Genomic DNA, 144,179 nt, shown 5'->3' with positions numbered 1-144,179 from the left:
TGTATTATTTTCTGAGAATTGAAGTCCAACAGTTCTTAGGGCATCTATTCTTGAATCAGAAACAGTATGCCTACGAGCTACTTGATAAAGCCCAGATAGTTGGTGTCAAGCCTGTATCTACGCCCATGGTAACTCATGCCACAAGCTTAAAAGATGGTGATTTGTCATTCCATGACTCTACATTTTATTGAAGTTTTGTTGGAGGCCTACAATATCTCATGACTCATCCAGATTTATCATTTATTGTTAATTTTGTCAGTCAATTTATGCAGAACCCGACCAATGCTCATTTTCATATGGTCAAACGAATTTTTCATTATGTTCATAGCACTATTGACCATGACATCCAGCTACTCTCTCAAACCTCTTTGTCATTATATGCATTTTCTAATGCTGGTTGGGCAAGTTGCCCTATTCCAAGGGGCTTTACCTCTAAATTTTGCACGTTTTTTGGTAACAATTGCATTTCTTAGAGCACCAAAAAGCAACCTATTGTTTCTAGGTCCAGCTCTGAAGCGAAATACAGATCCATGGCGTCAATCACTGCTGAACTTATGTGGCTCACATTTCTTTTGCGTGATTTGGGATTGTTTCTTCATCAACCACCTATTTTTTTTTGTAATAATATTTCAGCTCTTCATTCTCGCATAAAGCATGTTGAAATCGATTATCACTATGTCTGTGAAAAGTTGTGTTGGGCACTCTAATTACTCATTATGTGACCTCCTCCAAACATATTGTTGACATCTTTACCAAGCCTCTTCTGTGCACTCACTTTCTTGATTTACAAGTCAAATTGGGTCTCTCTGCTCCACCCGCGACCAGTTTGAGGGAGACTGTTAGCAAAGAAGATGCCACAGGTCACGATAATCCTACTCCAAATGATAAACTCGAGTTTATCAACTTAGTTCAAGAAGTTACTAAAGATAATAATGATAAACTTGAATTTATTGTTCTAGCTCAAGAGGTTAAAGTTACTAAGAATAATAATGAAGCTCAAGAGGTTAAAATTACTGAGGATAATAACAATCCATCTCAAGAAGTTACTAAAGATAATAACAGCTCAGCTCAAGAATCTAATAATACACTTATCATGTTAAAAAGGTGTAACCCAATGGATAATGATAATTGACAAACAAGAAAAGTCAATAGATTATGTAACCAACTCGGTAACTATTTCTAATAGTGGAAAACTCCACACTTAGTAGTGACGAGTGGAGTATCATGGACGTAGGTGATTAGTTCTCCGAACCACGTTAATATCGTAGTCTTCTATTCTTGTGCGTGTTTTTCTTTACCCAGCACCATGTAAAATATATAATAAAGTATCATGTATATAGATAAACCAAGGTAGGAAAGAAGTCAAGAATGTATACAGGAAAAAAGCAATGATGGGATCAAAATGATACAAAGCTAATCAATCCATCATCAATCACAAAGATATTCTAAGCAAACCTACAATATTGAGAAAATTGTAGAGACCGCTAGCTCGAAGGCTTCCATACGACCAAATCTGCCCCTAAGACATGAGGAAAAAGAAAAAAGATAAAAGATAAAAGCTTTGAAGGGTTATTTGTAACGTTCATTAGTCCACACGTGGTTCTAACCAATCATAATCATTTACCTCATGGTCGTGTGTGAGACATATGAATATCATGATTCCTTACATGGTTTCAATGTATGGTGGAGGATAAACCTCACAAGCTTCCCAATGCCCTCTTAATAAGAAGCCCCAGACCCAGTGGCGGAGCCAGAAGTTTTTCGTTGGTTGGGCAGACTTCGGGTCTCGAGGACAATGCTATGGTCTTAAAGAACGATCTATTTATTCTGACCAATGACGGAGCCATAACTTTTTTGCTGGAGGAACAGTCGTTCATGGAGAGATAAAACTTAAATAAGCCTTTGAATTAAAATAACAATTGTTACAAACACAAAGAACTAAATTTATAAACATAATAAGGTAAGACCTTAAATTGTACTTTTAAACTAAAATAAAGATTGTTCACTTAAGAAATACAAACAATAAAATTCATGAAAATTTTACAACGGGCATCTTCTATTTTTCATATTTTGAAAACAATTCATAATTGCATCATCACTGATGGTATCAAATGTCTCCTTCTCTATGTAAGTAACCAAAGCATCATTGATCCATTCATCTTCCATTCTATTACGTAGACGACTTTTGATATTGTTCATAACTGAAAATGCTCTTTCAACATTTGTTGTTGCAACTAGCAAAGTTAATGCCAACTTAATCAATAGATACACATGAGAAAATACAATGTGCTTTTGAGTTGCTATCATCATCTCTGCTAGCTCTGCTAAAGATTTTAAACTTGAAAATTGATCACTGTTTCGCATTTCTGTAATATATATATATATATATATATATATATATATATATATATATATATATATATATATATATCCAATTGATTTTCAAGTCTAATTATGTTTACTCTAGAAAAGTTCATAGGGTAAAACTCAACAAAATGAATCAACTTATCTTTATCAAAGGCAGAAAAAGAATTCTTTGAACTCAAGCATGCCATTGAAAGGAGGAACTCTGTATTTGCTTCAGTGAAACGATCATTCAACTCTTGAAGTTGCAAATCAATAATAACATAAAACACATCAATACGATAATGATGCAATGTGGTGATCTTTTCAACCTTACGTCTTGGTCATCCTTGAAGTGTATATGAGTCCCCTACATCAGGAATCAAAATATCAAATCTCTTACAAAATATGGACACTTTGTTTATAAGAGAGTCTCATCCATTGTCTCTCAGACCATGAAGGCATTATTTTGATGTAGTGACTAAACTCATAACATTCACAATGTCTTGATCTTTTTGCTGAAGTGCTTGTGAAATGTCATCAGTTATTCCCAAAACTTTACACATCAAATGTAAGTAAAAAATAAATTCAAAATCTTGCAACTAATGATATAAAATAATTGCATCTGAACTTTTTCCTGAATATCTATCTTCTGCAATGAAATCTAACACTTGAATAACAGAAGAATACATACTGAGTAAATTAATCAAAGCATTGTAATGAGAACCCCACCGAGTATCACCAGGTCATTTGAAACTTATTTTTTGATTTAATCCTCATCCTGTTTCAAGTTCACCAAATGCAAGTGTTTCAGCAATTTGCATAAATTCTGCTTCTTGATTAAGCTCAGATCTCTTGCATGAAGTGGAAAAAAAGTTGATAACCTGCCTAATATGTTGAAAAACACATCAAGCAATGATTTTTTTTAGCAACACCAACTAATGTCAATTGAAGTTGATGTGGAAAACAATGAATATAATATACAAATGCATTTTCATGTAATATAAGACTTTTCAATCCATTAAACTCCCCTCTCATATTACTTGCTCCATTATAACCCTGTCCACGCAAACTTGATATGCTTAATTTATTCTTACAAAATGCTTCTGAAACTGCTTGTTTGAGTGACATAGAACTTATTTCAAGAACATGCACAAGAGTAAGAAATCGCTCAACCACTTGACCTTTTTCATTAACAAACTGTAAAACAATAGACATGTGTTCTTTAGTTGATACATCACGAGAATCATCAAGTAAAATAAAAAAAAAGTATCTCCAAGTTCTATGATAATAGCATTTATGGTTTGTATAGAAGCAGCCTTGACAATATCCTTTTGCATATCAGAAGATATCAATTTGTTATTTTTTGGAGCACTTTTCAATACAACTTTATTTATGTCATCATTGATCTTTGCAAATATCTTCAACAACTCAATAAAATTTTCTCTATTAAGAGATTTTGCAACTTCATCATGCCCTCGAAATGCCAATCCTTGGCTTAACAAGTATCTGATTGCATTAACAGTTGCCCAAAGGCGAAGTCTATATTCATCTTTCTGTCGAACACTTTGTTTATAAAGTATAGCATCAATATGTTGTTTTTGTTGCATCAAATTTTGACACTTCATTTGTGCTAAATTGTGAAAATTGCTAAAGCTTCCAACATGTTTATCAAACCTCTTCTTGTCTTTCCAGTTATCAAATCCTTCAAATATGAATGCCTCTGCACTAATCTTCTCTGTGCTTTTTAGCCTGAAAAGATAACATTGTAAACAATATGCTTTATGATTACTTGTACTATACTCCAACCAATCCTTATACTCATCATACCAAGCTAGAATGAACCTTCGTTTTTGGTGGTTTAGTTGAAACGTACAATCTCGAGGTTGATAAGGACCTCAGATCATATATGCTCTACGAACATTATCTTAGATATTAGGATGATAACTAGAAATAGAAGGATGAAGTGCAAGGTCTGCAGGCAACTCTGATTCATCAATTTCTGTTTTGCTTATTTTCTGACTTGGTTCTCCTTCTCGAGTTACAGAAGATTTATCAAAGATTGGCCTTTTCATTATAAACTTATTCATTCCAATGCAACGAAAAAAATAAGACAATGTTCTATGAGTCAAATCTCATTGCAAAAAAAAATTGAGCAAAATGAAAATGACAATCTTCTATGAGGCTAGGTATCAAACTATATTTTGTAACTAAGCAATGAGTATCAATAGCATGATATGAACTGAATCTAAAGTTCTCAATCATCACATGAAAGTAAAATTCTAGAGAAGGTGGCAGCAAGTACCGTAAAATTCTCCAAAGTTCAAACCCGATGTGATCTCCAGATCTTCCTCTTACATGAAATAATTAGTTTATCTCATCTGAAGTAATGCCAAGTAAGTCCAAACCTGATTTTCAATTCGCAAGTTCTAGCAAGTAATGCCAAATCATTAAAAAGATAAAAAAATTATCCAAGTTCTACACATTTCAAGAAAATCACATAAGAGAAGCATTCAGCCCGTGACTACAGAGGCTTTGCCCCTGCTGATGATCAAAATGACAGAGGGTGGAGCCCCCTGTCCTACTAAAAAGATCAAAGGGGTAGGGGGCAAAGCTCCCTGCCAGTAGGCTCGAGGACAGGGGCGAGGCCCCCTGTCCTGCCGAAAATATAAAAGGGGTAGGGGGCAAAGCCCCCTGCTGGCAGGCATGAGGACAGGGGCAGAGCCCCCCCACCCACCAACCTCAGATGGGTGGGGAGGGCCCGACAGAGGCAGTCGGGCCTTGTCGGCCCTCCGACAACCACCGAAGGAAAAGGGGGAGGCAGAGGTCACCCGATCCTTTGTCGAACCTCTGACGGCCCCAGGGGAAGGGGGAGGCTCTGGCAGAGGCCATCGGACCTCCAACAGTCACGAGGGAAAAGGGGAAGGCTCCGGTAGAGGACACTGACCCTCTGTCAGTCCTCCAACGATCCCGATCGAACGAGAAAAGAAAAACAGAAGTCGAGGTTTACCTGCTAGAGGCACCGGTGCTTGTCGCGGCAGGGTTGGCGCGGGGGATCGACTCACCGAAAATCGTAGAGGGGGAAACAGAGAGGAAGAGAGAGAGCCGATGGCGCTGGGGCTGTCGAAAGCCGTAACGAGACAATGAAAGATGAGAGTTGCGAGGAGAGGGAACGAGAGGGGAGGCAAGAGGGAGCAGGCGCAAAGCTCTGCCCCTTCCCTCTGATGATAAAGAACCCCTCGGGGGTCTGAATAAGGAAACCCCGAAGGGTTTCCTTTCACGGAGTAACGCAACGATCGACGATGGCCATTACGGGAGGTGAGGAGGAAGGGGGAGGATGGCACTGGTAAAGGCGTTGCGAGTCCTTCCCCACGACCCTACTCACTTAACCCTATTGGGTTTTTGGATCCTGGTCAGGTCCAGACCCGACCCGGGTCCGATAAGAATTTTTTTCTCACGTTTATTACAGTTGGGCACCGAGTCGAGTTGGCTCAGCCGAGTCCTGAGTCAACTCGGTTTCTAATTCTGGGGTGGGTGACTGTCCACCCCTGGCTCCGCCACTGCCCAGACCTAACTGTAAAAGCCAAGCTCAACCTTTATACACATCATTTCTCAAGTGTCTGCACTCGTGTGCGAGTGCAAGAGCATGCATTCAAAGATCATAGGAACCTATCCATCCCTATTCAAACATCACATTTTCACCACACCTGTGCACACACCAAGTCGGCCAAGAAAAGGCACATAAATAGAGAGCTCACCTAGAGGGGGCTTTCCTCTTTCACACTAGTGAGCGAGGAGGAATTTCAACCAATGTCATAAATCTCATTATCGAGAATTTCTCAGCAAGAGAGATCGAGTCATAAGCTAGATTTTTTTTTCTTGGCAAAATCTCAAGAAAATTTTTGAAGTACATGATATTGTAAAAATACAAGAAAATAAATAATATAAACTTTTAAAAACTGTTAATAAGATGTTAATATAGCAATAAAATTGTGATATTCTAAATATGAGTGATATGTTTGAAAGTACCACAATTTCCATATTTTAATGCCTGCTTAAAATATTTTCACTAACATGATGATTCATGCCTGGTGGTCGTTGCTTGGTGGAATGGCAAGAGTGATCAGTCTGTGTGGAAAAGTGGGCTCAATCTGCTTATCCAAAAAAAAAAGGGTGGGTTCAAGCCCTGAGAGTGGCGATTTGATCCAAAAAGCACAATTTGGGTTGTTTCCAGCACCTCAGACCACACTGAGCATGGCCTTGCACAATATTGTGGTTCATAGCCACCTATAGTCCTAGTTGCAGAATGATCTGCTCTTGACAATACCTTACAAAAGCAACTTCTTTTGTGGAAGCACCTTTCTCTCTACTCTAGAAGAACAACGCATTGTCGTCGTGAGGTATGACGTGCAGAGCTACATATGGGCCAAGGTAGGAGTGGGAAAGTGCCCACCCTGACCAGGAAATCCCTAATAAGAGGGTTTGGTTGGGGTCAGCACCCAAATGTTGTGCCCCCTAAACCAACCCACTCACACACACACACACACACTCTCTCTCAGATAGTCTACTGTTAGACACCGTCACACACGTGTGTTGCGAAGCGGCTAGGATCGTTTCACCGCCAGATTGACTTTAACCAGTGCACACTCGCACACAGCTCTTAAAGCACTCGCAGGTGCGTGTTACACTCAGCGCACCACTGCACAATGAGATCAACACATGCAGACGTTGTGCGTGTAGCACACACAGGCCCCAAACGGCTAGCACACACAGGCACGAAGGTGTTGCGCGTGCAAGTGCGGTAGAGATGGCGCACACAGGCGCAGGATATGTGGCACAAACAGGTGCGCATCGAATAGCGCTCAGGCAACACTATGTTGCTTGCAGTCCGTATGTTGAGGTGCGACCTTAGATGAATCAACTCAAGCCTCCAAAAGGTCCTGCAATCGGTTCACTACAAAATCAATGCACGAAACAGTAAAGGAAAAGCTAGAGTGTAGTAATGCACTCGACTGTGGATCTGTAACACCCCGATCTGGGACCTCAAGAGTCCGAGTTCGGTTGGTATTACTTCCCAGAGGGAAGAGTGCAAAGCTTACACAGTGAAAACATGGCTAAAAAAAAACTTTTTATTTTATTTCCATAATCAAATTGTTCCTTACAATTGTTCATCATTCATAACAGGATAAAAGCAGTTACAATTTATTCTCAATGACAAGTAAAGTAAAAGATACCAATGCTCTGCTGAAGAAGAAGAAGTTGCTCACAAGCTGACTGTTCTAATACCTAGAACCTACAGTTGTAATTAAACAAGAATGGGGGTGAGTCTACAACCCAGTAAGAAATAATTATAAGTAAATAAACACTCAATTTACAACTGTAGTGGGCTCTAAGCCCTTAGTCTTAATTTAGTTCTCGATACACCACACATGTTTGTATATTTTAATTACCCCCATTAACATCTCAAAAAAACACTCTTTCTCAACTATCATTAGGCTGGCTATACCGGTAATAGTCATCTATAGGCGTAGCAACCCCGTAGAACACCCCAATTCTACATGTTGGCCAGACTATGAACCATACACTCCCAGTGGTCCCCAGACCACCAGGCACTGCAGTGAACCACCACGGGGACCCCACCGGTAGCTAGCCGAGAGGTCAAGCTCTCAATCTCGGCATGGTTCATGCTACATCCTAAACATGATGCTTATCAACCATCCATGATCCTCTAGAGTCTCAAACCAATGTGAGTGAAATCCTAAGTCATAATTAAGTTCACATATTGAAAAAACTCTCAATTATCAGTTCACTCGTTCTCTCACGAGTGGTGTCATGGATAATCACAACAATCTCATTCTTAATCTCATGATGACGTTAGGACTCACACCACTCTCACTTAGCATGCAATGATGTAGTGTCTCTACATCATTAAATCACCGGCGGCCCACTCTCCATGGTGGTTGCACTCTGGTCGTGAACCAGGTAGCCCTTGCCACAGGTCGCCACTTCCGGGATTTAAGGGGTCATGCATGCTGATCTCAACAATGTCCATTCATACAACATGAATAGACTAAACGAGACTCTAATCCAAATATATCTCATCACAATGCATGATATAAATCAATGATCTAGACATGCAATCACAATAAAATTTCTTTTCATCATGCATGACTTACCAAACTAACTTGCATAGCACATATGTATAAAATTTTAACTCATACTGTCAAGCATGGAATTTATGCATGTCATGGTCTCTCAAAACTATCATGCTTAAATAAAAACAAATAACAAACAACGTAACAGTGTTTATTTACATCTAAGATTACTTATAACATCCCTTACCTCAAGTGCTGACTCTGTGCTCTCTCCGAAATCGAGCCTCACGAAGCTCTAACACTAGGATCTGGTCATTAAGGTAATATACTTTAATCAGTTCACAAACTTCTTACTAAAATTACCAAAATACCCTTCCCGAATCTTATTAAAGAAACCACAGTTTCTACATTTCTGGTTTGACTGAATTTCATAGACTATTGGATTCCCCTCTTCATTACGAATCCAACGCACCAAACCTCACTCGATTCCGAGTTTGGAGTGCGAAGATATGTACATTTTACTGAAATGGATCTCACAGATCCAAATGGATCCCTTAGTACATTTCGGATTTCGGGCCACTTCGAAACTATTTTCTGATCCAATCCTGATCTGGATCCAAACTCTGTCTGTTTGGATTCAGATCCTTCTCATAACTGGATCCAAAATTGTTGACTAGATCCAGAAAGTCTGATTGGGTCTGAACCGGTTTGACCCGAACCGGTTCACCCAACAAATTTGGGTATGAACCGGGTCACCCAACTGGATTGGGTCTGAACCGGTTCGACCCGAACCGGCCCCTCAAACCGGTTTGGGTCTGAACCGGTTCGACCCGAACCGGTCCCTCAAACCGGTTTGGGTCTGAACCGGTTCGACCCGAATCGGTTCACCCCACTGGTTCGGGTCTGAACCGGTTCGACCCGAACCGGTCCATCAAACCGGTTTGGGTCTGAACCGGTTCACCCCAAACACATTTTTTTTTAAAAGAAGGGCTTGGTCTGGGCGCGACCCAGACCGATGGGCTCGGTCTGGGTCGCCCCCCAGACCGACCCGGTTCGGTCTGGATGCCCTGACCGAACCGGTCCTCCCCCTTAAAAAAACGAAAGGGCAGAGCCCCCTTTTCGGTAACAGGGAGGGGCGGCCACCGGCCGACCCTCCCCCTGAATATCTAGGGGCATCGGTCGGCGGCCGGTGCCGGCCGGCCCCAACGCAGGGAGATCGGTCACCGGCGTCGGCCGGCTGGCCGATCCCCTCTCTCTCTCTCTCTCTCCCACCCACTCTGTTTCTGTTTTTTTTTTTTTTCTGAAACTCGCCGGCAGCCATGGCTGCCGGCCCTCTGTGCTTCCAACCGAAAAGAAAAACGAAGAAGGAGATGGGGAGGAAGGCGAAGACTCACCTCGCCGCCGTCGCTGCCGTCGTCGTCGCCATCGCCGGTAAACACCTCTCTCTCTCTTTCTCTCTGTGTGGGGTGCGGAAGGAGACTCTGCGTGGGGGTTTTTATAACCCTCACGCAGGGTGAGGAAGTGAGGATAACCTCGCCCCCCCTCCCGCGGATTTTGGGGGGTGAGGTTTATCCTCACCCCCTTCCCGTTACGCGGTTTCCCCTTTGAGGAAACCGTTTCTTTTATTTTTTTTTTAAGCTTATCCCCTCCGGCGACTTTGCCGGAGGGGGTTTTACAGGATCACACGGATGCGCAAGAGCAGTGAGCTCTCTCTGCGTCAAAGCTCAAGAAATTGATGATGCAGCGCCACAATAGACTGCTACAGGCAAGCCAGATCATCAGCCTCATGCGATCGTGATGTGCGATATGAGATGATCTTCGTGAGAGTCATCTTGATTCATATGCGCTGAATCTAGGTGAAAGTAAGATAGAGAGTGAAGTGGAAGGAAGAAGAGTGATCTAATTAAGCTAAGTGAATTAGCCTAACTAGCCTAATCCTCTAAAGAGGCCAATCTCCAATTAAGAGCCAAAAGAAAGATTTCATTTCACAAATTCTGAAAGTTTACATAATGATCTCAATGCAAAGCAACACTTATTTATAGTGTTGACTTTCCATTTGGCACCAAACCATGGGCGACACATCAAGACCCGATGTTGACACCCCTAAAGTCTATGCTGAGACCGGTCTATCAAACTGTAATGGTTTCCACTCGGTACCTGGCTGAGCTACTTCGGTTGAATACCCTACTGCCCCAGACCTGTCTTGTACTGACTATCCACTTGGTAGCCGTGACCTATGTTGTACTGACCCATGCTGCTCAATCGACTGGTCTGTCCAAGGTCTCTATGCGATGTAACACCTGTATGCCTCTCAAGTATAGGTTCGTGCTTCGTAGGGTCTGCAACAATCCCTCCCTCTTGAACTGCTCTTAATCCTTTAGGAGAAAATCCAAGATATTTGTATCTCAAGTTGTAGTCACATTCCCATGTTGCAGTGGCTTCTCCTTCGTGGTCTCATTCAACAAAATATTTCATAACATTTCGAACACCTCTTCACACCATCTTAGATTTATAGATTTTAGTTGGTTGCCTTGCAACTGTATCTTGTATTTCTTCCACTGGTATTGGTCCATGGTAAGCTTTAAGGTGGGATACATGAAAGATTGGATGAATAAGAACTCCTTGTGGCAACTTCAATTTGTAAGCTACCTCCCCATTACGAGCCAATATTTGATAAGGCCCAAAATATCTAGGAGTAAGCTTCATTATGGGAGTTTTACTTAGGAAAAATTGCTCATAGGTGATGCACTTGAGCCATACCCAATCGCCCACTTGAAATTCTCTATCTTTCCTTTGCTTATTATAGATTTGTCTCATTCGGTTTTGGACTCGCTCAAGATTCTTCTTCAAAATTCTCATGATATCATCTTTAGCTCTTAATTGCCTTTCAATTATGAAAATTTGAGTCGTTCCTTCTTCATAGAAAAGAGGTTGTGGGGAAGTTGACCATATAAAGCCTCATAAGGTGTCATGCTCGTAGAAGAGTGAAACGAAGAATTATAACACTACTCGGCCCAAGGCAAAAACTCAACCCACTCATTTTGTTTCTCACTAATGAATCATCTCAAGTAGGTCTCAAGAGCTCTATTTACCACTTTTGTTTGCCCATCAGTTTGTGGATGACTAGTTGTGCTATAACACATCTTTGTGCCCATCAAAGCGAAGTACTCTTTCCAAAATTCACTAAGGAAATTTGGATCTCTATCACAAATTATGGTCTTAAGCATACCATATAGCTTGACCACATGTTGCAAGAAGGACTTAGCCACCATTTGTACTGAATATGTACTATGTAGAGCTATGAAATAAGCAAGTTTTGTAAATCTATCAACCACTACAAAGATAACTTCTTTTTTTAGAGAAGGAGGAAGCTTCTCAATAAAATCCATGCTTATATCGGTCCATGCTTGTGTAGGAATGGAAAGAGGTTAGAGAAAATTGTGAGGTCTAATTCCCTCATACTTGTTGGCTTGACAAATTTGACATTTCCTCACACATTTTTTGATATTTCTCTTCATATTGGACCAATACAATTCGGACTTGATTCTTTGCAAAGTCTTATACATACCTTCATGTCCTCCCTCTCTTGAGTTATTGAAGTGTTCCAAAACTTCATTAATAAGTGAAGAATCATTAAGTAAGACAAACTTGTTGTCAAAGTATAATTTGTCTCCCTTCACCATGTAAGAGGGATGACTTGTAGAGTCCTCTTTCAATTCTTGGATAATTTTTTGAATTTCTTCATTCTCAACTTGAGCTTGGCTCATTCTTTCTGCAAAAGAGCAAGTAACTTTGAAAATGACTAAGAGAGAGTCATTTTCCAATTTTCTAGATAATGCATTGGCAACAACATTCTCAACTCCTTTTTGTATTTGATTTCAAAATCATAGCCCATAAGCTTAGCAAACCACTTTTGTTGGAGAGGAGTAGAGACTCTTTGTTGCAAAATGTACTTAAGACTTTGGTGATCTGTTTGGATTAAGAAATGTCTTCCAAGTAGATAAGGCCTCCACTTTTCTAAAGCCAATACAATGGCAAGTAGTTCCTTCTCATACGTGAAAAAACTTTTACTCTTACCCGGAAGAGCTTTGCTTAGATAAGCCAAGGGATGTCTCTCTTGCATCAACACGGCCCCAATGCCAATGTCACAAGCATCGGTTTTCAAAACAAAAGTTTTGTCAAAATCAGGCAAGGCAAGGACTGATGTCTCTACCATAGCTTGTTTAAGTCTTTGGAAGGCTTGCTCGGCTTCACCATTTCATCTCTAAGAGTTCTTTTTCAAAAAAGTTGTGAGAGGTTGGACAATTATGCCATAGTGCTTAATAAACCGGTGATAATACCCGGTGAGACCCAAGAAACCCCTTAATGCCTTAATGGTGCGTGAAGTTGGCCAACTAGCCATAGTTTCAATCTTGTCCGGATCGGCACTAAGCCCTTTGCTTTCAACTATATGTCCAAGGTATGATACACTTTCTTATCCAACGCTACATTTACTTTGCTTGGCAAAGAGAGAGTGTTCTTTTAAAACATTCAACACCACCTTGACATGCTTGAGATGATCTTCTCAATTCGAACTATAGACCACGATGTCATCAAAGAAGACTAATACGAACTTCCTCAACATTGGTTTAAATATATAATTCATAGTTCTTTGAAAGGTGGTTGTCACATTTGTCAACCCGAATGGCATAACCAAGAATTTATAGTGACTATCATGTGTGTGAAAAGCAGCCTCCTCTATGTCTTCATTAGCGATTATAATTTAATGATAGTCGGCTCTTAAGTCAAGCTTAGAAAAATATTTGGCACCAAACAATTCATCAATGACCGGAATTAGATGTTTGTCATTATAAGTCACCTCATTAAGTGTTCTATAGTCAATACAAAACCATCATGTATTGTCCTTCTTGCACACAAGAAGAACCAGTGAAGAATAAGCATTTAAACTTGGGTGAATGATGCCACTCTCAAGCATCTCTTGCACTAATTTTTCAATTTCACCTTTTTGTGCAAAAGCATACCGGTATGGTCTTACACTAATCGACCCTTGTCCTTTCAAGAGAAGAATGTGATGATCTTTAGTGCATGAAGGAGGCAAACCATTAGGTTCACCAAACACATCTTGAAATGACTCAAGCAAATCACTTATATCCGATGGAATCTTTCAATTTGGACTCCTCTTTTAGTGAAAATGTTTGGGCCAAACATATGAAAGTCATGTAAGTAGCCCATAAGATCTTAATTGTCTCTTAGCCATCTACTACTTCACTATCATGTTTGGGATTAGCTTTCAAACTCATAGGTTGACCCGCTTTAGCGAATGCCATCTCCATGTTGGTGAAGTCTCATGTGACACTCCCTAGAGAGCGAAGCCAACACATACCTAAAACAACATCCGCTCAATGCATAGGCAAAACAAACAAATCGAGTTTGAAATGGGGGCCTTGGAAGTTAATCTCTATGTGCAAAGTTGGCTACATTTGAGATGACTTCCATCTCCAACCATAACATCAAATTTAGGGTGATCATGTGGCCGAAACTTGAATTTAGACACTAAGTCCTCTCTCACAAAGTTGTGTGTAGACCCCGTGTCTATAAGAACTTCAACTTTTTTTCCGGATAAGGTGCCAGAGACTCATAAAATTTGGGGCTGATTTGCTTCCCAAAGCATAGTATTGGTCAATTGGTTCTTGAATATCTTCAATTTCCTCTTGGTCCAATTCTTTCATGGTTGGTCACTAACAAGCATTTGAGAGAATTGCATTTGTGACCAGGCATCCATTTGCTTTTGCAATTGAAGCACAAGCCTTTCTTTCTTAGATTTTTCATCTCTTCCCTAAAGATGCGCTCCACCTTAGGATTATTGGAATCTCAAAATTTCACTCCCTTATTTGGCCTAGGCTTTGGTATGAACTTTGAATTAGGATTGATAGTCATTGAACTCTTGCCAAACCCATGCATTCTTTTATATTTCTCTTCTATTATGCAAGCTTGAAGATATCAATCTTCAAGTAAGTGGGGATTTTGAGCCAATAGCTCATGTCGAATGTCATCTCTTAGCCTTCTAATGAAAGAGCTTAAGAATGCACCCTCGTTCCATTCACCACAAAGAGAGCACAAGTCATCAAAGTGGGCTTGGTACTCTTGCATAGTTCCCATTTGGCGGAGTTGTTTCATTTCCACTCCATGGTTAGTGTAGGGAGTTGGTCCAAACCTTTTGAGAATTTCATGTTCAAGTCTTTCCCAAGAAGGATACCCATGTCTTTGGTCGAACCATCTAAATCATCTTAGAGCCTCACTCTCAAAGCTCATCACGGCACAACGTACCATATGCTCAACCCTAACATTGTGACTTATGAAAAATTGGGGCGACATATAGAGCCATTCCATCGGATTTTTGCCCGTGAAGGTTGGAAATGGGATTTTAACCGTTCTAGGCCAATTCGTCTCATAGGCATTTTCTTGTCGATCATAGGCATGTGTACTAAACCCATGCTCATGAAGCAATTTGCTTCTATGAGCCTCTTCATCCGAAAAGTAAAGGTTTTCATTATCTTCATTTTGCCAAGGGAAAGAATTGTCATTTGGGTCTTTAGAAGCATACCCGAGTTTGTCGCCCGCAAGGTGCACAGGTTGTGCCTAGTCAACCATGTGGCGCACATGGATGCTCTTATAGTCCATACTGCACAACGCAGGTGAGGCAGTAGCACACGGTGTACGCGGCCGCTCACTCACGCCTTGCTCATCATAGGCATACCACAGCTATCCACCCACGTGGAGGCCGTCATGCGCGTTGTGTGCATGTTCACCCATGCAGAAGTCAACGCGAGCATTGCACAGCAGTGCATTGTGCACCATGCACTGCGACACATCTGTGCCTGAGTATACACGGGCATCGTGCGGCGATGCAAAACACGCACAGACGGTGGTGCATCGTGCTTCGCAAAACAACGCACCACGCTTAAGTGCATCATTCATCATGGCATTTGCACTGTAAGCTTGCGCATCATGCGCATTGTGTTGTGCATGTTGCACACCACTCAAACAACCTGCAAAAGGACCGATAATGGTTTGCCTACCATCAGACTCATGTGCGTCCGGTGCACGTCTGTTCGCCGAGTCACCGATCACTTCTATTTTTTCCCATTTGCCTTCATCTGACTTTTCAGATCGCCGAACATCTCCTGTATGTTCTGATGTAGGGAGACGAGTTGTCTCTAATCCGCATAACCTGTTGCCAGATTTCTCCAGCTTCTCTTCCATTGCGGCCATACAAGAGGATCTTTTGTCCAGGCGATTTTCGAATTTCTGCTATTGATCGAGCACAATCTCCTTTAAAGGTGTCACCTTTGGTGGCATGCTTTGATACCACTTGTTGCGAAGCAGCTAGGATTGTTTCACTGCCAGATTGACTTTAACCAGTGCACACTCGCACACAACTCTTAAATCACTCACAGGTGTGTGTTACACTCAGCGCACCACTGCACAATGAGATCAACACACGCAGGCATTGTGTGTGTAGCACGCATAGGCGCCAAACGGCTAGCGCACACAAGTGCAGTAGAGACGATGCACACATGCGCAAGTTAAGCGACGTGCACAGGCGCAGTTGATACGATGCACGTAGGCACAGGATATGTGGCACATACAGGTGCGCACCGAATAGAACTCAGACAACGCTATGCTGCTTGCAGTCCGTGTGTTGAGGTGCGGCCTTAGATGAATCAACTCAAGCCTCCAGAAGGTCCTGCAATCGGTTCACTGCAAAATCATCGCACGAAGCAGTAAAGGAAAAGCTAGAGTGTAGTAATGCACTCAGTTGTGGATCACACGGATGCGCAAGAGCAGTGAGCTCTCTCTGCATAAAAGCTCGAGGATCAAATGATGCAGCACCGCGGTAGACTGCCACAGGCAAACCGGATCATCAGCCTAGTGTGATCGTGATATGCGATATGAGATGATCTTCGTGAGAGTCATCTTGATTCATATGAGCTGAATCTAGGCGAAAGTAAGATATAGAGTGAAGTGGAAGGAAGAAGAGTGATCTAATTAAGCTAAGCGAATTAGCCTAACTAGCTTAATCCTCTAAAGAGGCCAATCTCCAATTAGGAGCTAAAAGAAGATGAAATAAAGTTTACATAATGATCTCAATACAAAGCAACACTTATTTATAGTGTTGACTTTCCATTTGGCGCCAAACCATGGGCGGCCCACACATCAAGACCCGCTGTTGACACCCCTAAAGTCTATGCTGAAACCGGTCTGTCAAACTGTAATGCTGTCCACTCGGTACCTGGCTGAGCTACTTCGGCTGAATACCCTACTGCCCCAGACCTGGCTTGTACCGACTGTCCACTTGGTAGCCGTGATCTATGCTGTACTGACCCATGCTGCTCAACCGACTGGCCTGTCCAAGGTCTCAATGCAGTGCGGTACCCGTATGCCTCTCAAGTATAGGTCCGTGCTCAGTAGAGTCCGAACACGTGTGCCCACACTAATTTGGATTTCTGGCATCTCCACTGAGTATGAACAGGGCAGAGCTACATGTGGGCCAGGGTGGTTAAGTGCCCATCCTAACCTGAAAATCCCCAATAAGGGGGTTTGGTCAGGGTGGGCATCCAAATGCTGTGCCCCCACCTAAACCCTCTCTCTCTCTCTGTCAGCCGATCCATTGCCGGACACACACAGTCACACGTGTCCACCCTAATTTGGATTTCTGGCTTCGCCGTGAAACGAGAGAAAAGAGTTACACGAAGCCCTGGCTATAGGACACTTTGCAAGCCCTATGCGGCCTAGAAAAGATGGACTCCACAAAATTTGGCTTATATACATGATAAGACAGCCCAATGCAGCTCAAGTCAAGCCCTTAGTGTGTACAGCATATGCAAATGGCTATAGAGATGTTAATCTTTCCCATTAGTAAAGTGGATGGGCCCTCCCAATCCAAGAAAAGAGGTGGACCGTGGTTTGGAATCTAGAGTTGGTGGCAAGAATAATTGTCTGGACAAGAGAAATGGGACGTCACCCATATAACCGGATAAGGACGAGTAGCAAGGTAGGTTGTAATTACACAAACAACTTGCCAACCCAAGTTCCTGCTCAGTCGCACGTGTGCCATTCTAAATTGCAGTTGGCTACCTGGGCCAATGAGTTGAGTTCGAGTTGGCTCGTCCAAGCTCAAACTGGCTCATTTACAAAATGATTTCGTTGTTTCAAAGATGTAACCAACAGGAATTGAACTCTAAACTTATTTGCTTGCAAGCAAAACACTTCAACCATCTACTCTTTATGATACAATATATATCTAAAATATATTTATTAGTCCATACAAGATTAGCTGAGTGAAACACTAGTTGTTTGTGTTCGGCTGGCCGAGCCTATTTCTCGAATTCGAGCAGATCGTCTCATTTCTCATCCCTAAGGAAGAAAATTAGTTTGTTGTAAGAAAAGTGATGTAGCAAGCAGCAACTTTGATGCGAAGTTTGCACATCAGGTCTGAGTTGGAAAGATAGCATCTCAGGGCCACCATTGTCATGTCACAAGGGTGCATTGGCCTCAACGATATGTCGGGTTGTCAACTCCCCAGATCGTTGGCCACAAGTGTTTGTCGACACTACATTATTGGGAAGCTTTTCCTTGTACCATTTCTCTCAGTAAAAACATAGAGCCTAGATGATCTCTCCCCCAGTAAGAAACAGAATTTCACAATCAATTTTATTCTTGGCAGAAGACAAGGACTGTTAAAGTCTTGATCTAGGAGGTTCTAAAGTGTGCCTCGCTAGCTCTTTTGAACCACCAAGAACTTGCAGCATTAAATGCGTTTTTGGTCAGCTACAGGTAGGGGTGGGCATCGGGCCGGCCCGAACCAGCCTGCTAATGGACCGGACCAAAGGCTCGGTTCATGCCCGACCCATTGGGAAAACCCTGGCCCATGGCCCGCTCGTAATCCCATGGGCCTAATCGGGCCAGGCCGGGCCTATTATATAATATATATTATATTATATATAATGTATGTTATATATAATATATAATATATAATATATTAATATATATAATAACGGGCTCGACCGGGCCAGGCCAGCCCACTTCGGTTCGGGCTGAGCCAGGGCCAATTATACTGGCCCGGTAGCAACACATCTGCTTTCCTGCCCTAGGCCAAGAATTGAAAGAATCCTATGCGACCTAACTCATTTGAGGGGCCAAAAGTAATGGGCCCGGTTTAAACAAGCATGTCGCCACGATGACAGAGGGAGCAGCCAAAGATGGGTTGGTGGGCCAATAACTGCATTTTCTTGCAGATATTCCATATTGACTTCCAGAATAATATCATTGACTTAGCTTAATTGATATCTGATATTGTTACCTTCAGCTGTATATTTATCAAATATGCTACAAATAAGAATGACTCAAGAGTAATTCAATACCACGCTGAACGGCATGCATGCCTTTCGATTTCTACTCCTTTGTACTGTCCAAAAATCTTTCTTATTTCTATGCTTCGTTAAACTTCGGCTAAGTCAGGTTGCACATTTGAGCATGCAGATAGCGAAGTGATATTATCAACTTATTTGCAAGCCTTAACTACCTGAGATTGCAAGATACCAAGTGATATTATGAACTTGGTTGCACTTGTGATCCTATTTCACGTTAGATTGTAAGTCTCAAAGTCATGATTCATGCAATGTCAGCTGTTCTGTTGATGGCATATCGTTTCCAAAAATCAATGGTCTAGACACAGGTGTAGAAGAAAATTTACAACTTCCAAATAAATCCTCCTGAAGTACATCCATGGTCCTCTAGTCAAACCCTCTAAAGTGAACAGAGTTATAAACTCGGAGACAGATCCTCAGATACTATCGTACAACTAAATTGTAAAAATTCATGCAAATACTTGTGATGAAAATGTTTGTCAAACCAACAAATGATCAGATAATTTTCTTCATTAATGAACCCATGGCTCACGCAGGTTTTAAGTCCTACCTTCCTCGCCTGCTATCCTTCAGCTTCTCCACTCTGATTACTTTTTTTTTTTGAGAGAGAGAGTGCTTACATACTATTTGTTATACCAACCTAGTAAAAACAGGATTTCAGAAAAGAGAATTCAAGCCTAGAGGCACGTTCTTAAGATCGCTATTTTTAGAACTTCAATCGCCCCACTCCGGAAATTCCGAAGATGCGAAAAAGGGTTTTGTTACGACTGAGTTCCCAGGATACAACTAGGCTTGAACCTCAAGAGAGTCACTGCTTCGCAAGAACAGATGACCTCTCCCACACATGAACTCTGCAAGCCAAACCGAGAAGAAATAAAGGAGAAAACTGGAGAGTCAGAAATTCTGATATCCAAAAGACGAAAATAGAAGATATTTATAACCTTTTAGAGAGGCCAAAACTTTTTGCGATAAATGAGATTAAAGGCCATAAATCTGACAGTTTGAAAATAGGATGAAAGGTACCTGAACGGTCACCCACCTTTGACTGTCAATCAAAGGCCTCCAAAACCGTCCAACAGTCACAAAGCGCCTTAAACTCAATATAAATGCTATTAAAACCTTTCAAACGGCCAGATGTCTCAAAACCGAAAAATCAAAATGGATATTTGCGCCTCATATGCACCTCGCACCGCTGCGAGCGTGCAAAGTGTGCCATCAAAACGCCACATTGCGCCTCAAGCGCCCTTGCGCACGCACGCGCGCGCGCGTGTGCGCGAACGGTGCGTCCGTTGCTGCACGATGTGCAGCAACGTCCGCAATCCACCTAAATACTCAAGGCTTACCAAAGTAAAGAATAGATTACAAACTCTCTATTTAAACATCTTGAAAAACTTTTCTCTCTTAGATATGGGACTAAACTTTTTCAAAACACTTTTGGTAGTAACCATTAATAATTTAAAACTTTCCTAACAATCCCCCACTAGTTTTAAAATATATTTGGCTTGCATAGAAACTTATGCATTAGTGAGAGTGTCTGCATGACTTGAACCCCCACTATTTGAAAGAAAACCTAAATTAACCAAGGTGCTAAGTGGACTTACCTTGAACTTAGCTCCTTATATTGTTAACAGAGTTTTCAATCATACATCGGTTTCCAAAAGTTCGATTGTGTGGATTTCATGTTGGCACATTTAGAGCCTTGTGCTTTCCTGGATTCATGAGTGCTCTAGAGAATTGCCAATTCTCATAAGAAACGGCTCACATTTCTACACTCATATAGGTGAGTTTGTCTAGGTGTACTGTAACACACACCTTAGCCTTAAGGACTACAAACTCATTAAGAGCTATTAGCTCAACCCTCATATTAGTTACAGCTCATGAGCACACATCAGTAATGGGCTTACATAAATATGCTCAATATCTGTCATTCACCAATTCGTTTCCCATTGAACCTATGCATGTGGGATCTCCAACGCTCTAGGTTGGGTATCCTTAGGTGATGACTTAATTGGCTTAATTCCCATTCCCCTCGATGTTTTATTGATGACATCTCTCGAAAGGCCTTTCGTAAATGGGTCTGCCAAATTTTGACATGACTTCACATATTTCAATGAAATAATATTGTCATCAATCATTTGTCTTATAAAACTGTGTCTTAGACTAATATGTCTAGACTTCCCATTGTATTTCATATTACCTGCTTTACATATAGCTGATTGGCTATCACAAAACATTGAAATAGCAGGTATAGGCTTCTCACCTAGTGGAATATCCACTAGTATATTCTTAAGCCATTCAGCTTCTCTACAAGCAGATGCCAAAGCAATAAACTCAGATTCTATTGTAGAATGAGTTATACAGGTCTGTTTCTTAGACCCCCATGCAACTGCTCCTCCTCCAAGGATAAAAACCCAACCACTCGTAGACTTGAAATCTTCAAAGTCAGTATTCCAACTTGCATCACTATACCCTTCAATAACAGCAGGAAACTCGGTATAGTGAATTCCATAGTCTAAAGTATGCTTTAGATATCTAAGAATCCTGTTCACTGCATTCCAGTGTTGATGACCAGGATTATTAGTGTATCTACACACTTTACTCATTGCATAGGCAATGTCAGGCCTTGTGCAGTTCATTGCATACATAAGGCTACCTACAACACTGGCATATTTTAATTGTTGAACACTAGCACCATCATTAGGAGTCAATTTCATATTTGGATCATATGGGGTGCATGCTGGTGAACTATTAAGATATCCATACTTTGTAAGAATCTTCTCAATATAGTGTGATTGACATAATATAATGCCATTTTTATTTCTTATTATTTTGATTCCTAAAATAACATCTGCAACACCCAAGTCTTTCATACAAAACAAGGAAGATAAAAATCTTTTTGTTTGATTTATGCATTCACTATTGTTACCCAAAATAAGCATATCATCAACATATAAACAAATAATAATAATTGAGCCACTATCTACTTTACTGTAGACACATTTGTCCGCATCATGAATTTTAAAACCATTATGCACCAGAGAACTATCAAATTTTTCATGCCATTGCTTAGGGGCTTGCTTTAATCCATATAAGGATTTCTCAAGTTTGCAAACTTTGCGCTTTTGCCCTAGCACTACAAAACCTTCAGGTTGCTCCATATATATCTTTTCATCTAATTCTCCATTCAAAAAGGCCGTTTTCACGTCCATTTGATGGATTTGAAGCTTATATATGATAGTGTGAACACCCCAAATTTTTCAAAGTCTTGTAAAAATGACCATTTTTGCCCCTAACCCCATTTTCTGAGAAAATTAAGTCATTTCTTCAGATTCTCTGAATTAAAATCCATATTGATATATTCAAAATCAACTCCGGATCCGAATCCAGCACTTTAAATCCATATTTTCTCAAAATCCAGATCAAAACCCATTTCTGAAGAAATTTTCTCAAAATAGTTTTTAAATTTTTAGAAAATTTTCTTCTTGTAAATATTTTTGCAAAAACACAAAAAAAAAATTAGTTTTAACCTCTGTTTTCTCACAAACTTTAGGATTTTATTCTAAAAATACAAAAAATTGAAAAATAAAACAAAAAACCAAAAAAATGGAAAATTTCGAGAAAAATGAATGAGTTTAAACTTTTTAAAATCGATTTTGCTAAAAAAATCATTTTTTTAAACCATGTTTATGAAAATTTTTGCTAAGGGAGCCTCTTTTTGGAAAAACCAATTTTTTTTACAAATAACCCTCCTAAAACCTCTCTTTTTCCTCTCGCCCGATTTTTCTCTCAGGGTTTTCCCTCAGAAACCCTAACCGCCCCCTCCATTCCCCTCTCTCTCTTTCTCTCTCCTCCATTGCCAATCGCCCATCACACCCTTTCCTCCCGTCGATCTCTAACAACCTTCTTCTCGGACCTCCTCTTCTTCCCCTATAAAGGAATCGCATAGGAGAACCCTAAAATCATCGCCTTCACCCCACCACAGCCTTCTCTCTCTTGCATCCGTTCTCACCCCGACACCTCTCTTCCTTCTTCTCTCTTCTTCAGGAATCATCCATTTCATTCCATCGCCCCTTTTCTCAGATTTCTTCCCCCTTTATCACTTCTTCACCCCCTCCTCTTTAGGAAGATCGATCCAGTCTTCAACGCACGAAAGTCGGTCATTCTGAAGCATCTGTAGAACCACGGGTTTCTACGAAACGACGTAGCAAGAGATCCCCCCGCTAGGGGAGAAGAGCTCAATTTCCTCATTCAGAGTCCTTGCAGCATTTTGAATTTTTGCAAGATAAGTGGTGTGAATCCCCATCGTCGAACAGAGGGAAGGTTCCACCCCCTTCTTCAAGATCTCCTTTAGAACACGGTAAACACTCCTCTTCCTCCTGTTCTTTCAATTCTCTCGTGATTTTCCTTATGTTGATTCCATAAACGCATCATTTGTAGACGCGATTTACATATAGTTAATCGAGTTACAGATAAGCAAAATCGAAATGGAACGGTTATGTTCCAAGCATTTTTCTTCTGTGGTCTCTTGATTCACGTTTTTTTCTTCTTCCGTATTTAATTCTCAATTATCTTTTAGCAATCAGTTTAGGTACCGAGGGTCGATTCTCTGTTTATCTATCGATCTTTGAAATTTTTGTTTAATCCTGATAGTTGCAATAGTTTTGATTTTCTGCTCAGCCACGAATAATCCATATTCATCTTTTTTTTTTTTTTTTTAGAACTGCATGTATTTGGGCTTAATATTTGATACATACTAATATATGTTTTTCTGCAGGTAGGGCTTCCACGAGTTTAGCATGCATTCACTCCCAATTACAATGAATGTTTTTCCATTAGTGTGACATGCTATATGTGCCTTATCACATTTAATTTGCCATCAACTTAGAATGCTATCGATACATTCTGAGATGCATATATTTTCCTTTTAGCTCTTAGAAATACACATATGTATGATTAGTTTTCAATATGATATTTCTTTCCTATTGCCTTGTATTAACTTATGTTTTGCAGGAAATATATGAAAAAGGCTATCTTTCTTCTTGAAATGAGATTTCAATTTCCAATTAATGATGTGATAAGATAGACCTTAATGGAAAACTCTACGTTTCCTGTTTAGATAGAAAGTATGAGCATTGTAAATATCATTGAATTACTTGTTGTTCATGCATTTTTTCCTTTATTTCTCAAATTCTCACAATGGTGAAACACGAATGGCACGTGCACCATTTCATAAAAGGTAAGTTAATTCTAAGTTGATGATTTACACCAACGGCCATAGTCGGGGTGTAAACAAGACTTAATATTCTTATCTTTTATGAAATAACACTGGATCCACACTGGATCCTTTTTCAAAAATCATCAAATTCTTCAAATATTTCACCTTTTATCAGAGTTTAAACTTAGAATTAATTCAATATATATACCAATGGCCATAGTCAGGGTATATTGAGAGTTAATTCCATTTTAAACTCTATAAAAGCACAAAATATGTTTCATTCTTCACCTGAGTTTAAATATAGATTATTATATAATACATTCAATGACCATAGTCAAGGATGTATTATATCTTCAATCTTATTTCAATTCATGTAAAGAATGAAATACAATTTTCAAAATTTAATTTCAAAACTTAAATTCATTCATCATATAGGATAGAATTGCATCATATTTTCAAAACTTCCTTTTCAAAATTCCAAGTGATTCTTCTTCTTAAATCTTATCCAAATCCAATTCTATCTCATTTCAAAGATTCAAAATTCAATTTCAAAATCCAATTTGACTTTGAAATTCCAAAATCATTTTATATTCAAACTTTAGATTTCCAAACTCAAATCCAAATTCGAAGTTCAAATTTAACTTTGAAGTTATCTTTTCAAAATCAAGTTCATCCCCTTATCTTCAATCAAGGTTTAGATTTGAATCTCAAGTTTAAATCTGGGTTTTCAAAACCCAGATCCATCTTTAAAAGTCCCATTTGGACTTTTCAAAAAACCCAAATCCTAGTCTCAAACTTGGACCCAGATTTCCAAGTGTAGGACTCCATTCCACTTTGGATCTCCAATCACGAATCCAAACTCCATTTAGGATTCAAATCCTTATTCTACTCTGGATCTCCCATCACAGATCCAGATTTCATTTTAGGATCCAGATCCTCACTCTACCATTGGATCTCAGATTCAGATCCAAAATCCAATACTTAGGATCTAGAACCCAATTCTACATTTGGATCTCAAATTCAGATCCAAAATCCAACTCTTAGGATCCAGAATCCAACCCTATTTTGGGTCTCAGATTCAGACCCAAAATCCAATTCTTAGGATCTAGAATCCAACCCTACTTTGGATCTCAGACTTCAGATCCAAAATCCATTTCTTTAGGGTCCAGAATCCAATTCTACTTTGGATCTCAGACTTTAGATCCAATTCCATCTTAGGATCCAGAATCCAACCCTATCTCGGATCTCAGATTTCAGATCCAAATACCATCTTGGATTCCAAATCTTGAATCCAATTCCATTCAAAATTCCAGATCCAAATTCACTGTAATTCCAATCCTTAAAACCAATTCCTCTTCATTCCAGATTTCAAATCAAGTTCCTATTTCGGATCCTAAATCCAAAAATCCACTAAAAACCCTATTCAGAATCCAGATCTTGGATTCAGATTTCATCTTGAAATTCCAACTTTTAAATCAATTCCATTTCTCAACTCTATTCAGATTTCCCAATTCTATCTTTCCTTCTGATTCAATTCCATTTTCATTTCTATTCTGACTCAAAGTTCATTCCTTTCTTCTTCTTCTTTTTATCTCAAAGACTTCAAAATCATTTTCCAAAATCCCGATTTATTTTCCCATGCTCTTGATTATTCTAAAAAACTTAAGAACTTTAATCTTAAGTTCTAAGTTAAAAATCATCTCTTCACTTTATCAGATTCATCTCATAAACACTTGGGAATTCTTCAAAATATTTTCAAAAAGAGCATACATTTTTGCATTTGCACAAGCATGATTCTTTGTGCATTTAGACTTAGGATAAATTCTTAGATAAATTCTTTGCAAAGCAAAAGGCATAAATTCGACCCTCGGTTCGATTACCCCTGGTAAAGGCACCAGGAACGGTCGAACCTCGTACCGACGAGCGGATCCCGTCTCCTAGTTTTCCCGCAAATATTTCAAAAACGGAGGTGAGTTATTTTAAATATTTTCAAAATTAAGGTCAAGTGAGACCCGCAAAAGAAATCCTCTTCTCTTCTCTTCTCTTCTTTTCTCTTCTCTCTTTCTTTCTGTCTTTTATCTTTCTTCCTTCAAAAGGGAGGAAGATAAGGGGTTGGAAAGGAAAAGAGAAGGAAGAGAGAGAATATTATGAGAGAAAAAATTTTCCGATGATCACAGGTTTGGCGACCGTGATGGGACTCATCTTCGTCCGGTTGAATCTATGCCTTTTCTTTTGCTTCGATATTATCTAAGTCTTTATTCTTCATATGTCAGCTTCATTTCCATGCAAACCCTAGGAAGCCTAGATTCTGTCCTAAAGCTGACATCATTGCATATAGGATTTAAGTATGGTTTGGTAGGACCATATTGAGGAGATTATTCCATGCTCACATTAGACTTAGGTCTGAAATACAACTCTCCTCAATTTTAGGGATTGAATGCAAACAATGTATGCAAGTGTATGCTTCTCTTCATTTTTAATCTATCTCTTTAGGACTCGCATTAGAGCCATCTGATTTCTTGCATGTTGAGCATATTTTAAAAAACCTCCTTACCTACATTGTCCCGGTCTTCACGTTGTTGGGTTGTCTCACTGAACCATAGTTCGGGAGAGAGCCTCACAACTGGGCCACTTATTTGGGTTCGCGCCCCCCTACCACGTACCTAAGGGCCATAGTCCGAGGTATATCGGTAGGTGCTCAAGGATGTTGGGAAGCCATTACCTTAGAACCGGAGAAATATTTCTATGCCACGTACTTCGAGCTTCGGCTTGAGTATATCGGCGTATCTTGATTGGAATCAGATGATTTGAACCTTAGAGTTAGGATTAAGGTCCTACAAGCCATTTTAAAATATTGCATTTAGAGTCAGCCTTTAGGGAGTGCTGTTTGTGCATCCTTGTTTGTATATCTATGATTGTATGATATTTTATATTCCCTATATTTTCCAAAACCCTGGGTATATTATTATTCAAAATTTCCTCTTTGTTTTAAAACCCAGGTATATTTTCCTTTTTCTTCTCTTAATCTCTTCTAAATCTTTTTTTGATCCTGCCTGCAATTCTTCAAAATTTTTCTTTTCTATATTCCATTTCCTACCTTCATTTATAATAAAACATCTTTTTGTCAGGATATGTCCTTTTCAAAATTTATCTTTATTCACATTTTACTTGTCTATCCTTTTCCAGAAAAAACAAATGTGGTTGTCGCAAATTTTGGTGACAACCCAGTCCCTCGTAATGGGATGTTTTCATTTTATGATTTCCTCCTTTATTAAAATTTCTTCCTGGATCTTCTCTAAAAAGACCCATTTACGCTCTACAGAGAGTATCAGCGTCATCAGTTGAGACAGGCAAAGCTCAGGAGATTACACTGCTCTAACATCCCAGTTATAAGCGGAAAGAGTAAAGAATGAATTCTCAAAAGTTTGTCAAAAGAGGGGCTCAGGACAGCAAAAGTGAGATCGATCCCGCGATATATCAATTATTCAAAAAGATGATGGTTGAGATCTTGACTGAACAAGCTGAAGCCAATTGCGGAAAAGCTCCCACAGAAGGAAAGGCACCTGTCACTTTCCCCATGAATAAGCACATCAATATCAGTGTAGGAAATTCCAAAGCCAATAGGGGCAGCCATCAAGGCAACCAGGGCAGCTACTTGGGAGAACATAAAAGCCAGATTGGGAAATATTGTGAAAACCATGATAGACCTCTTCAATACAGTCCTCAGCAGAAAGGCAAGAAGCAGGAAGAACCGAAGCGTAAAGATTGGAGCAAGGATCGAGATTTCACCCCTTTAGATCAACCGCTCGACACAATCCTCGAATATATGATGGCCAACGGATTACTCAGGCTCCCAAAAGCCGCCAACCCTTCCACAGTCATGGGAAAATATATAGACCAGTTCTGCAGATACCATCAAGTAACAGGGCATGACACTGAGCATTGCTTCATCTTCAAGAATATCGTTCAGGATTGCCTCGATAAGAATCTCTTTGTCAAAAACGAAGGAGAAAAGCATCCAGATCTCCTGAACATGCAAGCTCAGTCCAGCTACCAGGCAAGGGTCAGTGTTCAGCAGAAGCCAAACAAGCCGAAGAAAGCAAAGCATGAAGGCTGGGGTTATGATCGTCAGTTTACCCCTCTAGGTCAGCCGATTGAAGAAGTTCTCCAATATCTGCTTGAGAAAGAAATGATCAAGCTCCCAAAGCAGGATGATCCCTCTGTCGCCAAGGGGAAATGGAAAGATCGCTTCTGCAAGTTTCATCGAGCAAGGGGGCATGACACGGAGCGCTGCTTCGTCCTCAAAAACATTGTGCAGGACTACATTGATAAAGAGCTTCTGGTACCAGAGGAAGGAGAAGAGCAGACTGCAGTTCCGCCCGAACCATTTCCATATTACTCAGAGAATTGAGAATGCCAAGAGTTTTTCGCTTTCATCCCTTTCTGTCAGTCGCTTTGTAGGGGCAAGTCAGCCCAGTCTTTGTGATTTCTTTCTAGTTAAAATACTTGTAAATATTTAGTTCCGTCATCAACTTTTGCTTATCAATGAAATGTCGATTTCCTTTATATCTTTGATATTCAATACTTTATTCCTTTTGCTATATTGGGGCATTAAAATTTCTTTTTCAAAAATTCGGGACAATCCTGACATCATTCATGAGAGAAATGATATTACCTATGAGGGTCTTTCAAAAATCATGAAAATTTTAGTTCAAATCTTCTATTACAACCTTTTTCAAAGGTCAACCCTTGTGTTGATCATATTTTTCTACAAATTGATTTTAAATCATTGCATTTCAAAGATCAACCCCCTGAGTTGATCATATTGATTATTGCATTTCAAACATCAACCCTTGTGTTGATCATATCTTTCTAAAACAAATTGATTTCAAATCATTGCATTTCAAAGATCAACCCTTGTGTTGATCATGTTTTCTGAAAATTGATTTCGAATTATTGCATTTCAAAGATCGACCTTTGTGTTGATCATATTTTCTAAAAATTTGGTTTTTAAAACATTACATTTCCAAAAGATCAATCCCTTGTGTTGATCTCATTTTCTAAAAATCTGATTTCATTTCATTCAAAGATCGATCCCTTGTGTTGATCTCATTTTCCAAAAATTTGATTTGATTTCATTTAAGGATCAATCCCTTGTGTTGATCTCATTTTCTAAAAACCTGATTTCATTTCATTCAAAGATCAATCCCTTGTGTTGATCTCATTTTCCAAAATTTGATTTCATTTCATTTAAGGATCAATCCCTTGTGCTGATCTCATTTTCCAAAAATTTGATTTTATTGCATTCAAAAGATCAATCCTGGAGTTGATCATATTTTCTAAAAAATTGATTTCAAATCATTACATTCAAAGATCAACCCCCCGTGTTGATAATATTTTCTAAAAAATTGATTTTGAATCATTGCATTCCAAAAATCAACCCTCGGGTTGATCATATTTTTCTACAAATTGATTTACAAATCATTGCTTCAAAAAAATTAACCCTCATGATGATCTCTCATGAATGATCCCTTTTCAAAGATTAGCTCTCGTGGTTAATCCTTCTTTCCAAAAAAAATGATTTTCTCATCTTCTTCTCTCATTTTAAAGATCCCACATGCAGGCAGCATCAAATTCTTTTCTCAACTTCTATCAACCTTTTGTTTATCCATTTTTATCAGTTTTATCAATTTTTATTTCATTTTTTTATCCATTTTATTAATTCTCCTTGATTCTTGTTTTTAAAAAAATTATTACCCTTTCAGGTTAAGGGATAAACCTGATGCATCTTTTCCCATGAGGTATTTCTTTTTTCTTCTTTCTTCTTTCTTTATTCCCCCTTCAGGTTAAGGGATAAACCTGAAACCTCATCCTACGAGGTCCTTCTTTCTTCAGGATAAGAGATAGTCCTGAATGTCTTTTTCTTTTAAAGCTTCATTAATCTCTGCTAAATCTTTTTCTTCATTCAATTTTATCAGTTATATTTCTTAATTAAGTTTTTCTTCCAATTCTTTATTGAAGCTTTTCACAAACTTTTTTGCCCCAATTTTATTCCTTCCCATTCAGGATAAGGGATAATCCTGAAACCCCTCATAGGAGCGACAATGCTACCCGTGAGAATTCTTCTACAAAGATGATTCCCATAAAATCTCCTTGATTCTTCTCTTTCGTCAAATCTCCCATCAATTTCTATCTCTTCTCATTTGTTCTTTTAAATTTTATTTCCTCTCCAATCAAGATAAGGGGGCAATCAGATCATTCAGTCCCCTAAATGGTCATTCTCAATCCCAGGTCCGGTCCTCGCACTGGCAAAATTCTAAAAACTCAATCTCTTGTCAAAAACCCGAGTTTTCACTCGGGCTTCTTCCTTTATTCTTTCATTCGGAGTCCTGAGTTCCGACCAGGGCTTCCTTCTGAATCCAATCCTCGCATTGGAAATCCTTCATTCCTTTGGAAATCCGAGTTCCAGCTCGGGTTTTTCTTCTATTATTTTCATTCGGAGTCCTGAGTTCCGACCATGACTTCCTTCTGAATCCAATCCTCGCATTGAAAATCCTTCATTCCTTTGGAAATCCGAGTTCCAGCTCGGGTTTTTCTTCTATTATTTTTAGTCAAAGTTCTGAGTTCCGACCAGGACTTCCTTCTGAATCCAATCCTCGCATTGGAAATCTGAGTTCCAGCTCGGGTTTTTCTTCTATTATTTTCATTCGGAGTCCTGAGTTCCGACCAGGACTTCCTTCTGAATCCAATCCTCGCATTGGAAATCCTTCATTCCTTTGGAAATCCGAGTTCCAGCTCGGCTTTTTCTTCTATTATTTTCATTTCGGAGTCCTGAGTTCCGACCAGGACTTCCTTCTGAATCCAATCCTTGCATTGGAAATCCTTCATTCCTTTGAAAATCCGAGTTCCAGCTCAGGTTTTTCTTCTATTATTTTCATTCGGAGTCCTGAGTTCCGACCAGGACTTCCTTCTGAATCCAATCCTCGCATTGGAAATCCTTCATTCCTTTGAAAATCCGAGTTCCAGCTCGGGTTTTTCTTCTATTATTTTCATTCGGAGTCCTGAGTTCCGACCAGGACTTCCTTTTGAATCCAATCCTCGCATTGAAAATTCATCATTTCTTCTACCCCTTCAGGTTAAGAGATAAACCTGATGCCTCCTGCTAACGAGGTATTTCTTTTCTTCCTTCCCAGTTCAGGATAAGGAGATAAATCCTGAAAACAGACCACCACGCAGTTAGGATGTGACGTTCCAGTGAATTCAAAATCTCTCATCAAATTTTACTTTCTTAGCTCATCTTACTGAGCTTATTTAGAAAATTCGGTCCTTGCATCGGTAACCTTCTAAATTCAGTGTTCTGATCAAATTCTTTCCTTCTTACAAAATTCAAGTTCTGACTTAAATCTGATGTATTTCCAAAAGATCCAGCATCTCGCTGGTCATGTATTTCCAAAAAGATCCAACTTTCGTTGGTCATGTATTTCCAAAAGATCCAGATTTTGCTGGTCATGTATTTCAAATGTTCCAGCTTCTGCTGGTCATGTATTTCAAAGGTTCCAGCTTTTGCTGGTCATGTATTTCCAAAATCAAGAGATTGCGACTCAAGGTTTCATCAAAATCTATATTGAGTGATTATTTTACAAAGAATTCGTGAAAACTTTGCCAATTTGCTAAAACATTTGTTGATTCTAAATATTCTTACTGCACAAAGAGAATTTCCTCAGATTACCTCCAGTATTTCCTTCCAAAAAGGTGAAACTTTTTGCGAAAAGAGGTAAAAATTCAAATCTTTTCCTGTTGATCAACCAAAAGGATGTAAGAAATATCCTCGATATGTTCAATAAAAGAAATCTTCAATGATGTTGAAAAGCCAGAAGCGAATTAATATTGATCTTGGCTATAACGCGTGTTTTAAAATGACTTTCTAGCAATCAGGCAGTAGAAATATCTGAAGCCATAAAAAGAATACATCCCATCCATATCTCCTCATTTATTCGTTTAAAGCTTCAGTCAAATATCCGCAAAAGAGAACTCTCGTTTGTCGTCAAGATGAAGGCGAATTAAGCGAGTGGATCCCCGGGGCCAAAGAAGATTTGAAACATCTCCAAGATGACGGAGTTTGTGACGGATCCTTCCAGGGAAAGTTCAGATCACCGTCAAGATGAAGGCGGATGTGATGGGCCTACCGACAAACCCTAAAAGATATTTGATTTCTGCTAAAGACCTTTTTGAGCCAATGTCATCAGTAGAATCCCTGAGATAAAAGAAGGATCGGAACATCTCCAAGATGAAGGAGTTTGTGACGTACCCTTCCCTGAAAAAAAGAGAGAAAAAAGTCAGGACATCCAAATGAAGGATGATGTGAGAAACCGAGAAAGCCCAATGACTCAAAAAGAGTGCAAAAGATCATCATGGGAGGACACCCAGATATCAAACTGCCAAAGTTGCCAAAAGTCATCTTTTCTCATGCAAAATTTTTTTATCAATATCTTTTCATTACTTGCTTTTAAGAAATTAAGAATATTTCTTTTATTCTCATATCAGGGAAATGGATAGCTTCCTTGAAGAAAATCATCAGTGCTAAATTTTTGAATTTGACTCTTAAAACCGAGGAGTTAACCTCATTAGAGGAAATACTCTAGGTAAAAGAGGGAATGTCTTTGCACATACATGCACATTTAGAAGCATCTGAATCTACTATGATTTTATCTTATTGGCAAAACTTTCTATCTATTCCAAGAATTAAATAAACATTCAATATTCACTTTGATGCAACCTAGCGTTGTTTGTATTTCCCAAAAAGAGTTGCCTCTGAAGGAAGTATCTCTTCCTGTCCCATCACGGTTTTCTCATTAACGAATCCCGTATGGACGACCCACTCAGGATAAGGGTCAAAACCTGAAATTTCTTGCGAAAGATCATTTAATTTCAAAAGCTATTTCAGTCTCAGCAATGAGACGCCCAATTTCTTCCCCTTTTCAAAGCTTTAGGGACTCTATATTTCCTCCTTTCGCAAAAACCCCTCTCGAATTTGTTCGTCCAAATTCCGAAGGTCCCATTATGGTTTTCTCCATTTTTGAGAAACCTGTATGGTAGATTTCCCCCACTCAGGATAAGGGTCAAACCTGAACCATTTGCGAAAGATCATTTAATTTCAAAAGCTATTTCAGTCTCAGCAATGAGACGCCCAATTTCTTCCCCTTTTCAAAGCTTTAGGGACTCTATATTTCTTTCTTTCGCAAAATACCCCTCTCGGATTTGTTCATCCAAATTCCGAAGGTCCCATTATGGTTTTCTCTATTTTTGAGAAACCTGTATGGTAGATTTCCCCCACTCAGGATAAGGGTCAAACCTGAACCATTTGCGAAAGATTCTTTGATTTCAAAAGCTATTTCAGTCTCAGCAATGAGACGCCCAATTTCTTCCCCTTTTCAAAGCTTTAGGGACTCTATATTTCCTCCTTTCGCAAAAACTCCTCTCGGATTTGTTCATCCAAATTCCGAAGGTCCCATTATGGTTTTCTCCATTTTTGAGAAACCTGTATGGTAGATTTCCTCCACTCAGGATAAGGGTCAAACCTGAACCATTTTGCAAAAGATTCTTTGATTTCAAAAGCTATTTCAGTCTCAGCAATGAGACGCCCAATTTCTTCCCCTTTTCAAAGCTTTAGGGACTCTATATTTTCTCCTTTCGCAAAAACTCCTCTCGGATTTGTTCGTCCAAATTCCGAAGGTCCCATTATGGTTTTCTCCATTTTTGAGAAACCTGTATGGTAGATTTCCTCCACTCAGGATAAGGGTCAAACCTGAACCATTTGCGAAAGATCATTTAATTTCAAAAGCTATTTCAGTCTCAGCAATGAGACGCCCAATTTCTTCCCCTTTTCAAAGCTTTAGGGACTCTATATTTCCTCCTTTCGCAAAAACCCCTCTCGGATTTGTTCGTCCAAATTCCGAAGGTCCCATTATTGTTTTCTCAATTTTTGAGAAACATGTATGGTAGATTTCCCCCACTCAGGATAAGGGTCAAACCTGAATCATTTGCGAAAGATCATTTAATTTCAAAAGCTATTTCAGTCTCAGCAATGAGACGCCCAATTTCTTCCCCTTTTCAAAGCTTTAGGGACTCTATATTTCCTCCTTTCGCAAAAACCCCTCTCGGATTTGTTCGTCCAAATTCCGAAGGTCCCATTATGGTTTTCTCCATTTTTGAAACCGGTATGGTAGATTTCCCCCACTCAGGATAAGGGTCAAACCTGAACCATTTGCGAAAGAACATTTAATTTCAAAAGCTATTTCAGTCTCAGCAATGAGACGCCCAATTTCTTCCCCTTTTCAAAGCTTTAGGGACTCTATATTTCTTTCTTTCGCAAAAACCCCTCTCGGATTTGTTCGTCCAAATTCCGAAGGTCCCATTATGGTTTTCTTTATTTTTGAGAAACTTGTATGGTAGATTTCCCCCACTCAGGATAAGGGTCAAACCTGAACCATTTGCGAAAGATTCTTTGATTTCAAAAGCTATTTCAGTCTCAGCAATGAGACGCCCAATTTCTTCCCCTTTTCAAAGCTTTAGGGACTCTATATTTCCTCCATTCGCAAAAACCCCTCTCGGATTTGTTCGTCCAAATTCCGAAGGTCCCATTATGGTTTTCTCCATTTTTGAGAAACCTGTATGGTAGATTTCCCCCACTCAGGATAAGGGTTAAACCTGAACCATTTTGCGAAAGATTCTTTGATTTCAAAAGTTATGTCAGTCTCAGCAATGAGTCGCCCAATTTCTTCCCCTTTTCAAAGCTTTAGGGACTCTATATTTCCTCCTTTCGCAAAAACCCCTCTCGGATTTGTTCGTCCAAACTCCGAAGGTCCCATTATGGTTTTCTCCATTTTTTTTGAGAAACCTGTATGGTAGATTTCCCCCACTCAAGATAAGGGTTAAACCTGAACCATTTGCGAAAGATTCTTTGATTTCAAAAGCTATTTCAGTCTCAACAATGAGACGCCCAATTTCTTCCCCTTTTCAAAGCTTTAGGGACTCTATATTTCCTCCTTTCGCAAAAACCCCTCTCGGATTTGTTCATCCAAATTCCGAAGATCTCATCGTGCTTTCTCCATTTCTGAGAAACCCATATGGTAGATTTTCTATCCAGATCAAGAGTTAACCCGGAACCTCGCTTCGCGAGGTATCTTCCTTGCAGGTTTGGGTTAAACCTGAGTCACATTCCAATGAGATTCCTCGTTTTTGACGAGATGATTTCTTCCAATCCCACCATAATTCTTCCCATCAAGGGACCCATACTTCATACATTCATCCAAAGAAAGGATCATACTCAGGCTTCATTTCACAAGGCGTTTTCCAAAATGTCCCATCAAGGTCCCTGTGTATTCCTTTCCTCATTTCAAATTCATCTTGATATATTTTCGTCCCATCCAGGTTAAGGGCTAAACCTGAATCATTCCGATAATAGTATCTGGTCTCACCCATGAGACCTGATCAAAATTTTCATTTCCCACCATTTCAGAATTTCCACCCAAAGTCCCAGCACGATTTCCTCATTTTCTACCCAATCATATCATCTTCGAGGATTTCGCCTCCCCAAAACCATTCAGGATAAGGTTCTAAGCCTGAAGAGCCATATTTCCAAAATAATTCTTCCACACCCAGCTCAGACCTGCTGACTGGGGCATTTTCAAAATTTGGAGTGTTGTCTTTGCCACTAAGCTCGGCCCTCAACCGGCTTAGTAGCAAAGAGGGGCATCTGTGAACACCCCAAATTTTTAAAAGTCTTGTAAAAATGACCATTTTTGCCCCTAACCCCATTTTCTGAGAAAATCAAGTCATTTCTTCAGATTCTCTGAATTAAAATCCATATTGATATATTCAAAATCAACTCCGGATCCGAATCCAGCACTTTAAATCCATGTTTTCTCAAAATCCGGATCAAAACCCATTTCTGAAGAAATTTTCTCAAAATAGTTTTTAAATTTTTAGAAAATTTCCTTCTTGTAAATATTTTTGCAAAAACACAAAAAAAAAATTTAATTTTAACCTCTGTTTTCTCACAAACTTTAGGATTTTATTCTAAAAATACAAAAAATTGAAAAATAAAACAAAAAACCAAAAAAATGGAAAATTTCGAGAAAAATGAATGAGTTTAAACTTTTTAAAATCGATTTTGCTAAAAAAATCATTTTTTTTAAACCATGTTTATGAAAATTTTTGCTAAGGGAGCCTCTTTTTGGAAAAACCAAATTTTTTTACAAATAACCCTCCTAAAACCTCTCTTTTTCCTCTCGCCCGATTTTTCTCTCAGGGTTTTCCCTCAGAAACCCTAACCGCCCCTCCATTCCCCTCTCTCTCTTTCTCTCTCCTCCATTGCCAATCGCCCATCACACCCTTTCCTCCCGTCGATCTCTAACAACCTTCTTCTCGGACCTCCTCTTCTTCCCCTATAAAGGAATCGCATAGGAGAACCCTAAAATCATCGCCTTCACCCCTCCACAGCCTTCTCTCTCTTGCATCCGTTCTCACCCCGACACCTCTTTTCCTTCTTCTCTCTTCTTCAGGAATCATCCATTTCATTCCATCGCCCCTTTTCTCAGATTTCTTCCCCCTTTATCACTTCTTCACCCCCTCCTCTTTAGGAAGATCGATCCAGTCTTCAATGCACGAAAGTCGGTCATTCTGAAGCATCTGTAGAACCACGGGTTTCTACAAAACGACGTAGCAAGAGATCCCCCCGCTAGGGGAGAAGAGCTCAATTCCCTCATTCAGAGTCCTTGCAGCATTTTGAATTTTTGCAAGATAAGTGGTGTGAATCCCCATCGTCGAACAGAGGGAAGGTTCCTCCCCCTTCTTCAAGATCTCCTTTAGAACACGGTAAACACTCCTCTTCCTCCTGTTCTTTCAATTCTCTCGTGATTTTCCTTATGTTGATTCCATAAACGCATCATCTGTAGACGCGATTTACATATAGTTAATCGAGTTACAGATAAGCAAAATCGAAATGGAACGGTTATGTTCCAAACATTTTTTTTCTGTGGTCTCTTGATTCACGTTTTTTTTTCCTTCCGTATTTAATTCTCAATTATCTTTTAGCAATCAGTTTAGGTACCGAGGGTCGATTCTCTGTTTATCTATCGATCTTTGAAATTTTTGTTTAATCCTGATAGTTGCAATAGTTTTGATTTTCTGCTCAGCCACGAATAATCCATATTCATCTTTTTTTTTTTTGTTTCGGTTCTATCTCTCCTCTTTTTCTTATATTATTTCCCTTTTATCTTTACTTTTAAGCTCCAATCATAACATACGTTGTTCATTATCTGTGTATCCTGCATATGGAAAATGATCAAACTGCATGTGTGCATTAGATAGTGCTGGAAAACAAAAGAAATAAGGTATGAATAATGTTTCTCTCAAATTGGATATGCAAAACATTAGTTCTTGCTTCTTGGATTATCTTCTGATTCCCCCCTTAGACAGATAATCTTGCTGAACCTGGTGGGATTCCCCTCACGATGTATGTTGCTATTCCTTGTGATCCATTACGGTAGGATTAGGCCTGTTGCCATTTACATCTTATTGCAGCACATCCAACATCATCACATCTCTGGAGGATATGTTTCTTCGGTTATGGGTATGTGTATCAATGGTCGCAGCAAAAAAAAAATGGAGGAACAAAGTAGACTTGCAATCTTTGTCATAATTCTGGAATGTCTGGTTTAGTTCCTGCAACATGATTGCCTGTCATACAACATTCCAACAGAACCAACGTATGCAATGGAACTGTAGCAAGTTTCTTCTTCTTGTCATCACCTTGATCCAAGAATGCCAAACCTATCAAAGGAAGATGGCCTATAACAGTGCAAAAATGAAGGCAAAAAAAAAACATGCAATAACTATGCAACTATGGGAGTGGATTTTCATTCAATTTGTTATTGTTTTGAAAATCCTCTGAAGCATTCCTTCATGAATCGGAGGAATTTGTTTCTTTAGCAAAATCAGAATCTATCATATTATGGTTCTACATATGCAATAAGGTGGGCCCTTGCCATGGTTATGTAATGGGGAAGCTTGGAGGCCCTAGTCAACGGAGATTGGCAACTTTTTCATCTACAACCCTGCTTCAGGATATTATACCTGCAAAAGCTGTCACTTCAGTAGTGTCATTGATTTCAGAAGATGCTCTGGTTGGTCCGGCAGTTGAAATTCTATGGAGTTACATGATGAATGGTAAGTCAATGGATGGAGAGTTCACCTCAGAATCAGGAAAGCTTCATACGACTGTTGTCCTTAGTGAATATTGTGGGACTGTAAAGGCAAAAGGTGAAGCCCATACAGCATCCCAGTATCTTCCTCAGCAGACTATCTTACTAATCACCTCTGCATCTCATAATCATCACTGTTACAGCAGAGCACCCGAGGTAAGTTTTTCTGCTAAATGTATTTTGTTAATTAGTTGTCAAAGCTTTATGTTGAAAATGCAATCTTTAAGGCATACTTTGTTAGCAGTCATCTTCCTGCTGCCATTTTAAGTACAACACCATTGCATTTATATTTCACCGTTGTTACAATCCAACTCCAGTTTCCCAGTAAAGGCTAACTTTGATATTTCAGGAAGTACATTGTTCATGGCCTTGATCATAACATTTGCTATAGGAAATGCCATTCTCATTTGCTATTCTGTCTATACAATTTGGTTTTTATTAGCAGGTGACAGGGCATGACACAAGGGTAAGTAAATCTGTGTTCTTTCAACTGTGTTTAGTAAACTTAGTAATCCACATGCACTGTAATATGCATCGTTTTTACCTCTTCCTTTACATTATGGAGCATCATTCTCCTGTATTTTATAAAGTCATTCCCTGTAAAAACCTATGGTCATAGGTACATCTCACTCACAAAATATGAAGCACCCCATCTACATCTGTTGCATGGCATATGTCTAAATGGAGTTTACAATGCATTATATACTGCTATCTGCCATCCGATACATGCATGTCCTGCATGAAATATACCTATTGCATGACATAATTTTCTGTGTATAAGTGTCTCTGTTTCCCATGTTCTCCTGCATTGTTTCACCATGCCTGTACCCTGCCATATATGTATTTCTGCACTTTTATCTTGCACATAGCATGTCATCTTTTTCACAACACCTACATATAGCATCCTGCTATGATATTAAACAGAGTTTATTGTAAAACTCTGATCCATCAGCGAACATGTAGATGCTTGATGTATCTGATATATATATATATATATATATATATATATTTTTAGAACTGCATGTATTTGGGCTTAATATTTGATACATACTAATATATGTTTTTCTGCAGGTAGGGCTTCCACGAGTTTAGCATGCATTCACTCCCAATTACAATGAATGTTTTTCCATTAGTGTGACATGCTATATGTGCCTTATCTCATTTAATTTGCCATCAACTTAGAATGCTATCGATACATTCTGAGATGCATATATTTTCCTTTTAGCTCTTAGAAATACACATATGTATGATTAGTTTTCAATATGATATTTCTTTCCTATTGCCTTGTATTAACTTACGTTTTGCAGGAAATATATGAAAAAGGCTATCTTTCTTCTTGAAATGAGATTTCAATTTCCAATTAATGATGTGATAAGATAGACCTTAATGGAAAACTCTACGTTTCCTGTTTAGATAGAAAGTATGAGCATTGTAAATATCATTGAATTACTTGTTGTTCATGCATTTTTTCCTTTATTTTTCAAATTCTCACAATGGTGAAACACGAATGGCACGTGCACCATTTCATAAAAGGTAAGTTAATTCTAAGTTGATGATTTACACCAACGGCCATAGTCGGGGTGTAAACAAAACTTAGTATTCTTATCTTTTATGAAATAACACTGGATCCACACTGGATCCTTTTTCAAAAATCATCATATTCTTCAAATATTTCACCTTTTATCAGAGTTTAAACTTGGAATTAATTCAATATATATACCAATGGCCATAGTCAGGGTATATTGAGAGTTAATTCCATTTTAAACTCTATAAAAGCACAAAATATGTTTCATTCTTCACCTGAGTTTAAATATAGATTATTATATAATACATTCAATGACCATAGTCAAGGATGTATTATATCTTCAATCTTATTTCAATTCATGTAAAGAATGAAATACAATTTTCAAAATCTAATTTCAAAACTTAAATTCATTCATCATATAGGATAGAATTGCATCATATTTTCAAAACTTCCTTTTCAAAATTCCAAGTGATTCTTCTTCTTAAATCTTATCCAAATCCAATTCTATCTTATTTCAAAGATTCAAAATTCAATTTCAAAATCCAATTTGACTTTGAAATTCCAAAATCATTTTATATTCAAACTTTAGATTTCCAAACTCAAATCCAAATTCGAAGTTCAAATTTAACTTTGAAGTTATCTTTTCAAAATCAAGTTCATCCCCTTATCTTCAATCAAGGTTTAGATTTGAATCTCAAGTTTAAATCTGGGTTTTCAAAACCCAGATCCATCTTTAAAAGTCCCATTTGGACTTTTCAAAAAACCCAAATCCTAGTCTCAAACTTGGACCCAGATTTCCAAGTGTAGGACTCCATTCCACTTTGGATCTCCAATCACGAATCCAAACTCCATTTAGGATTCAAATCCTTATTCTACTCTGGATCTCCCATCACAGATCCAGATTTCATTTTAGGATCCAGATCCTCACTCTACCATTGGATCTCAGATTCAGATCCAAAATCCAATACTTAGGATCTAGAACCCAATTCTACATTTGGATCTCAAATTCAGATCCAAAATCCAACTCTTAGGATCCAGAATCCAACCCTATTTTGGGTCTCAGATTCAGACCCAAAATCCAATTCTTAGGATCTAGAATCCAACCCTACTTTGGATCTCAGACTTCAGATCCAAAATCCATTTCTTTAGGGTCCAGAATCCAATTCTACTTTGGATCTCAGACTTTAGATCCAATTCCATCTTAGGATCCAGAATCCAACCCTATCTCGGATCTCAGATTTCAGATCCAAATACCATCTTCGATTCCAAATCTTGAATCCAATTCCATTCAAAATTCTAGATCCAAATTCACTGTAATTTCAATCCTTAAAACCAATTCCTCTTCATTCCAGATTTCAAATCAAGTTCCTATTTCGGATCCTAAATCCAAAAATCCACTAAAAACCCTATTCAGAATCCAGATCTTGGATTCAGATTTCATCTTGAAATTCTAACTTTTAAATCAATTCCATTTCTCAACTCTATTCAGATTTCCCAATTCTATCTTTCCTTCTGATTCAATTCCATTTTCATTTCTATTCTGACTCAAAGTTCATTCCTTTCTTCTTCTTTTTTTATCTCAAAGACTTCAAAATCATTTTCCAAAATCCCGATTTATTTTCCCATGCTCTTGATTATTCTAAAAAACTTAAGAACTTTAATCTTAAGTTCTAAGTTAAAAATCATCTCTTCACTTTATCAGATAAATCTCATAAACACTTGGGAATTCTTCAAAATATTTTCAAAAAGAGCATACATTTTTGCATTTGCACAAGCATGATTCTTTGTGCATTTAGACTTAGGATAAATTCTTAGATAAATTCTTTGCAAAGCAAAAGGCATAAATTCGACCCTCGGTTCGATTACCCCTGGTAAAGGCACCAGGAACGGTCGAACCTCGTACCAACGAGCGGATCCCGTCTCCCAGTTTTCCCGCAAATATTTCAAAAACGGGGGTGAGTTATTTTAAATATTTTCAAAATTAAGGTCAAGTGAGACCCGCAAAAGAAATCCTCTTCTCTTCTCTTCTCTTCTCTTCTCTTCTCTTCTTTTCTCTTCTCTCTTTCTTTCCGTCTTTTATCTTTCTTCCTTCAAAAGGGAGGAAGATAAGGGGTTGGAAAGGAAAAGAGAAGGAAGAGAGAAAATATTATGAGAGAAAAAATTTTGCGATGATCACAGGCAGCCATGGCAATCAGAATTCTAATAATAGATATTCTGGTTACAGGAGCAAAAGTATCAAAATAATCAATACCTTCTTTTTGTTTAAAGCCTTTTGCAACCAAACGTGCTTTAAATTTATCGATTGTACCATCAGCTTTTAATTTCTTTTTGAAAATCCATTTGCAGCCAATAGTTTTGCAACCAACAGGTAAATCCACTAATTTCCAAACATTATTAGACATAATTGATTCTATTTCATCATTAATAGCTTCTCTCCAAAAGGCAGCATCTTGAGAAGACATAGCCTCTTGAAAAGACACAGGATCATTCTTAATTAGAAATGTATAAAAGTCAGAACCAAAATTAGTTGGTTTTCTAATGCGTTTACTGAGTCTAACTTCAGTTTCTGGTTCATCAACACATTCATTAGAATATTCAATCATGTCATTTACAGGAAGTTCATCTACTATAATCCGGCTGCCATCAAGAAGAGAATCAAATGCATTTTTATGTTCTATGAAAGATGCATCTCTAGATTCTACAATAACATCATTAACAATGTCCAAAAATCTATATGCTTTACTATGTTCAGCATACCCAACAAATGCACATTTAAATGCTTTAGGTCCAACCTTCTTCCTTTTATTTTCTGGAATTTTAACATATGCTAAACAACCCCAAACACGAAAATAACTAAGATTAGGTTTCTTACCAAAACACAATTCATAAGGTGATTTATCAGATTTGGAATAAGGAACTCGATTAAAAATATAACAAGCAGAAAGTATAGCTTCTCCCCATAAGTTGGAATGCAAACCCATATTAAGAAACATAGCGTTCATCATTTCTACAAGTGTTCTGTTTTTCCTTTCTGCTACTCTATTCTGTTCAGGAGTTCTAGGAGCTGACGTTTGATGGATAATACCATTAACTTCACAGAATTTATCAAATTCTCCACCTAAGTATTCACCTCCTCTATCTGTTCTTAAATGTATAATCTTTGTTTTAAACCTATTTTGTACTTCAGCTAGATAAAGAAGAAATTTGGAAAATGCTTCAGATTTATGTTTCAATAAATAAACATAACAAAATTTTGAGTAATCATCTATAAAGGTAATAAAGTACCTATTGTCACCACGACTCAAAACATTATCCATCGTACACACATCAGAATGCACTAATTCAAGCAATTTATAATTTTTTTCTACACTAGGAAACGGGAGTCTAGTTAGCTTAGTTTGAATGCATGTCTCACACTTATGTTTATGTTCTATTTTCACATGACACGGAAGAAGACCAAAGTTATTCATATTATGAATGCAACGAGAATTTATATGTCCTAATCTTGATTGCCAAAGAAAATAAGAGTCAACCATATAAACAGAAGTAGTAGCTTCATTTATGCTCATCTTGAACATACCACCAGTGGCAAACCCTTTTCCTACAAAGATTTTCCCTTTGGTCACAGTTACAATCCCAGACTCAATAACAATCTTAAAACCATTTCGTGACAGGAGATCTGCAGAGATTAAATTTTTTCGAACTTCTGGAGCATAGTGGACATTCTCAAGTGTTAGGACTTTTCCGGAGGTGAACTTAATTTCCACACTCCCTTTTCCCAGCACTTTAGTTGAGGAAGAGTTTCCCATAAAGAGATTGCATCCCTCCCCCACTACTTCATACGACTTGAACAAGTTCTTGTCGTTTGCCACATGAACAGTGCTTCCAGTATCCAGGTACCAGTCCTTATTTGCAGCCACCATAAAGGTTTCAAAGATTACAGCAACAAGCCTCTCCTCTGACTCATTTGGCTTAGGACCAGTCCTCTTCCGTTCTCTGCATTCTCTAGCAAAATGGCCAAACTTGCCACAAACATAGCAACTAATTTTCTTTTTATCAGTTGGCTTTTTTCCTTTCACAAAATTCTTTTTGATTTTCTAGGTTTTCATGATTTTGCCACCCTTGTTACTAACAAAATTCACTTTAGGATAACCTTCTTTAGGACTCGAATTCTTTTTGTCACGAAGACGAGTCTCTTCCTCAATTCGGATGTCCTTAAGAAGGCCATCTAAAGTGATTTTCTCATTTTTATGTTTTAGGTGATTCCTATATTCTTTCCAGAAATCCGGCAGCTTCCCAATGATGACAGCAACTTGGAAGTCATCATCAAGATACATACCTTCTCCTTTGATATTATAGGCCAGTATTTGCATCTCATGAATTTGAGCAAGTATAGGCTTATCATCAACAATAGAAAAATTAACATACTGATCTACTATAAACCTTTTGTTACCAGCATCTTCTGCATTGTACTTGATCTCGAGAGCATTCCACAACTCTCCAGCCGACTCCAATGGTGAATACAGGTCAAAGAGTGAATCGGCTAAAGTGTTCAGGATATGCCCTTTGCATCTGTAGTTATCAGTATGCCACTTCTCTCGCTCTTTCTTCTGTTCTTTTGTCTCAACTTCTCCAGCAACGACAGTGGGACAAGACTTTTTGAGGACATAGTCGATATGCAGTTCGGACAGCAAGAAAGATACCTTTGATTGCCACTGCTTGAAGTTTGACCCATCAAATCGATCGAGTTTTTCAAGGTCACGGCTAAGCAGATTGATGGAGTTGGATGTCGAACCAGAGGCCATAATTGAAGTTCTAAAATTGTTATACCAACCTAATGAAAACAGGATTTCAGAAAAGAGAATTCAAGCCTAGAGGCACGTTCTTAAGATCGCTATCTTTAGAACTTCAATCGCCCCACTCCGGAAATTCCGAAGATGCAAAAAAGGGTTTTGTTACGACTGAGTTCCCAAGATACAACTAGGCTTGAACCTCAAGAGAGTCACTGCTTCGTAAGAACAGATGACCTCTCCCACACATGAACTCTGCAAGCCAAACCGAGAAGAAAGAAAGGAGAAAACTGGAGAGTCAGAAATTCTGATATCCAAAAGACGAAAATAGAAGATATTTATAACCTTTTAGAGAGGCCAAAACGTTTTGCGATAAATGAGATTAAAGGCCATAAATCTGACAGTTTGAAAATAGGATGAAAGGTACCTGAACGGTCACCCACCTTTGACTGTCAATCAAAGGCCTCCAAAACCGTCCAACAGTCACAAAGCGCCTTAAACTCAATATAAATGCTATTAAAACCTTTCAAACGGTCAGATGTCTCAAAACCGAAAAATCAAAATGGATATTTGCGCCTCATATGCACCTCGCACCGCTGCGAGCGTGCAAAGTGCGCCATCAAAACGCCACATTGCGCCTCAAGCGCCCTTGCGCACGCATGCGCGCGCGCGTGTGCGCAAACGGCGCATCCGTTGCTGCATGATGCGCAGCAACGTCCGCAATCCACCTAAATACTCAAGGCTTACCAAAGTAAAGAATAGATTACAAACTCTCTATTTAAACCTCTTGAAAAACTTTTCTCTCTTAAATATGGGACTAAACTTTTTCAAAACACTTTTGGTAGTAACCATTAATAATTTAAAACTTTCCTAACACTATTATAGTATAGTCAACAAGCAGCATCAGACACAGCTATATTCTGCAAATGATCGTTGCACACAGAAACACATGCATGAACGCACACACACATACTCCAATGAAATTGTCATCAACAGCATATCCTTAGTGTGAAAATGCCTTTGTGACTAAAAAATTTCTCATTTCCCTGTCATCTCTTGTAATTACTTTGCCAGGATACAGAACAATTTCAACATGTCATTCTGAACAAAAATATATTAGTAATGCAACTAGCTAGTTAAAGCCATATCCTTAACATTTTCTTCATAAATCTTCCAAACCATGCTCTTGGGGCTTCAATACACAAATAGCCTTTACAATAGTCCTCTTTTCTTAGTGTTAACAATCCTAATTCCAGTGGCACTAGGCAAAGTCCATATAGGTTTGATACAAGTCTCCATAGTAAAAATACCTTGTACGCATCATGAAACAGTAGCCACCGTCTGGATGCAACAACTGAAAAAACTTGCCTTATCTCGCCCTTTTGGCAATAGGAGCAACTGTCTCAAAAGGATACAAGTATAGATTTTTCCTACAAGCTTCACCATAGATCCACCTACAGACTCATCTGCCTTGAGTAGATCTGCTTGCAAGTGGTGCATATGTTGACTTCGGATCAACTTAATGTAAATACCCCAGCTTATTTTCCAAGTTGAGTTTAAATAGGCTCTCTAACTGAAGCTTTTGTACACTAGGATACACAGGCCTTTAACTCTATGAAAATGTTGATTTCATATATACATAGATACATACAATACATATGTATATATATATATATATATATATATATATATATATATAAACATGCATGCACATGTGGGAATGTGTATATAAAATGCATTGCAATTTGCCTAAGCTTCAAGACTTCCAAAATTGTCTCTGAGAGCTGGTGAAACTAACCCCAGATTTTTAAAGCAATAATATAGGTGTTAGGTATGCCTAAGTTTGCTTGGTGTTCTCCCAAGCAATCCTTTTCAGTTTAGACATCTTAACCCCTGATTAAATATAAAAATTAAAGTCTATACCCTTTTTCTTAAAGTCAAAGAAACTGACATTTGATTGACAAAGGTCAACTCTTCAAATAGCATAATTGGTTGCTTCATTCTGTTATCACAGGACCTGATGAATGTTGCAACAAATGAAATACGATGTGACAGTAGTAAGCCACGAGTTCAGAGATGGAACATGCTATTTCCAAATGCCAACAGATATCAGGTTACCATTCTAGATCAGCTAATGCATGCATGAATGATATTTACTCTGAAAATCCAAATCAATGTTGACTTCTATTTCCAACCGCCAATGGATATCAGGTTGTCAATCTACACTGCCAATGAGTGCACGAATGGTAACCTACTGTGGCCGAGATCAACATTGACTCAAAAGTATTAGCTACCTAAGACATCATCATAGAACACCCAAAAAAACATCTGAGATTCTGAGGCCATAAAAATATATTTCTAATTTAAAAAACTGTTCAGCAGAGAGTTACCGGAAGCTTCTTAGATAGGTGGGAAGCCCGCTTCCCGGAAACTCGCTTTGGAAGTGTGATACTCCTCGCTTCTGAAACTTGATAGGAATCTCTATTCTCCCACGCTTCTCTTATACTTTCCACACTCTTCATCTATTTTTCTTATATGTTTTCTCACACTACTTTTCATTTTTTTTGTGTTTCCTCTCACGCTTCTCACTCGCTTCCATGCACTTTCTCTAAATTAGCAATCATCATTGTTAAATTTTGTTAAAAATTTAATTCTTACACTAAAAAATCATAAAATTTAAGAATAGTCACTTTCATTTTAGTTTTTATTCGTGTTCCATTTTGATTCCCATTCAATTCTTATATTGCTTTTTTTATTCCTCGCTTCCTGCTTCCTATACATTTTAAAATTCATCGTTTTCGCTTCCACTTCCTAGTCGGGCAACCTTGGTTCAGCATGTGCTGGTAGTTATATACAGACAAGGAATATTTTGATAATCAAGATATATCCAAAAGGATTCTAACTCCAACATAACACAGCTATTTCCGTCACGTCGTACATTTTACACAATAAGTTTTGTGCATTTTAAAAGTTTACTTGCTTTCTGTAATGCCTTGAATTCAACTTCTCAAAACTTTCATTGAATCACATGATTAAGTTTAACCCATAGTTTGCAGCAAAATTAATGGAACAATCAGTTGAAACAATACCCAGAAAAACTTAAACAAAAATCAATGAAAAAAGACACCAAAAAAAGAATACAGAACCAATATTAGAATAGGAAGAAAAGTAGACATGAAATTTTCTTACCTCAGGGGAGTACAGGAAACTCCTATGGCTGTTTTGGGACTGTCAAGACATATGCTGATACCTTTCAAGCATTTAACATACTTCAACAGTATCAAATACAACCCAAAGGCAGAAACCAATTAATGAAGATGATGGTGTATCATTAAAAAAAAAGAAAGAAAACATACCAGAACAGATGCAGCCGGAGAGCGAAGAGAATGATAGAGTACTGAAGTCTCTTCTCGTTCATAAAGAAGATCCATTATGTCCATGCAAAAAGAGAGTTTCAAAGATTCCCCAACCTTTGCTATCTCCCTTACAAGAACAAGAGATGACACAGCTCAAAAGAGTGACAAGCCAAAACTCAAAGACTCCAAAGTGCTTGATTGATACAAATTGACTTTGGCAACTTCTTTTAAAAAACAGTGATAATCTATGGGATTATAATACAAGTAAACAATTTCTGCAAACTTATTGAGTGATCCAAGAACCACATTGTCACAGGAATACCTTTTTCTGCTAAAGTCATAACTTTTTAACAAACATATATTTGCCATGGAGTTTCACAAAAATATTGAAAATGCCAAAGATAAAAGGTTTCTGCAGCATTTTTTAGCCAAAGATATACTAAGAAGTAATTCTGTCATTCCATAAAGGCAAAAAAGAAAAAGCATTCCTTAAAAAGGCACCACTTTATATTTGATTTTCAAGAGGACTCTTGAATGTAACTTAGAAGTTGTTAAGGCCTTCCTACGAACAGTTGAACAGAAAACATGACAAAATCCTTCTTTCAGTATTTGATACTTCTACCATTCGGATAACCCAAGGCATAGGGACAGACAACTTTGTCATTCCAGAAAGTAAAATTTGTACAGGCATTATTTTGGAAGCCACAGCTTTGCCTTTAAACTGTAAAGAGGGATTTGCTAAAATTTATAAGGCCTCCCCACTTTCCGTGGTGGATCCATCACTCAATTCATACAACATCATGCTAAGCAAACCATGACCTATACCCAACAACATTTCTAAGTGACAACACAATAATACAATAATACTACAGATCAGATTCATTTATCGCCAATGGTGAGATTGCAGGATAAAGTAAGCATAAGGGAAAAAGTACAATTTGTAATTTTCTTTCACTCTCTACAAGAACAAAACTAGGTAGTAAACTTAAGAAATCATCCAAAGCCAAAAAAGAAAAAGGCATATAATCTTTTATTTTCTAGAAATAATCTTTATTTTTTATTGTTAAAAACAAGTAGCACCTCATGATTAAAAATGCTTTCCATACCTAGGGACATAAATGGATTGGATTTGAGTCAAATATCCAACTGAAACCAAGCCTTTTAGTCGGAGTCAGTAGAGCACATCACATTCATTTAACAATTGGCTTCTGAATCAGTATGCAGTGATAAATCTGAATCCAAACCTGAATACATATAAAATGTATCCAATTAGCTAGTTGGAACATTTCACCATCCAACTTCACTGATTAGCAAACACCCTCTTAGGTCTTCTATAACGCCTACATCCAAACCAAATCCAATGCCTTTGCATCCTTACTCATCCTCTTTCTCAACCTTTCATAATCAAGGGTAATAGTCTGAGTTTGTGAGAACATTCTATAGACAGGTAGTTAGCTGGTTCTTTGAGAAGCCTGAAAGATGGAGAATCACTACAAATCAAAAGATTTTTTTGATGAAATATCAAAAGAATATTCTTCAATCAATTCATCATGTCTCCTGTTTAAAGTCTTAAGGTCTTGAAAAGAAAGCATTGCTAGGCAGAGTTGTCAACCTATATTACTTTCTCCCACAAAACTACCACAGTATGATTCAAATATTATCACACTTCTTATTCGAGATAATTTTGTTCTTTGCAAGGTGCTTAACAAATCAAATCATATGCGAGCTGAGTGCAAAAAGTCTCTTCAAGACCATTTAGCGACTGCTCATTACATCAGTGATTACATCAGCTAATGTATGAAGCAAGCATGATTGTAACATTAATATCCAGATTTAATGAATTTTCTTAAATTACAGAGCTAAGTTCAATCGGTGCATATGCATATTACTATCAATGACACTGTTGGTGAAATCCATGCATCTCATCTATATGAATGCCTAAATCTGATCTTATTCCAAACATGGAGCTATCTAGCAAGAAGACACTCTTTTTTTAATATCATCTGCAAGATTATTTCAGTATGCTTTCTTTTTATTCTACCCATATGCAGTATACCTATTTAAACAATCTCTATGCAATACAAAAGAATTTCATTTATATTTCTTTTTTGAGTCTTCTCAGCAATTGAAATCCCACTACTCACTTCCTCAAAGGAAAAAAAAATGCAGTTAAGAAAAATCAAATCAACAGACAACAAAACAAATTAAAATCTAAGTCGCCAATGGAATACACCTCACATACAAGATTTTAGGGTTTTAAGAGAGTAATTTTATAGATATCTTCAGCAGAACTCAGACTTTCAGGGTATTCCTTTTCCAGGTTATGCGTAAAAAGTAGAAAAAAAGAACCAGAATCAAAAGAAATCAAGGCTATTTGAAATCTAATGCTCATCTCACCAGAAATTTTTGCAATTAAACAAAGTAGAAAACCGAAAAAGAAAAAATGCATCATATGAATCGTCAGATACCGGACAATTCCTTACTTGGTTCTCTAAGATGGTGAAATCGGGGGTTTTCCCGGAAAACCCTCAGATCCACCGATTCTTTTGCAACTCCATGGGGAAAAAGCGGGGAAACATTTCAAAATCGAAAGAAAACCGAAAGGAGTTGCGGTAATCGTAGTTCGCGCTTGCCTCTGGGATGATCGGAGAACAACGACAGGGCGGTGTACTTCACTATCGGAGAGAGGCGGAGTTGCTTCGCCCGTGGAGAGAGGAATCCCGCAGACGAGATCGTATCAGAAAGTAGTTGAGAGAGAGAGAGAGAGCTAGGGTTTCGCGTTGACGATTACCGTGGACGAGAGGAGGAGGAACTCCACAGTGAGACGTCGCACGTGTGGCGGGAACGCCATGACGGTGCTCGCGGAAATGGAGGGAAAGACGGCCGTTGAAGGTTTTTATATTCGCTTTTGGAAATTGGTAAGCAAATAATTTCTTAAACGCCCTCATCTTCTGCCTTCTTTTTTTTTTTCCTCTTAACTTCTTGATTTCACCAACGGACGCTCCCCTCGATCCTACGTGCAGTTCACCTGACCATGTGATGGGATTGCAAGCTTGAAATCCAATGGTACGCATAGTGACAACAGTTTAAACCATAGTTACCAAAAGAAGCTAAATGGATATGGGAAGCTATGTTTAAAGCTCAAGTTAATATGAAGCGTGAAGCAGGATTCGTTTTGAAAGTCATTGATGAATGTTAAAAAGTAATATGAAGCGTGAAGCTGGATTCGTTTTGAAAGCTATTAGGGATGGCAATGGACCGGGCCGGGGGACAGGGTCTCCACCCCTGCCCAGTCTCAAGATTAGAACCTCCATCCCCGCCTTCATCCCCATTTCATGTCGGCCATTGGGGATGGCCATTGGGGATGAGGCGGGGCGAGTGCCCATTTCCCCATAGTCTATTGCCATCCTTTAGAAGGACTAGGGATGGGGCGGGGCGGGGCTAGGCAGGGATCGTGGCGGGGATGGGGCGGGGCGGGGATGGATTTTAACCTTCATCGCCGCCTCCATCCCCGTTTCATACTCTTCATCCCCGGTCCAAACGGGCCCGTTTTCCCCCGGTCCACTGTCATCCCTAAAAGCCATTGAGGAAGCATATGTATGAGAAGCCAGAAATAAAACGAGTAGGAAGCAAGAGAAAAGCTTAAAAAAATAATAACATGAAAAAATACAACAGAAAAAAGTATACGCTGAAGGAGGTGGGTTTAGGGATGGCAGTGGGGTGGGGTGGGGTGGGCGGGGCGGGGGACAAGGTCTCCACCCCCGCCCCGCCTCAAGATTTTATCCTCCACCCCTGCCTCCATCCCTGGCAGGGAATGGATTTTATCCTCCATCCCCGCCTTCATCCCCGTTTCATGTCCTCCATCCCCGGTTCAAACGGGGATGAGGCGGGGCAGGGCGGGGAAAAGTGGTCGGGGTGGGGATGAGGCGGGGATGGGGCAGGGAAAAGTGCACGTCCATCCCCGCCTCCACCCCCGGACGGGGATGGATTTTAACCTTCGTCCCCGCCTCCATCCCTGTTTCATACCCTTCATCCCCGGTCCAAACAGGGCGAGGCGGGGCCCCGCTTTCCCCCGGTCCACTGCCATCCCTAGGTGGGTCCCCTACATTACCAAAAACACTTACACATGTTGACAGTCTATCCTGTGTAGGTAGTCTACCTAGCAGTCCGCTTAGCTCGGGGAAGTACGTTAGAAGGCCATACCAGATTGCTCCAAGGAACCGGCACACACACAAAACCCTTTGAAACATTATTTGTTACTCTTACAAGCAAGTTCTTAGATGAATTTTGTCGTAATACTTGTTTTTGGCATGCATACGACCTGTGATACATTAAGGCCTCGTTTGTTTCATCCTCATGTAAAGGAAACACTATACTTGGGAATGGGCAAGGATTTCTAAAAATTCTCCCAGCTCAGCCTTCTCATGTGAAAACCTTTAGGGAATGTTTGGAAGTGAGAAAGTAATAGGAAAAGTGGAGGCAGGAAAGAAAAAATTATAATTTTTTCGTCCATCACAAACAAGCAAAAGATTTTGAAAGGATAATTTTTTTCAAAGAAACTGATTTTTTGATAAGAAAAAGTTTTCTACCTAAAGGGGTAGATGAGTTTTTCATATCAAAATCTTTATAGGTTAGAGAAAAGCCCTCTTACACTGCAGCCATCCTCTCTCTCTCTCTCTCTCTCTCTCTCTCTCTCTCTCTCTCTCTCTCTCTCTCTCTCTCTCTCTCTCTCTCGTCAGATCGATTCACCTCAAGAATAACTTAACCTATGTGTGGATAGGTGCATTTTTGGCTGATGGGTGATGGAATGCATTTTCTTTCACTTGGTTTGTGGGGTGAGTTTTTGACTTATGGGTGATGGAGTTGTTTGTGAGTCTTTTTGCGAAGATTGTAGATGTTCGTGCTTGTTTTTTCTTCGTGTTTTTCATGGGATTATTTATGGTTGATAATGTATTACCTTTTGGTCCTTCTTACGTGGTTTTCTTGTGTGAGTTTCAATTTGTGTAATGAAACATTATGTATATCTCTTTGTTTGGGTGGTGTGTTTTCTCATAGAGAGAATTTTGTTGTGTTATTTGGGACTAGGGGTGGCAATCGGGTCGGGTTGGCGTGTCAGCATACCTCAACCCGAACCCGACTTGTTTATTAAACGGGTCGGCTGTGGCAAACACGAACCCGACCCGTTTAATAAACGGGTAACCCGACACGACCCGCCAACCCATTTAATAAATGGGTTGGGTCGGGTAAACGGGTTCGCGGGTCAGGTTGGCAGGTCGGGCTGTCGGGTTGGTGGGTTGACCCACCCACCTAACCCATTTATTAAACGGGTCAGGCGGGTTGGCATACCCCTAACACGAACCTGACCCGTTTAATAAACGGGTTAGGCGGGTCGACCCATTTATTAAACGGGTTCATTTTTTCCAAACCCGAACCCGCCTAAGAGGCGGGTTGGCGGGTCGTGTCAAGTTTTGCCACCCCTATTCGGGACTTGATCTATGAAAATTGGTCGTATTGTGCTCGTAAAATGGTATGTTTTTCAAAATGCCTCACAATTTATTGAAATACTTCCCATATCCAAAATATTTGATTTTCAACTTTTTTAAGACATTTTTACCATTCTGCAAGTATAGCATGATGTTCGCAAAACATTTTTACGAATATCATACTATATTTGCAAGCGTACATCGGGAGTATTTAGTTAAAGGAGATTCACACATTTTTGGGGCATTCATAAAAAATATTTGCGCACATCGGGAGTATTTAGTTAAAAGAGATTCACACATTTTAGGGACATTCACAAAAATGATTTGTTAATATCGTACTATATTTGTGAACGTATATTGTGAGTATTTAGTTAAAAGAGGTTCGCACATTTTAGGGACATTCGCAAAAATTATTTGTGAACGTTGTATTATATTTATGGATGTATGTCAAGAGTAGTTAAAGGAGGTTCGCACATTTTGAAAGCATTCACAAAAAATTATTTGCAAACTTTGTACTATTTTGTAAATCTACGACGAGAGTATTTAACAAAGATGTAAATGTCCTCACACATTTGCAAACGTCTCTCTGTGTGTGCATTGAATGTGACGGTTCACATGTTTCATGGTCAATTGCAATTCAATATAAATGTGTACATGTACTACCACTAATTGTACACACACATATATTGTTTCATTATATATCTTATTGCAATTGGATTCATGCTTATGGATAAGACTTTGGATTGTTGCTTTTTGTTTACATTTTTATTTAGCTGGTTTACCCATATCGTGAATGACCTAAGATATACATAAAAGATATCAACAATGGAGCAGTTCACTAAAAAACTCTCGATAAATACATAGAATCAATTTATTCAACAATTCTTAACAAATATACACATACAGAAAAGCACACATAAACACATACATTTAATAACAAAAGGTACTCAAACATATTGTTATATGTGTTTTCGCTTGTTATAGCCAATGTCACTATATATACTGCACTTGTATGGTACCATATCTTTTGTTATTGTTTTTCATCTATTCACCTTAGGTTGTCATAGTTTACATATCACCTTTTATGGATATATTGAAATAAGAGTTAATAGAGTATTGTGTAGGACATTATCCGTCATCGAAAAGAATGAAAATGCACTATATGCAATATATGTGAATCAACTTTGAAATATTTGTTGCAGTAATCTTCTAGTAGCTTGCCATCATACAAAATACATGCAATCACATGTTCACATGGAATCTCACTCATTACAAAATCATCTCTTCTTCTCAAAATCAACATTATAACTGTGAGATCGATTATGAGCCTTGTAAAGACATCAATAAAAATGTACGACAACCACATGTAGTTGTTATGTATTTTTCTCTAATGTCTTTGCATTTTCTTTTACCTCTGGCACAACAACGACTGTCATTTTTTGCCTGATATTTTTTTTTCTTAAACAGTGTCATCAACACTCAAGAAGAGGTACTAAGGGCTTGTCACGTATAAGAAGAATCCACAAATTGAAGTTTTGTGTTATATTAGATGTTAAACACACATCTTTTTCCAAGAAAGTGAGTTGCAACAAAAAATTGTGTTTCACATATGTCATAATATAATCATATGTGGCTTGATCTTGCTCCCAGATTTTTTCAAGAAAATAGTTGCATTGTGATTTCGTGATAGCTCGAGTTACACTCCACTAAAATGTCCTAAGTGGTAAACCAAATTTTTTAGCAAAGTTTTATGTCAAGTGTTTCATGCAATATCCAACATGACATATGGGCTATGTGTGGGGAACAACATATAAGAGCTCTAGGTGCCTATATGAGATAACTATCAATTATCTTATCACTCTAAACTCATCGAAATGCATGAGTTCTTGCTTCAAACATTGCAAAAAATGTGTTCATATATACTCATGTATTTTTTTAAGAATGTATCATCTACCATAAGAACTGAAGGGCACCTTTTTAAAAATTCATCTATACATGAACAAAATGAGAACAAGTACTTAAATCAATGTCTCCCATCAGTCTCAATGACGCCTAGTGTTTTATGGTTTGTCATCATCAAATTATCCAAATTGGCAAGAAGCATCTTTAAGGACCCTCTAAATGTATCATATAGCTCTTCCTTCATATGTTATTGGCCATGTCATGTTTGTTTACAACTAATCTCCACACCTTCATCACGACTAATGTCATTGATGATTTCTCTTAGAGTCATCTTCGAGTTATCATGCATGAAAGTATGACACATGCAATTCACGTTAAAGTCATTTTTTTCACTTGAAGGTTGCCCAATAAATCAGCACATATATGCTCTATTTCATACTTCTTTACTTAAAAGAATGTTGTTTTGCATACCTCTATGCAATGGATCTTCCAAGGGCAATCAACTAACTATAGTTTGTTGATTCTTTCTTGTTCATATGATAGTCACTTTATTAATGTAGCTCCTCAAAAAAATTGTTTTGTAAATATTTTTGACCACATGATCTTTAAAAAACTGACGACAATGTTTTAGATTATTAAACATTTGGCCTACAACAATGTCTTCATCATTTGAGTATGTTGTTAGCCACTGAAAAGTTCCTCGATCATTAAGTTTTTTGTTACGCAACTAGTTAACCATTTTAGATGTTTGCTTTAATAATTTTTAATTGCTCTTCATTGTATAGTAATTCATTAAACAAGAACACATTAACCATGTTTTATTAGTATAAAAACAAAAAACAATTTCATTGCCCAATAAATGCTCATACAACTTATATAATATATCAATAGTTTGACTTTTCAATTATCATTTGTGCATTATTTTCATCCGCCATTAATTGTTTCATGTTATAAGTGTTTTGGTTATCTCCTATCATTTCAAAGTCATGCTCATCTGACATGGTATAGTCATAATCATCATATGATTTTTAATTGTCTACATGATTGCTATTACCATTAATTGGTTGTTCGAATGCACAAACTAAATCAAAAGTCATCACGTTTATCTCTTTATTTGCTTTAATGTATGCATCATTCCTGCATTTGGAAATTTTATGTTTAATAATAAAAATAATGCATTCATCATCACACTAACATATTATGCATATATTCCAAAGTCAATAAATTCATACCTAGTTATGTCATCCGCTTTGAGGGCTGGATGTTATCCGTAAACATCAATAGCGTCAGTTTATTGACATAGTTTCATATCCTCTACAACATTAATTGTTGGTGTACTTGTTTATTGCATGCACATATGATATCTATATCTCTAATTGGTTAAGGAAAATGCATGTCTTCCATGTTCATTTTAAGAATATCAATATTGTCAATTGTTTGAGACAGTTGGATGTTCACCTCATAAATAAGCTCAATAGATAGTGCATGAGATAGATACACATTCTCCACGGAATTCTTATCATTCACATCATCGCTTCTTAGGTGGATATTTCATTCATTAACTACTTCTTGTACATCACTTTCAATTGCTTCTTGAGTAACTTTGATAACAATTAAGCATCACTATTACTTAACATTGAATCTATATCATTATCCAAAACTTCTATCTATATTTGTTGGCTTTCTATGTTTAAAAAATAATTATACCAGAGGTTCAATAACTCTTTCGCATATCTGATATTACGAAACATCAAAACAATAAATTTCTTAAAGCTACTATTTTTAGACACCATTATAGATCTCTAATAAAGAAAATCAATAAAACAGTGATGTACCTTAACCCTTTCTGAGGTCATCATTAACTGCTTACACCACTCACACAAGATATCATTCATCAAATAAAAATAGCATGAAAGAAAAAACCATTCATATAACATTCATAAATCTAATTAACACAACTACCTATAGCAACCACTCTAAAAAAATAGTCACTTCAACCATAACACAATTACCCTTATTGAATCCTTGTGCACAATCAACCCCAACCTCATTACACTAATTGAATGATTGCACACAGTCAATCCTAAACTCATATGCTTCTGCACAGTCAACTATAACCTCATTAACTCAAAACAAAACCATTAGGTATTAAATAAAAGACAAATAAATAAACATAAACATTCAACAACCATATATATGAAAAAAAACCTTAAATATTCAACTAATGTTAAATATTAAATAAAATACAAGGAAACTTACTTAAATCATACATGGCAACAATAAAAGACAAATACTACAAGACTATTAAATATATATCTACAAAAAAAAACTTTAGAATGCATGAAAACAATACAAATATATGAAACTCACCTTTCGACCTAAGTTGCTATACTTGACCAGAAGATAAGGAAGTTGACCAAAAAGATGTCAGAATGGTGCAAGATCAATTCCATAGGAATCGCCGCAAAAGGGAGAGAAAAAAAGGTTAGAGCTCTAATTGAGAAACAAACAAAAAAATAAAAATAAAATCATAATAACTTTATATATGAATAAGCAAGCATGCAAAGGTAAGAACATGTGCAACACATATTTGTAAATTTCAGAACAAATTTGGGGATGTACGTCGGGAGTATTTAGTTAAAAGATGTTCACACATTTTAGAGACATTCACAAAAAATATTTATGAAGTTCGTACTATATTTGTGGACTTACGTCGGTAGTATTTAGTTAAAGTAGGTTCACACATTTTGTAGACATTTACAAAAAATATTCGTGAAGGTAGTACTATATTTGCGGACTTATGTAAGGAGTATTTAGTTAAAGGTTTGCACATTTTGGAGACATTCGCAAAAAAAGATTTGAGAAGGCAATATTATATTTGCGGACCGTGTCATACTTGCAAAAGGGTAAAAGTGTCCTAAAAAGTTAATAATTTGGCATTTTGGATATTAAAAGGATTTTGCAAATTGCAAGGCATTTCGAAGAACACATCATTTTACTAGGACATTACAATCATTTTATGTTTGATCTATCCAATGTTTTATTGGTATTTTCTTTCTTTGTTGTTCACGCTGATGGTTTGGCCTTGAAAGGTCTAAACTTTATGATTGTTGATAATGTACAGGCATGTGAATGTATCATTTGTTTGATTGGTTTTTTCCTTCTTTCTTTCTTTTTTTGCTGTTCACCATTATATGTTGTATTGCTCATAAAGGTTTGAGCTTGGGAGGTTTTTCTTCCTGGTTGTTGATAATGGATAGGGTCTATGTTTGTATCCCATAATCTGATATGCTAGGTTGGATGATAATAGGTTGTCAAATTTTCAATCTTAGGAGATCCTTCATGTGGTTTTATGATCTGATTGGTATTAATGATTTTGCTCTAAAGAGTTTTCAACCTTATGTTTCTTATTACACAAACAAGAAAAAACTTTTCTCATACTTTTGCAACCCATTTTCTCATGCTACACAAAAAGCAGAAAATTTTTCTTTTGAAAAATATCAAAACTTTTCATAGAAATTTGTCTTTTTCTATGAGATTTTTTCTTGTTTTCAAACATGCTTGGTGAGAAAAACTGAAGCCCACTTATGCCAACATGACACTTTCTATCATGATGATTTAATATTCGTTTCATTCGTGATGGGAAAGGATTATATCAGGGTTGACAGTCAGCACTTTCCTATGTAGGTTGCGTGAAACAAATGAGGCCAAGGTATAAATACCAATGCAACAATGGGAAAAAATTTAATTTTTGATAGTACCGTTCAAAAAAAGAGAAAAAAGAACGTATCCAAAATTGGCATAATATGCATTATAGATTACCATGATATATGTTGGATAAATGGTTCAGATTTGGATCTGATGTCTCCAATACCATATTTGATTGATCAGATGTTGCCTAAACAGATTCAGATGGTGACAGCTCATACTGGATCCACTTTTTGAGATGTAAAATGGATTGGGATATCCATCAAATTTGGATATTTCTCGGATTAGGTAACAAAAAGTCACAACCATATTAGCATCCGACTATAACGGTATACTGTTTTGGCTTACCAATTGAAACTAAACTGAATCCAATTAGGTCGGGGTATTGGATAAAATTCAATTTATTGACACCCCTAAATTGTATGATACATGTTAAATAAAATATAATAAGATTGAGATAGACGAGTCTGTCAAGGAATTAGGTATTTTCTTATTCATTTAACTGTTCTTTTTTTTTATTATAACCCAAACAAACCGCACCGAGCACAAAGACCTGGTCATGCTGGCTCAACCAGACATACCTATGGTCATCGTGTTAGAAGCATACCCTGGGGCCTATGATACGCTTTGACTTGTGCATAGGGACATAGCCCATGGGAATCGAACCTTACGGACAGTCTAACAGCCAAGGCCCCACCCCACTACACCAACCGCCCTTGAAGTGATTCATTTATCTGTTGAAATCTGAATGTTCCCTTGCGACTTATATTGTACAGTTGCGCTTAGAGTCTGTTTTGATTTTGTTGAGTCTGATGTAAGTTGCACGGTTCAGGTAAATCAATACCCCGAAGGGGCAGCCCATATACTTGAACTGTAATAGCCTGCGGGCAAAATTGTGAATGAAGTAAATGCATTGAGCTTTCTTTTGTTCACCCTCGTTGTGATTGCTTCTTGTGATTGTAATTTCTCTCCATGAATTCTCTCTTGCTCTCTTGCACTCTGATTACAAGCTTTCGCGATCGGCAAGCGACCTGACAAGTAGGCTTGCGGCGGTGAGGAGGGACCGCCGCGCCGCGCTAGCCCATTGAAGGAAATAGGCACATGACAAGTGATACCAGAGCCTGTTCTCGTGCTGAGGAAGGGATTCTGGAGTCGGTGTCGACAGACACGTCGACGGGCTGCGATTTGTGAGCAAGACATCGTGGCATTTTATCAAAACTTATGTAACACCAAAGGCAAGGCAGTTGCCGAAGCTGAGGAGATGGGCTCACCTCGGGGTCAAGAAGAGTTGGCTGCAACTGTTAACAAGCTGGTGGAAGAGGTGACTTCGCATGAGGAAGCGATTTCACGCGCATGTAAATCATTCAATGGACTGAATGATGTGGTGGCGAGCCTGCAAGAGCAGGTAATCTTATTAATGGGGCAGGTCACTTCGTTGATGACTATAGTGACAGACTTGCAGAGTGAAGTAGGGGAGCTTCAGTTGAAAAACCGTACGTTGCAGCGGACGGTGACCCTAAATGGTGAAAATTGTGAGAGGCCATCAAAGATTGATGTGTCAAGACCCGCAAAATTCAATGGTTCTCGTGACAGCAAGGCCATTAAGAACTTCTTGTTCCAAGTAGAAGACTACTTGGATATCCAGAATGTAACACTTGAAGATCTGAGGATTACGGCTGCAGCGGCCTTACTTGATAATGATGCTATCGCTTGGTGGAGGCGAAAGCGCAATGACATGGAGAAGGGTCAATGTGTGATAGACACCTTTGATGACTTCAAAATAGAGTTGCGCAACTACTTCATGCCAAGAAATGCGCAGAGACAGACATATCGGATGGTTCAGGAGCTCAAACACTCTGGTTCGTTGCAAGACTATGTCAAAACGTTCCAAAAGCTTATGCTGGAGATACCTAACATGCTAGAAGACGACATGCTCAACTGGTTCATTGTGGAACTTCAGCCATGAGCACAACTTGAAGTGAAAATGAGCAACCCTCGTATTTTGGAGGATGCATATGTGGCGACCGAGCGATTAGTTGACACTCAGCGTAAGCCTTTCACCCCATCAACCAAAGTCGAGAAAAAGCCTAACCACGGAGGCAAGAAGGATGAGCAGTGCAATGATAAAGGTGAAGCGTTGACACGCCATCAATCCGAAAAGAAACAGAACTTCACAAAGCATAACAACAGCAACAAGGGCGCGGTTGTGTCATGTTGGTTCTGCGGCGATAGGCATATCACCAGGCAGTGCTCAAAGTACCTCGTAAAGGACGACGGGCAAGCCAATGTTGCACAGGAAGAATGCAGCGATACTGAATGCAGTGACACTGAAGCAATGCAACCAAGGATGGGGACCATGCGATCGATTAACACGGCTAGAAGTTGCGCGGCTAAGAACATGCAGGTCAGTAAGGAACTTATGTACTTGGAAGTCATTATGAATGAAAAGTCTACTTCAGCAATGATAGACTCCGGAGCCACACACAACTTTGTCTCACGGGAAGAGGCAGAACGGTTGGGGTTGAAGCCTGGGCTAAAGTAGAAGACCATCAAGACAGTAAACTCTGAGGCCAAGCTCATCCTTGGTGAAGCAAGAGACGTGACTATTCAAGTGGGGAGTTGGGTCAGCAAACACTACAAGAAAATTGTTAATTAGCGATGGAAATTAGCGACGGATTTTTCCCGTCGCTACTTAGCGACAGATTAGCTAGAGATAGAATCTGTCGCTAATTTGCGACGGATTAGCGAGGAAACGACTTTTATCGCTAATCTGTCGCTACTTAGCGACGGATTAGCGACTGCATGTTTTTGTCGCTACTTTTGATTACAAGAACACCATTTTAGCGACGGATTTAGAGAGGGAACTCTGTCGTCGCTAATCCGTCGCTAATTAGCGACGGAGTAGCGACAGAATATATTCCGTCGCTTTTTTGGTATTTGGGTTTCGCGACGGCTTCGCGATGGAATTTTTCCGTCGCTAAGCCGTCGCTAAATGTCGCGTAAATCCCTAATCCCATCCCTCTTTCTCTTTTCCCTGTTTCGCTGTATTGCTCCCTCCCGCCGCCCGTCGGCTCTCGCCACCGTCCGGCCACCGCCGCTCGCCAGCCGCCGCTCCCCGTCCACCGCTCGCCAGTCGGCGCTCGCCAGCTGCCGCTCCCCGTCAACCTTCCGCCACCGTCCGGCGAAGCGCAGGTAATATTCTTCTTCTTCTTCTTCTTCTTCTTCTTCTTCTTCTTCTTCTTCTTCTTCTTCTTCTTCTTCTTCTTCTTCTTCTTCTTCTTCTTCTTCTTCTTCTTCTTCTAAACGCAGGGGGTACGCCCCTTCCCTGCCGGAAACGGAGGGGGTTTAACCCCCTGCCGTGCTTTCCGGCAGGGGGGGTCGACCCCCTGCGTTTCCGGCAAGGGGGGTCGACCCCCTGCCGGAAACGCATGGGGGGTCGACCCCCTGCCGGAAACGCATGGGGGGTCGACCCCCCTGCCGTAAAGGCACGGCAGGGTGTCAACCCCCCATGCCGGAACTGCCTTTCCGGCAGTGGGTTTAACCCCCTTCCCTGCCGGAAAGGCAGGGGGTTTAACCCCCTGCCGTGCTTTCCGGCAGAGGGGGTCGACCCCCTGCGTTATGCTGCCTAAGTGACTTGTCAAAAAAAAAATTCTGTTTTTGAATGCCTATGCTGCCTATATGAATCGTTTGAAAAATAAAATCTGTAGTAGGAATAACATGCTGCCGATGTGTATTGCTTTTGAAAAAAACAATCTGTTATGAGATATATTATGCTGTCTATGTGAATTGGTTTCAAAAAAATCTGTTTTTTAATGCATATGCTGCCTATGTAAATCAGTTTGAAAAAAAATCTTTAGTAGGAATACTATGTTGCCTATGTGTTTGTTTTTAGAAAAAAAATTTGTTATGAGATACCTACGTTGCCTATGTGATCTGTTTTGAAAAGAATTTTTGTTATGGATACCTATGCTGCCCATGTGATCTCTTTTTAAAAAAAAAAAAAGTTATTATGTGATCCCTATGTTGTCCATGTGATTAGCTTGAAAAAAAAATTGTAATATGTGTATATAAGATGTCCATATGGTTTTAAGTGTAGTTTGCATATATGTTGTCCATATGGATTTTAAGTTGAAATTTTTTTTGTAATGTATATATACAAGTTGTCCATGTTGTTCAATTTGTTAGTTTATTAATGTCTACTGGTAGTTAGTTTTACTTCAATTTGTTTTCTTGAAATCTGGTTAGTTAGAGTATTTCAATCTATTGGTCTTTTATAATTATATTTTTCTTAGATAGATTGGTATTTAATGTTCTCACAATCAGTTAGTTAGATTAGGGCTATTTGAATTCTTTATGATAGTGGTGGTTAAACGGAGTTCACATCTTTTCTAGTAAACTAATTGATTGATTTACTATTCCTTTGCTAAGTAGTTCAGATTAGAAATTGTCTATGACTTTATGTTAGTCGACTGGTTCAACATGTTATAGCTGGTTTGTTAAATTAGCATCTTCTAGTTAGATTTGGCTTAACATATATACTATTTTTCTTTTCTCTTCTTTCAATTAGTTAGAGTTGTTTTAATTTGTTTTAATTTTTTTAGTTAGTGTTTCATCTTGTTTCATGATTAGTTAGTTTGTTACTTAATTTGTTTTGTTTTTGTGCAGATTTTTCAACGGAACCAACTCGTGCTCGGCCACCTGTGGTAAGTAAATGACAAAAACAATGCAAATCGGGTAAATACCCGTGGTGAGTAAGTGATGCAAACGTATCACATGTTATTTAATTTATTGAATGCAGCACTTTATTGTTCACACACTCACTTAGTTGTTGATATCTAGGACTGCTTTGTTGGAGTTCGGAGATCATGCTGAGCATGATTTTAATGTAGAAATATGGAAGTGTTCTTATTTTTGGAGTACGGAGTCCATGCTAAGCATGGTAGTAGTTAGTGAGATATTGAAGTGTGTTTGCTGCAGGTACATGTTTGCCATTTATTTGATATGAATGATTATGATGTATTGCAATGTTTGATGTAATTGTATCCATGCTTGCATGTAGTTACTTTCAATTTGATTTTGACTTCCATGTGAAAATTTATAATAAAAGCATGCTTCAAATGATTGTATCATGTCATTAATAGTTTGCACATGAAAATATTAAGTTATCAATGCATGCATCAAAATTCTTGTTATTGTTTGACATAGTATATTGCATGATAAATTTGATATTTTCTTCATCGTCGCATTCTGATTGTTTTTTTCTTAATTCGTTAGGATACTATTCGTAACATCATACGACAGAATGACTGCAAACCGTGAATGGATGTACCGTAGGATAGTGGACAATGAGTTATCGCATGAATATATGGATGGTGTCGATAGTTTTATTGAATTTGCAACGGCGAGTGTCAGTACGGTAGATCCCACAGGTCGGATTAGGTGTCCCTGCAAGATTTGTAAGAATAATCGATTTGTAGAACCTCATGGCGTTAGACATCACCTATACAGGAAGGGTTTTGTGAGTGATTATCAGAACTGGGCGTTTCATGGAGAAGAATTTAGAAACGATTTTGATGCACGGGTGAATGTGGTGCACGATAATCCATATACGAATTTGATATTTGATGCTGCAGGAACAGAACTGGGTTCTGCTATGAGTTCTAGTGATGTAAGAACTGTCGTAGATGAAGAATCACCAAACGATGCAGCTAGTAGATTTTATGATTTACTTAAAGATGCTGATGAGCCACTTTGGAACGGTTGTGAGAGTCACACTATCTTGTCTGCAGTTCTTCAACTAATGAATTTGAAGTCCGAGTATAATTTGAGTCAATCATGTTTTGACCGTTTGTGCATGATTGTGAAGAGTATGTTGCCTAAAGATGAGAAATTGCCACAAAATTTCTATCGTGCGAAAGTTATGGTCAACGCTCTAGGTATGGGTTACAAAAAGATTGATGCTTGTCCAAATCACTGCATGTTGTATTTCAAGGAGCAGGAAAACGACATATCATGCCCGTCATGTGGGCATCCTCGGTTCAAGCCAAAGACAAGAGGCAATGGTAGCACGAGATCAAAGGAAGTTTCATACAAGTCGCTCCGCTACTTTCCTATCACTCCTAGATTGCAGCGATTGTATATGTCTTCAAAGACAGCTAAACACATGAGATGGCATGCAAATAAAGTTCGACACGATGAAAACAAGATCACGCATCCTGTTGACGCTGAAGCTTGGAAGCACTTTGATCGTACTCATCAGAACTTCGCAATGGAAGTGCGAAATGTTAGACTCGGTCTATGTACAGATGGATTTAATCCATTTGGGGGTAGATCAACTCCATACTCATGCTGGCCAGTATTTGTAACTCCATACAACCTTCCACCAAGCATTGTAATACTTGATGTGAGTTGTATTGCAATACTTGGTATGAATGATTAAAAATTTTATTTCAATGTATTGTAATACTTGATACGAATGATTTGAATGCATTGTAATTTATCTGAATGTATTATAATTTATGCAATTAACGAATGATTTGAATTAGTGCAATACTTGATGTCAATGATTTGAATTATTTGAATGCATTGCAATGCTTGATGTGAATGACTTGAATGCATTGTAATACTTGATGTGAATTATTTGAATGTATTGTATGACATATGTTATTTGTTAGAATATGGTTCGTGGAGGTTATAGTGGTCGCTCATCCAGTTGTAGCCAGGCTCAACCTTCATCTTCACGGGCTCCTGTGATAGGTATATCATATAACTAATTAGATGCTTGATTAGTTCAAATGCACATTCTGAGAACTTGGTGTGTATTTTTTTACAGATGATGTTGCGCCTGTACACGACCCACCTACACCAGTTGATCGCACAAGTCAACAGCCAACACAGGAAACAGGGTCTTCACAGGCTGGCACAAGAAGACTCATTCGAATAGTGTATATCGATAATCGACCGTAAGTATTTTGTTTTCAATTATTGCATATCTTTTAAATATTTTATATTGATATTTACTGTGTAACAATTCATGTGCAGCACGAGGTTTGAGCCACAAGAAGTAGTACGGGAGATTAGGAATTCACTTCTTCAACATCTACCAGGACCAGTTGCTCAATGGAAAGAGTACCCAAAGGAGGTATTAGACAGATTGTGGTCCTCATTCATGGTATACAGTTGTTCCTCATAGTTAATGTGTTTCATATTTAATTTATTTAAGCAATGTCTACTAACTTTCTGAAAATATTTGTAGGCTTCGAATCGCTTTGCAACTACGGTGGAAGAAAATGATGCAAGGAAGGTGTGGCAGAAGGTGGCTGCCAATCGATTTGCAGACATGCTGCACACTATGAAGACTGCAGCAAAAAAAGCATCTGGCGTAGTAGATGATCCATTACTGTGGAAGGGCCATGGTCCTATTACTATCAGGAGAGATTACTGGGATGAAATGTGCGATATGTGGGCGGGAGATGCATTTAAAAATCGCTCTGCGAAGGCTTCACAAAATCGATCGAAGATGCCCGAAGCCCATCTACACACAGGTGGATCTAAGACATTTGGGAGCCACCTAAAGAAAATGGTAACTCATCAATATATAATATTAATTTTATAAGTATAGTTGCAAATTTGTGTACTAAATCTTTTGTCATTTAACTTCGCAGGAAGCAGAAAAAGGAGGCAGTGTACCATATAAGGATGTGTTTGTAGAAACACATAAACGGAAGACCACGGGAGTCTTCGTATCAGAGAAGGCGAGAACGACAACGGTATGTATTAATTCTATTAATAATCATTGCAATATATATGCAAGTCATCATAATGTTATCATTAATTATTAATGAATACTTTAAACATTATTTTGTAGGAGGCATATGAGCAACAAATGGTAGAGCGATATGGTGAAGACGCTACTCAGCATCCATCATTTGATCCTACAGCATGGGTGACTGCAGCAGGTGAACCCAAAAAAGGTCGCGTGTTCGGGTTTGGGAGTAATATGAACACTTCACCAGTTATTGGTTCTTCCAGTTACGGCTCACCAACTTCTTGCGCCGACATAAGCTCCAAGCAGCCGACTATTCTTTCCGGTGATGATGTACGCGAGATCATTAATGAATCACTGAATAACTACTTCCAATACACCGTCGCCCCCTTTCTCCGAAATGAGATCAAGGCCGCTGTTCAGGATAGGGGATCTTCGATTCCAGGTCCCTCTCAGGTATAATCACATATATAGTTTTTTTGACTATCTTAAAGCACATCTGAGCATGGTAGAATCACATATAGAGTTTTTCTAGATGCCTTAGAACACATATGAACATGCTATAATCACATATTCAATTTTTTTACTGCCTTAGCACACATATGAGCATGATAGAATCACATATATATATATTTAACTTTTTGTCTGTCTTAGAGCACATATGAGCATGATAGAATCACATATAAAGTTTTTTTGATTGCATTAGAACACATAAGCATGCTATAATCACATATTCAGTTTTTTTACTGCCTAAGAACACATATGAGCATATTATAATCACATATTCTGGTTTTTGACTGCCTTAGCACACATATGAACATGCTATAATAACATATAGAGTTTTTTAACTGCCTTAGAACACATATGAACATGTTATATATCATTTATGATAGAATCACATATAAAATTTTTGGCTTTGCCTGCCTTAGAGCACATATGAGCATGCTATATTCACATATTCAATTTTTTTACTGCCTTAGCACACATACGAGCATGATCGAATCACATATATAGTTTTTTGCCTGCCTTAAAGCACATCTGAGCATGGTAGAATCACATATAGAGTTTTTTTATATGCCTTAGAACACATATGAACATGCTATAATCACATATTCAATTTTTTGACTGCTTTAGCACACATATGAGCATGATAGAATCACATATAGAGTTTTTTTATTGCCTTAGATCACACATGAGCACATGATAGAATCACATATAGTGTGTAATTTATTTTATTATATTTTGTTTATCAATACTGACTGTTCTTTTCTTGTGTAGGCTGCTAGCGATAATCAGGGTAGTGGAGCTGAAGGGACAGATAAAGACAATGAACAAGAAGACGCACAAAATCTTGGCGATGATTAGAGGACTGTGTTGAAGAAGTTCTATTTTTTTTATTTTTCCTAATTGTAATTGTTGAATTGTAAATAATTAAACTTCTTAGTTTTAAGGTGGAACGATTAATTATTATAGATACTTGTTATATGAATTTTTTTGTGTGGTTTGTTTTTTATTTACAGGAAATATAAATTGTACAGGAAATATAAATTGTACAGTTCTCCGTAATTAATTTTTAAATAAATTTTTTTTGATTTTTTTTCGTTTTTGCGACGGATTAGCGACGGATGATTCCGTCGCTATTCATATTAATCTAGCGACGGCTTAGCGACGGAATTAAATCTGTCGCCACGCCGTGGTCGCCGTTTAGTACCGGCGGATTGGCGACGGAATATAGCGCTCGTTATTCCGTCGCAATTAGCGACGGACTTGGCGACGGAATTATTCCGTCGCCAGTTAGCGTCGAAATATTCGCGACGTAAGCATACTGTCGCCGCGTTGTCGCTAATCCATCGCTAACATGGTTAGCGACGGATTAGCGACGGAAGGTGGTCGTCGCTAATCTACTGCTCTGTTGTAGTGAAAGCCAACTTCTCTGTGGTGCCCCTGGACGATTTCAAGATGATTTTGGGTATGGAGTTTTTGCGAAGCCAGAATGTTATGATGCTGCCAAAATTTAACACGTTGATGATCATGGGGTCAGACCTGTCCCACACATTGCAGTGTCCTTACGTAGAAAGGCAAGTCTTCGGTGTTATCGGCAATGCAGCTGAAGAAGGGTGTCAAGCATGGGAAGCAAACATTCCTAGTGGCAGTGCGTGCAGAAGAAAGGAAGGTAGAAGCAGCAGTGCCACCGACCCTAGCCCCACTATTGGAGGAGTTTCGGGGGGTGATACCTCCGGAATTGCCAAAGCGTCTTTCACCAAGACGTGAGGATGACCACAAGATTGAGTTGACCTCAGGAGTGAAGCCTCCCGCAATGGTTCCATACCGTATGGGGCCAACTGAACTGAAGAAGTTGCACAGGTAGCTAGACGAGATGTTGGACGCAGACATTGTTCGTCTATCAAAAGCCCCATTTGGTGCCCGAGTCCTTTTCAAAAAAAAACATGATGGCTCCAAACGGTTATGTGTGGATTACCGTGCTTTGAACAAGGTCACAGTGAAGAACAAGTACACATTGCCACTGATAGCGGACTTGTTCGATCAGCTAGGCAGTGCCCGTATCTTTTTCAAGCTATATCTGTGATTACTAGCAGGTGAGGATTGTTGAAGGTGATGAGTCGAAGACAACTTGCGTCACCCGCTATGGTGCTTACGAATTCTTAGTAATGTCATTCGGGCTGACAAATGCTCCAGCTACGTTCACGACTTTAATGAACCAGATCTTCTACCCTTAGACAAATTTGTGGTAGTCTACCTGGATGACATCGTGATTTACAGCAGCAACATGGAGGAACATGTTGAACACATGCGAACAGTGTTTCAGGTGTTGAAGGAGAATGACCTCTGTGTCAAACGAGAGAAGTGTCTCTTCGGACAGGAGGAGATCAGCTTCCTTGGCCACATTGTGGGGCGTGGTCTGCTGCGTATGGATGGCCAAAAGATAAAGGTCATTCAGAAATGGGTTCCGCCAAGCAAAGTGCCAGAATTGTGGTCATTCCTCGGTTTGACAAACTATTATCAGCGTTTTATCGAAGGCTATTTCATCATTATTGTGCTCCTCACAGATTTGTTAAAGAAGAATCGGGTATGGCTTTGGACAGGAGCATGCCAAGATGCCTTCGATGGCTTGAAGAAAGCCTTAGTGAGAGAGTTAGTGTTGTGACTGCCTGATCATTCGAAACTCTTTGAAGTCCACACGGATGCCTCAGACTTTGCCATTGGCGGAGTTATTATGCAAGATGGTCATTCGATCGCATATGAGAGTCGCAAGTTGAAAAATGCAAAAAGGCGTTACACAGTGCATGAACGTGAGATGACAGCCATTGCTTATTGCCTCAGGACCTGGTGGAACTACCTCTTGGGTGCTGAGTTTGTCGTCAAGACGGATAATGTAGCCACGAGCTATTTTCAGACGCAGAAAAAGTTAACGCCTAAATAAGCTCGATGGCAGATGTTTTTGGCTGAGTTCGACTTTGCCTTAGAGTACAAGGTTGGAAAGACCAATGTTGTGGTGGATGCTCTGAGCCGTAGGGCTGAACTGGCAGTTGTGCGTGCGGAGCCTTCTGAAGTGCACTTGGAGGGCGCATTGTTGAGCCGCATCTGCGAAGGTACGTAGCAGGATCCGACTGCACAACACCTTGTTTCTCTGACGCGGGTAGGGAAGACTCAGCGATTTTGGCTACAGGATGGCCTCCTCGTAACAAAAGGGGGATGCATCTTCGTGCCGCAGTGGAGAAGCCTTCGCCGAGAACTACTTAAGGAGTGTCATGATACACTATAGGTCGGCCATCCTGGTTAGGAGCGGACCTTAGCACTCCTTGAGTGTGGCTACTATTGGCCGCAGATGAGAGACGATGTTGATGGATATGTGCAGACATGCCTCATCTGCCAGCAACATAAGGGGACAAACCAGAAGGTTGTCGGTCTCCTTGAGCCTCTATCAATTCCAGAACGTCCTTGGGATAGCATCTCCATGGACTTTATTGTTAGTCTGTCGAAGGTAGAGGGTCTCAGTTCTATTTTGGTTGTGGTGGATCATTTCTCAAAGTATGTCACTTTCATCTCAGCTTCTAAGGAGTACCCTGCTGAGTTGTTCGTAAAGCATGTGGTGAAGCACTGAGGCATACCAAAGAGCATTGTGAGTGATCGCGATGCTCGCTTCACGGGCAAGTTCTGGCGTGAAGTCTTTTGGCTACTCGGCTCTGATTTGCTATTTTCAACAAGCTTTCATCCACAGACAGAGCGCATCAACGGGATACTTGAGCAGTACCTTAGGCATTTTGTTAGTGCCAATCAAAAAAATTGGGTGAAGCTCCTTGATGTGACACAGTTTTGTTACAATCTGCAGAAGAGCGAGTTTTCAGGTCACAACCCGTTTGAGATAGTCACGGGGCAGCAGCCACTGACCCCGCACACTCTTGCCGCACAAGAAAATGGAAGGTCATCCTTCACCTATCAGTTTGTTCGTGACTAGCACGAGCAGAATGAGTTGGCTAAGGCATTCTTACACAAGGAGGCAAAGAGAATGAAGAAGTGGGCGGACAAGCATCGTCGGCCCACGGGGTTCCAAGTTGGGGACCAAGTGTTGGTGAAGCTATATCCTGGTCATACAGGCATCTTTCGCGGGCGACATCGCGGACTGCTCAGAAAGTATGAAGGATCATTCACTATCACAAAGAAGGTGGACAAGCTGGCATACAAGCTGGAGTTGCCCCCAGACTTCAAGGTGCACCTGGTGTTTCACGTGTGCAACCTCAAGCAATTCCATCTGGATGATAAAGACCCGGAACGCAGTGTGCTACAGCGTGCTCCCATTATGCAGAGGGTCCCGGCAGCACAACGGGCCAAAAAGCACATCAGTTAGATCCTTCGCCACAAAGTCAACTACTTGAGAGAGGCAAAGAAATACTTGGTGCAGTGAGAGGAAACAACGGAACCAACGTGGGAGCCTGCATTCCAAATGAACAGCCACTACCCGGCTGAAGTCAAAGCTTACCATGAAACAAATGGCGCCGAGGACGATGCATGATTTGAAGGGGGGAGCATGTTCCCTTGCGACTTACATTATACAGTGGTGCTTAGAGTCTGTTTTGCTTTTGTTGAGTCTGATGTAAGCTGCCCGGTTCAGGTGAATCAATACCACGAAGGGGCAGCCCGTATACTTGAACTGTAATAGCCTGCGGGCGAAATTGTGAATGAAGTAAATGTGTTGAGCTTTCTTTTGTTCACCTTCGTTGTGATTGCAATTTCTCTCTCTCAATTCTCTCTTGCTCTCTGATTACAAGCTTTCGCGATCGGCAAACAAGCTGACAAGTAGGCTTGCGGCGGTGACGAGGGACCGTCGCGCCGCGCTGGCCCATTGAAGGAAATTGGCCTGTGACACTGAAATTCTTGTGCTTATCACTTCTAATAAGATCCAGCCAAATGACTAACAAATTGGCCCAATTAGGGCTAGGCCGATAAGGTTGGACCTTCATTCCAAATCCCACAAATTTGTATTTGATATGGGTCTAAAAACAGAACCCCAGTGTGTAACCTAGATCAGATACTCATGCTTATCACTTTTAACATCCAACCAAATGACTAACAAATTGGCCCAATTAGAGCTAGGCCGATAAGGTTGGACCTTCATTCCAAATCCAACAAATTAGTGTTTGATATGGGTAGGGGTGGCAATTTCTGACACGACCCGCCAACCCGCCTCTTAGGCGGGTTCAGGTTGGGCTTAAGCCAACCCGTTTAATAAACGGGTCGACCCGCGTAACCCGTTTATTAAACAGGTCGGGTTCGGGTTGGGGGTATGCCAACCCGCCAACCCGGCTGACCCGTTTAATAAACGGGTTAGGCGGGTGGGTCAACCCGCCAACCCGACCCGTCAAACCATCAACCCGACCCGTCAACCTGACCCACGAACCTGAGAACCAGTTTACCCAACCCAACCCATTTATTAAATGGGTTGGCGGGTCATGTCGGGTTACCCGTTTATTAAATGGGTCGGGTTCGTGTTTGCCACAGCCGGCCCGTTTAATAAACAGGTCGGGTTCGGGTTGAGGTATGCTGACCCACCAACCCGACACGATTGCCACCCCTAGATATGGGTCTCAAAACAGAACCCAAGTGTGTAACCTAGATCAGATTCAGTTTTACCTGATCGGACATTTTTCCAATTCGGAGGTCCATGGATCTTTAATCATTGGTTTTCAAATCAGATCCCTCGCACGCAGGCACGGACACACTCACATGTGAGATCCGCTGACCAGATAGGATAAAAATTTCAAAGAGAAATAAACAAAATTAAAAAACGAACCCTTCCCAACAAGATTAGGATCTCTCTCTTTCTGCATTTTTCTTAAAACGTACAATTCAAGGAACTGTTTAAGTTCGTAGAGAAGTCTACAAAGCGATGAGCAAGAGCGCATATCAAATAAATTGTCAACCACCCACGAAAGGATGTGTTGATTTCAGTAGGCTGTGATCAGCCACACGAGCAAAAACTTAAAATTGGCGCATGACCTTCATGTTCTGGCCAATTTATGAAGCTTTATTTCACAAGAGTTGTCTTTTGACGCTGTCTATGATTATATTTCATGGCTACATACAGAAATGAATGAACTCAATCAAAACTCTCGCTTTCTCAGCTAATGCAAAGCAAAAGCGGAAAACCAATGAGTGTGTCAGCATTGATCAAAACTTTGGAGTAAAATTTTTTGGGACAGTCGAAGCAGGTCTTCTGATAAACGTACAACTCAACTGAAAATTGTTGAGCCCCATACCAGAGCTCCCCTTCCACCATCAAAATCGACACGCTCGGAGGTCTTGTCACGTGCTCAGGTGGCTTTTGACAGAAAGAACTGCAGCTTTGTACCATGCAGCGGCTGCCATGGCACCTGGGTCTGGAACAGTTGAAAGGATCTCCCCAGAAACATATGTTGAGCGCCCAGCCTACAGGTTATTGAAACATTCATTAATCACAACAGAATTGCATTGTATTCACGAAGCTGAAAAAAATCTTAATATAGACTAGCAAAAATCCCGCAGAAATAAAAGAACAGATTAAACATCCGTAATCTGAACCCACTCAAGCAGATCTCCAGCCAAAAAAATCCAGTAATATATGTTACAGTTCTTGTGAATGTATTTAAGAAAATTTACTCCAGTTGGTGAAATGAAAAACAGTGACGTCACTAACTGCAGTTTTGAATCAATTAAATATCTTGCTAGAGATCTCCAAAAAGAGAGAGAACCAAAAGTACCCGTGCTTGCATATTTTTGGTAGACTCAGCACCAACCACCGCTGCTTCAGACGAAAGAAAAAATGCTGTTAAAGGCTCATCTCCTGCACTTAGCCTCTGATAAATGAAGGAAAATATCAGTTTTCATAAACATGCAAGAAGGGTTGGACTAAATGTATCAGTTACCTCTTGTAAAACAGCAGATGCTGGAATAAGAGCATCCAATAATGTCCGGTAGCCTGCTTTAGCACCTCCATACTTGCTAACTGCAGCAATGGCTGCTTCAAGAGCATCGGCCCCTGCATTAAGAAATCTATTGTTTAATGCAAGGTAAGGAAAAAAACCTGCAATTAGCATTCGGATGAGCATCTTACATTGCTTAGACATGGTGGAGGTGGACACAAGTGAGCTTTCTTTCAACTTTGCATATGCTGCCTTGCAGAATATTTCATAGCTGGATATAAAAACATATTAAAAATAATGAATATATCATAGCAATATGCTAATAGTAGCAGCAAGAAATGGCATGGTCTCCAAGAGTAAAGGATAGCCAAAGAAATTTGGTTTACAGGAACGAGCTTTCAATCTCTATATCTAGAAAGCTGAAACTTCATCTCACATCACATGAATTGAAAATATTACAGCGCATACTTGTTCACCAAACACAGGATCTTCATGAAATTCGTCAAAAGACTAAGCAGCTAAGAGCATATGCATGAAATAAGCTCAAATGGCATACATAATCCCACTGGTTCCTCCCATGACCCTTCTGATAGAAGCTCCAATTTCATTGACTGTTTCAGCTGCATCATTCAATGGATAGCTGCAATACAAAATCAATCCAATCATTACAACAGCCATAAGAGAACTCAAACAGTACATGTTACTCTCACGTTAAAAAAATTAAGGATAGAATCTATATGCATCTGCCAACTGATTATTTCAAATTGGAGTTCCTAACCTGTAAAGCCCATTTCCAAAAAGGAAATGGTTTAAAAGCTCATATAGCTAGCGTGCAGGTATATCATTAAATAGTGTGTTATGCTAAAACAATTGTGAAGAACACAAAATCAACCATCCATAAATGAAGTCACATTTAACATCTTACATGACACAAATAGACAACCTTACCATGCAAACAGATGCATGTGTGCTAACAGGACAAAGTACAACTCAAGCTACACTGTAAGATAATGTGGTCGGCCACAATAATCAACCCCAAAACGCACACTCATGTGTGCACATGTACACACACATGACTCCAGGAAATGACTAATAATAACACATCGGCCTAAAAAAAACAAAAAAGGATTAAATATAGACACATGCAAGTGCAGAAACACACAGAAAAACTGCGACATATCCAACTTGAAAATGAAAAAAAAATAGTCTTATATTAAAGCATGATTTGCTGCCTGAAAAAGTTAGACAACGAGAACAGATTATAAAACTCCAATAATATGAGAAGTCGCCAACTGTATATACGAAAATCAGCAAGAAAGATACAAATTAGAAGAAAGACGCCATTGATCCATTAGAAGCATCACAAAACCGACAATACCCACAAGTTATGTAAACTCTATTGCTCCTTATTAGTTGTAATGAACTCACCTTGCTCAAATTAAACGGGACAGAACTACTTAAACACTCTTGCCAGGGGGTCAGTTTGGAATCGTTTCCAAGTAGTGTCCCAAACTCGCTAAATATCCCTTCAGTTTTTACACGACACTAAAAGCTAAGTTCACTTATAATGCCGAGAAATGTGGAAGGAGCCATGAGTGGTTGAGTTCCAAACTAAAACACAAGATGCGGCCAAGGCAATGTACCAGAGATACACAAACCTAAATGCACCACATAAGAGCTCTTGTGAGGCTGGAAAGTTGTACAATTGACTAAGCTCAATGGCCAACGTACCTCGAAAATGAAGGAACATAAGACAACTTGACGGCTTGAAGTTGTGCAAATCACACATTCAAGTGGAAGAAGAAAACATTAAGGAAGCAAATAGGGATGCACACGAGCTGAGCTTGGCCTGACTCAGCTCAGCTAGTGAAGACATTTTGGTTGTTCAAGCTCGGCTAGAGCTTGAGCTGAGCTTGAACAACCATGCCTGGGGATTGGCTCAAGCTGAAAACCTTTATTTTAAAAATGTTTTTGAAATTTGTGTACAATGCTTTTTTGAAAGAGAGGAAAATAGTGGGATTTGAACCCATGTCACTTCCAAAGATGAACAAGGACTTTCCCGTTAAGGTAAGACATCTTTATGTGACAATACTATGAACAAAATATATACATATATAAAATCTATTTTTTATATAACTATGTGAACATAGCTTAATCAGGCTTACCGAGCTTATTTGAGCTGGACTGCCTCTTCAGGCTCTGTGTGTACCGAGCTTGAACCCTTGTTTAAGCTTGGCACATTTATTTTTTCGAACAAGTTTGAATCAAGCTTAAATAGGTCGAGCCCGAGCTAGCTCGGCTCGTTGTGCATCCCTAGGAGAAAATACACCATAGTCCTTTGCAAATTAGATTTTATTGTGAAAAGTGTTTGAGGCGTAGTGAAGTGCTCCACCAAAAACTAAAGTGAGGCGTAGGACTCGAGGCGTAAAGTGTAAGCCTCAAATTTTTTTAACTTAAAAAATATCTAAAAATATAAATAATTAAAAAAAAAATTATTGATGAACAACTAATAAAAAATAGAAAATCTCACATAAATACCGAAAAATAAGAACTTAAAAACTAATATGCAATTTCATCTAATAAGAACTTAAAAAATGATACTCAAATTCATCTAATAAGAACTTGAAAACAAAAAGAATTCAACATTGCAAGTAAAACTGCACTCATTGTTTACATGCATACAAGTTTCACAACATAGTCTCACAGAGAGTTGTCAGTTGAGGAAGCGGGAGCGGGAAGCGAGGCACTTTCAAAAATGTAGGAAGCGGGGAAGCGTGGGACCATTTAGAAGAAAATTACGAACCGTCTCGGAAGCGACCTAGGAAGCGAATCGGAAGCGAGGGGGAAGCGAAAAAATGGAAAAAATGGGGAAGCGTGGGGGAAGCGCGCTTCCCATAAATGGGAAGTGTGTTTCCTATAAAAGGGAAAGTGTGCTTCCCATAAAAGGGAAGTGTGCATAAAAGGGGAACGCTTCCCCCACGCATTTCGGAAGCGCGACGTTTCGCTCTTCTGAAGCGCGTATCGGGGAAGCGTGCTTCCCCATTACCCTAGGCGCTTCCGGTAACTCTGGTCTCACAACAAGACAAGTAATGTGAATAGGAATAGACAAAATACAAATGCAAAAAAAAAAAAACTGATGCAATTTTATCTAATAAGAACTTGAAAACAAAAAGAGGTCAATGTTCAAAGTAAAACTACAAAAAAATAAACTGACACAAAAAAGAATTCAACGTTAGAGGGAGAGAGAGAGAGAGAGAGAAGACAGAGTGAGAGACGAGACAGAAAGAAAGAGACAATGAGAGAGGGAGAGGGAGAGGGAGAGACGAGACAAAGAGAGGGAGACAGCGAGAGGGAGACAGAGGGAAACAATGAGAGGGAGAGACAGAGAGATAGGGAGACAAACATACCTTCTTCTTCCTCCTTTCGACAGAGAGAGAGAGAGGGCAAGAGATGAGAGAGAGAGTCGAGAGGGGGGAGTGCCCTAATGAATCGGGCCTCCCCTATGTTAAGATTAATGTAATATAAGTACATATATACGTATTGTGCATTTGTAAGGTGAAAGAGTGATGGGTAGTTATAGATATGTTTGAGTATTCTTGAGTGCATTTTGTAGTAAGATTTTTATTGCTCATTATGAATGAAATCATTTATTCTGAAAACTTGTATTAGTTTGTATCTTGTTAGTATTCAAATGTATTTTGATTTGGCATTTGGATTACAATTTGGAATGTCTTGGGTTCCGCATCATTTCATGACACGGTATCAGAGTCATGTTTGTGCTTCGAAATAAAAATTCGAATGAAAGGTATCTTGTTTGTCTTTTGATATATGTTTTTGTGTAAGCATGTTTACATGAAATATATGTTTTGATTATGAATATGTATATGTTTTGAAAAATGTCATCATGAAAATTATATTTTACAAGAGTATGTGGTTTTCTTTAAAATCTTAAATACTATAATTATATGTTTTTCATGTTGTTTGCAAAATACTAATTTTTTGTTGTATGTATTTTGTTTTATTGTAATGATCATTAGTGCCCTTAAGCATGTGTCAAAGCATGATTATTAGGTATATTATGTGAATTTTATGTTAAAAATGTGTTCCTTGAGAAATTTAGATTCTTGTATAATGTATATCTTGAGTCATCATAATTTTAATTCTTTGGTAATACCATGAATATCTTGTATGCTCATGTCCCATATTTTTATGTGGCTTCAATGATTGGCTTTAAGATATTGCTCTCATTGTGCTAAATTAATTATTTGAAAACCATCCTCGATTGATTATGCTTGAGAATGATCTTGGGTATTTTTACATAACTTGTAATAATTTCTCTTTGTCATTCGTATTACAAATGAATCTTGCATTGGATGCTTTGTTCACATATACTTAAGGAATTTTGTATGTCATAATATTAACTTGTTTTTCTTCTTATGGATTGCATTTTGTCGCTTAGAAGGTTTATATTTTGATGCATTGTAAGTGATATTTAGTATGTAGTATTAAAATTCATAGCTTTTGTATAGCCTATGTGGCTATAAGTTATTAGATTATCATATTGATTTGAGTATTCATGATTAGAGATAATTATGCATGCTTTTGGGTTTATAAATAGTTCCTCGAAAATCTCTATTATTGTCTTATAGTAGACTTATGATTTAAATCTAAAAGGCTTCATTTTAGACCATAAAAATTGTTCTTTGAGAGTTATTGTATCCTTTGTATGTGATGTGCCTTAGTGCACTTATTCCATGATTGGTGGATTTATGAATTCATTTTTGAAGAATTGCTTATATTAAGCATGATTCTTGTTTGCTTATTAAAGATTGTAAAAATTGTCATGGGACATATTGTTGGGCATATGATTGCACTACATTCATTCTAAGATTTCATCTTCTTTATTGGATTTTTTATTTGAAACTTCATCTTTTCAAATCGGTTCCTTTTATGAACTCACCTATTTGAAAAATGATTTTCGTGAGTATTTATTTCCTTCTTATGGCATTTGTTGTGTCCATCACAGGATTTTATATGATGCATCATTTCTCTTGGCCTTATTATTTTTTATTCAGAGATGTCGGGGTGAGTTGTGTGCACCTAGTTTTATGTCAGTTTAGATTGTCAACTTATAGTTTGGCTCTAACTGACAATTGTTTGATCTCAGGATCTGAGTGAGTTGTATCACTCATTTGTTGTATGGTCATTGTTATTATGGATGATTGTAACATTGTGTATCTCTTATGTCTATCTATTTTTGAAACCATGATATTTCGAAAGATGGTTAAAATTGATAATTTTATTGATAACATTAGTATGTTTTATTACAGGCTTTCTTACCTTTTGTATTTCCTCCTATTGTGCCTTTTATTTAAATGTCGTTTTATGTAGACAAGAGATGTTGTTTCTCAGTGTAGTGAGGTATGTGCACCTGTTGAAATTGATGTTGTTTATAAGAGATTTTGGATTATTAGTGCAGTGAGTTATGTCCATCCGTTGAAACTAATGTTGTTTACAATTTTACAATCATTTGTAAGGTGAGTTATGTGCACCTCTTGTGGATTGTAACTGGTTTGTATTGTCAAGGAGCCCTATATTGCATGTGCATGATCACAAAGATTATTATTGTTGACATTTATGATAGATTTTTTAATTTGTATTGTCAGGGAGCCTTGTATTGCTTGTGCATGGTCACAGCGATAATTGTTGTTGACATTTATAATTGTGCTCTTGTTCTAGTAGCATCAGTGTTGTGAAAAGCATTGAGGCGTAGCGAGGAGCTCCACCAAAATCTGAGGCGAAGCGTAAGCCTCAAAAAAATATTAACTTAAAAAAACTATAAAAAATATCTAAAATTACAAATAAATAAAAAATGCCTTATTGATGAAGCAAATACTAAAAATTAACATGGGAAAGAAATAAAAAATCTCAAGCAAATACTAAAAATTAACATTGGAAAGAAATAAAAAATCTCAAATAAATACAAGCATGAGAGAGAGAGAGACTGTATGTGTGTTTTATCAGAAAACATTAAGTACTGGAAACACTTTTTTTTTTAATTTTACAAATATTTACCAGTTGTAAAGGTAGTTTAGATCATCTATTTAGTCATCGATCTTACGTGTAAAAGAAGGGACCAGCATTCCATCACAGGTTGCCGATAAAACATCCAGAAGATCAAACTGATCTGTGAGCACGCAAAGACAGTTGTTTCACATGTGTTCATGTTGATAAACCTGATATATCCATCATCACCATAGATATAGAACATCCCTAGAGAGATCAATATACTAAGCTAAGAATTCCTTTAACCGGCCCGAATATGATGGCTTCTAAGAAAATTCAAAAAATTTACATTAAGTTGTTAAAATCACCCCTTCAGTACTTTATTGTCACAAATTCAAAAAAATTGCATCAAGAATATGATGTCACAAATTCATTTGAACAGGTTGGCAATAGTTTTTCCTTATTATGGACTCAGGATATTTTATTGGTTTTGGAAATCAGGTGCAGAAAAACTAACTTTAGGCTATATGCAGGTATACCACTTTTTTCTCAAGAAAAGATGCATGTACACCATTTTCATTTTCCTTATTTTGTCTATGAGAAATGCAAACTGCAATGTCTAGGCAAGGAAGAACTCTTTTTTGCAGGCTGCCTGTTAGAAAAAAATGAGAGATGAGAGAAAGACCGTACATGTTTTCGGGCTCCCACACGAGAGAGAGACTGTTGTGAGAGACGAGAGAGAGAGAGAGAGAGAATGTGTGTGTGGCTGCGTGAGAGACGAGAGAGAGAGAGTGTGGCTGCGTGAGAGACGAGAGAGACAGAGAGGTTGCGTGAGAGAAAACTAGAGAGGCGTGAGAGCTATCAAAAAAATAAAAGGGCCCCGATCTCTCTCTGTTTAAGCACTAAATTTTGGTCAAATGAGGATTTTGACCCTCATTTGACCAAAAGAACGAGGCATATGCGCCTCATCTTGAGGCGCGCCTCGCCTCGAGGCGTATGCCTCAAGGCGTATGAGGCACACGCCTCGGGGCTTTTGCGCTTTATACATGCGCCTCAAGGCATAAAGCCCCTCGCCTTGAGGCGAGGCGCGCTTTTTGCACCTTGAGATACATTTTTAATAACACTGAGTAGCATATATATACTTAAATTTTGAGGTTTGGAGGTCTAATGAGGTGATTTGCTTGTGGTGGTCAAACTAGTGTTTTAATTTGCAAAATTCATTCATTATGATGTATGAGATTTTAAAAATTCTCTTCGTAATGTTTATAAACTCATTTATTCTTTTATGAGAAATGGTTGTTGAAATATTTTCATGCATTTTGCATTGTATGAATTATTTCATAATTAATTGTTTTGCATAATTTGCATAAGGTTATGTTTTTCCAAGCATATATTCAATAAACAAATATTTTTTTACTTGTGTTGCCCTTCGTTGGCTCACCGTATTGTCCCATAGTAGACTTGTACTTATGCACTTTGTGTTTTGTAAGCATTTCATTAGCAAAATCTCTAATGTATGCCCATAGTGGTTATTTTGTGCATTTGACTACTCTTGCTATTGATCTCACTTTGTATTACTATTTGGTAAAATTGTTACTTAGGCACTCTTATTGTATTTGTGTGGATCCTCATTGGTATCCCTTTTTTCGCTTATTTCCAAGCATGTGTTCTTAAAAGAATTTTATTGTTATTGGTTCATCTGTGACTTCTTCGTTGGTTCTAAATTATTGCATGGTTCATTCATATATACATTAGTTGTTGGTTTAAATATTGCTTCTAATTGATCCATGCTTATTTATATCTTCAGTTGTGTAAAGATGACTTGTTATTATGTTATTTCTTCATAGTATTAATAATGAAAAAATTTATGATTGTTATACATTAATATATCTTTTGCAATAGATATATATGTGCATGATTTTCATAAAATAACTTTATCATTGTTTGCATTACTCTTAATATTATTCTATTATGATTGAGTTTGTCAATGACTATCATGTTTTATAGTTAATGATTGTTCAAAATCAATTCTTACTTTAAATGAATTTGAAAAATGTTAAATTATATTTATCTTATGTTTGTGTGCTTGGTCATCCTCTCCCAATAATATATATATATATATATATATATAAGTATAGTTATTTCTTGTTAGATTGATCTTGTTTTGCTCTCTTTACATGTTATTCAAATATTGGAGGTATGGATGATTCTAAAAACATTTCGAGAATATCAAGAATTGATTATATCATTTATGTAACGGAGCATATGATTGAGCACCCCTTGAAGAAATACCAAATGGAAAAACTTGATGAAGTTTATGAAGACATTTTGTGTAATGAGTTTCTTCTTTTGTAATTTCAAACTTACATTGTAAGTTTGAAGGTGTTAAGATTAATGTAATATAATTGTATATATATAATGTATATATTGGAATAATGTATATTAAATATATTGAAAATATGTATAATATATATGGGAGTCAAGTCAAAGATAGTTTGACTTGCTCCCAACGGCTAGAATTCTAGCCGTTGGGAGCTCTCTCTCTCATTCTTTAATGAGAGAGGCCTTCCCCTCTCTATTTCATTTCTTCTCTCATCTACTTTTCTCTATAAATATGAGGGGGGGTGGGGGGTGCTGCTTTATAAGGTGAGAGAGTGATGGGTAGTTCTAGATATTTTTTAGTGTTCTTGAGTGCATTTTGTAGCGAGGTTTTTATGTATTTTATTGTTCATTACAAAAGAAATCATTTATTCACAAAACTTATTAGTTTGTATCTTGTTAGTATTCAAATGCATTTTTATTTGGCATTTGGATTACGATTTGGAATGTCTTGGGTTCCACACCATTTTGTGACAGCTTTCACCTCCCATTTGACCCGAATCCAATAAAGTGCATGCCTCAGGATGAGGTATGTCTCACCATGAGGTATGTGCCTCATAGCCTATGAGGTGTGCGCTTTTAACAACATTGGATTTTACATACACAGCTCCTTAAGCAGTTCTAACATTTTAACACTAGTAACAAGAGTATATGATCAGAATTAGAGGTGAGCAATGGGCCACATAGCCCACCATGGGCTGGGCCCAGGCATTTAAATTCAGCCAAGGCTCATCTCGAACCGGGCCTTAGGCTTGGCCCGACCTGAATATATATACAGCCCAGCACGGCCCGACCTGAATATATATACAGCCCAGCACGGCCTGACCAGGGGTGAGCCATTGGCTGAAGGTTTTTGAATGGACCAGACTGGCCCATTGCTCACCCCTAATCCGAATGCACTGAAAGATGGTCTCAAGTTGTAGTTATATAGAATAAACAGGAGTGGAGTGAACAATGGTGTATGTGATCAAACATCATCTAGGATAAAATATCAGGCAAATTAAGAAGCTAGGCCTACTTGAGCATGGCAGCCCAAATGTGCTAAAATGCTGAATGAAGGCACATAAGAAACTGAAAAATTAGAACAATGTTCCTCACAAGGATCGTGTTCTTGGATGTGATGGTCAAAAGGCAAGAACCCTTTCCAAGCAGTTATGTATTCTTTCAGAAACTAAGCCCAAAAGACACAAGGAATAGTACATACTAATAGAAAACTAATTGCTTTCACGCACTTTTGTACTCACTGAGCTTCAAGAAAAGATCAATTTCTGCTCCATTCATCAATGTCAAAAGCTTGCTTCTGATCTGCAAGATAATTTACTAATCCATATTGCTCCAGGTTTGTGGATCATATTTTGTCTTGAATGCCTTATCATAACATTGATTACTACCTAGAACAATCAGCAGTATTCATTCAAATATTGCTGTTTTATTGGCTTTATATCATTTAAGATGGCAGAAAACGTTCATAAAGTTCAAATGGTAAAGCTTTACCATGTTTTCTTATGCATCCATTAGATATCATATAAAATTGGCCCAAATGCTAGATTTAGTTTTATGTACGCTGGAAAGATGAAAACAGGACAAGAATTTCAGTTGTGTATCAAACTTCATACTAGTAGGGTATCATGATGGCGTCTTAGATCACATAGTACAGCGCAGCATAAATAAGTTAATCTTGGACTAGAAAAAATCATATTGTGACAGATTCTCAGTTTTTAATTTGTTGTCCTTTAGAAGAACAGGAACTCTTCAAAGTAAAATATCTTTAACTATGCACAAAATAAAATACTTGATAACACATACATTTATATATTGTCATTCCACAGCAAGTGTAGCTCGAGACTGAAGCCTCAATCACCCTCAGGGCCTCAGCCAATTGATCATGCTAATGTGTAAAAATTTGATTGCATAAAAAAAAGATCAGAACCTAAAGATTTACAAGATAGTAGTATATATGGAAACAGAGAAAAAATGGTTGAGAATCAAAGTACAAGAGAACAGTTGATAAATACTCTATCTAAACAAATTTAGAATAACTATGTGTTATATAGTGCAGCATGGAATGCGAGAGACCAAGGTTGCTAGACTAGGAAGCGGAAGCGGGAAACGATACAGGAAGCGGAAGCAAGAAGCGATACATTTTAAAATATATAGGAAGCGGGAAGCGAGGAATAAAAAAAAAAGAAATATAAGAATTGAATGAGAATCAAAATAAAACACAAATAAAAACTAAAATAAAAGTGACTAACATTAAATTTCATGATTTTTTAGTGTAAGAATTAAATTTTTAACAAAATCTAAAAATGATGACTACCAATCTATGTCACATGGGTGCGGGTGCGGGTGCGGGCGCGGGGATTCGGCACTTCCAAAAAACCCGGGTGCGGGGGTGCGGCAAGGGCAAAAATGTAAAATATATAAGGGGGTCCGGGGGTTCCCCCGACGCGGGTTGGGGGTCCAATTTTTTTTGCTGGTCCATAGGATTCTTCAAATTTCATTTCATATACAGCTGCACGACAGCTAAAAGAAATTTATTGGATTGGACATGTGGAAAAGAGAGGTCTACACAAGGCTACAGCTAGAAGACCCATCTCGTCAGGAGAACAGTGAATACTAATAGCCAGCAAGGCTACTACCATCATTATCATTTATTATGGAGAGAGAAAATCCTTTATGAAAAAGAAGGATCAGCAAGGCTACCACCATCATTATCATTTATTATGGAGAGAGAAAATCCTTTATGAAAAAGAAGGATCAGCAAGGCTACCACCATCATTATCATTTATTATGGAGAGAGAAAATCCTTTACGAAAAAGAAGGATCTGGATTGAAAAGGCTCTTCAATTTTAGATGGTTTTAAAAGTGCCCCTTTATAAAACAAGGATCTGGATTGAAAAGGCTCTTCAATTTTAGATGGTTTTAAAAGTGCCCCTTTATAAAACAAGAGTAGCAGCAGCAAGCAAGCAGCTGTCAGCAGATTTTTTTTTTTTAAATTCCGCAGCCCATTTCATAGGGCAATTTTTAAAAAAAAAAATCCAAAAAAAAAAATGGACCTAAATGATCCTGGGCACGATCAACGCACCCAGGATCGGGTTGACCGCACCCGCGTCGAGTCGCGTCGACGCGGGTGCGGCACCCTGCTAGCCGAATCCCTGTGACATAGCTACCAATTTAGCAAAATCACATGGAAGTGAGTGAGAAGAGTAAGAGAAAACACATAAAAAGCATGAAAAGTTGAGTAAGAGAACATATAAGAATAAATGAAGCACGTGGAAAGCATAGGAGAAGCGTGGGGGAATCGAGGTTCTCATCAAGTTTTGGAAGCGAGGAGTATCGCGCTTCCGAAGCGAGTTTCCGGGAAGCGAGCTTCCCACCTATCTAAGAAGCTTCCGGTAACTTTGTGCGAGACACAAAATAAAATAAAGAAAATTAATAATTTCATCCAAATGTATTATCATAATGCATTTGGCTAAATACAATAAACCATGCATAGCCATGAATAAGAACAAGAAATTAAAAATATCTTTTATTAATGAAAAATCTTCACAAAATTTACAAGGCAACCTCACTACAACACACAGTTTACATCCATCCTCTCTCAATCTCTAAATAAGGGATATGCCTATATATATAAGCCCCAAATATATTAGCCATTAGGAAGGTCTAACAGCTAGTTAAAGCCCAATACTAGTCCAATGACTAGTTGGACTAGTTACAAGAAAATTAATAATAATAAATGCAAAAAAATACAAGACCAAAAATAGTCCTAATCTAGCCTATACCTAATCTAATAGGCATACCTAGAGTATAGCTTTCCTAAAATACATAAAAAGTATACCTAAAATATACCTTGAAAACAACTCAAATGAAATATATAAGAATACACAAAAAGGAAGGAAATACCTAAAGTACACTCAGGTGTACTTTGAAATATACAAGACAAACACAATTACATATGAAAATGCTACATTTATCTTAACAACACCACAGAATCAAATTTTGCCATCAGCAGACACCAGTATGGACATAGACATCCATCATAAAGAGATGGAAGCACTAGAACAGAACTTACTGCTTTCTCATGTCCTCAAGAATAGCCGCTGCACCTCTGTACATCTACGGAAAGGAAACATACAAAGTTACCCAAATAGCGCATGCAAAAGGAAATCCAAGCTCACAGAACTCACTGTTGTTCCACAGTCTCCATCTCCAACTTTGCTATCCCAATCATTCAGATTGTCCCTGAGATTGATTATTTCATTCGCAGCTGCTTCAATAGTAGCTTCAAGAAGAAAACCTTGCTTGCTTAGTTCTTGAGGCCGACTTAGTGCCTGTTGCATGACGGAAATACTTAGAGAAAGATATCTGTATAGTTCCTTGATTCATTGCTTTTAGAAGATATTTGCACAAGATTAAGATTTCATGGAAGCGAAATGAGCATGGTATCAACTCTGACATATACATCAGTGTCATTAGTCTCCCTACCTGCTTTGCATTGTGTTAAATTCATAACATTGACTACAAATCAGTAAGGAACTGCACCTGCAGTACTGTCCATATTGTTTGTTGCAACATAGTATCCTTAAGGCGAAACCTACTTTAATTGAACTAGTGATGACATACACAAAGGTATCAATTAGGCCCTCGGTCCTGCCAGCACCTTATGCATACACAAGCTTGTAAGCTACTTAACGAGAACGTTTTTGTCATGCAGTATCAAGTCATTCTTAGACTTGTACAAGCCTTCAATGCTTCTTCATGCCTAATGGTTCTTTTACGTTTCTGTTTGAGCTTTCTTTATCTAAAATAATGACTTGTTATGTCAATTGCAAGGTTGTCTCAATCATGCCGTATCGTATGTATCGTTAATTTTGAAGTTTACGTCATATCATACCCATATTAGGAGTACCATACGATACACCCCTGTATTGTGCCGTATCATACGATACAGAGTGTATTGTACGATAAAGTTTCGATGCACTTTAAAAAGGCTGAAAATTATTTTTTTATTTTGGGTTTTTGAAGGCCAACTTCTCCATTTGTCTAGAGTCCATCAAAGGATACAGCATGGCATGGGGTACTCAAGTAATGAGTGAAAAACGATTGAAAATCGAGTCCAACTATTGCCATAATATTTTTGTTTATGTAGTATGAAAGTATGAGTCTTGTAACATGTTCTTAATTGCAGGATATTTAATATTTTGCATTGTCCTTGTGAGATAGTTGATGTTTGATGATGTCTTATGCAGCTCATAGAGACATAAATGATTCATTTGTGACTTTATGGCTGTATTTTGTGCAATTCATCATTATTTCATGTGATGTGATTTTTGTAGAATTTTTACTAATTTTTCCTGATTTTTTTTATTTTTTGGGATTTTTATTTTATTTCTATTAAAATTTTACAATACGGTGTTACTATTGGCCCGACCAATACGGGTAACGATACGCTACTTACAACCTTGGTCAATTGTATAACAAAAACATTCGGTAACACTAATCTACGGATTAGCTTACACAAAAGATAATCCTGTACCTGTAAATATTATTTCTTTAATAATAAATTTATCTTGAGTTCTAATTGAAATGGCACAAGCTGGAAATTTAGTGAAACTTATTTTTATATGACATTGTTCCCTGAGGCTTAAAAGCAGTCTTTTTCACCAATAGACTAAACGGAGTGAAGAAAAAATCTGTTGTATCCCATTATGAATCACAAAAGTACAATAAAGCAGTTGTTATCCATTCTATGAGGCTGACATTAAGCTGCATAGCTTATAACCCTTCTATATCTTAGCAAACCCAACTATGTCACAGGGACTCGGCAAAACAAATGTCGCACCAGCGTCGACGCGACGCGATGCGGGATCGTGTGCGGGTGCGGCACCGGGTGCGGTCAACACGACCCTGGGTGCGGTCAACGCACCCACGGTCATTTTTTTCCACAATTTTGGGCGAAAAAAAAATTCCCCCTCCTGATGAAAAGGAGGAGGATTAGGGCAAAAAAAATTTTTTGCCCTAATCTCTCCTCTCTCTCCCCCTGAGCTCGAGCTCTCCCATCGCCACCCCAGCGCCGCCGCCCCCAGCTCCGCCTCCCAGGCTCATCCTCTCGGCTCCTCCTCTCCTTTCGCAGGTATGTCTCTCACTCTCTTCTTGGGTCGGCTGGGGAGAGACCGAGCACCCCCCCCCCCTCACTCGGTCTCTTGTTGGGTCGGCAGGGGAGGGGTTGAGCCACCCCTGCTCCCTCGTTTTTCGGCACAGGAGGGGCCGAGCCCCTCCCCCATCTAGCTCTTTTTTTGGGTCGACAGGGGAGGGGCCGAGCCCCTCCCCTTTATGTTTTTCTTTTTTGGGTCGACAGGGGAGGGGCCGAGGCCCTCCCCTTTATGTTTTTTCGTTTTTGGGTTGACAGGAGAGGGGCCGAGCCACCCCTGCACCTCCTCGCCTTTCGCAGGTATGTCTCTCACTCTCTTCTTGGGTCGCCTGGGAAGAGGCCGAGCACCCCCCCCCTCACTCGGTCTCTTGTTGGGTCGGCAGGGGAGGGGTTGAGCCACCCCTACTCCCTCGTTTTTCGGCACAGGAGGGGCCGATCCCCTCCCCCATCTAGCTCTTTTTTTGGGTCGACAGGGGAGGGTCGAGCCCCTCCCCTTTATGTTTTTCGTTTTTGGGTCGACAGGGGAGGAGCCGAGCCCCTCCCCCATCTGTTTTTTTTTTTTTCTTTGGGTCGGCAGGGGAGGGGCTGAGCCCCTCCCCCATTTATTTTTTTTTTCTTTGGGTCGACAGGGGAGGGGCTGAGCCCCTCCCCCATCTGTTTTTTTGGGGGGGGGGTCGACAAGGGAGGGGCCGAGCCCCATCTGTTTTTTTTTTCTTTGGGTCGACAGGGGGCCCCTCCCCATCTGTTTTTTTTTTTTTGGGTCGACAGGGGAGGGGCCGAGCCCCCCTCGCTCTTCGCTCTCTTGTTGGGTTGGCAGGGGAGGGGCTGAGCCCCCACTTCTCTCTGTGTTTTCGAATTGATTTGAAAATTGTAATGTATTTTTTTTTGTGTTTTCAGGATAAAATGACGGATAAAGGGAAAGGACTTGCGTCATCCTCATCCCAACATGTGAGTTCTGCTGTTAGTTTTGCTGATAGTTGCAGTGGGATTGATGATGTGGGGCCACTATGGATACATGTAGATAAACTTGCAAAAACTGGAGAAAGAGGTGGTGGAAACAAAAGATTTCGATGCAAGCTCTGCGAAAGAGATTTTGTTGGGTCTTACACAAGAGTGAAGGGTCATTTGTTGAAGATACCAGGACATGGCATTTCAGCTTGCAGAAAAGTTGATGAGGCAATGCGAAGGCAATACAAGAAAATACAAGAAAAATATGAGAAGAGAAAGGCAATGGTCGATTCTTCTGCATTCAGTGTGCCATTTGCAAGCCACCAAGAAGATGCTGAAAAAAAAAAAAGTCAATCTAGGAGGTAGAGAAACGATACAAGCAGCATTCAATACATATGGAAGAGAAGAATTGGATAGAAAAGTTGTGAGGTATTTTTATTCTGGTTCACTTCCATTTAATGCGGCTAGAAATCCTTATTGGAAGGATTTAGTAACATCCTTGGCAAATTGTAATTTGAGTGGTTATGTGCCTCCAAGTTCAGAAAAAATACGAACCACACTTCTTGCAGAAGAGAGGGCAAACGTGGAGAGGTTGCTAGAAATTAAAAAATATTCATGGGAGCAAAATGGAGTTTCCATTGTGTCTGATGGATGGACAGATATTCAAAGGCGTCCATTAATCAATTTCATTGCTTGTTCGCTTAGTGGCCCAATATTCTTGAAAGCAGTTGATGCATCTGGGGAATATAAAAATGCAGAGTATTTGAAGGGATTGTTTATAGAAGTGATAAAAGAAGTGGGTGATCAGAAAGTGGTACAAATCATTACAGACAACGCTCCGGTTTCTAAAAGTGCAGCGTTGAGTTTGAAGAGTGAGTACCCTCATATTTTTTGGACTCCCTGTGTAGCACACAGCTTAAATCTAGCCCTAAAGAGCATATGCAACCCCAAAGAAGAAGAAAATTCACAAGCAATTGCTTTATGTTCATGTATTGAAGATTTAGAAAGAAATGTTAAAAGCATTAGGAATTTTGTTGTTAACCACCATCGTGCTAATGTTATATTTAATAGGCATTCTGATTTGAAATTGTTGAAGGTCGCTGAAACACGTTTTGCGTCCATCATTGTGATGATGAAGAAGATTAAAAGAGTGAAGAATGCTTTGATTAACATCGTGACTGATGAAAATTGGACATTCTATCGTGTTGATGATGATATGAAGGCTCAAGAAATTAAGAAATTCATTCTTGATGATGAGTTTTGGGACAGAGTGGTATACTTCCTTCAATTTACGCAACATATTTGGGAAATGTTAAGAGAAGTTGATAAGGATGAGCCCATGCTTCACAGAGTTTATGAAATGTGGGATAATATAATTGAAAAAATACAAGCTATAGTTTTCATGCATGAAGAAAAAAATCTTGCATTGGATGATTCAGATTTTTTTAATCATATTCATTCAATTTTAGTCAGAAGATGGGATAGGAACAACACTCCTTTGCATTGCATGGCACATTCTCTTAATCCAAAATATTATGCAAATAAGTGGCGGGCTGGTGGTATTGGTCGTGTCCCTCCAAATTTAGACCCAGAGCTATCAAGACATAGAAATATGTGTATGACAAGACTTTTTCCATAAGCATATCTTCTACATCAAGTCACACAAGAGTTTGGAAAATTTTCATCTTCGAGATTATATGCACCAGCATTATTCGCGAGAGAAGAAGATAATATAGATCCTATCACATGGTGGTCAACATTTGGATCAGAAACACCTCTTCTGCAACGTCTTGCATTAAGATTGCTATTGCAGCCTGCTAGTTCATCTTGTTGTGAAAGAAATTGGAGCACATATTCTCAAATCCACAACATGAAGAGAAATAAACTCACCAGCAAGCGTGCAGAGGATTTAGTATATGTTCATTCAAATCTTCGATTACTTTCGCGAAGCAATGATGAATACAGGTACTAATTTGCTCTCTTAGTTATTTGATTATTTCTTAGTTTTCATTTAAATATACTTGTATTGTATTTATCATTTTCAAATTGGGTTTATAATGCAGACAAGGAACATCCAAATTTTGGGATGTAAACCCAGAACAGTATGACTTCGAGGGAGAACATGAATTCAACGTAACAAACATGGATTTAGCTGAGCCCAGTATTCCTTCTAATGATGCATTTGATGATGAAGAAGAAAATTATTAGCATCCATTACTTCATCAGGATATACTTTGGTATGTAATTTAGTTCTTTTATGCAATACTTATTTGATTGATATTTAGGTCGATTTATGTAATTGCTTTACTTATTTGATTGATAATTTGATATTTAGGTTGATATACTGCATGCATGATGAATCATATTATGAGTTTATGACAATGTTTACTGTTAAATGTTAAACTGTTAAAACTTCAAAATTATATATATATATATATATAATTTTTTTTTTACATTTTTGCCCCTGTCGCACCCCCGCACCCGGGTTTTTTGGAAGTGTCGAATCCCTGCACCCGCTCCCGCACCCATGTGACATAGAAACCCAACATAAATTTGGCCTTGAAGCAAATAAGGACATTATTTCTGGCATTTTCCCTCTAAAAGGAGAAAAGGTGCATTACTTATATTTCTGAATGAGCAAGCAGCAGGCAAAAGGTGTCAGTCTTGGATCATGGATCCGACCCGCACCACATTCCAAGGATCCATCTTGGGATGCGTGGGCGGTGGCATGTTTGTAATTTATTTTTATTACTTGTGTAATGTTATACCCTGTACAACACTTATAAATAATAAGTAAAAAGGGAAACCCGATTGCCGCCGACTCCTTTCTTCTCTCTCTTCTCTCTTTACCTCACTTTTATCTCTTGCAGGTTGATATTTCTGACATGGTATCAGAGCACAGGCGCGGAAATCAATCATCTAGAAGACCTATAAGGACCAGCACGTGCTTCTAAAGGACGTAGGTTTTATTTTGTGTCTCTTTTCCTTAATCAGATTTATTTCTTTCTCTTTTTCTTAATCCTCCTTCACGTCATTCTACTTTCTCTTTTGGTTCTTTTCATCTTCAACATTTTTTTTCTGGTACACACGTTCTAATATTACATTCCAGTCAGCCGAATCTTTGTTTTTCTTCCCAAAAATATTTCTGTCAAATATTTTTTCTGGTTCGCACGTCACTATTCTTCTGTGTGACGAAGGCATTGATATCATTTTCAGCAGACAGCATTGTTGTTTCTTTTTCAGCATTGCTGTTTTTTTCTTTCAATATATTTTCTGTTCAATATTCTTCTGGTTCACATGTCACTACTTCCCTGTGTGACGAAGGTACTGAGATTATTTTCAGCACACAGCATTGTTGTTTTTCCTTCAATACACTGTCAGAACAGTCAGCATTCTATTTTGATATCATCCCATTCCTATTTCCAATCTGTTATTGCATCTCATTCTTCATATAATCCATGGACTCCAAGTTGAACCCTAGTTTTCTTACTCACCTCATGACCCACAAGTTATCCCATGATAACTATGTCACATGGGTGCGGGTGCGGGTGCGACACGGGTGCGGCGCAATTTTAAAAATTTTGGACACGGGGACTCGGCTATATATATATATATTTAAAAAAATTATATATATATATATATCCAGTGTATGCATATGTCTATATAAATTTTGGACTCGGCTCATGACTCTTCCAAGTTGTCTCAGATCCTGAACTAACTGAGTTAAAATAGTAGTATAACTGGGTTAGAACCAAACTAGGCTGAGTTTATCATTGACTCAGCCGAGTCTTAGCTACCATGGGAATAAAACATCATCAAGGTATTAATTAAAAGCATTAACTAAAAGCATGTTCTGGTAAATCATTAAATATCTTTTGCTAAAATTCATAACATTAATTAAAAGCATTAAAAGCTTTTAATTTTTCAAAGCTAGATTTGAAAGAGAGAGAGAGAGAGAGATCTCGGTGGATGAGAAAGTGTTGCTATTCGTGGATGAGAATTTATTAGCTTTTATAAGAGAGAGAACTTGGTGGATGAAAAGTGTTGGTACTCGTGGATGAGAATTTATTAGCTTTTAAGATTGAGAGAGAGAATTAAATGATAATATTTAAGAATAATTTTTTTTTTCTAGGCCTAATGTTTAAGACTCATGCTATATATATATTTTTAAAATATATATAAAAAGTTCTTTTTTTTTTGTTTTTTGTACTAAAAATGGACATTTTTGGACTCGGTCAACATTGACCGAGTCCAAAATTAAGACGGACTCGGCCTGGACTCGTTGACCGAGTCCGACTCGGCGTTGACCGAGTCCAGACCGTGTCCGAGGCCGCACCCGTGTCGGGGCGTGTCGACTCGGGTGCGGCACCTCCCTAGTCGAGTCCGTATGACATAGCATGATAACTACTTACTTTGGAAGCGTCAGATTGTGCCCTTTATTCGCAGTCATGGTCTTTATGGGCATCTAGATGGGCGATCACTCGCCCCACCTACACATATCATGCAAGAAATAATAGGTGAAGATGGGACGGTGAGTCAACTTCGAACCACCAATCCTGCTTATGACATATAGGTACAACGGGATCAGACATTAGTTGCTTACATAACTTCCACACTTTCTGATCGTGTTTTACAAACTATTTCTGATGATCAATCTGCTGCCGATTTGTGGAATGGACTAGCTCATTCCTTTTCTCAGGTTTCTGAATCTCGGGCTTTGCAACTCAAGTGGCAATTCCAATCCATGCGAAACGGAAACAAATCTATTACAGAGTTCATGGGGGATGTCAGGGTGATTACAGATCAGTTAGCTGCCATTGGAAGCCCTGTATCAGATAAGGATATGGTACAACAAGTATTAGGTAGCCTTGGACCTGAATATCGCATGTTTTGCACGACACTCCAGGTTGTCTCAGTTCTTCCATGTTTTGATGATCTTCAATCTAAGCTTTTGCAATATGAGGTCAGCTTAAATCAGAAACACGCGTCAGATGATGCTCATCCTGTGATGATGGCACATACGCCTATTCAAACAGGAGTCTTATTTAGTCCTCATCCCAATGGAACACCTATGAACAAAGGAGGATTACTACCTACACTAGGTGGAGGGGGCATTGGCTCAGACAGTGTACCACGAGGGGGATGTGTTCCTACTTGTTTTCTATGCAATAAGTGGGGACATGTTAAAGCAAATTGCTGGTACAATCCTCAGAACCGGAACAAAACAGGGAGGCCAGATAGTAGGTCAGGGCAGAAGGCAACTCAGACGTTTGCACGCACTCCTCAGGGACAGGTTCTTCCACAGGACGTACAAAATATCCTTATGACTACTTTCAATCAGATGAACTTGCGCCAAAATGATGAAGGTATATGGTATATTGATTCAGGGGCAGCAGCACATGTTACTTCTGATGCAGGTAAATTTTCTCACTTAACTCCTTACACTGGAAATGGCACTATAGTCATAGGAGATGGATCTCACCACCCCATCTGTCACACTGGAAATGTCTCCCTTTCTCTGCCTGAATCTCAATTACCCTTGTCAAATGTCTTACTCATACCTGCTATTCAAAAGAATATTCTACATGTGTCAAAATTAGTTGATGAAACAAATTCTTCCGTTGAATTTACTCCTGTTTATCTTAAGGATCTTCACACCAAGAAGATGCTCAATAAAGGTGAACGACACGGGAACATGTACGTCTTTGAAGAATCTCATGTGCCTTTGAAGACGTCGTCTTCCGTAGCCGTGGCTTCCTTAGCTTCTTCCTTTCCAACATTTTTGAGTCGATCTACAGATCATAGTTCTTCATCTAGAGTCTTGAATCTTAATAAGCCAGACTTATGGCATCTTCGTTTGGGTCATTGTAGTCAAGTTTTTCTTAACAAGTTGTCTGCTAAAGGTTTGATACCCGGAGTCAGTTTAGAGTCAAAATGTCTAAGTTGTCATTTATGCAAAAGTCATGTACTTCCTTTTCATAGTATCAATAAAAGAGCAACAAAGCCTTTTGAGATTATATGCTCAGATGTTTGGGGTCCTGCGCCCACTGCCTCTCTTTCTGAATCGTGATACTATGTACTCTTTCTTGACTCTTACACTCGTTTTAGTTGGATTTACTTCATGAAAAACAAACATGAAGTTTTCAAGTTGTTCAAACAGTTTCATGCACTAGTTCAAAACCAATTCAATACCAATGTTGTATATTTCCAGTGTGATGGGGGGAGAATACATATCTCATGATTTTAGTGAATATTTGAAGGAGCATGGCATTACACGTAACATTTCTTGCCCTCATACCCCTCAACAAAATGGAATAGCTGATAGAAAACACAGGCATATTGTTGAGACAACCTTGAGCATGATGCATACTGTGGGTATTTCTTTCTCTCTTTGGACAGAGGCTTTCCATACAGCTGTTTACGTTATCAACAGGTTGCCCATGACCATCCTTGAAGATAATTCTCTGTATTTTGTTATTTATAATTGTCATCCATCATATGAAGAACTACATCATTTTGGTTGTGTATGTTATGTTCATATTGATCATTCATTGAGAAATAAGTTTCAAGACAGAGCTGTACAATGCAAATTTCTTGGGTATGCAGATGACTATAAGGGATACAGGTGTTATGATCCTCATACAGGCAAAATTCGGGTATCTAGAAATGTTGTTTTTTATGATGAAAATTTTGACACTCTGGGTTCATCTTCCACAGATACACAGGACAGTTATGATCCTTGGCTCAGTGACTCACTTTTATATGACTTGTTGCCTTATGAGGATTCATCTTTATTGGCAGACAATGAACCTTATACTTTCGATGTGGAACCGCATATGGAAGACATTCCTCCTACAACAACATCCTCACGTTTTTCTGGTCTTGTTTATTCTCGTAGAGCTCATCCAGTCAATAATGAGACTCCTCTACGACGTTCCACTCGGATTAGACATCCTATAGATCGTTGGGTTGGATTTTCAAACATTTCTAACTAGAGTGTCCAAAGAAACAGAACCTTCCTCTTTTCATGAGGTTGTACATTCTCGTGCCTGGGTAGAGGCGATGAATGAGGAAATGGAAGCATTGCATGAATGCAATACATGGGAAATTGTACCAAGGCCAGATAACAAGAATGTTGTAGGATCCAAATGGGTGTACAAGATCAAGCACAAACCGGATGGCAGTGTTGAGCGCTATAAGGCTCGTCTGGTTGCACGAGGCTTTACACAGCAGTATGGGCAGGACTACGATGAAACGTTCAGCCCAGTAGTAAAATTGGGCACCGTCAGGATTATCATTGCATTGGCGTTACAACATGGATGGTCACTCAGTCAACTTGATGTTAAAAATGCCTTTCTGCATGGTGAACTAAAGGAAGAAGTTTACATGGAGCAGCCACCTGGTTATAGCATGCATGATTCATCCAATTGGGTATGTAAACTTCGACGCTCTCTTTATGGCTTGAAACAAGCTTCTCGATCTTGGTTTGAAAGTTTTTCCACGAAGATCCAGCATCATGGGTTCACTAAAAGTGTTCTCGATCATTCATTGTTCATATTCAAAAGTGATTCAGCTATTGTTTGGGTGCTTATATATGTTGATGACATCATTATTACCGGGAGTGATGAGGTTCACATATCTTGGGTTAAGTCTATGCTTATGGCTAAATCCAAGATGAAAGACTTGGGTCCCTTATGATATTTTTTGGGTGTGGAAGTTGATAGTAGACATGAGACTATTACATTGAGCCAACATAAGTACACTATTGATATTTTACTTGCTACAGGGATGGAGAATTATAAACCTATTAGCACACCTTGTCTTCTAAATCATAAGCTAAGTGCTAAAGAAGGCACTACTTATCATGATCCTACTTTGTATCGTCGAGTCGTAGGGATGTTATAATATTTAACATTCACTAGGCCTGACATAGCATACTCTGTCAATCAGGCTTCACAGTTTATGCATGCTCCTACAGATGTACATATGGAAGGTGTAAAAAGGACCCTTCGGTATTTAAAGGGTATGATTGGAGATGGCTTGATGTATACCAAGGACACAGCTTATACGTCAGGGCATCGATTATTCACCTACACAGACGCGGACTGGGCTGGTGATCCTGACGAGCGCAGATTAGTTTCGGGGTATTGCATTCTTATCGGCAATAATATTGTAACATGGAGTAGCAAGAAGCAAAAGGCAGTGGCGCGATCTAGTACTGAAGCAGAGTATCGTGCAATGGCAGCAGGAACAGCCGATGTTACATGGGTGAGACATCTACTGCAAAAATTATAAGAACTGATCTCGTCCTCTATGCTTCTTTGCGATAATCAGAGTGCTATTAATATTGCCTTCAATCCCATCCTTCATTGTCGCACGAAGCATATCGAGATCGATCAACACTTTGTTAGACAAAAGGTGGAAGAAAAAGAAATTGAACCTGCATATGTTCGGTCAGATATGCAAGTTGTTGACATCTTTACCAAGGGATTATCCACTCATCAGTTTTGGGCACTCAAAGACAAGTTGAGAATGATCAAAGACCATACTCAACTTGAGGGAGGCTGTTAGTTTTGGATCATGGATCCGACCCGCACCACATTCCAAGGATCCATCTTGGGATGCGTGGGCGGTGGCATGTTTGTAATTTATTTTTATTACTTGTGTAATGTTATACCCCGTACAACACTTATAAATAATAAGTAAAAAGGAAAAACCCGATTGCCGCTGACTCCTCTCTTCTCTCTTTACCTCACTTTTATCTCTTGCAAGTTGATATTTCTCACAAAAAGAGCCAACAATAGAAAAGATTTTCCTGAGGCTCAAACATAGATATTCATATGAAAAAATATGACATATTTTGGTGGCTGTATAGCTTAATCAACCAGATCATCAACTTAATGGACAGTTATGAATATCAATATCAATATGCCAAACAAACACAAATAGCCTGTAAGCATCTCTTTCACAATGCAGAAAAGCAAAGACAGATCCGAAAGGCAGCAGAAAACTTTCCAGGAACAAAAGGATAAACTTTTCTTTTATAACACAGAATGAGATAGAAAACAAGATTTGATCTGTTTGTCACAAAGATAAACAATCACCTCGTCTATTCTTGCATGAGATTGGGGAACAGGAACAGGAATCTTAGTAGACGGGTGATTTCCTGCAGGTTTAGGTATTCAACAATGAGCTTTAAAATGAAACTTTATATCTACCACAACCAAAATTCAGGCTGCATTTTAAGCATCTAAGATAAGAATTCACTTTTTTAGTCCAAAATCACTTTACAAATGAGAATCTATGTCACATGGGTGCGGGTGCGGGTGCGGGTGCGGGTGCGGGTGCGACACGGGTGCGGCGCAATTTCAAAAATTTTGGACACGGGGACTCGGCTATATATATATATATATATATATATATATATATATATATATATATAAGACTCGGTCAAAGTTGTGCCCATTAGGGGACAGGTGATGAGTTGTGAAGGCATTCTGTACACTTTCTTCATACAGGAATAATTCACTTTTGGGCACTTTCTTCATACACTGTAATAATTCACTTTCTTCATACAGGAAAAAACCACAAAAACTTGAGTTGTGCCCATTCTGTACTTAAAACTTGAAAGTGTACAGGTTTTTTAGTTGTGATGGGTTTTTTTCCTTACAGCTGTAGCCCAGAAAATTTCAAAAAAAAAATTCCAAAAAAAAAATTCCAAAAAATGGACCAAAATGACCCTGGGTGCGTTGACCACACCCAGGGTCGGGTTGACCGAGTCCGAGCCGCACCCGTGTCCGCACCCGTGTCGGTGCGTGTCGACGCGGGTGCGGCGACCTTGGAGCCGAGTCCGTGTGACATAGATGAGAATACAAGATTTACATGCCTACCATCAACACCAACAGGCCAATATGGAGCTTTGGTTGGTGCATCCAGACGTTCCAAAATGGCTTGGTCTGCCATCATAACTGAAATGGAGAACCCTGCAAAAGATACTTCAAATAATGAACTCTGGCCCATTTCTATAAAAAAAAAAACTCTTCATTAGACAAACAAACCTGCCATATCAAGAGAGGTCATAAAAGATCCTGTATAAACTCTATCAACAGCAAGTCCATGTTCTAACTGCAACTGAGGAACAGCCTTTCTTGCCACAATCATGAGCTCCATCACTGGTGTGGAACCTAATCTTCAAAAGTAATAAAAAGGGTGGGAAAAGGAAAAAAAATGTCAAAAGAACGCATAAAGAACAAAATCCACAAAAATGTAAGATGCTAATTGAGTATGAATGCAAAACATACACAAATATTGGCATCCATGTCACTTGAAATAGACACAGGACAGGGAGACCAGATACAAACATGACAATCACATCAACATCCAATATTATTTCTGTTAGTAAACAAAATCAACACTACCATGAAAAAAGATGAACAAGTTCATGAAGTTATTCACCATATATAATTTAAATTGTCAAATATGACAACATTAGTATATCAAAATATGACATTGTACTACTACAAACAGCACAGACATAAAAAACCAAATCAAGATTCAAGGCCATTAGAGCATGTAGCAATGACATTATATAACTAAAAGGAAAAGAAGACAAACATTGTCAACATCGTATTTAGCAAACTGGGAATTGAGAGAGTTTAAAAAAGCTCACAGAATCCTTAAAACATAAATTTTGGAACAACACTTAGCAATGCATACTACACACACACACACACACACACACATATATAGATATATATATGTATATATATATATAGATATATGTATGTATATATATATATAGATATATGTATGTATATATATATGTATGTATATATATAGATATATGTATGTATAAATACATGTATGCATGATGTGCATATATTTATGTTATGTGTGTGCGTACATACATATGTCCTTATGACTCGCTGAGTTGAGTCAAAACTTGGACAAATTTTGGCAAAAACTTGTTTATCTTACTGAGTTAAGCAGGTTTTCTGCTGATCCAGGTCAGGTGAGTCACAGGGTTTCAGGGACACACACACACACATATATATATATATATGCATGATGTGCATATATTTATGTTATGTGTGCACGGACATACATAAGTCCCTATGACTCGGCTGAGTTGAGTCAAAACTTGGACAAACTTTGGCAAAAACTTGTTTATCTTACTGAGTTAAACAGGTTTTCTGCTGATCCAGGTCAGGTGAGTCACAGGGTTTCAGGGACTCTCAATCAAATTCATGATGATTGCTTGAAAGATCCCCAATTTGGAAGGCATAAAAGCATGTACATAAAATTGTTTCCATGAATATGGCCAGTGTGCAGGTTTTGTTACTTTTGTACAACGAGGACATTTTCAACCTTGCACTATGAACTTTTATGGATCCGAAGCTGGGTGATCTATTCATTACCCATCTCAAAACTGTATTTCAACACTAGTACTGCTTGCACTCAAGGATGACACCATGGCATCTTTCAATTTGTTAACAAGGTTCTGTGCATTCCTTCATACAACATTTGATCAATTATGTTGATAAATTAGAAGAGATAAAAGCATTCCTATACCAATATCTTTACAAAAGCAAAATGTTCAGAAGAATTTCTTATTTTCCATAATGGAACCTCAAACCTTTTCTAGATCAAATAAGAAGCAAAAGCCCAAACTTTCTATTAACTGAATGAAAATAGATTAATTATCCACTGTTCATTAAATTATAATCGAGACGGCACAAAATCAGCCTGACTATTGTACATGTTCTATGAAAGTGTACCAAACTCTACTGAACCCTAAAATAGTAAACCAAAACAAAACAAAAGCATGAAAAAAAAAACAATAGCCAAACATATGGGCTCACCCATTAATCATAAGAACAACTCTGCTCCCTCGTGTGATTGGCACATAATGTATTTCCTGTGATGGTGCAGGCAACAAGAAATTTTTTAATATCACCAACCAAGAGAAAATATAGCAGCAATATCAGAGAGAGCACAATAGCATTCAGAAGGATAAAAATGGGTTGAAATCATCCCATAACAGATGGCTAGATCCACATCCTGTTAGTATGGTATGAAAAAATTGGGCTTCCATCCTGAAGAACAGAAAATGAAAGAATGGGAAAAAAAGAAAACAGAAAGCAAGCAATGGAACAAACCGTTGACAGAATTTGATTTAGAACATGAGATACCACCACATCCACTGGCTGAATGTCAGTCACAGCAGCTCCAGGCTCTCCATGCTAGAAAAGTCAGGAAATAAAAATAAGCAAGCAAGAATTCATTTATGAGGAAGCTAAAGCCTTTCTGCTATCTATCCAATTAAGCATAACATAAAGGAATCATGACCCAGTTCACTGATGGTATCAATCCAATAAGTGTAGTAAACAAGTTGGATGTGCAGAGCTTGTCTTGTTCAAACTTGGCTTTTCTCCTTTAAGCTCGAGCACGGGCCAGAGTTTGCTAATCAGGTTTCCGTTTCCCTTATGACAGACCCAAAGAAGGGGAACATGCCAAGCATCCACCTGAGATCATGCCTTCCTAGGTCTATTCTGGATGTACAACTTGATGTCAACATCCCTTATTCGAGCTTGACTCATTAAACATGATGAGCTCATATCAAGCTTAAATGAGCCTATTTCACAAGACAGAATGAGCTCCTTCTCAAGCTGAGTTACAAGCAGCTTAGTTTATTACCAGCTCTAAATGCAAATTGATGAATCTCGACTCATATAAACAAATTTGTAACAAAACAACTGCACAACCAATGCAAAATGGAAAACAAGAATGAAACCACAAAGGAATAAGACATGAAAAATTATATAACTTACAATCCCAAGACCAAGCTCCATCTTTCCAGGACCCAGACGATCAGATGTGAGCTGACCTGGCAGGGTGCAAACAGACAGAGCAACTCCCATCGTGCCCACCAGTTCAGAAGCATGTTTTGCCTCTGCAGCAACATCAGCAAGACAAAGACCAGCAGCAGCAGCTGCCCCAGCAACCTATCATAAAAATAAAACATATCTATACCAAAGACAAACAAAGAAAAAAAGGAAGGGCAAGAAAGCTGAAACTGTTGCCATATATCAGCTATATCTCTTATCATAGAACACTTATATCTAAGTACATATTATTAAATATGATGAGCACTGCAAAGATGGAGTGCTTCAAAGAAACAAGAGGCAAGTTAATGGAACTGATGAAGGAATTCAGTAATTTGGTATAGATCATGTTCAACGATCACAGAACTACTATAGGTGAGGCCGTAGGAGGGGAAGTACCAACTGCAAAACAGCACTTCCACTAGCAGTTGAACGTCATATGACTTGGCCGTTTACAAGAGGCAGAACAAGAAACAAAAGTAAAACCACGCTTAAGGGAGGAGGTTTAGCAATAGGATGAACCAAGTGTACCTGGATCTTTAGAAGAAAATAGCAATTTCACAACACTTTGAGCCGATTTACAACAATAATATGTTGTTCTACTTATCATTGGCTCGGCCATATCCAGATACAAATATTAAAACGAAAGGCTGGAGGAGCTATAGCAGCAAGTTATGAACAAATAGAGTGCCATGAATTAAAGGTCCAGAGGCTGCATGACCCTCTCACATACCTTCAGATAGGTACGCTCAAGACAAAGCTCAACAAAACCTATGAAGTGATTGACAATGCAAAGATTTAGAATGGCTATCCAAATATGCTCAATCTAACAAACTGAGCAGCAACAGGATATTAATAAAAAAAAAACTATTTTTGTCCCAACTGTTGCTTACACCTCGCAAATACTTCTAGACCAACTAGCTCAAGAAAAGATGATCCACCCACACAGTAGATGTGTAACGATACACTAGTGCTTTCCTACATGCTTGCTCATGGTATCAAGCACCTTCAGAGATAGAGCAGGCTGAACAAACATACAGACAAAATCTTGAGCCTCTTTAACCTTAGTAACTTGACTAGATTGCTAAAAGTTATCTCACATGGTTTCTCCATTTCTTTTGTCGTTCCTTATCCCCTTATATACTGCCAACAATTGAACTTCACAAAAATGGCCATATGATTGTTCCCAATGTTGCAAGTATTGTACCGTATCGTACGATACACATCATTATTATGGAAAAAATGAGTATCATACCATATCGTATGATACACCTTCAACGCACTTTATTTTGTCTATTTCAACTTTAATTTCATATTGTTATTTAGTTATGATGTTTTGTACGATTGTATATGTTATTATCTTGTTGACTTCACATTTTCTTGTTTTTTTTCAGACGCATGGATCAGGTTTTGAAGTGATGTTTCAAATTTTAGAGTTTTTGTCATTCGCATTATTAGCCAAATGTGTAGCGCAAGTGGATGAGAGAAAAATTAAAGTCTCTTTGAGCAAATCCATACAAAAAGAAGAAATAGATTGGAACACAAAATGCTCAATGACCTTGTCTACGTTTGCTACAACTTACGGCTGAGGTAGAGGTATAATTACAAAATTTATTTGTCATTTTCATGTGTTTATTTTTAAAAAATTATATAATTTTTTCATGTCATCTTTTTAGGCAAATAAAAAAGTTATCATCAAAGAGGAACAAAGAGCAATTTGATTTCATCAATTTGGAAAAAAAATTTATGTATTGGATGAATGGGTTAAAAAAACAAGCATTTTGAATGAAAAGGACATTTAGTGGATCAACGTAGAAGGAAAACAAGAAGTAGATGACAAAGAGCCCACACATATTAGAGACGATGTGAATGTCGAAGGAGGAGGACAAAAGATAATGATGATGATGATTGAGATTATATTTTTAAAAAATTTGATTATTTAACACTTAAGTGTTTATAAACTTGGTTATTTTGTTTTTGTTTTTGTTTTTGTAATATGAAAGTATGAGTCTTGAGGCATGTTCTTAATTGCAAGATATTTAATATTTTGCATTGTTCTTGTGAGATAGTTTATATTTGATGATGTCTTATGCAAATCTTCCTATACACAACTAGGTGGAAGCCTTCTTAAACCAAAAAACAAAAAATGCAAAAAAAATCTCATTTGCACAAGATAGATTCTCCTACAACTTCAAAAATGGCTAGGAAAAATAGGAAAAAGATGAAAGAACAAACTTTCCCAATAAAAAACAAACATGATGCATTTTTATTAATTTCAAAGAGGAAAACAAATAAAACCAAAAAAAAAAGACATCAACTGGAAAGTTCTTAAGATTTTTTTATGACTTTTCAGATATTCAAGTAGTTGATGACATCAGTTGATACTAACAAAGAGTCAAAAAAATAAAAAATAAAAGCATGCAACCCATGTAGTCAATACAACCTAGATCTTCCTAGAGCTACAATTTAGACAGAATGTAATGAAAAAAAAAAAAAAGAGCACAATCACAAGGTCACTAATTGGCTGAGCACATGAGCCACTATGGGCAAACGCAAAAGCTCACTAGAGTTCACAAGCACAAGCCACTAATAGGCTGAACACAATATAAAAAATATAATTTGAGTAACACAAAAAATGCTTAAGAAAATCATATTCAAATGTGGTAAACCCCACATATATACAATGGGATGGGGAGAGAGAGAGTCCAACAGCTAGTTGAGCGAGCCGTTGGACTAGCCCAACAGCTAGTTGGGCTAGCCCCAATGGTGTACACAAGCACTAATTCACCAAAAGATAATACAAAGTGAGAACAATCTCAAGAGCATAACAAATGCACACAATAGCCACTATGGGCATACACAATAGCTACTATGGGCACACACAACACAACACATAAAAAATATGCAATTTCAATAATAAAATGCTTAGAAAAGCATTGAAGATACAAGGGGTTCCAACCCCTATTTATGACACAAAGAGGGAAGGGCAACCCAACTAGACATTAACCTAGCCCCCAACGGTCATATTTATGACCGTTGGGAGCAGTGTAATGAAGTGCCAAATGAAAAGAGCAACGTCTCCAAGCGAAAGCACGGAAGCACGCACATACACAAGATGCCACTAAAGGGCAAAATAAACCACAAAAGTGGTCAAGCACAAAAAGAAGATAAAAATATATCTCACTTCATAGAATGCTTCAAGAGAAGCTTAGGGAATACATGGGGCTGTGCCCCTTATTTATACACAGCAAGGGACCCAAGGAGGGGCTCCCATAGAGTCGTTGGAGCCCCTCCAACGGTCATATTTATGACCGTTGGAGGGGTCCAATGACTCTATGTGGACCCCTCTCAATTGAATAAAAACAAAAAACAAAAAAGACAAAAAAGAAAAAGAATAAAGAAAAAGAAAGAAAGAAAAAGCATATCAAAGATATGCGTGTACAGGTGAAATGACGGAAATACCCTTATCGGGTTTTACAATATAAATATATATATATTTATATATATAGATAGACACATAGACATATATATATCATATATATGTGTATGTGTCGTAATCTATATATATATATATATATATATATATATATATAAGTACAACATATTTTAACACCCCCCCTCAAACGCATGGTGAAATCACCGAGAGTTTGCTAAGGAGGAAGAAGAAGCGAGGCGAAGGCAAAGCTTTGGTGAAGAAGTCCGCCAACTGATATTCGGTAGGAACATATGGAAGTTGAATGGTGCCTCGTAAAAACTCATCTCGAACATAATGACAGTCTATCTCAATATGCTTCATTCGTTCATGAAAAGTGTGATTGCTAACAATATAAATGGCGCTCTTGTTGTCACAACACAGCTTTGAGGGAGTTGAGAATGAGACACCCATATCTTTAAGTAAGCTTCTAACCATATAATCTCAGTTGTGGTAGTGGCCATCGCACGATATTCTGCTTCAGTAGATGAGAGAGAAACTTTACGCTGCTTCTTACACCTCCAGGAGATAAGCGACTCCCCAAGAAACACACAATAACCTGTGGTAGAAATACGATCATCGGGGTTACCCCCCCAATCAGAGTCAGTATACGCAAGTAAAGTAAGAGGTGAAGAAGAGGATAAGAATACTCCCTTAGTGATGGAATCTTTTAAGTATCTGATAATCCTCATTACTGCTGCCATGTGAGTGGTGGTAGGAGCAGTCTGAAATTGGCTTGCACTATGAACTGCATGAGAAATGTCAGGCCTGGTGATAGATAAATATGTTAAGGATCCAATCAATTGACGATAAGGCGTGGGATCTGCTAAAGGAGTGCCATCATTGGCTCTCATCTTGGCATTGATCACTTCTGGAGTCTCCACCCTTTTGTCAACTGTTAGCCCAGACCTAGCAATAATATCAGAGGCAAGCTTCATCTGAGATAGGACATACCCCTTGGGGGAGTATGCAACTTCAATTCCTAAGAAATACCTCAAAAAACCCAGATCAGACATATCAAAATTTTTCTTAAGAATATTTTTAATAAGATCAATACATTTCTTATCATTACCTGTGATAATTATATCATCAACATATAATAACAAAATGGTTATGTATTCATTAGAGGATTTAACAAACAAAGCAGTATCAGTGTAACATGAAGAGAAACCATTATCAAGAACTACTTTGCTAAAAAGATCATACCAAGCTTTTGGCGCTTGTTTTAACCCATAAAGAGCTTTGTTTAATTTTAGAATATTGCATTTCCCAATTTCAAGACCCGGCGGAGGATCCATAAGAACTTCTTCACATAAAGTTTCATTTAAGAAAGCATTTTTAACATCAAGTTGGTATATAGGCCATTGTTTGATGGATGCTAAGGCAATTAAGGTTCGTACACTAGTCATTCTGGCCACGGGGGCAAAGGTTTCTTCATAATCAATCCCATATTCTTGGGCATAGCCTTTTGCTACCAAACGAGCTTTGTATCTTTCAAGAGACCCATCACATTTAGTTTTGACTTTATATACCCATCTACACCCAATTGCCTTCTTTCCTAAAGGTTGAGGAATAATGCTCCAGGTTTGGGCCTTGTTAAGAGCCTCTAATTCGATTTTCATGGCTTCAATCCAATGTGGGTGATCTTTAGCTTCCTTAAAAGAGGAAGGTTCGTGATACGAATGTATTAACATAAGACAAGTCCTATAATTCGGAGAAAAAGATTCATAGGACACAAACTTTTGTGGTGGCCTACTGGTACGAGAAGATCTCCTAGGTAGATGGTTGTCAGTAGATTCTTCTAAAGAAAAGTCTTGAGAGTATCTGTCAATAGCAGGTTGATGTTCATTTCCTATCCGCCGGGTATAGACATTTATATCATTAAGGTTTTCATTTTGGGAGGTATTATCATGTTGTTGTATATCATTATAATGTGAAATCCCATCACAACTAGTATCACAAGAAATAGCCTCAGGAGACTCAATTCTTGGAGCTAAGTCAAATAGAAAAGAATAATCGATGTCTTCCTTAGATGTGTGGATATCGAAACCATTTTGTTCTTCAATAAAGTTTACATTTCTCGACACATATAATTTATTGTTTCGAATATCATAACATCTATAGCCTTTTTTATTCTCACCATAGCCAATGAACACACATTCAATAGCTTTAGGTGACAACTTATCTTGTCCTAGACTAAGTACAAAACATTTGCATCCAAAGATTCTTAGTCTATTAAAATCGGGAGTAATTTTAAATAATTTTTCAAAGGGCGAAACATTTTGCAAAGAGGAAGAGGGCATACGATTCACAAGATATGTTGCCGTAAGAAGAGCTTCGGCCCAAAAGTTTTTAGGAACACATTTAGACACAAGAAGAGTTCTTGTGGTTTCAATTAAATGCCTCCTTTCCGCAAGACCATTTTGTTGCGGAGTTTTAGGACAAGATCGTTGGTGCAAAATTCCATTTGTTTTAAAATAATTTTGGAAGTCTTTAGACATGTATTCTCCTCCTGAGTCGGATCTAAAAATGGCTATATTGTGTTGGAATTGGTTTTGAACAAGAGCGTGAAACTCTTTAAAATTGGTGAAGACATCGGATTTATTCTTGATAATATAAACCCATGTGTATCTAGTAAAATCATCAATAAAAGAAACATAGTAAGAGAAGCCTCCTTTGGACATAACGGGTGCCGGTCCCCATACATCGGAATGCACAAGTTCAAAAGGCCTTTTTGACACAAAATTGCTATGAGAATATGGAAGAGAGTGAATTTTCCCAAGAATACAATCATTGCATGTAAAAGTATTTGTATTACAAAATTTTTCCAAAAATGGAAAAAGATACAATTTAGAAATACTAGGGTGCCCAAGTCTCCTATGCCAAGTCTCAATATCTTTGGATTGAACATGATTACAAAATGATTTGGATGGCAAAGACAAAAAATCCATATAGTAAAGGTCCCCTCTTCTATGGCCTTGCCCAATCCGCTTCCCGGACCAGAGATCCTGCACATAGCAATGGGTTGGTGAAAAAGAGACATTACATTCAAAATCGGTAATTTGAGAGACGGAGAAAAGATTTAGATTAAGTTTTGGGATGATTCGGATTTTGGGAACAAAAAATTCTTTGTTTTGGTCATAAATTTTCTCAAGGTTTCCAATACCCTCAACAATTAAAGAAGTTCCATCGGTGGTGGATACATATGATTTAAATTTATTGAGACTTGGTTTTGACAAAAGTGATGCATTTGGAGTCATATGGAAAGAGGCACCCGAATCAAGAATCCAAGAAGACATACCTGGGAATGAAGAAATGGCGGCACCGGAAGTGGAAGGTGAGGATGATGATGTAGAGGCGTTCATCTTCATAAATTGTTGAAGAGTTTCGGTTAGAGGAGCGATGGAATCCTTTATGTCACCATCCTTCTTTGAATCTTCATTGATGATTGGAGGAGTTTCTCCCACGGAAGCTACCTTCTTCTTGAATTTAGGGCAATCGGTACGAATATGGCCCAGTTCATTACAATTATGACAAATGATTTTCCTTCCTCCACCATTATTCTTCCAAAAATGTGGTGGTTTATATGATCTTACATTGTTGCCGGGTCTAGACACGGCATGAACTTCATCAACATCCCTTTTTAAGGCCAAACGGGTTTCTTCTTGACATAAATCGGCCAAAATATCGCTTAGAGGAGTAGAGGCTCTATGAAGTAGAGATCCTCTAAGTTGTTCAAATTCGGGACGAAGCCCATGAATAAATTGAAAGAACCTCTCTTTTTCCATTTGCTCTTGTCTCATATCAATAGCACTTCCTTCCCATTGCGGTTCGAGAAGGACAAGTTCATCCCATAAAGAGGATAGGGCATTATAATAGTCCCTAATGCTCATATCACCTTGCTTGGTAGCTCTTACCTTTTCTTGAAGAAAAAAGTGCCTAGCAAGGTCTCTTTGAGTGTACATACCTTTCATGAAAAACCATGCTTCATTGGCCTTCTTGAATTTTGCAAGATTTGCACAAATCTTCAATTCGACGTTATTCATGAACCATGCCAAGATTTTAGCATGTTCACTTTCCCAATCTTCCATTTTAGAAGAGTAATCAAGAATAGCCTTTTCTTTTTCTTCTTCATTCAAGGCTTTTTCTTCACCTCCTTCAACTTTAGTTAACTTTAGTTGTGGTTCTGGAATGGTTCCACATACATAACCCCAAAGCCTTTTACATTTGAGATTATTCTCCATAGCGGCCGCCCACATGCGATAATTGGTCCCATCCAATTTGAATGAGAGATCGATTTTTGCATCTTTGTTGGCCATAAGAAGAAAAATTTATAAGACAAGAGAGTGGAGAGGTATTACTTGTCAATGGAGGATCCAATGAAGTCTTCTTAGCCAAGGCTTTGATACCATGTAATGAAGTGCCAAATGAAAAGAGCAACGTCTCCAAGCGAAAGCACGGAAGCACGCACATACACAAGATGCCACTAAAGGGCAAAATAAACCACAAAAGTGGTCAAGCACAAAAAGAAGATAAAAATATATCTCACTTCATAGAATGCTTCAAGAGAAGCTTAGGGAATACATGAGGTTGTGCCCCTTATTTATACACAGCAAGGGACCCAGGGAGGGGCTCCCATAGAGTCGTTGGAGCCCCTCCAACGGCCATATTTATGACCGTTGGAGGGGTCCAACGACTCTATGTGGACCCCTCTCAATTGAATAAAAACAAAAAACAAAAAAGACAAAAAAGAAAAAGAATAAAGAAAAAGAAAGAAAGAAAAAGCATATCAAAGATATGCGTGTACAGGTGAAATGACGGAAATACCCTTATCGGGTTTTACAATATAAATATATATATATATAGATAGACACATAGACATATATATATCATATATATGTGTATGTGTCGTAATCTATATATATATATATATATATATATAAGTACAACATATTTTAACAAGCAGCCCAAAGTCTATTTGGGCTGCCCCAACAGCCATGTTGTACAAAAACAAAAGGAAACAAAAAAAGAAAAGAAAATAAAAATAAAAAAGTCAAGCCTCTAATAGGCTGACACCTATACATAGAACAGAAATTAAGAATATATATGTACATTGACATGGTATATAATTTAACATCCACACCAATCAATGAACACAATGGATTCCAAAAGTGCCCATCAGTTAATAATCATTCACATATCTTTCCACAAGCGGAATAACTTAACAGTGGTCAATTACAGACATAAAGGGTGAACCCGTTGTTTCCACCACCACCAGATGCACAACATGAATATGGTTCAAGTCCCAAATGTTTAGAAGGGAAACAAATTATAGAGAAACCAGAAGCAATGTTTAGATAAAATAGCATTAATAAAGAAAAGCACAAACAATGTTTAGATGAAGTAGCATTAACAAACTCATAGTGAAATCTAAAAAAGAAAAAAATGGCAGGTCATTGTTAACCAAGTAACAAAGCAAAGACACCAGAATACATGACACACACCTTATGAACAAGGATAGTCCCCGCCAAGCCTCTACGCCCAGCTATACCTCGTGGTGGTGGGAGAGCACAATCATCTCCAACAATTACAGTCTGAGAGCATCAAAATTAACAGAAGTTCAGAAACTATGAGAAGAACCAAGAGAAATAGGTAGGAGGTAACATATACCTCAATCTTATATCCTTCAGACTTTGCTTGCTCTGCTGCCAAACCAAAATTTAAGCGATCACCTGTATAATTCTGTTAAATCCAATTATTAATTATCAGCAACGTCCAATCTTTAAAAATGTAGACAGAATGCAGCATTTGGTTTTCAAATTATCAGCAGGCTAAAAGGTGTCATGAGAATCAAGCTGCAGAAAGTAGCTATATGATGCAAGGTATACAGCATATATAACAATATGAACCAAGCTGCAGAATGTAGCTATATGATGCAAGGTTTACAGCATATATAACAAGAATATGAAAACAAGGATGGTCTCAGATAGAAGTGGCCTGGGGCCAAAGTTCCAACACATCAACATGGTTCTCGTTTATCCACCTTCACTAAAAATTTAAAGACAAATTCTCCAACAATTAAGTTTAAATCCAACTATCCATACAGCTGGATATTGTTTTACCTTAACTATCAGGAGACATCCCTTGGGACCAGTCACAGCTCTAATTCCCTGAAATGTATAACATTATGAGGTTGACACCTGAGAGCAATAAAAAAAAGAAAAACTATGCACCACTATGCATCAGAAGTCCTACAGCTAAGATAGAATCAACAGGAGGAGAGGTGAAAATATCTCCACATATAGCAGCTGTTAGCATCCCAGGCCCCACGAATCCAGCATGAGCAGGCTCATGGCCACTTCCACCCCCTGCACAGAAGGAATAGTAACAGAATTTTAGCTATCAATATGGAAATTTTGCTGATGAAGGCAGCAAATTGTACTATTAAAAAGATTTAGAACTTGACTTAAAATGCTATGAACCTACAAGATTCTAAGTGTAAACAATATAATTGCAAACTTTTTCTTATGTCTGTTGATGATCAGTTGAAGAAAACAATAATTTACTTGATGAAAATTGAGAGTGCCGCCTCCTTTTGAAATTATTCTATAAAGCTAACCCAGTCTGATATACTTTGCATATTCTTTTGAAATAAGATAATGGAATTTTGCTTGTACATAAAGAGTTCATGTTGTACCAAGCTAATAAGGACCACAGCATCAAACATGTCCCTATACACCAAAGAAAACAGAGCAATTGAGAGGAAAAAATATGCATCTTCAAAGCGGCCAAGCCAAAAATATCCCATAAGAGAATACATCAAGAGTCTCTCTTAGGAAGAATGTTTTTCAAGGATATCAGTTTAGAAACAATGAAAAGGTTGAAAAGAGACACATAAGGGAACAAAAGAATCTGACTTTTTCCAAAACATTTAGAACAATGTTGGGACAATTTAGCTTAACCAATACGGACCGACGACGATTCCAGAGACATTTGGAAATATTGAGGTGTTCTCATGATGCTACACTTTTAGAGCAAAAAATATCATGATGTTTCAAAAAATTGGTGGCATCTGCTCCAGAGTTACCAATTTATAAAAAACTTATACACCATAATAGCTAGAACCAATGTTGCAAGTATCATACCATACGTATTGTTACTATGAGAAATATTGATATGATATACACTCGTATCGCGATACGAGTGTATATCATATGTATCGTACGATACAGGGTGTATCCTACGATACAGGGTGTACCGTACGATACAGGGTGTACTGTACGATACACCGTCGACGCACTTAAAAAAGGGGTTGAATCATAATTTTTCAGTTTTGGATTTTAAATACTTCTTGAGGGCCTACTCCCTCATTTATGTAGAAGCCATTAGAGAGGTATCAATGCACCCTAGGACTCGTGATAGCGATTTGGGGGTCGATTCGTGTGCAAGGGAGAAGACATTTGCAGTTTATAAGAGTGCATTTTCACCATTTGTTCACTCTAAGAAATGGGTTAAGGTAAAAAAAAACATATTTTTAGCTTCTTATTGAGCTTTTTTTAGGAAGACGCCATCAATTGATCCTGCATGGCAATGGGACACTAAACTAATGAGTGAAAACAATTTGAAAATCGAGTGCAACTATTGCCATATTGTTTTTTCAGGTGGTATCGCTTAGTTGAAGCATCATTTAGCCGGAACACATTTCAATGTTACGTCCTGCATGTCAAAAAAATTGTTGAATGTCGTGAAATAAAAATATCAACAATTACTCATTAGTCCGAGAGAAAAAATGAATGAGGCAAAAATGAGATATGGGCAGCCCTAGCAAGACGAAGATGAGTTCCCTAATTCTGATCCTACAACCCCTAGCATAGCATTAGAAATATGAAATTCTGCAGCGAAGAAAAAATGTGTAGTTGATGCCAGAAGTAGTGTCATAGGCATAAAAAAAAGATGAGGAGAAAGACGAGTATGAGGGAGTTCTTCGAAAGGAGGTAGAGCTGAAGGTTATATTAATAGTTTTTTTTCTCTTAGGACTACCCCTAGAGCGCAACCCGACATTCATACTGCTATTACTCCTCAACATTTAGTCAAGACACAAATGTCGTGGTTGGGAGATGGTTCTATGATGTTTGCATTCCTTTCAATGAGGAAAATTTCTTTCATTTTCAGGCCAAGACAGATGTCATAACCAATATCGGGTCTGAATATAAAATACCTTCAAATCATGCTTTGAGAAGAAAGAATTTAGATACTAATACGAATGAAGTGAAGGCATATTGTAATTAGACAATCATGAAGAGAAATTGGGTGTAGCATCATAGCAGATGAGTGAACAGACAAAAAGTCAATGACCTTGATAAGTTTTCTTGTCTATTGCCCCAAAGGAACTATGTTTTTGAAGTCAATTAATCTATCTAATATGCCCAAGACAAAAAATGTAAAGAATTGGTCAGGTTGTAGAAGAGTTTCAACCTCAAAATATTGTTATAAGTCAGCAGGTAAAGAATTGGTAGAAAATTATGGGTCATTTTTTTGGACCCCGTGTGTTGCACGTTACATAGACCTCATGCTTGAGAATATCAACAATATAAATGAGATAAAGTGCACAGTTGAATGATGCCAAAAAGTTAATAAATTTGTCTACAATCATGCATGGATTTTGAGTCTAATGAGAAAGTACATTAGTGGTACTTAGTTGATTCGTAGTGAAATTACTAGATTTGCTACGAAGTTTTTGACAATACAAAGTCTAGTAAATAATAGAATTGTACTAAAAAAAGTTTTCATCAGATGAGTGAAAAGAATATCTCAATGCACAAAAAGAAAGTCAAGAGAAATCGTAGATATTGTATTCATAAGTGAATTTCAGGATTAATGTGTGAAGTTGTTGAGAATCACTATATCTTTGGTAAAGGTGCTTCGATTGATTAACAGTGAAGACAAACCAGTTATAGGTTATCTCTATGTGGACATGGATAAGGCAAAAGAGGTCATTAGAGATAATTTAAATTGAAAGAAAAATTATGCATCCATATATGAAACATCATTGATCATAGGTGGACTCAGCAACTTCATCAACCTCTTCATGTTGCAATATATTATTTAAATCTTGCATTTAGATACTCTCCAATATTTAAAATAGACATGAAAGTCAACAAGGGACTCTTGAATTGTATTGAAAGGTTGAACCATAATTATGGCGTTCAAGATCATATTCATAAAGAAATGAAAATTTATGATAATGCATTCTATGATATGGAAAAATTTGTAGCACTGCAAAACCGTGATACAACGCGTTTAGGTAATTTATTCTGTCTATTTCAATTTTAATTTCATATTATTATTTTGTTATGATGTTTTGTATGATTATATATGTTATTATCTTGTTGATTTCACATTTTTTTATTTTTTTCGGACACGTGATGGATAAGGTTTGGAAGTAATGTTCCAAATTTGAGAGTTTTTGTTATTCGCAATCTTAGCCAAACGTATAGTGCAAGTGGATGCGAGAAAAATTAAAGCATCTTTGAGCAAATCCATGAAAAAAGAAGAAATAGATTAAAACACAAAATACTCAATGACCTCGTCTACGTTCGCTACAACTTACGGTTGAGGTAGAGGTATATAAAATTATAAATTTCATGTCATTTTAATGTGTTTATTTAAAAAATTACATTATACAAAATTAACTACTTTTAATTTTTTCATGTCATATTTTTAGGCAAATAGAAAAGTTACAAAGAGAAATTTGATAATAGCAATTTGGAAAATTTTGATGTATTTGATGCATGGGTTGAAGAAGCGGGCATTTTGAATGAAAATGACATTTAGTGGATCAACGTAGGACCACAAGAAATAGATAATAAAGAGCCCAAGCATATTGGAGACGATGTGAATGTCGAAGGAGGAGAAGAATAAGAAGATAATGATGATGATGATTGATGGTATGTTTTTAAAAAACTTGGTTATTGTTTCATGTATTATCTTTAAAAAACTTGATTATGATGTATTATGCAGCTCATAGAGATGTAAATGCTTCATATGTGATTTTATGGTTGTATTTTGTGTAATTCATCATTGTTTCATGTGTTATATTTTTTTAGAATTTTTGCTAATTGTTCATGATTTTTTGGAATTTTTGAAAATTTTTTATTTAAAATTTATGATTTTTTACAATACAATACGCATCTTATTTTAAACCCAACCAATACGGGTAACGATACGATACTTACAACCTTGGTTGGAACAATAAGAAAGTATGGGATTGGATGGCAGAATAAGTAATGACACTATAGAAGCCACGTGCATACTTGCGCATAAGCATACAAGCCACGATTGATTTCTCTTTTCCAAACTTACACTCTCATTAAGATTTAAATTCTTCTACTTTTAGCTTTTTAATATGCCCATCATAGTTAATTTATTGCTCTAGTGAACGACTAGCAGACCCAAGCTGCATGATGCAGCGCCGTTGACAGCCACCCATCTTGGCATTTTTCGAGATGGGCATGGTCTCCATCTCGAGAAATGTAGAGATGGGTGGCTGTCAGTGGCAGCAGTGCCGATGCAAAATAAATGCCCTCAAACAATATATAGAGGAGTGAGTATGTTGTGGAAAAGTGAAATTAGACGCTTTAATAAACTTAAAAGTAGAAGATTCCAGGAATTGCTCAATACCATCGTAGGTGACAACCTATGGAAACTTCACTTGGCATGTATTTGCAAATGACACAAAACTCAGACTCACCAAGACATTCATGTATATAATCAAAACAATGCTAGACGCAGTCAACATTGTATCGTTAACCTTGTCTATTTCCTTTTATAGTCTTGAATCTTGATTATTTATTTTATATTCACTTGTGTTTTTTTCTCTTAAAATTTGTTATCAACTACATGACATTTTAATTTCAACTTAGTTTTATTGTTTGATGCTTTCAACTATAGTGATCTAGAATTGTCATTCAAGAGTTTGCACTTGAGATAATATTCATGTTTTATTGCTTTATGTTAAGAAAAATATAAATACAGATGGCCGTATTCGAGTGAGAACTATCATGTCACACCAATGTTTCATTCCTTCATCAGTATCCATGTGATATAGATGTTGATAATTATCTATCACGGGTACAGTACCCGGAGAAAATTAGCAAAGCTATAGCTATCATGCACTATTAATTACATAACACAAGCATAACAAAAGTATTGAGGACCCTACTCCAAATTCTACAGTTGCTATACGATTATGTCACATGGGTGCAAGTGCGGGTACCGGTGTAGCCGGTATAACACAGCAATTCGAAAAAACATAGATGTGAATGTGATATATATATGCATTACAATCATACAAAAAATCTATAAATAATTTTAATGTTTTTTAGTTAGTAATATATAACTATATGTTATAAGCTTTTCAAAGTTTTTAAGGCTTTCTTTTTAACTTGGACAATTGTACATGATCAGAGTTGACCAAGTCCAAATTAGAACAAAAAAGGTGGGGTGTGAGTTGATCACGCACCGGACACATGTTGATCCACACTCAGCTGTGTCTGGTGCCGCACCCACACCTGTGTGGCACCATGCACGGGTGCTTCGACCCTTTTGAAGAGTCCGTGTGACATAGCTATAAGACTATTACAGAAAAAACATCCCAGAGAGAAAGCATAGGATTTAGCACCTGAGATGACAGCAACCTTGTCATAAGTTGGTCCTGATATGTCAGCACGCAAGACAACCTTGATCTGGAAAGTATCACAAGTTAATAATTCAACAACAGACAACTCGAATGACAGAATCGTGAGCACAAAAGAGTCCTAAACCACATTCCTACATCAGAATTCAGTCATTACCTCAGGGAAGCCATCCAAGTACTGCAATCCAGGATAAGTTTCAACCAAACCCTCAATGAACTCCATCGCAACATCTGCAAGAGAAACGATAAGTAAATCAATTAATTATATATATACCCGGGTTTCCTAAATTACACAAATCTGAAACAAGAACACTTAATGTTCTGAGTGACATCAAAATATCGTAGAAATAGAATATCAGCCAACCACATTACATCGGGACAAGCATTACAATTACACACCACGCAGTCCCGAAGGTTTTAGCAAGGGAATTTTCTTGGCACTAATCTTCAAAAAAAGGAAGCCATATAGCTCCACCAATTTACAAAGAAAACAAACAGATTCTCTGAATTTTCGATCACATAAAACTCCGACAAAGATCATTCTCCAGGGTTAAACAAACAAATTAACGAACGAAACTAACTTATCATCCATAAATTCGGTCTCCGTGCAACAGCGCTGCCATGCATCAACACCACTCCATAAAAAAACACGATAATCCACACATCAAATCATATCTTTCCTAAACAACAAACCAAAAGAAATAAAGAAATAAAAGAAAAGAAATCTCCATCAAATATCTCAGTAACTTAATTTTTAACAGAATAAAGACAACAAAGATTTTCAAACAAGTTAAAGAAAACGAGGCCGAGACGATTCATAAAACAACAAAGAAGATAAATAACGAAAATTTTCTAGACATCAAGAAAACTCTCACTACAAACGAAAAAAATCCTAGACATCAAGAAAACTATCACTACAAAGAATTCAGAGACCGCCAATATATCAAAAGAGAAAGAACAAAAAAGAAAGAAAGCGAAATTGAGAAAAAAAAATGCAGACCGTTAGGGTCGTTTATGAGCTTCTTCCCTTGGAACGACATGCCGGAGACCCCGATTCTTCCCCCGTGAAGCATCCACGATCGCGCAGACGCACACAGAGAGCGAGAGAGAGAGAGAGAAGGGAAGTTAGGAAACCCTAGATTTTCGGTAGCGGCAGAGAGGGAGGAGGAGAAGAGACGACGGAGGGAGGAGAGAGAAGATAACAAGAGAAGGGAAAAGGGAAAGGAGCGGAGACTCTGGCGCTGCCGTCTCGGCCCGATCACGGCGGGTTAGAGACTTTGCGGGGGTGGATGACTATTTATAGCCTCCGTCCTCCAACCCCCGAGACCCTCTGCTCTGCCTGAGCGGAACAACGAGGGAGATCATTTCCCCTGCCCTTATCTTTTCTAGAAATAACTGATGTGTCCCTCCAGCGATTCTTCAACCATTACAGTTCCGTTCAGCGCGTGAAGAACAGCGTCTGATTTTTTTCTGGTTCCTTCTCTTATTCTTTTCTTTCTGGATAATGACGAAACTGCCACTGGGTTCGAGGGCTCCTGTCTAGCGTTACTAGGCTCGGTTACACTCGGCAGTTGACTTCGTTCACCGGGCGCCTGTTGGTCCAGTCAGTATGTTGCTTTGGGATAAACCAAGGTTAAAACCCCTCATCACTGACGATACCTTGGCTGGCCTCCAGTTGGTAAAACCCTTAAGGTCTCCCCGGGTGACCAGAAAGTACACCCAGCTTTGACCTTGCGGCAAGGGATGTCACCCGTGGGTTTCAAACTTGTGACGTTCCATTAAGTTTGTGACATTCACAAGTTACCCCTACCAGATGAGCGGAGCTCTTGTGGGTTGGTTTTGTAGCGGGTCAGTGGCCCACTGCAGGCTTAGGGTGAAACAATATGGGTAGGGCCAAGCCCAATTACAAGCTTGACAGGTCCGAACTGAACACAGGCCCACAAAAGCCCAGCCCCTTATAATTGGCTTCAGGCCAGACCAATGAACGGATCATGCCCCTGTTGTACATTAGACGTGTTTGAAAGTCTCGGATCTGATGTGGCGCTGATGTGATGCAGCCCCACACCCACATCCAAGACGAGTGAAGATCAGGGTGCAATGTGATGGTACATTTTTAACTGATGACCCCGATCTGATGTTGGGCCCCTCAGATGACAGGCTGTATCCCAACAATGGAGAGCGATCAGGTTCACATTGCACCTGATCCTTCAATGTAGTATGAAAACCTACGGTACTAGCTATTTAAAATAAGCATAAATGGCCTGGAGCTATTTATAAAGCTATCCAAACAAACAATGGATAAAAAAATCCTAGTTTTTCTTTTCTTTTTTTTTTAACCTGAGTTGGTGTCTTGGGCAGTGTTGTCAGTATCAGAATCGGACCTCAATAGTTTGGCTAACAATTCAGGTGGTGTATGGGCCCATACTCAAGTTTATCGGTCTGAATCAGCCAAAAACAATTAAAAAAATATTATGTATCAATCAGAATGTGACACGTGTTGAAACCATTAAATTATTATTAAAATATTATCAAAAATTAATTTTAATATATTTTTCATATTTATTAAAACATAGCCTATTCAAGTCAGTATCATATCAATTTTCTAGAGATATGATATGTATCGGCCTATAAGCACCGACAACATTGGTTTTGGGCCAAAGATCCTCCAAGGATCTAAAATCAAATCCCTCATATTTGAAAATCGAGGCTCTCACTAGGGTTGTGGGCAATGGGCCTCAAGTTGCTTATGCCTGGTCAGTTAAGGTGACATTGGCTTCTTTGTAGCTACATCCCGTGCCACTGCCCAAAGTAAAGAACTCGGCCTTAATTCACAAAAACAAAAGGAACTTGATCTTTATTTATGCAAGACTTGCAAGTACCTAGATTACCAGTCGGTTTCGGACTTGCAACGTCCCATTACATGATGACGTGTGCTAATTGCTACTTCCAGATAAGGGAATTCTCCATAAGTTTATCAACTTTATTTTTAAATGTAATATGTCAGTTCACAAGTTTATGGCATTTCATCTAAAGAATTGGCCATGCTTCATGTGATGGCAAGCATATCCTAAACGAATTTGATCAGTAGGGATTTGTAGGCACCTTGAAGCATAGAAAGTCAAAAAAGTAAAAGGTGTAAAGGAAAAAGAAAATAACGCTGAAGATCATGAAAGTTCAAATTGTAACCTTTAGGCCCTGTTTGGAAACCGCCAGCTGGATGAAAATTTTAGGCATTTGGTAGATACATGCTAAGCTACCTTGTTGGTGGTGGGTGTTTTGAAACAGGTAGTTGGGATAAAGGGTTATGCATTTGGGAGAGGAAGTGAGGCTATATACCTTTTACATTTGCACTAAAGAGTGGATTGGATAACCAACCGAGCTAGCTCGGACTCGGCATAGGCTTGACCCGTTTAAGGTTAGCTCAAGCTCGTTCAAAAAATAAATAAGTCGAGCTTGAACAAAAGTATAGGCTTGGTACATGTTAACAAGCCGAGCTTGAACAAAAGTATAGGCTCGGTACATGTTAACAAGCCAAGCTTGAACATGTAGTCAAACTCGGTTAGGCTGGATAAACCTGATTAGGCTCGGTTCACATAGTTATATAAAAAAATAGAATTTATATATGTATATTATTTTTATATACTTAAACACAAAAAAAGTTGTTAACATGTTGGAAAGTGACCTGGGTTCAAATCTTACCAGGTATGGTTTTTATAAAGAACTTTTGACATAAACTTTAAATTTTTTTTATAAATGTGTTCAGCTCGAGCCGAGCTTGGACATAGGTTGTTCAAACTCGGCATGAGCTCGAGCCAAGCTTGAACAGACACTTTTTCTTCTCGATCCAAGCTGAGCCAGCCCAAGCTAGGCTCGAACCTGACTCGTGTGAATCCCTACTCCCTAGAGGTGGTAGCTATCTTTTTCAAATGCATAAACTCCCTAACTACTAGTTTCCAAACAAAGCCTTAGTCACTTTGGCTCTTTACCGATCGTGTAAATTGTTGTATCTCATGGGGAATCTGATTCCTCCATTTAGTCCAATGACAAGAAAACTTACTAATTACACCGAGAGAGTGAGAGAGAGAGAGAGAGAGTAGAGGGTATCATCGATGCAGGTAGATGAGGAGTGTATCATGACCATTTTTTGTTAGTGTTTGATGATACTCAAACGCTTTTCTGTCGTTGATTGTGCAAGATCAGAGATGGAAAACATCATTATAATTAAAAAGGACCATTTAGCTGCATTTTTGGATCGCCACTTAGGGATTGCAGTGGACCCGGGGAAAACGGACCTCGCCCCACCTTGCCCTGTTCGAACCAGGAATGGAGGACATGAAACCAGGATGAAGGCGAGGATGGAGGTTAAAATAAAAACCCTTGCGGGAATGAAGGTGGGGATGAAATTACGCTTTTCCTTGCACCGCCCCGCCTCATCCCCTATCTCTGTTAGTAAACCTTCTTCTCCTTTAGGAATGGTACTGGACTAAAGGGAAACAAAGCCCCGTGCTGCCCTGCTTGGACCGGAGATTGAGGATATAAAACAAGGACAGAGGCGAGGATGAAGGTTAAAATCAAAACTCGTGCAGGGATGGAGGGCAGAATTTTGAGATGGAGCAGGGGTGGAGACCTTGTCCCCCGCCCCGGTCCACTGACACCCCTAATGGCGGTTTTTCAGTCCAGACCTTTAGCAGCGGTAGTAACTGCGATTAAAGGTCCAAAACACTAAAAAAAGTAGGGACCTTCCAGGTGCATATCTGATGATACCCTATATATATATGTGTTACACTAAGAGACTAAGAGAGAGAGAGATTGTAGAGGTCCACCTTGATTTTTCTGTATTTTTTTAGCCAACTTGGGGAGAGCTCTATGTGGGACTTTTTTTTGCAGTCTCGAAAACATAAACATCAAAGATAAGTCTTCCCAAGTATGATTGTAAAATTTATTTTTTGCTGACAAAAATTAATGTCTTTAGAGATGCATCCAAGATGAGAAAGACAAGAAAGCAAATGTGAGAACCACTTTATATTTCACAAATATTTCAGTGCCTTTTTCTGGCATGATAAGAATGGAATGAGGGACTTTTTTATCCAATATGAAAGTAGAAATTCATCAATCTCATGAACATTCATTCCTAGCAATCAATTATATATATGGTGCAGAAATATGCTGTGTGCTAGCTAACCTTCTAAGAACGATAAAAAAAGTCCAACAAGGGCCTGTTCGGGATCGGTAGCTGGGATGGGCGTTTATGAAATTTATGCATTTGACCAGCTACCACATCTAGGAGGAGGTAACTAGAGGTGGTAGCTGTCAAATCCATTGTTTAGTGCAAATTCAAAGGAGAATGAGCCTCACTTCCCATCTCAATTTCATAAACGCCTATCCTAGCACAGAGATTCCAAATGGGACCAAGATTTTGCCTCGGACACCAAATGCTGCAATGCATAAACACTCATCCCAGCGCCGAGATTTCAAACAGGCCCCAAGTAGAATTATGCTGGCTGGTAAAGCTAAATTGTTATTTTTCAATACAAGACCTCTTTTTGAAGTTGCAGAAAGGGACACTGATCTCTTGTTAGTCATTGGGTTCACACAGCAAAAAGAAAGCATAACCACTGTTGTCAGTATCGGTGCGATTGGCCTGAATCGGCGGATACGTATCTTATCACCAGAAGATCGATACGATACTGACCTGAATCGGCTATTTTTTCATAAATGTAAAAAATAGCTTAAATTAAATTTTTAATATTATTCTAATGACTTCAACACGTGTCACGTTTTGATTGACACTTAATATTTTTTAATTGACACGTAATATTTTTTAATTATTTTTGGCAGATTTAGAATGATTCACTTAAGAATCTGTATAAGATGATTCACCTGAATAGTTGGCCAAACGATACAGGTCCCATTCCTATACTGGCAACATTGAGCATAACAGCTATTGTGGTACTATGTCAACTTTCAGAAAACCACTCATTTATCAGCAAGGATAATGGCACAAGCGAAATAAATCTCTTGGTTTTAATTTTTTATCATTTGACAATGACACATTCAATCCACATGGGAACTCCAGTGGTAGAAAGCTTGCAGCAGCTAATCTAAATATTTAAAAATTAGGTGGAATGTCCGGCTCAGATGTGACTTTATTCTTCGTATAGATGAAGATAACTAGCTACTTGATTATCATTTCAACATCATGAGGAAATTGGAGAATTTTAAACATCATAAAAGAATATAAAAGGATTCCCTAAAAATGTAAAAGAAAATAAAGAGTACGAAGCATGCCCTCCATTAAAACAAGAAATAAAAAAGAAAATGTAGAACTACTTTATTCTAATCTTCCGTCCAATGTATAGATGTCAATTCATGAGTTCATTTTTGCACACTAAACTCTAAAGGCACTCAACAGTGTCAAAAGAAAAGAAATTTGCCAATAAACAATAAGAAATACTGGTAATGAAGGACCCTTTACCATTCTATCCATAAAAGGTTATTAAAACCGACCACACACATGTATATATATAGCCACTAGATTATGTCAACTGAAAATATATGAACTAGGGTGTAAAACAAGATTTTTTCATGTTTTTTTTTTGTTTTTTTCTTAAATTTAACTAAACATGTGTGATCTTCTTTCTTAGTTTTATAGGATCGGCTCTTGGATCATCCTATTACCATGCATAAGCAGGATCTTGTAAGGCTTGACAATCAACACCTTAGGATTTTTGTAAATATTTAAGTATTCAAAAATCATTTTTTTTTTAAACATGATCAAGTAATCAATCCTAGAAAATTGATCATGCTAAACACTTTTTTTCATTGGTTTAGTTACATGGAGAAACCCACAGCTTGGTAACAGGTAGATCACAAATCGACCCCCAGGAGGGAAAAGCTAAGTGGCTTGGACCCTCGCCCCCAAAGCCTATGCTAGGTGTCGGCTTATGCAAGGAGCTGACACCAACATGATTTGAACCTTTACCAACCGTCTGATGCCAAACACATTTGCAGGGTTGAAAAAAAAAAGACCGTTCAAAATGCCTAATTTATACTCCGGTTAACATATTTCTCTTTCTCGTAGAGAGAGAGAGAGAGAGAGAGAGAGAGAGAGAGAGTAATGGGTCCGTGCTAAGTGAAATCTCAGCTAAATTAACTTAATGTTGTATGCCGTTGGATATTGTTTAGATCCAACGGCGTAAATAACACGTATTTAAATCTCACATAGCTCACTATTCTCGTTCTTTCGCTCCTCTCTCACTCTTCTCTCGAGAAATCCCTCCCCTCTCCTCTTCTCTCCTCTCTAACTCTCCTCAGTCGCCACTGTCATTGGTCCCTCGCCCGCAACCATCGCCTCCTCAGCACCGTCTGCCACCAGAGGTCCTGCTGCCACCGTTGCCTCCTCAACACCATCTGCCCCCATCAAATTGATAAGTTTAACAATGTTATTACATTTTTATTCTGCAGTTACAAAATATTACTCTTTCAAAAGCTTGGCCGCAACATTTTTCAGAGGCAACAATCCTCTATTACAGTTTAGAGAAACACAATTGGAAAAGGAAAATTGTAGCTCTTATTAGTTACAAGTCATTTTGATTGAATTTTAAGTTGCAACAGAGTGGGCTAAACAGAAAAACTAAATTCCCATAACAGGGTGCCCCGGTATATGGAGCTCCCTCGTCAGCAAAATCCTTCAATGTATCCTCAATCTTGAACATGGCCACACCAAAGAAATGCTTCTACATAAAATCTATTGTGGGTTGTCAACTGTGGTGGTCTAAATGATGCATGTACCTGTCTCATGCAAAATCTATCATCTTATGCTAAGACAATGATAAGGCTGCAAAGTTTGTCAGACAACAGAATGCAGAGCAAACTGAAAAAATTTCTTTTTCTATGCCTAGCAGTTTAACCAGACACACAAAAACAGAGAGAGAAAGCTGTTTATGCTCAAATATCTTAATTACATAACTTTATGATCACTCATTATTGTAATAAAAGTTTACATAATTGTTTATGCTCAAATTTTGTAACCCAACAACTACTGCATTCATGAGATGTGAATGCACGATTAGCCCCATAATGCTCCTTTACTTCAAGCAGTTGTCGAAGTTCTTCATTTGCATGCACTAATTCTTTACGTGCCTCTTCCAATTTGACCGCCAAAAATTCCACCCTCTCCTCAAACTTTACGTGCCTATTGTTTGAAACCATTGAAAGAAAACCACGAAAGTTAGCAGTTTCCTGAAACATTTACAAAAAATAAAGTTAAAATCATACTCTTATTTAAATGTTTAAAACAAATTTTTTTATAATAAAAACATACATAATATTCACATCCATAAAATAAATTTTCTGGGTTAGCCTTGCTTTTTGATACACACATAGGTGCCAAAATTCCACAATGACAATAAGGACCTCGTCGAATTTCGGTGCTTTTCATAAATGCTGCACAAATAATCTAAGATATTAAATCAATATTGTAGAAATATTTGCTAGCATAATCATGTTGAATCATCATTGCTAAATCAAAATTAGAACAAAATCCTAGAATTAAGAAAAAAAATACACCACTAATAAAAAACATAGAATTAGAACAAAACGAGCAGAGTGATAAGGAGAAATAGGAACTGAGTTGTGGTCCGATCAAAACTACCTCTTGCAGCCATTCTTAATTGGAATGCCAATGATCTAAAGAACCCAATCCCAATTTAAGCCCAACAATATCCAACAAATCTAACCAATGATAAAAATGATATTTTCTTGTGATGAGAAGAGAAAGAACAAGAAAAGAATCATTGCCTCCCATATACAAACAAAGCATGATACAATTAGGCCACCACCCTCTTTCATGCAAAATGGTGTACGTCAATGATGTTCACAATCCTTTTATCCCTTTAACGACCTAAGGAAGCTAAGCCTGAGAAGAATCACAATTTACAAACATAATGACAGAAAGTCAAGCAATGACGAGGCCATATTTCTGCCATAATTCCATTATTAGCAAATGATAATTAGGAGCTTAAAAAAGCAAATGACATTGTACAGGAAAATGAAAACAAACTTGTACGTCATATATCACAATTTATGAGTGCTTCTTGGATTTAGATTACCATATCCAAACAGAAAAAAAATTCTTTCGACATTGGAAGCAATACAACATGGAAACTTAGCAGTGATACATGCTAACATGAACCTGTTTATGTGGGTTTACCTCACTGGTTAGTAATCATGCTTGCTAACATGAAGCATTTATGTGTTTCATAATTTATGAGTGCTACTTGGATCTAGATTACCATATCAGTCCTAGTACCAGTTGTAGCAACAAAGGTAACAATAATAACTACTTGTTTGATTAGCTACTAACCTTGAATACTTCATTGTTTGTTCTCATTTCAAGTCCTACGCCCCAAACCCCGACCTTGGAAAAACCCTTTGATTTTTGAGGAATTTTTTTTTTAAATAAATTTTATGACAACAACGAAAATCAAAGAGAATGAGGGTAACAGAAGGAAAATGCTGCAAGTCTGAGCGGGCCACAGTAAGTGAAAGCATACATGATTAAGTCCAAAATGTATAACCCAAAGTGTTCAATCACAAAATAAGACAATTAACAACAATTTCTAGCTGTCTCTCAAAATAAGGGAAAAATCCCCTCAACACCCCAAAACCCAAAAAGGGGACCAAAATCTGCAGCTAAGTGTGGGTCTCCAAGCCTTCGAGTCGTGCTCCATCGCAACGCAACTGTATCTACTCATCGTCTGCATCTCCATAAAACAAGGTCAGAACTCTTGCGATACGGTGAAAGATCAACAACATTATTTATTCATTATCTTAAAGGAAAAAGCACGTAACATGAAACATGTAACAACAGTAATATGTGCATGTGTCGGGGAAATACATGTGATATAAAACTAGATAACAACATTAATCATAAGTGCAACAAGTCGTAACAGTAAAGCAAAAACTACGCTAGCAATTATATATGAGTATCTAGAAACAACAAAGGGACGAGAACAACAAGTAAAGAACTGAGCAAGTAAGGAACCAAACAAGTAAAGAGCTAAGTAAGTAAGTCAGTTGTGTTTGGTTAGTATTTATGTTCTTCTTATTACTCCTTCGGGTACGCGAAGGAACCTCACATTCTGTGAGACATGCACCCGGCATCTGTTATTCAAGTTCAAATGTGGTAACCGAGCAGTGGCGGAGCCAAGAGTTTTTTGTTGGGTGGGCAGACTTTGGGTGGTGATCATCGACCTATGCTGGTGGCACAAAGCTTCCATGGTGGTGAAGATCATACATCAAGATTGAAAGCCTGTTTTGGTAGTTGAGCCGGTCTTCCAACTGAGGTGCCTCATCAGCTCTCTCTCGGAGGGGACGGTCCTCGCCACAGCATCGAGGCAGAGCAACTCCCTCGGCTGGCTCCATCTCATGTCCACCATCTCCTGCGTCTGGGTGCCATAGGGTACTCTATATCGCAGGGAGGCGTGATCTCCACTCCTGCACGACCCTGTGCTCTGATCTTCTTCGACAAGCATTCGCAAGGAAAGAATGCAACCTCCAAATCGTGGGGAATGAAGAAGAAGACCCGAGTCATATCATATTTCGACTCAGTTTCTAATTCTGGGGTGGGCGACCGCCCACCCATGGCTTCGCCACTGTAACCGAGGATGCTACAGACCGAGTAAACCTTATGCGGGCAGCCACATCGAAGAGAAAATCACATATAGGTTAAGGATTGCAATCCATACTACTGCAGTAGTGAGGTATTGTAAGAGATCACCTTGACCTCCCTAAGTCTGAGTGACTGGAGGTCAAAGGATGCCTCAACTCCTAAACGCATGTCGTAGTAATGACCTGTCACTTAAGGTTGTACCATTCACCCTCTCTAAAGTGAATCGTTTTGTGAATGTGGTACGGTGGGTTTATCTTTCTTAGGCTCATTTATCAAGTCATACCTCATCTCGAAGTATTTATGCCTCGTGGTCCTCGTAGGGTACGCAAACGAGGACTTAGCCTGCCCATTCATGTGCTCAGCCTCACACGGCTATAGAAAAGCACATCGTCGATAAAGACGATATAACACCATATTATTACTTTCTTTTCATTCTAAGGTATAGTCATAGTGAGCTCACTCACAATATGGGCTACCTCCCAAGGACTCCAGTTGAGCCACAAAAATGTACTACTATACCCTAAGGTGTTCAATTTTTGCTATTCTTTACATTTCATGTATAATGTGCACTTTGTGCACTCATCTATGCCTCAAGTATAGAACAAGGCGTACCTCTCGAGGTACGTACCTAATGGTACAAGTGTCAAGTCGTGCTACATGCATGAGTGAAGCCAACATCACAAAACTCAAGTTTATTGCACTAGTAACACAGCAGAGGCCTAGTTTCATAAAAAATTCCATGAGAGCACAACTCAACGAGTGACAATATGTGAGTGACAAGTGGCAAGCATATACTGAAAGCATAAGTGTACTAAATCAAGAAAAAAAAATCATTCTCATACTGACGTACACAGATGATATGATGTACAAGTGCGAGATTTGTTGCACGTATGGGAATAAAATTAGCATTTCCACGTAAATTGTGCCAAACTCACTCATATCGCATTTCTATCAAGGAAAAATAAAACACTTAACCTATGTGTGTCATTCCATATTTTTAGGAGGTGTGTAACTCAAAGTTCGTCTATTGACTTTGAACACAACGACAGTTAACAATTATCGAATTTTCCCAATGTACGAGCCGATACAAGCATCCTATCCACAAGTTACGAAATATGACGATTCGCAGTAGGGATCTACGTTATCACATCTCCAACAGTGTTGGATGAATTTTGAACATTCCCATACGTATGGGAACGTATGGGAATCACATTAGCACTACCCCGGTATGGTTGTCGTACTACGCAGAGACAACCGGCGCCAATGGTGATTTTTGATAAAATGACCAAAACCTGAATTGGTGGGAAAATTTTACACATTGGTGGCATTGTACCGCTTGCTAAAGTCGCACCTCGAGTCCATCTAAAATAGGACAACAAAGAGCCCACAAAAATCCGTATGGGTTCACCCCTCATTTGCTCACCCGAATGCGCCAAAATCAAGGCACGAGGTGCCAAAATGCTTGAAACACCAAATGTGGTCCCGAGGGTCACTCTGGACATACACCAACTATACTGCCATATGACTAAATAGGGTTTTCGGACAGCGAACCCGAAACCACCAAAATAGCCAGCTCTAGGCTCGATGCAATGCTTAATCGCAGACTCTTTTTGCTTTACTATGTATATATGTGTGGATCTCTTCTTTTTTTCTTAAAACACTTAACGCGTTGTCGTGGTGGCTGCACTAGACCACTGATTTCAGCCTAGTGTGCCACACGGTTCAGGGAGAACACTTGAATGCTCAATGAGGCCGCCTGGGGTGCGCCATCACCCGATTCCTCAAATCGACCAAAGCAACTCAATGGGTTACGGTTTGGTCCTTTGGACCAGACCCCCAAATTGATTCAAGACCCTGGTTTGAGCCTCATGGTCAGACCAGAGGGCTGACATGGGTGGCAGCCAACGAAATGGCACCCGAACGATAGGGTGCTCGGGTGTGGCTAACACCCGGTAACGCCCTGTTGCTCCAGAGCCAATGACCAGGGGAAAATGCATGGGCCTGGTCCTCTAGACCAGACCATGCAGGCCTGACGAACACCGGTTTGAACCCTTGGTTCAAACCGGGTGGGCTGGCATAGGGCAAAGGCCCAAAAATGGGGCTACCCGGGTGCGGTTGGCACCTGACGCCCACCGAAATGCCACGATTAAGGGGCTAAAACGCTGGTCTGGTCCTTTGGATCGGTCCTACTGTCTGATAGACCCTCTGGTCTGAGCCTACTCAGACCAGGTTTTGTCAGATTGGAGAGGGTCTGCAGACCAGGGCCAGCAAGACTACCCGGGTGCTGCTAGCACCCGGCAGCTTGTCGCGCGTCACATGGAGCTCCAAAGAATTGGGTGCACTTGACCGAACCCGGCTCAGTCCAGGGTGCACCTGGTTGGATTTTTTTCCAACAGGAACCAGACCACCCATCTCTGCACAAAACCAAGTCGTACAAAAAAAAATAGAAAAGAAAGAAAAAGAAGAGCCAAGAGGCCCTACGACTTGCATGGGAGACCGGCGGCCATGAGGCTACCTCGGTTGGAGTGGGCTGCAACCGAGCCCAGTCCAGCACCTTAACCTTCATAGGGTGCCCAACCGTCTCTATGACGGTGAGAGAGGCTAGGGACACCCAACAATACCGAGAAATCCGGTTTGATTAAAAGAACAAGGAGGGAAAGGCTTGAAGGCTCGAACAAATTTTTGAAGTCACAAGAGTGGCAAAAGAAGATGCATTTTCATGCATGTAATAAAAGAAAACATGACAGCAATTTTTTTTTTATGAAATAGAAACAACCGAAAACCAGCCCAAGATGCTTCCCAACAAAAAATAACTACGAACTAGAAAGCACAAGGCGAGCTACACATTGTATACAAATTTTTTTCTTAGAACGAAAATGAAATGTAACAAAGCCTTAAAGTTGGTAGTTTTGAGCCCCTCTTGCTCCATGAACGAAAAGGAGGGATCTCGACCACCATAACACCAACTATGGTAGCTAATTCGCCATAAGTCACACATCCATAGATGCATCGACCCCATGGCTTCCCGTTCATACTACATACATTTTTTTCCAAGAGAAACATGAGTTGAAGTTTCACCTTGCTTCTATTGAAGGTGAGGCTCGATTGCAAGGGCTCCATGTAAGAGGTGGCTAAGCCACACCCCACGGCTAGAGAGGGAGAGAGAGATGAGAATGAGGAAGAGAGAATGAGAGAGAGGAGAGAAAGAGAGGAGAGCCCAAAAGTCGCCACTTTTGGCTCCCTCTTCTTTCTCAAAAGGCTAAATATGCCTTGCATGAGGAATGAAGGGCCATGATCTCCTTGAGAGATCCAATGGTTGAGGTCAAACACCCCCCCCCCCCAATTTCCCCACTCGTCCCCTTAGAATTCAAAAAGCCCCAAAAACATTACAAGGGTGCCATGGGGCTGCCGCCCCATGCACCCAAAAAATCTCATCATTACTCTCTCTTGGAAAGAGCCAAGAGAGAAATTTTGAAAGTCTCATGGGGCGCAGTCCCATGCTAATGCTTGGAGGGGTGCCCCACCCTCTTAATGATGTCTTGTGCATCATCACGGGGGCATGCGAATGAGTAGGGCCAATCGTGGCCCTCCCTTTGGAACTCGCCCCATCCTCTTACGAAAACGCCATAGCTCCAGCTGGTCAACTTGACGAGTTGGTCTTTGTGGTCTCCAACATCCCATAAAGACAAAAAGTGATCGACCAAGGGCTTGGTCGACCCCTTGCCTAACAATCTCAAAAATGATTTTATAAAAAATTATTTAATTTGTTAATTAAGATCAAAATATATCATGACATATATTTTTATTTTAAATTCTCAATTACAATTACCTTTTTAAAGCTCATCTCAAGAAAAAATTTCATCTCTTACAGAAATTGCTCTCGTTCTATCGTTACGCGATCTCCAGTAATTCACATGAAATAACAAGGGTTTTTTCGTGTTTGGGTCTCAAATTTGGGGATAAACTAAATATATATATTATAAACTTACCTTGAAATTTTTAGGATTTAACTCATCCAAAATTATGCTCTTTTATCTCAAACATTACACTTACGTGATTTAAGGTCTCAGTACACATAACTTACGAGAAATTCTTGCAATCACACAAGAAATTTCCATCACTGAAGCACATCAATACATATTTTATTTCAAAAAATATCGTGGACCTTATAAAAATATTATGCAAACAACAAACAATAAACACTATCTCTAACGATAGATCACATTGGCTATACATGCATAAACCACAGTCGTCCATAATCTAGTAACAAGAGCTTCAAAGTGAAAATAACAAATGTGATGCTTCATCTAGATGAGAAAAAAAATGCAAAACCTAGAAACCAAAGGCACATGTAATTTCTTAGCATTGAAGTCAGACAATGACGACCAGCAAGTCAGAAAAGTGCCACAAAGTAACGAAGAACAATATGCTGCTCAAGATAGAGAAAGCTATGTGCTCAGCAAGCACGAGAGACATGACTGCATCTCTGACCTTAAGTGGGTGTTTGGATGCACAATGCTCCTTGAAGATAAGACAAAGAAAATGATATGTTTTCTGAGAAGACACAGAGGCAACACCATTCTCTCAATTTTCCTTAGACTTGGTGCTAAGCTTGCTTAGTGATAATGTTTGCAATTTACAAAATCTTCCAGAAATCACAATTGCTACTAATTTTGTATGCACTCACCTATCCGGAAAACAGGGACATGTTAGAAATTGCTTTTATCCCAACTTAATTGGGCACATCAGCAACACCCTGTAATTTGATGAACACCTTTCCCAGTGGTCCCATTTGGAAACCACGAACATGCTTTTAAAAACACTAAGTTGATCGAAGGAATCAAGCGCACCAAGACCAAGTACAATAAGCAAAAATACCAATCTCGAACTAAGGTTGATCAATTCACCAATGGTGATTTCACACTTTTCAAAAGTCTAAAGGCATTGTCTGAAATTAAAGAAGAAACATAACATCCTTCCAGCATCTGTTATGCATAATCTTTCGATGCCAAATTAGCGTTTACTTATAAAAACACAAGCAAAAAATAAAATGAAAAAGAACCAAAGAAAGGGAAAAAAAAAGGAAAAAGAATGCCATTGATTGTGCCTACACAAGAAAGAAGCGACCATCCACATAAATCGCAACACAAAACTAAGAACAAGAAGGAAAAGAAAAAAGCAGGAGACTGAATCGGTAACTCAAACAAGACGATCCATCTCAAATACAAGAAGAAAACTCACACTAGCATCCGCGCGGTGATCGTCGTCTGTCAATGCCTTGAGTTTTGCCTACGTATCCTTCACCAATTGTGATGCAGAGCAGGACCGGGCCCAATTTACACAGAGTGACCCGAGCAGGTCCATGGGTCTGGACTCCCATGGGACGAACGATCGAACCCAAACAATGGATCCGATCGCGAGTCTGGTGCCCCAGTGCAATGACGTGGTGCTCTGCGTACCTATTGAAGGAAAGCTCAGACTGGAAGCAACATTGCACAGTGCCAACGCCTTGGTCTACCAACAACAACAGGTATAGCAGCAACGAGTTGTCTGAGGTCCAAGGACTAGACCCGAGACCCAGATCCAGCCAGGCATTATTAATACTCTGCCTAGGGTTTCGTGAAGGAGAGAGAACATTGAAATCGCAACAATAGTTTTTTTTTTCTTTCGGCAATTTCTTTTCTTTTGACATTCATTTATTCCATTGGCTTACGTTGTTTATTTTTGTACGCCTTGTTAGTTCTTCTTTCCAATTGTTTTCATTGACTGTTTAATTGAGGCTCCATTGAAATAAAGAAAATCAAACAGCACCACGTTTTGGGTGGTTGTCTTTCCACTTGTTATTGCACGTTGCACAGTCGGGAGGATAGTGCCAACCATTTCAGCAAACCGGATCATCGCAGCCGACCTCCCTCCACTGCATTGGGTCCTTCTTTTTGTACGAATGTGAATCTTGAACTGAATAAGCTCCTTATCACATGAATCTGATAAAAAAACAAACAGAGAAGGTTAGGGTTTTCAAAAATACCAATCCAAAGGGTCATACAATTATTAAAACCAAAGATTTGGAAGAGGGGCTTAGGTTAGGGTTTGAGAAATGCTAACATTTTCAATGTATTCTCACATGAATCCCGAAAAAAATAAACAGAGAAGAAGAAGAAGAAGAAGAAGAAGAAAAAGATACTCATGAAAGGGCAGAGGTCACGATTGGGGCAGACGGTGTTGAGGAGGCAACGATGGCAGCAGAACCTCTGGTGGCAGACGGTGCTGAGGAGGCGATGGTTTTGGGTGAGGACACAACGACAGTGGTGACCGAGGAGAGTGAGAGAGGAGAGGGATTTCTCGAGCGAAAGCAAGAGTGAAGAGAGGGATTTCTCGAGCGGAGGAGTGAGAGAGGAGAGAATAGAGAGAGAGAGAGAGGAGTGGAAGAGTGAGCAATATGAGATTTAAATACATGTTATTCACGCCATTGGATCTAAACAAGATCCAACGCCGTACAACATTAAGTTAATTTAGCTGAGATTTCACTTAGCACGGACCCATTACTCATATATATATATATATATATATATATATATATATATATTACAATATGAAAATACAAGTTAACTGAGATTTTCATGTTTTTTTTATTCTTTTCACTTAAATACAATAGTACAAATGTAATCTACATGTTTGGTTTATTAAGAACAGGTTGTTGAATCATCCGATTACAATACATAAGCATGGTCTTTTAAGACTTGAAAATCAACAACTCGAATTTTTTTATAAATATTTAAGCTTTTAAAAATCAAATTTATTCATAAAAAATACATAATTCAACAATTGATTCCTAGCAAATTTACAATGTTGAACACATCTGCATGATCAAATTTGTAAAAAAAAAATGTCAAAAATGTAGTTCATGTGGTAGTGACTTCTCATATTCTAGTGGCACGCAAGGTCGAACACTGAAATGTCAGGCCTTATATTGGACATGCATGCTCAATCAATGACACATGCTAAACAGGGGGGAAACAAAGCCTTTAGCAGCTATCATGTGTACCACTAAATGTCTCAAAAGTGGATACGCAGTGCACGACCACATGTCTAATGGGCGTTAGATGCATTACTCTCTCGCTCAAGGTCTAATTGGATGGGTACTGGATCAGAAGTTAGCTTCTAGTTATCAAGAGACAAAGTACTTTAGTCTGAGCATGACAGAAGTGGGATGATTAAACTTGAGGTTTTTGGCTCTTTGAAGTTGGACTGGACGTGTTTGGAGTGCAAACCCCCATTGGACATGATGGGGTAGTGGTCTAAGGGTAGTTGTGGTGAAGGTTTTGGGTGGTTTTAGAAAAAAACCTAAAAAAATTAAGAAATTGAGTAGGCTAAAAATGACTTCAAAGGTCAATCAGGAAAGTGTTTTAGTTCAAATTTGATATGGATTTAAGCAAGAGCTTGCTGGTCACATAGGGATATGTGTCAGGGTTATAATAGATTGTTATAGGTCAGATAACAATAAAATAGGTTACTAAAAAGCTTAAAATGTTAAATAATGAAAATAAGACCTTTTGAGTTAATCCAATAGATGTGGTTTTGGTCTTAAGGCTGTAGAAAGCAAGATAATGCAACCTAGGGTTTGATTACAGATTTAGAAAACTAATATTAAATGTTTAAAAGACTGAATACCTAAGTTAGGTCTTAAAGAGGGCAGTAGAGCAAAACCATGACTACATAGGCTTCTCAATAGCTTCTCTGGGTAGTATAGTTTTTTTTTTTGTTATCCGAAAGAAAATACGTGAAGGGCTTGAGCACTTTGTTCAAGATGGTCCACCACCACACCGTACCGTTAGAGAGAAAGAAGTAAAGAAGATAAAAAAAGAGTGAAGGATGACTAAGCTTTTGGAAAAACTTAATTCATTAATCAATAAGTAATATGGCTCATCAAGATATTTTTATATACATGAATCTTGGATTGAGTTCTACTTGTATAAAGAAACCAACTAGATTAGGGCTCCGTAGTCAATGTCTCTTCAAAAAAACAAACCAACTAAAAGACTTATTCATAATTAATTAACTTTAATTATCTTTTAAAAGTAAGATATGTTCTCTAGGACTATCTAGCATGACACATCCCTTAAGTGAACCTCAATTCTTAATTGGCTTAGGCTTTAGGCTTGACATATGTCTAGTTGTTTTTGTTCTCTGGACTGAGACTCTAAATCTTTGACTTGTTATCCATTAGCAATGTTACCTCTGAATTCTGGATATTGAATATGGATCTATTGTAATATTCTAGACTGTAACACAAAGCGCATACACACACATATATATATATAATAAAAATGTGATAGTTGCCTGTCACTTTTTTATCCTACCGCTTAGGAACATGTGTTTTCAGGTTGTGTTTCACAAATCTAACTAGGCAAATGTGTTATTTGCTAGAAAATCATACTTAGATAATATTTTTTATTAAACTATATAGTTTTTTAGGCCTTAAATATTTATAAAAACCTGAGATAATCGGTTTTTAAACCTTATAAAAACTTACTGGATGATCTAAGTGCCAATTCCTATCAAAGTCAAACACGTAGAACATATCTCTGTAATTAGATTTAAGAAAACAATAAAAAAAAACTTTCAAAAGCTGATAGGCTGGCGGTAAACCAGAAACGAGCTACCACCTATTATATATATATATATATATATATATATATATATATATATATATATATATATATATATATATATATATATATATAATTAAAGAAAGTGAGAAAGAAAAAGGGGTCTGAATGTGATTTGACAAAATGAATGTGGATAGCAGTGGGAAATGCTTGGTTATCAATTTATTATGATGGGGTTTAACTTGTGGTTTGGTGGTTTGTGCAGGCGTTTTTTTTTTCTTGCATCGTTTTTGTTTGGGCTTCGTTGTTGAATAATTGGGTGTGGGGGCATGATGGAAACGTCCAACCGTTTGAAAAGAGGAAGTGGACCACCTCCTCAATTTACATGCCTTGAAGCAACCTCCCACTGCCTACGCGTCTTAATTTTCAAAATCCTAGTGACGCATTTCTTGGCACCATTCCCGGGCAAGAAAATAGAGGATAGAGCCAAGCAACTCGTTATCATCTCATGTGGGCTCCACTGGGTGGGCCCAATGCTATTGGGTCCCACCCCATGCATACATTCAAATGCATGTGCACGGTTTGCAGCTTTTCTTTTGCTTTCTGATTTCATGAGTAGGGGTGTCAACCGGTCGGATTAGGTTAGGACCCAGGTGAAACCAGACTTGAATCAGATTTTTGGTATGGTATCAGGTTCGGACACTGGTATGATTGGGACAATTATAAGAAAAATCATACCCAAACCTGATAAAAACTACATGAACCATACCCGGTAAAAGCAGATTTTTTATTATTTTTAGAATGAAAAAATGTGGGTCTTAATCAGAACTCGGGTCTGGTATAAAATTTTACAAACTAAAACCGAGTCTATGTATTAATCAGACATTTGAGTCCAAACTCGGATCTTCTTATTTATCACCATACTCAGACCCTATAAGGTTTGGTTCAGGTCGTCGGGTCTGGGTAAATCAGGCCCGTCGACACCCCTATTCATGAGTACTACCTTCATTGAACCCTACGCGCTCTACCCATGTTCAGTGATTTAAGAGACCATGGCCCATTTAAACGAACGCGGGTCAGGTCATGGATATCAATATCAAGTTCCATCTAAAAGAGTGTAGATCATGTCATGGGCTCTTAGGGAGGCCGGCCTATTAAGTTACCCGGTTATTGGTGAGGGTTTACTTCGTCATAAAAAAACAGAGTGTGGATCAGGTCAGGGGTATCCCTCGTGGTAGTCAGTCAGGGGTTCATTTAATGCTGTTCATCCGTGGGATGAACAGCATCCCAAACACTATAGTTGAATTGCTTACTTCCTAGATGGGTCGGACAAATAATTTTGTTTTTCATCTTGAAAGCCAATGATACTCTAGATTAAGGGGATCTAGGGCATGCCCCAAGGTGGGTTCGCGTAGTGGTGTGGGCCTTAGCTGCTAGACAGGCATTAAAGGTTCGATTCTCATGGGTGTTGCTCATCTGCACAAGCCAACGCGTAGCATAATCTCCGAGGGCGGGGGGGGGGCAGGAGTCCTAGCCTCAAAGTTTTACGCTGCCGGCACGATGACAGTAGGTATGTCTGGCTGAGTCAAAGCGACCAGATCTTCGTGCTGAGTGAGGTTTCTTCAAGTTATAAATCCAAAAAAAAGGAGATCTATAGCATAAAAATTGAACAGTTGTAAACAATGTGGGCAATGTGGGATGTCGTTCATCACATGTATGAAGGGACCCTGACCTAATCCACACCTTTATTTTAACATGTATTAATTGAACACGTGTATGTAAGTATGAGTCTTTGGTACTGGTACATACAGGCTTAAAAAGTTTAGGTGCATTTTTACTTAAAATGCATAACAATACAGTTTTCAAAAAGTAGGTATGAGTTTCTAATAAACTTGATATATGGTTTTCTAAAAACTTGGCATGTGTTTCTAAAAAACTTGATATATGATGTTATAAAAATACGTTGCAAATTTTCAATATACAAGGTGGGCCACGTAAGGCAGTGTGGTCATGGGCCCCACCTGGGGTTTTCTCTCTTTTCGGATAGGGTTCCTCCTTTTATATATATATATATATATATATATATATATATATATATATATATATATATATATATATATATATATATATATATATATATATATATATATATATATATATATATATATATATATATATATATAACGATGCTTAAGAATTAAAATAATTAACATTCATATTTAATCCATTATTATGCTTGTTAACTTCATAATATTTGAAAGCATGATTGAAAATGGTACCTTTATTATGTGTAGATATAATTCCATGAGTATTGTCGCAGCCTATCATTAATAGTTTTCTGCTAGGTTCGGCCTTGCAACAAGGAGCTCACACCCAAAAGTATCCAACTATTGATGTCCCCAACTTCAAACACCTTAAACTGACCCACTTAGCTAGGTGTGTGGAGCCTTTGTGGTGAATAATTACATTTTAAGTTTTTAACATAGCCATGTTAGCATGATATGCAATTTTTATAAAATATGGTAGTCAAAATCAATTTTTTGGTTGATTAAAAGCCTATATGTGAGGATTTTTTTTATGACGAAAAACCCTTGTCAAGAACAGGGTCACTCAATGGGCTCACCTCCCTGCAAGGAAAAACTTTGGGTTGACGACACGACCATTCAGCCTTATGCGGTCCAACTATGATAAAGCAGTAGAACACCATGCGCCAGTGGGATTTGATCTTGGGCCTTCAGCTTACACATGTCAGGATTGTTACTTCCATTTGTCAAACATTGGAATTCATTAAAAAAAAACAATCAAACATTGGACAGCATTGGAATGGAGCCAACACTTCTTGGTCAAGGGTACGTTTGGCAAAATGTCACGAAGAGGTCCAGTATCATGAACTTGTTCACGTCCTTGGTGATCCAAAATTCTTTTTAGATTTCCATCCACTTCTCTTGTCATTTTCATGTGTAGAACTTTTGCTCTTTAATGTCAAAAAGCTGCTTTTATTCCTTTTTGCAGATACTTGTACTGCAACTCTCTCTCATGTATCTGAACTGAACACTTTATACGTGAACAACCCTTTTCTTTTATACTTCACAAAAAGAAACAGAAAAGCCTTTTGTCTTTTCTAAAACTGCATCCAAATAAGCATTTTCAATAGCGAGGTATGTTATGCAAAGGGGCATCCATAATAATTGCTTAATTTATCTTCAAACAGAGAGGGGGAGTCAGAAATCTAATCTTACAACATGATTCATAGATATGTTAATTGAAAAAAAATATATATAACCTCTGAATTTATTTTCTTTATTTTTTAGTTTTCACTAGAAGAAAATGCCCGGGCACAGAGACCTAGCAGTGTTGGCAAAGCCTGCTATACTACAATCTTTATCCATGTTGGCACAAAACTTTGAGGGCTTACCCCTTGACCTCAGGGAATCATGAAGCTTCAACTTACGTAGGGGGATGACGCCCATGAGATTTGAACCTAAACTGCCCGTTCTAATCAAAATCAAACATGTATTTATGGAATCGTATTTAATGTTGATTGAAAAAAAATGAAAATGCCTAATTAAATATGCATGACATTTACGAATCCAAATAAACAACTTAAAATCTAATAAAAATCAAAGATTCAGGGGTTGAAAAGTAATAATCAAAATCAAGCATTCATTAATGAAATCTTGCTTAATGATATATAAAAGAATAACACAAAAAAAAATCCAAGAATTATAATTAAACATTTGCATCATTTGAAAAAATGCAAATCAATACCATAATCTTTAAAAAATCATGAATTATGTTCATTGAACAAAAAAATAAAAACCCTGTCATACTTTATGTTAATAAAGGCAAATAAAACTCCTAAAATCAAAACATTCATGCTATTATGAGATAAATCTTAAGAAAAAGAACACAAAAAAAACCTAAACACTTAATTAAACATTTATGTCATTTGGAAAAGTCCAAATCAATACCTTAATTTCTAAAAAAATCACAAATTTATGCTAACTTAAAAAAACTTGTTTATCTAACCAAAATCTAAGGAAACTTCAGGTCGGGGTGCCCTGACCTATTACACCTTGGTTTTTTTTTGGGCCAGGGTGGGTACGTGCCCACTCTATCCATAACGTGGATCCACCATTGTCTACAAGTAAATTATTATCAAGGAGTTAATATTCACGCCTAAACTTGCTATTATGTGCACTTGATAAAGTTGGAGGCTTAATACCCACAAGGGGTTCCCCTTTATAGCTAGGGGGAAACCTTAGTTTGACACTTGACACGGGCGGACCATGGTTCGAAACCCAACCATGGCAAGCATCCTTTACTGCAAAGTTGAAGTTGGGCGTAGCTTCCAGTGGGCAAGGGTACCTATCATAGGCCAATAGGTGGTTGGTGATAGAGGCCTAACCTGATACCGCCAACCACCACCACCACAAACCCGACCGACTACACTCCTCTCCCCAACTGTGCTTTCCTCTCCGACAACATCCTCTCTAGCGTCCTTCTCTCCGGCACAATGTTCTCACTGAAGGTGCTTTGTGTGTGTGCTATTGAGTGAAAGAACCCTAACTTGATTTTAGGGTTAGAGTTTGCTAAATCCAATTTTTTATATGCTTTAGATTTTAGGAATTTGGTATTTTAACTATTATTTTTGTAATTTATCGAGTGAATGATGCTAAATTCATCTTTTTGGATATGTTTTATATTTTAATCTTTATTTTTGTAATTTATTGAGTAAATGATGCTAAATCCAATTTTTTGGATATGCACTAGATTTTAGGAGTTTTGTATTTTAATCTCTATTTTAATAATTTATTGAGTAAATGATGCTAAACCCATTTTTTTGAAAATGGTATAGATTTTAGGAGTTTTTTTTAGGCGAGCTGGGGTTAGTCAGACCCTCCACCGGGGGGGGGGGTTCTTGCTTAGGCGAGGGTTCCTCATAGTAAAAAAAAATATGGGGTGAACTTTGGCAGGCAAAAGATTTCTGCATCATGATCCATACTTAATTTTAAATAATTAATGTTGCAACATTTAAAATAGCAGGTGATCATGTGTGAGACCCAAATTTTTCCTTGCTTCTTTTACAAGCATCTTCTTCAGCATAGATTCTGGAAGAAAGTGATACAAAATATTCATTCACATTCTACATTAAGGATGGCATTAATGGGGATCTTTTGTTGCTTGTAAGCTATGTCTTCAACAAATATTTTTAAATACAACTCCTACATAAGTCTTGGTTTTGCAATGGAGTATGTTCATTACAAGTAAATTTAATTCTTACACTTGTCCAGATCTAACTTACATATAAAATCCCCACATAAGCATAAGCTCGGACCGGGTTTTGACCAATAGCATTGAATTAGTCCAAGGAGGGTTAGCAACTTATCCCTAGGCCCGCTGCCACTCGGGCGACCCGAGCAGGGTGTCACAATGCACAATATGTTATTAAATGTTAATAAAATTTTAATATCTAGTATATTAATTATTATTTAATAACATATATTGAGATAAAAATTCTTATTCAATAATTTATTTTCATTTATTCCATATCCAATCTAATGCAAGCATCATGAAGAGGAGAAACGAATGTCACATTTGCGTTGATGAAAGGACAAAGAGTAGCCGGAAAATCAATCTATAATATAAATGTCATCAATGACTACTGAAATCAAGAACAATGCAATTTGACTTGTTAAATTGACAAGACCTTTTCTTATTAGATCCTGAGACAAGTTAGCCTTTTATCAAAAGTTGGCTGATGTGGTGGGGATAAGATCGTAAGGGTGGAAAGATTAAAAAATTGTAGATCAGTTCGAGAAGATTCCATGCATGTATCAATTATCAACAGCCGGATGATGAACAACAGAATGACATGGGAAAATTAAAAACTGAGGTTTAGTTTTTTTATGGACTTGCTAATTTTCATAGACTCTGGTCCCATCTTTTTTTTTTTTGGATTTATAACCGGAGGAAACTGCACTCGGCAGGAAGACGTGATCGTGCTGGCTTAGCCTGCTATACCTATGGTCATCGTGCTGACAACATAAATCTTTGAGGCTAGGGACCCTCCCCCGGGGACTATGCCATGCATTGGCTGCAGTAGAGGGTTGACATCCATGAAAATCAAACCTTGACTGCCCATCTAGCAGCCAAGGCCTCACCCCGGCTTCCAATTTGAAACATATGTTCATGTTAGATTGTATTGCTAACTCACGGAAGCAGAAAGTGGGCTCACGAGGATATGTGCTAAGCATAAACAGAAAAATGATCTTGCCTTAGGCACTGTTTGAGAGCCGGTTCGTCTTGAAGATAGGGATGGCAGTGGACCGGGGGAAAACGGGCCCCCACCCCACCTCACATCACCCAGTTTGGATCAAGGATGGAGGACATGAAACAAGGATGGAGGCAGGGATGAAGGTTAAAATCAAAACCCTTGTGGGGATTGAGGCAGGGATGGACTTACGCTTTCTCCGCCCCACCCCGCCTTTGATCTTCATTAGTAAAATAACTAAAATGCCTTTAGGGATGGCAGTGGATCGGGGAAAAACAGAGCCCCGCCCCACCTCGCCCCATACGAACAGGGGATGAAAGACATGAAAGGGGGATGAAGGTTAAAATCAAAACCCGTGCCTAGATGACATGATTTTTGAGACGGGGCAGGGGTGGAGACCTTGTTGCCTGCCTCGCCCCTGGTCCACTGCCATCCCTACTTGGAGAGGAAAAGGAGAGGAGTGACCAAAGTACAAAAGAAAACGAGTGATGCCGATGGAATTATCAACAAGGATGTAGTTAAAAAAAGGTCCGTCTGCACTCTCTTCTCCACTATGTCATAGTGGTAACACGAGTGAACATGCTTGGACACATGGACACAAACATTAATACATGTTTTAATACTTTAAAGTTATATTTTGATAAAACAAACATTTTTTAACATTAAAATACCCCAGAATTGGTTTTTATCTATTTACAACTTAAAAAATATCATGTCTTCGTGTTCTATTTTTTCAAAAAAAAAAAAAATCAAACTTAAAGAGTCAAAACCGTGTCGGGCGTCCTCCCATCT

General features: G+C 38.4%; 1 protein-coding gene across 1 annotated transcript; it reads right to left on the bottom strand.

Annotated features, from left to right (window-relative positions):
- Positions 1 to 73,200: 73,200 nt before the first annotated feature.
- On the bottom strand, positions 73,201 to 119,255 carry LOC149816259 (putative 3,4-dihydroxy-2-butanone kinase). The gene is made up of 20 exons (XM_089987906.1): positions 118,833 to 119,255; positions 117,990 to 118,063; positions 117,818 to 117,881; positions 112,393 to 112,505; positions 112,260 to 112,307; positions 111,808 to 111,879; positions 111,642 to 111,731; positions 102,612 to 102,785; positions 101,940 to 102,023; positions 101,643 to 101,698; positions 99,840 to 99,970; positions 99,672 to 99,764; positions 98,886 to 98,947; positions 86,870 to 87,013; positions 86,755 to 86,798; positions 74,851 to 74,934; positions 74,486 to 74,565; positions 74,298 to 74,410; positions 74,133 to 74,228; positions 73,201 to 73,821 (listed from the first exon to the last, which is right to left on the bottom strand). The coding sequence occupies exons 1-20, from the start codon at positions 118,903 to 118,905 to the stop codon at positions 73,699 to 73,701; spliced, it is 1,818 nt and encodes a 605-aa protein (XP_089844032.1). The 5' UTR covers positions 118,906 to 119,255; the 3' UTR covers positions 73,201 to 73,698.
- Between the last annotated feature and the right edge of the window lie 24,924 nt (positions 119,256 to 144,179).

The sequence above is a fragment of the Nuphar pumila genome, chromosome 14 (assembly GCF_984573655.1).
Source record: "Nuphar pumila chromosome 14, dmNupPumi1.hap1.1, whole genome shotgun sequence".
In the NCBI taxonomy this organism is placed as follows: Eukaryota; Viridiplantae; Streptophyta; class Magnoliopsida; order Nymphaeales; family Nymphaeaceae; genus Nuphar; species Nuphar pumila.
Note: the sequence above shows the minus strand (reverse complement) of the source record. Positions and strands in the feature narration are given on the sequence as shown.

Coding starts and splice junctions, on each gene's coding strand:
- LOC149816259 (XM_089987906.1), bottom strand. CDS start 118,905: ATGCTTCACGGGGGAAGAATCGGGGTCTCCGGCATGTCGTTCCAAGGG. Junction 112,506..117,817: donor CAAGGTTGCTGTCATCTCAG/GTGCTAAATCCT, acceptor CCTTCTGTGCAG/GGGGTGGAAGTGGCCATGAG. Junction 87,014..98,885: donor CTCATGCAAGAATAGACGAG/GTGATTGTTTAT, acceptor GTCATGCAACAG/GCACTAAGTCGGCCTCAAGA.